The 132,480-nt window shown below is 35.1% G+C and overlaps 12 protein-coding genes and 1 pseudogene across 15 annotated transcripts; 9 read left to right on the forward strand and 4 right to left on the reverse strand.

The window, feature by feature from the left end:
• Positions 1-209: 209 nt before the first annotated feature.
• Positions 210-6,630, forward strand: LOC132178995 (transcription regulator). 2 transcript variants are annotated; one of them, XM_059591600.2, is made up of 11 exons: positions 210-534; positions 1,756-1,862; positions 2,006-2,076; positions 2,151-2,200; positions 4,283-4,356; positions 4,442-4,504; positions 4,844-4,931; positions 5,795-5,857; positions 5,927-6,006; positions 6,086-6,157; positions 6,245-6,630. In XM_059591600.2, exons 2-11 carry the CDS (start codon positions 1,831-1,833, stop codon positions 6,324-6,326), a joined length of 675 nt encoding a protein of 224 aa, XP_059447583.2. In that variant the 5' UTR covers positions 210-534; positions 1,756-1,830; the 3' UTR covers positions 6,327-6,630. The 2 variants fall into 2 exon arrangements, with proteins under 2 accessions (XP_059447583.2, XP_059447582.2); XM_059591599.2 differs by having other exon boundaries at positions 210-522.
• Positions 6,631-8,629: 1,999 nt separating this feature from the next.
• On the reverse strand, positions 8,630-8,913 carry LOC148586434 (uncharacterized). The gene has a single exon (XM_088515873.1). It carries the CDS (start codon positions 8,870-8,872, stop codon positions 8,636-8,638), a length of 237 nt encoding a protein of 78 aa, XP_088371999.1. The 5' UTR covers positions 8,873-8,913; the 3' UTR covers positions 8,630-8,635.
• A 2,880-nt stretch (positions 8,914-11,793) lies between these two features.
• LOC148586435 (uncharacterized) lies at positions 11,794-12,018 on the reverse strand. The gene has a single exon (XM_088515874.1). It carries the CDS (start codon positions 12,016-12,018, stop codon positions 11,794-11,796), a length of 225 nt encoding a protein of 74 aa, XP_088372000.1.
• Positions 12,019-15,307: 3,289 nt separating this feature from the next.
• On the reverse strand, positions 15,308-15,547 carry LOC132178208 (uncharacterized). The gene has a single exon (XM_088515872.1). The coding sequence runs from the start codon at positions 15,545-15,547 to the stop codon at positions 15,308-15,310; it is 240 nt and encodes a 79-aa protein (XP_088371998.1).
• A 5,795-nt stretch (positions 15,548-21,342) lies between these two features.
• Positions 21,343-22,223, reverse strand: LOC132178209 (uncharacterized). Its single transcript, XM_059590657.2, has one exon. It carries the CDS (start codon positions 22,044-22,046, stop codon positions 21,516-21,518), a length of 531 nt encoding a protein of 176 aa, XP_059446640.2. The 5' UTR covers positions 22,047-22,223; the 3' UTR covers positions 21,343-21,515.
• Positions 22,224-24,924: 2,701 nt separating this feature from the next.
• GLIP6 (GDSL-motif lipase/hydrolase 6) lies at positions 24,925-26,287 on the forward strand. The gene is made up of 4 exons (XM_059590658.2): positions 24,925-25,174; positions 25,256-25,401; positions 25,492-25,957; positions 26,046-26,287. The coding sequence occupies exons 1-4, from the start codon at positions 24,925-24,927 to the stop codon at positions 26,285-26,287; spliced, it is 1,104 nt and encodes a 367-aa protein (XP_059446641.2).
• An 11,675-nt stretch (positions 26,288-37,962) lies between these two features.
• Positions 37,963-48,384, forward strand: LOC132178120 (uncharacterized). 2 transcript variants are annotated; one of them, XM_059590574.2, is made up of 13 exons: positions 37,963-38,222; positions 40,534-40,643; positions 40,738-40,848; positions 40,945-41,002; positions 43,075-43,164; positions 43,534-43,628; positions 43,832-43,885; positions 44,610-44,747; positions 45,595-45,652; positions 45,756-45,870; positions 46,094-46,163; positions 47,702-47,773; positions 47,992-48,384. In XM_059590574.2, exons 1-13 carry the CDS (start codon positions 38,057-38,059, stop codon positions 48,106-48,108), a joined length of 1,254 nt encoding a protein of 417 aa, XP_059446557.2. In that variant the 5' UTR covers positions 37,963-38,056; the 3' UTR covers positions 48,109-48,384. The 2 variants fall into 2 exon arrangements, with proteins under 2 accessions (XP_059446557.2, XP_088371929.1); XM_088515803.1 differs by having other exon boundaries at positions 38,134-38,222; positions 40,493-40,643.
• Positions 48,385-50,978: 2,594 nt separating this feature from the next.
• LOC132178211 (loganic acid O-methyltransferase) lies at positions 50,979-54,647 on the forward strand. Of its 2 annotated transcripts, XM_059590659.2 has the most exons (4): positions 50,979-51,159; positions 51,298-51,564; positions 52,403-53,062; positions 54,152-54,647. In XM_059590659.2, the coding sequence occupies exons 2-4, from the start codon at positions 51,367-51,369 to the stop codon at positions 54,470-54,472; spliced, it is 1,179 nt and encodes a 392-aa protein (XP_059446642.2). In that variant the 5' UTR covers positions 50,979-51,159; positions 51,298-51,366; the 3' UTR covers positions 54,473-54,647. The 2 variants fall into 2 exon arrangements, with proteins under 2 accessions (XP_059446642.2, XP_088371995.1); XM_088515869.1 differs by lacking the exon at positions 51,298-51,564.
• Positions 54,648-56,632: 1,985 nt separating this feature from the next.
• LOC148586436 (loganic acid O-methyltransferase-like) lies at positions 56,633-59,948 on the forward strand. The gene is made up of 3 exons (XM_088515870.1): positions 56,633-56,780; positions 58,461-59,120; positions 59,200-59,948. Exons 1-3 carry the CDS (start codon positions 56,688-56,690, stop codon positions 59,539-59,541), a joined length of 1,095 nt encoding a protein of 364 aa, XP_088371996.1. The 5' UTR covers positions 56,633-56,687; the 3' UTR covers positions 59,542-59,948.
• Positions 59,949-84,332: 24,384 nt separating this feature from the next.
• Positions 84,333-86,342, forward strand: LOC132178212 (loganic acid O-methyltransferase-like). Its single transcript, XM_059590661.2, has 3 exons — positions 84,333-84,425; positions 85,075-85,734; positions 86,004-86,342. Exons 1-3 carry the CDS (start codon positions 84,333-84,335, stop codon positions 86,340-86,342), a joined length of 1,092 nt encoding a protein of 363 aa, XP_059446644.2.
• Positions 86,343-89,923: 3,581 nt separating this feature from the next.
• Positions 89,924-92,148, forward strand: LOC132179543 (loganic acid O-methyltransferase). Its single transcript, XM_059592281.1, has 3 exons — positions 89,924-90,069; positions 90,905-91,564; positions 91,666-92,148. The coding sequence occupies exons 1-3, from the start codon at positions 89,977-89,979 to the stop codon at positions 92,005-92,007; spliced, it is 1,095 nt and encodes a 364-aa protein (XP_059448264.1). The 5' UTR covers positions 89,924-89,976; the 3' UTR covers positions 92,008-92,148.
• Positions 92,149-96,804: 4,656 nt separating this feature from the next.
• LOC132178213 (loganic acid O-methyltransferase pseudogene) lies at positions 96,805-103,585 on the forward strand (annotated as a pseudogene).
• Positions 103,586-117,838: 14,253 nt separating this feature from the next.
• Positions 117,839-119,329, forward strand: LOC132179586 (uncharacterized). The gene is made up of 2 exons (XM_059592326.2): positions 117,839-118,290; positions 118,720-119,329. Exons 1-2 carry the CDS (start codon positions 118,063-118,065, stop codon positions 119,068-119,070), a joined length of 579 nt encoding a protein of 192 aa, XP_059448309.1. The 5' UTR covers positions 117,839-118,062; the 3' UTR covers positions 119,071-119,329.
• The last annotated feature ends 13,151 nt before the right edge of the window (positions 119,330-132,480 follow it).

The raw sequence follows: 132,480 nt of genomic DNA on the forward strand, positions 1-132,480 counted from the left end.
TTACTAAGAAGTATATAATGGTGTAACAGAGACACTGTAAGCTGTTTGATCTAATCTGACGAGTAATATTAAATGTTGAAAACGTATATATAATCAATGGATCATATTGAACAAGCACACCAAATCTAAATAGAGAGAGCCATATGAGATAAGCTTTTGGTAAAACGAAACAAACTGTATATTTAAAATTTAATTATTTTTCCAAATCCAACGGTTGCAAATTAGAGAACCCAAATTTGACCTAAATCTATCATCTCTGATCTCTCCATTTCTCTCGACTCTCCTCTCACAGTCTCCACCACCCTCCTCGCCTCCAATCTTTGTTGCCGCTCCGACCACTCCCCCAGTGCCCCCAACAGCAACCACCACCACCACCGCAGCAACCACACACCTCGACGCCTGGCTGAAGCTGAACGGCTCGTGCCCGGTTTCCAGGAACTTGCCGCTGCCAACCTCGCTGTCCACGCCGCTCTCGGAGGTCGTTTCACTCTCGCAGTACGCCGCGGATCGGAGGCGGAGGAGGTGATAAGATTTGTGGGTTTTTCCTTTCTTTTTGGGTTTTTTTTTTCTCCGTTTCTTCTTGGGTGGTGGGTGGTTTGGGGTTTTGCCGTTTGATGTGTTTGTTTGGTTGCCCAGAAAAATGTGTAAATATTTTTGGATAGATAGATATTGGGGTTTCTGTTTTTTACTGAATTATGGTTTGTGTTTGATGAAATTAGAGCAGAAAAAGTATCTTCGTCTTATTAAACTGATGGGTGTTGGTCTTTCACATAATATTGAATTCTAGGATTGAATCATTTTTGCCAAATGCATGTACATATACATCCCAAAATTAATCGAGCTTGAGCTCGAGCTCGACCAAAATAGACGAGCACGAGCTCGAGCTCGAGCCTGGCCTCAAAGTAAACGTGCCGAGCCCGGACAAGCCAAGCTCGCCCAAGCTCGGCTCGTTTACACTCCTACCGGGGTCTCACTATCCCAAAGTAGATGGGGTGATTGCAAGTTGTATGCATTTTAATGAAACTAAATTAAATATAACAATCTTTCTAAGATTCCCTTAGGTCAGTCGAGAAGGTGAGTTCAAATTTGGAAAAGAAAGGGTGGGATCATATTTGAAATGAAGTGTATTCAAATTTAGGGATAACATGGGAAATCAATTGGATAAATACTTTCTTTTTTGGAAATTCTTATATTTTTGGACAGCCCAAAAGGGAAAGCACCCTATCTACTTTATGACAGAGGGAGTATTTTTGGGTGTAATTATGTTCCTTTGGTACCAGATTTCTGATTTGTTTTTATCAGCTTGGTAATGTTGGTAACATGTAAGCGCACAAACTTTCTCCCATATAACTCATTTGAGTGTAAGCGCATATTTATTAAAGTGGTCTTCCAGATGAGACTCATTTGAGCTTTCTTTCATGGGTCGATCTATTTTATTGAGTAGTTAGAGGCCATTAATCAAATCATGCCACTTACAAACAGCTTGGAATTAGCTTGCGTAGCAAAATTACTTGGACATCTTCATTATAAAAATTTGATTTCTTTGGTGGTTATTAATTAGTTCATAAGCAGACTGGGAATGTATTTCAATTTTTTTTTTCTCCATTTTGGCTGTGATGTAGTAGATAAATGTGCATGATGCTGAGGTTGATATTTTGCAACCTAAGGGCTATCCCGAAGCTTTTTTACTGATCTATTTCATGGTTCTCTCTTTATCTGGCTTTCTCTCTATGTTAATAGTTTTTTATCATTCAGGATCCCTGGACATTTCCGTTGCAAGAGGTACCCTGCCACATCAAAGTCATTGCATCTGTTTGAAGTTTACTCAACATGAAGTTCTTGGAATACACTCCTTTGGATCGGTAATTGTTAAATAATGAAGTAACGAAACTAAATTTTGATTAATTCACTTCATTCAGTCAACTTTTTTTTTTTGGATTTTACGAGAATAGCTTATTCGTTTTAAAGTTGATATCTAGTATAAATTTTTATGTTGTTTTTGCAGGTTAAATGATTTCCTAAGTAATTTAAACCTTGGGGAGCGTACCATTAAGGGATGCCTTGAAGCTTACTCCTGTAAGAACATTACAAGTTCTAGAAGTGTTTGGTATTTGTTCAAGATCAACTTAGTTCTTTTTTGTTTCTTTTAGGCAAACACACGGGAACTGATAAGAAACTGTCTCTCAGCTTGGAGAATGAGGTAATTTTTTTTTTTTTGATAAATAAGTATTTCATTAAAAAGCGTAGAGGGGCGCAACCCTAGTACACAAAAAGTATACAAAGACACACACCCCTTTAAAGATAAAAAGAAGAACACAAATCCACAAATTGATGCATGGTAGAAACTTGAGGAATGTTCAAGGCTCCTGCCCAAAGGAAAAACAATTTGAGAAACCTATTGCTAAGCTCCGCCATTGTCAATTCCTTATTATCAAAACATCAAGCATTCCTCACCCTCCAGACAGTCCACATAAGACACAAAGGGGCCATTCTCTGCACCTCCAACACCATTTTATTACTCTTTGGCCTTTCCAGCAATTTAGGAGGTCAATAATCCTACCATTCATGATCCAATTCACATCAAAAAAGGAAACAAGAACACTCCAAAGAGCATGTGCCACATCAAAAAGGGTAAAAAGAACAATGGAGGAGGAGATGATTGATAGACTCACCACTCCTCTTACACATACTACACCAGTCCACCACGATCAAACTTCTCTTGCGAAGATTATCCACAGTGAGGATCCTTCTTAGAGTAGCCATCCGCACAAAAAAACTAACTCTAAGCAAAACTTTAACCTTCCATATACTCTTCCATGGGAAAGAGGAGCTCCCTACCTCGTGCCTCTCTGAAGAAGAAGAAGAAAGTACTCTGAAGAAGGAACTCACCTCAAAAAGCTTTTTCTTGGAAGGAGTCCACCATATGCGGTCCACACCCCCCAAATGGCGCCGGGTCTCATACAAATTGCCATAGAAAGCCAACGCCACCTCTACTTCCCAGTCCTGAGCCGCTTGTAAAAGGGGACATTCCAATGCACTACCTCATTCAAAATCTGCATATTATCACTCACCCAAGCCTCTTTGTTTCTTTCAATACGGAACAATTCAAGTAAAGCCTCCTTTAATGGTTGATCTCCACACCAAATATCATGCCAAAACCTGATTTGGGATTCATCTCCCACTTCATATCTGATGAACTTAGAAAAAGACTCCCACCCTCTCCAAATATGCTTCCAAACCCCAACACCAAAAGACCCCTCAACCTGTTTTGTGCACCAACCTCCATCCATACTCCCATCCATATTTTGCTTCAACTACCTTCCTCCAATAAGCTTCCCTGTCCGTAGCATAATGCCATAACCATTTCCCCAATAGAGCTTGATAAAACCTACACAGATTTCTAATCCCCAAGCCCCCATTTTGCAAAGGAGAGCAAACTAAAGACCATTTAACTAAGTGATACTTTGTCTCCTCATTGGTACAACGCCATAAAAAATTCCTTTGCATCTTCTCAACCCTGTTTGCCACACTCGATGGAATGGGGAAAAGAGATAACAAATAGGTTGGTATGCTAGAAAGAGTGCTCTTAATCAGCGTAAGCCTCCCCCCTTTTGATAAATTAGGCACATGAAATATAAATACATTTACGATTATGTATATTGTGTTTGATTATTTTAACCTTGCAAGACAGTTATGATGCACAATTTCTTAAAACATGTGCTACTTTTCTCTTTCCTTTTAGATTTTTTTCCCATCCTTTTTTATCCTGTTAGGTTTCCCTGTCCCATTGGATTGACGATCTTAGCTGAGTATTTCACCTAATATTAACTTATATAAAGAGGAAGGTCAAAAAAGAGAAAGTGTTTCTTCTCATCTTTCTTGGTTAAAGCAAGATGTCTTTGCTAAATGCACACTTGATTCTTCTTTCTTTTCTGTTTCATGTTAATGATTCCGTTTGTGCTCTGTATGATTCTTTTTGCGTGCGTGAGATGATGAAGCTCGAAAGTTTTGATGGTGAAACATACTGTTCACACTTTATTTACTTCTCTTATTATCTTTTTCTTTTCAAGAACTGAATTGTGGTACTTTGTTTATCTCTGTGTTTGCGTGTGTGCTCTTTTTGACGCTTTTTCCGTACTTGAGATGGCAAAGCTCTGAGGAGATAAATTTCGTAACTATTTTGTCCTAACGTCTTTTCCTATTTGACAGCAGATTTTGGTTCTTTGTTTTTCTTATCAGGATTCTGCTGGTATCTGTATTTAATTCTTACTTTTTACTTCAGATGCTTGATTATCTAGGGAGATCTTCAGACACTGACTCTTCCTCACCAGCTGATTTCCTGTTGAGCAGATCCAGGTGGAATGTTGCCTAGATTGGCTTTGGAAAGTATAGTTTTATCTCTTATGTTTGTTTGACTGGTTTTCCTTTATGCTCGTTCCAGCCGGAAGACATTGATCTACCTGGTTCTTACTCTCAATCACATGTATCCGGATTATGATTTCAGGTATCTCTATGTACATTTCTATTGCACATATGGCTGAAAGGAGGATTATGGGTAATGCCATTGTCAGCTTATTGGGCGACCTGGCAACCCACTAAATAATCCTCTTTCAATCACTGTGGAAGTGTTGTCAAAGGGTTTGACAGACAGTTCAGAAAACTGTTGCTCTAGGAGCTGAGAGTTCAAATCTCTCCATTTCCCAAGTCTAATGTGGTCAATCATATGGTTGGTTTATTTAACTCGTATTAGTTTTTATCAAGTGCATGCTATAGATACATTGCTTTGGGCTATTTTGTGGCTTTGTTATATTACGATGTTGCCTACGTCTTTGCGGTTTTCTAGTGCGGTGAAAGCTCATCAGTTCTTCACAGAGGAAAGCTGGGACATTTTTAAGCAGATTCTTGATACCTACATGTTTGAAGCATCAAAGGTATTGCTATATAATGTTTTGTATTTTTGTTTTTTGTAATTTTTGTTTGTGTTTTTCTATTTTTGTTATCCTTAACTTTTTTCCAGGCAGAGGTATACTATCTAATCTCATTCAAACTTTTAAAGTGACATGCATGTGCTCCTCGTCTTTTTCCATAGATTTACACTTTTTTGGGTAGGGGGAATAATTAACTTGATTTCCTTTTTGGAAAGGAGAAAAGAAAAATCACAAGTTCTTACATGATCATGAACGTTGGATCTGAATATGATTTTGTTTTGGTGTAGACTTCTGGCCTTCTACAGCTAATATTTTTCACTCTATTAATTATTTTGTTCGTCTATTAGAGACATTACTGAAGATCATATTATCGTACTTTGGAATATTGCCTTCTCTGTTATATGGACTGGTGACTTTTTTCTGAAGTATGGTGGTCTGATGGGTCAATGCCTGAATTAGAAAGAAGCATAGAACTTCTGATTTACTTTTGGACATTCTTGCCATTTCTGGACTAAATTGGTATAAGTGTCTTGATTCCTTATTGTATAAATTGGAGAGGCAAGCAGGGATGGAGGTAAGATTTTTTTTTTTGGGGGGGGTGTTCAGGCTGCACTGAATTTGTTTTAAGAGGGCAACCATTGATAAAATAAAATAAAATAAAACCTTTTTTGTACAGATTTTTTTCGTGGGGTCCCCCTACGCCCCCCCAATTCATTCATTGAGGGAAGTAGTTGCTTGTCTGTTTCTACTAGTGATGATGCAGAGTATAATGATATACTGTTTCTTATGACCTTATGATTGGCTTTATTATGAAGAATACCTCTCTCTAGTCTTAGGTGTTGTTTTGTTGGACTATTCAATTGCAGGAATGGATTGAGACTAATGGGGGCAGTTCCCTGCTGGAGACCTTGTACAAGGCTCTTGACGAGGTGAGCTTACTTTATAGAATTGAATGCCAGTTGTACCAAGAGGCAGTTTTATGATACCTTGTGATGCAGGTTGTAAAACTAGCAGAATGCGAAATTTACAGTTACAATCCGGACTCTGATGCAGATCCATTTCTAGAGAGAGGAGCCATGTAAGTTTTGATATCTCCATTGAATTAGTGGTAGTCAAATAGCTGCAATTATGACTTGGGAACTTCTTTGTGTCTTCAGATGGTCTTTCAATTTCTTCTTCTATAACAGAAAACAAAGGCGTGTTGTGAGTTTTCGTCTTTGCTGTTTGAGGTGGGTTAAAATGTTTTGTTAGTACTTATATGGTTTTCCCATCAGCTGTCATGGGCTTTTTGGCTTAGTTCTTGCTGTTTTTGGCAGTAATTTGGTGGCCGATGAATTTCTTATGGTTGAATTACCTTCCGAGGAAGATGGAGAGATTTTTGATGACATGGACATGTGAGTAGGATAAGCTATATATGTCAATACCGTTAACATATATATGTAGTCGTGTAACTATTAAGTGCTGCACTCTTGAGGCTTGGTTGGTTGGCAGGATTAGGTTTTCTACTTTCCTGTATACATTTACTGTAGCTGCTGCTGTCATTTAGATAGGAACGACGCTGTCTATGTAAATGTATGTCAAATATAATCCCAGGCTTGTAAGCTTAATAGAAACAAACAACTCTAGTTTCTGGGAGACATTCCTCTGTTGTCTCCCAGAAATGATGTTGATATTATTGAACTGTGCACTTATGTATGTGTCATCACCTGTGCATATGTGCCCTCATGTCGTTTGTTTGTTGTATGTATGTTTTGAGACTGGAAAGATGGAGTGCAGTAATTCAATTTTTAAGCTTCCACAAATATATATATTGGGCCAACCACGTAAGAAATGCCTCCTGAAGTAAACAGATATAGACATCGTTGTGATCGTCATCCGCACAAGCCACTACGACATCAAAGTGCTGTTGATATGGAGGCAGCACTGCCTTGGCCACTTCCCTAACCAGATCTGCTAACTTTGTATCGATGCGTTCTCTATGCCTTGGGAACATGCTGTTAAAAAGTACAACTCCCATAAGAGATGCTGTACGCATTCAAGCCCTTGTCTTTCAGCCACTGAAGACGCTCTCTCAAAGTTGGATTGTCCTTCAAAATCCATCTGTCTTACACTGTACAGCTCATGTCTTTCCAAACTTGGATCACATCATCTGCCTTGAGATCATTCTCCTTTGCAACTTCTTTCCAGTATGTCCTCAGCGCGTACATGGAGCTGCTCTTCCCCGAGTCCTTGCCTATCCCACTGCCTCAAAATCATTTTACTCACCTTATGCGAGGGCCCGTAGAATGGCACTTCCAATGAGATTTGTTGGTCAAGAAGATCTCTCTCCCTCTTTCAAGAATCCCCTATTGATCTTCCCAAAGGGTATGGACAACCGACTATGGTTTGGCTTTAGGTTAGTGGTGGTGAGGCGTTTTTGTATTACCATAAACAACGCTGATCCATCTACTCCTTCTATATGGTTCTTGACTTCTTCAGGCATGTCCGGTGGTGGGTTTAGAAAGGGGGGCAAATCCAATTTCTGCCTCTTCTCCAATTTCATACTGGCAGTAGGTTTTTTGTTATTATATTTAGAATTCTGTTGGTGTATCTTGAAATTGATCTCCCCCTCTCGGCTCCCATAGATTCTCTTCAAACCATTCTTTGGCCTTTGAGCTTGGAAAGCAGTAACCATGATCTTTTTGTTCATCAAATCCTTGTTTCCTTGGGCTGTCCATAGGCATGGTCATAGATTTCTTTAGAACTTTTTTCTTGATCTATCTTTCTTGTTTAGAAGATTGTGAATCCTTTGAGTTTTCTTTGTTCATACTGAATTGCAGCAACAACAATTAAATAATCCATGCGGCAACCACTTGAGATTTGCATACCCTTGAAATGTTTCATCGTCAAGTAACTCATATTCACTTCTTCCTTTTTTTCCATCTATTATGGGTGACCTAATAGCGGAAAGGGCAAGATGAAAGAGTGAAAAAAGGGGCCCTAACTAGGAGCGTTATCACTTTCTTTTCAAGGGGAACGTGTAAAATTAATGCTAACAAATGAGAGAACTAAGGGCGATGAAGTCCTTAGTGGAGAGAAAGGGCGATGAAGTCCCGATTTATAAGGAAGGAAGATTCCTAAATGGAGAGAACTAACTAGTCAGTTAAGCAAAATAAGATAATTCCAAACCCTAATGAGAAAAGGTTTTGGTAAAATATAATCCAAAAAATACAAGCTTTCTTATTTTATTTTTATTTCTCATATTCCTTTTCTATTGTGGAGAGGGAACTTTCCCGTTCGGCTATAGCGGTCAATTACCAAGCTTTAAATTGGCCCTAAATGATCAATAAGTTTAAATATTACTAGTTAATTAATCTAATATAATTGTTGAGCGATGGGTATAAAATTATCTTTTAACCCACTTAAAATCACTTCATTAGCTTCTTATATAAATAAGTAGAAACAACTAATTGGCTATTAATCACTTTTATTTGGGTTAAATTTGTTATGTCATTTATTTGGGTTCGATTCATTATTATCAATTCATTACAACTATACATGAAATGGGAATCGCAAATTAGAAGATGCTAAATATTTGCTGTGGAGTAGAATGTAAAACGAATAACAAAACAGAAGCAAGAAGAATTCAAGCTTTATTTTATTCCAACATATAACCCATAAGCTACATGTCGTTTAAGCAGGAAACCTCCACAATATGGCAGTCAAATCTATTTGGTTTCTTTTCCAGTGGAGTGCAGACCCGAAAAATAGCCCTGTGGGTGGCTCTCAAAAGTGCCCCTTGAGATATGGGCTCCTCCTCCACTGCCCGGAGCAACCATCATGCCACCGCTGCCACCACCCTTTGAGGAGGAGCCACCTCCGCCACCTCCTTTGCCAGCTCCTCCGCCACCACCGCCACCGCCTCCTTTGCCTCCTCCTCCGCCACCGCCTCCTTTGCCGCCCATTCTAAAAATATGTAGCTACTTAAGGTGTAGACTGTAGTAGATGATGATGATGTGGGTCTTAACTCTTAAGGGTAGTGTTGATTAAAGGAAGAAATGGGTGGTTATTTATAGGGAGATAAATATGGTCAAATAACTTAATTTTAATGCCCATTACCTGCAAAAGAGTAATGGGATTCTCGGAAAATTGGCAGTGCATGAATGCTTGCATGGGTTACTGGAGAGGTCGCGCCTAGATTAATACTCCATTTTTTTTTCTCAAAATTGCAGAAAAATTAAACCAAAGTTCGACTTTCAATCTTACGTTGATGCACCCTTAATCTTCTCGTTTCTAGTGTTTTTTCCTGTAACGCGCCGATCCAGAAGTTTTCCCGATCACATCGCCTAAGGGCAAGTTTGGATATGTGTTTATGGAGTTTAAATGTGCGTTTAACATTTAAAAAGTTCGTTTGAAGAAAAACGTATCCGTTTGATTAAAAAAAATAAAATTAAAAGTGCTTTTAAAGTTCAAAAAACTAAAAAATGGCAAAAAAAAAAAACATTTTTAACTTAAAGGTTATATTTTTTAAACACAATCTCAAGCACGTTTTAAAAATATTCTTTGATCTCCTCAAAAAAATGTTCGGTTTTCGGTTTTGGTGCTATATATATATAAACTAATTAAGGATCCATTTTGGTTTTCGGTTTCGAATAGTACGATTAAAAAATAGTAATTTTAAAATGTGAGATTTGAAAATACTTTCAATTTTTAGAAACGCAATTAAGCGTTGGGTGAAATTGCGGTTTAACTTTTAAAATCATAGTTTAGCTTTTAAAATTATGCATTTTTTCTTGCTTTTTATTTATCTAAGTTTTCAAACAACAACTTTTTTAAATAAATACATAAGTTTGTGTTATCGAGATAAGTGAATTTGATATATTAAAAACTAAAATTAATTACCTTGATACATAAAATACAAATTTTTGCATTTGTTTACACTTTTTTTTTTTTTTTTGAAATAGAAATCTTTACAACTTCATTAATAATAAAATCTAGAGCATAAAGCCCTTACATCATATAATATAAAAACTCTAAAAAATCATAGGCAAAAGCTATAAAGTTACAATATATACAATATAGATCTTACAATTAAGTACTATTTATCCGCTAATCTATGTACAACTGCGGTTAATGCACATCATTTATTTACACAATTAAATGAAATCGAGGGCCTAAATTTTAAAATGTGAGAATTTCATATTTTAGAAAATATGAGGGGATTTCATTAATTAAGGGAGACATTAAATATGATGGTCAAAGTATTCATGATTATGTATATTTGATATATTTTGAGAAAAGACAAAGGGTTAAACTCTATTGTGTAACTTATGGAGCTTCAATATAAGGGCTTCCACGTCACAATTGACCAAAAAATAAAAATTGTACCTATCATCAAAATTGTTGATTTAATCACCAAAATATGTAGAGGTCTTTGCCGGGATGATTCCTTAGAAAACCTCATTTAGTGTGTTTTTCCATTCAACACAACTTACCACCTTTTCATTCAACATAATGGACGAGGACGAAGAATTGGATGTTCTCTAGTTCATTTATATCCAATTAGTTATAGTGAATAGGTAACTTTGTCGGGACAAAAATATTTACCACTATAACTAACTGAATATTTTCTAGTTCAAATAAAATGAAGAGGATCCTAATTCACTAGAGACATTTTTAACATAAAATGGTAATTTAATGTATTTAAATATCATACTTGTTGGTTTGTGGGGCTAATTTGAAAATGATTATTATTTTCAAGGCTTAAATATATTTATCCCTAGATAAATTGTAACCACACAAACCTCATTTAAGGCGTTTTTCCATTTAACACAACCGACCACTTTTCTATTCAACATAATGGACGACGACGACGACATAATTGTACTCATCCCGGCAAAAACTAAATGGAGGCATTTCTACAAGTTGCTGAAAACTTGTAGTTGTAAGTTGCTCCTGATTTATTGTGGGTCCCATTCTGAACGGGGCAGATTAGGATCCTCACCGACCTGAAAAATATTATGTTAATTATATTAGAGATGTATTTTTTTTAAAAAAAAAAAATGAAAAGACATAAATATCACTAAATAGAACTAACAGAATACAATTAAATAGGAAATAATGCAGTTCCTAATAAAGTTATCCTATGCTCCTCATCTTCTTGTCTCTCAATAACTTAAAGCTAATCTTACATCCATGCTGCTTTGCATTATTAAATATCAGCTTAATTAGTCTACGCATTACCACAATTAAAACACCGTCTTTGTGGTCGTTCCCTTATGCCATTTTTATTATAATTATAAAAATATATTAATAAAAAAACACCAACCTTTTTTTTTTTTTTTCTTTCTCTAGAAAAACTTTTAGTTAAATAAAAATAATTTTTACACTTCATATTAAAAACACTTTTTGGCATAATCAGCTTTGCCTAGCTAATTAACCATATATGTGATAAAACGACCTCCTAACCAAATTCCTTATTGTAGAACTTAAAGGGTACTTGGGATTAATGTGTTTAGGAGTGTTTTCCTTATCTTATTTATGATTGTCTATGCTATATATGGTCGTCTTTGCTTAATAAAACAAAGATGAAAGTAGAAGTCACTAGTTCGAATCTCCATACTCTTCTTGTACGGACATATCAAAAAAAAAGAAAAAAAAAAAAGAAAGCAACATGATGTTATTTATTTGGGTTCGATTTATTATTATCAATTCATTACGACTAAACATGAAATGAAATGGAATTGCTGTGGAGTAGAATGTAAAACGAATGACAAAACTGAAGCAAGAAGAATTCAAGCTTTATTTTATTCCAACATATAACCCATAAAGCTACATGTCGTTTAAGCAGGAAACCTCTACAAGATAGCAATCAAATGATTCAAATCTATTTAGTTTCTTTTCCGGTGGAGTGCAGACCAGAAAAATAGCCTTGTGGGTTGCTCTCAAAAGTGTCCCTTGAGATATGGGCTCCTCCTCCACTGCCCGGAGCAACCATCATGCCACCGCTGCCACCACCCTTTGAGGAGCCACCTCCGCCACCTCCTTTGCCAGCTCCTCCACCACCGCCACCGCCTCCTTTGCCACCGCCATCGCCTCCTTTGCCGCCCATTCTAAAAATATGTAGCTACTTAAGGTGTAGACTGTAGTAGATGATGAAGATGTGGGTCTTAACTCTTAAGAGTAGTGTTGATTAAAGGAAGAAATGGGTGATTATTTATAGGGAGATAAATATGGTCAAATAACTTAATTTTAATGCTCATTACCTGCAAATGAGTAATGGGATTCTCGGAAAATAGGCAGTGCATGAATGCTTGCATGGGTTACTGGAGAGGTCACGCCTAGATTACTCCAATTTTTTTTTTCTTTTTTCTACTCAAAATTGCAGAAAAATTAAACCGAAGTTCGACTTTCAATCTTACGTTGATGCATCCTTAATCTTCTCGTTTCTAGTGTTTTTTCCTGTAACGCGCCGATCACGTTGCCTAAGGGCATGTTTGGATATGTGTTTAAAAGGTTTAAAAGTGTATTTAGCACTTAAAAAGTTCGTTTGAAGAAAAACGTATTCGTTTGGTAAAAACAAAAATTAAAAGCACTTTTAAATGTCCAAAAAACTAAAAAATGGTCAAAACGCATTTTTAAGCTTTTGCCAAAAAAAACTTTTTGACTTAAAAATTATATTTCTCAAACACGTTTTAAGAAAATTCTTTAATCTCGTCAAAAAAATTGTTCAGTTTTTGGTTTTGGTGCTATATATATATAAAGGCACTATATACGTTTGAAAAAAAATAAAAATAAAAAAACTGATTAAGGATCTGTTTTGGTTTTCGGTTTCGAATAGTGCGATTAAAAAGTAGTAATTTTAAAATGTGAGATTTAAAAATACTTTCAATTTTTAGAAACGCAGGTAAGCGTTTAGTGAAATTGCGATATAACTTTTAAAATTGTGCATTTTTTCTTACACTTTTTATTAATCTAAGTTTTCAAACAAGAACTTTTTAAAAATGCATTTTATAGTTTGTCTACAATTTAATTTAAAATTATATTTTTGACCTGTAAATTCCCACTCCCAAACGCGTCTTATCCTATTACTTGGCCGTGAATTTGATTGGTTCCCGAAACGCCAGTTATTAGGTGGCTTTGAGCAGCCATATTGGAAAAGTACCGAACGTAAAAATCTTTGACTTGCCAAAAGGGTAAAGAGAGAGTATTAATTAGGTGCGATCGAGAGTACTGTGAGCTTATTTATTGCTTTTTGTGCTATGCAACTATGCAAGTGATCTCGCTGGATTTTAATCCTCTCATATTTTCATATTTTAAAATTCATTTTATTGGTTTAAATAAATATAAAAATTTGTGTTATCGAAACAAGTGAATTTGATATATTAAAAACTAAAATTAATTACCTTGGTACGGTAACATACAAACTTTTGCATTTGTTTACACTTTTTTTTTTTTTTTTGAAACAGGCATCTTTGCAACTTCATTAATAATAAGATCTAGAGTATAAAACTCTTACATCATAGAACATAAAAACTCTGAAAAATCATAGGCCAAAGCTATGAGATTACAATATCATAAATATAGTACAGATCTTACAGTTAAGTACTATCTATCCGCTAATCTATGTATAACTGGGGTTAATGCACAGCATTTGTTTACACCATTAAATGAAATGGAGGGCCTAAATTTTAAAATATGAGAATTTCTATTTTAGAAAATATGAGGGGATTTCATTAATTAAGGGAAAAAGACTTTGAATATGATGGTCAAAAGTATTCATGATTATGTATATTTGATATATTTTGAGAAAAGACAAAGGGTTAAACTCTATTGTGTAACTTATGGACCTTCAAACTTCAATATAAGGGCTTCCACGTCACAGTTGACCAAAAAAAAAAAATTGTACCTATCATCAAAATTGTTGATTTAATCACCAAAATATGTAGAGGTCTTTGCCGGGATGATTCCTTAGAAAACCTCATTTAATGTGTTTTTTCCATTCAACACAACTTACCACTTTTCCATTCAACATAATGGACGAGGAGAAGGAATAGGATGTTCTTTAGTTCATTTATATCCAATTAGTTATAGTAAAAGGGTAACTTTGTCGGGACAAAAATATCTACTACTATAATTAACTGAATATTTTTCAGTTCAAATAAAATGAAGAGAATCCTAATTCACGAGAGACATTTTTAACATAAAATGGTAATTTAACGTATTTAAATATCATACTTGTTGGTTTGTGGGGCTAATTTGAAAATGATTATTATTTTCAAGGCTTAAATATATTTATCCCTAGATAAATTGTAACCACACAAACCTCATTTAAGGCGTTTTTCCATTCAACACAACCGACCACTTTTCTATTCAACGTAATGGACGACGACGACGACATAATTGTACTCATCCCGGCAAAAACTAAATGGAGGCATTTCTACAAGTTGCTGAAGACTTGTAGTTGTAAGTTGCTCATGGCTTATTGTGGGTCCCATTCTGAACAGGGCAGATTAGGATCTTTACCGACCTGAAAAATATTCTGTTAATTATATTAGAAATGTATTTTTATTTTTTTAAAAGTGAAAAGACATAAATACCACTAAATATAATTAACTGAATACAATTAAATGGGAAATAATTCAGTTCCTAATAAAGTTATCCTATGCTCCTCATCTTCTTGTCTCTCAATAACTTAAAGCTAATCTTACATCCATGCTGCTTTGCATTATTAAATATCAACTTAATTAGTCTACGCATTACCACAATTAAAACACCGTCTTTGTGGTCGTTCCCTTATGCCATTCTTATTATAATTATAAAAATAGTCAAAAGCACAAAACACTTATAAAACTACAAAAATAATTTTTACAATTCATATTAAAACACTTTTTGGCATAATCAGCTTTGCCTAACTAACCATATATGTGATAAACGACCTCCTAACCAAATTCCTTATTGTATAACTTAAAGGGTACTTGGGATTAATGTGTTTAGGGGTCTTTTCCTTATCTTATTTATGGTTGTCTATGTTAGATATAGCCATCTTTGCTTAATGAAGTAAAGACAAAAGCGGAGGTCACTAGCTTGAATCTTCATACCCCTGTTGTGTGAACATATCAAAAAAAGAAAAAAAAAAAAGAAAAAGAAGAAGAAGCAGCGTGATAAATGCTCTATGTTATTTATTTGGGTTCGATTTATTATTATCAATTCATTACGACTAAACATGAAATGAAATGGAATCGCAAATTAGAAGATAATAAATATTTGCTGTGGAGTAGAATGTAAAACGAATGACAAAACTGAAGCAAGAAGAATTCAAGCTTTATTTTATTCCAACATATAACCCATAAAGCTACATGTCGTTTAAGCAGGAAACCTCCACAAGATAGCAATCAAATCTATTTAGTTTCTTTTCCAGTGGAGTTCAGACCAGAAAAATAGCCTTGTGGGTTGCTCTCAAAAGTGTCCCTTGAGATATGGGCTCCTCCTCCACTGCCCGGAGCAACCATCATGCCACCGCTGCCACCACCCTTTGAGGAGCCACCTCCGCCACTTCCTTTGCCAGCTGCTCCACCACCACCTCCTCCACCACCGCCACCGCCTCCTTTGCCACCGCCATCGCCTCCTTTGCCGCTCATTCTAAAAATATGTAGCTACTTAAGGTGTAGACTGTAGTAGATGATGAAGATGTGGGTCTTAACTCTTAAGAGTAGTGTTGATCAAAGGAAGAAATGGGTGGTTATTTATAGGGAGATAAATATGGTCAAATAACTTAATTTTAATGCCCATTACCTGCAAAAGAGTATGGGATTCTCGGAAAATTGGCAGTGCATGAATGCTTGCATGGGTTACTGGAGAGGTCGCGCCTAGATTAATACTCCATTTTTTTTTTTTTTCTCAAAATTGCAGAAAAATTAAACCAAAGTTCGACTTTTAATCTTTCGTTGATGCTCCTTTAATCTTCTTGTTTCTAATTTTTTTTTTTTTTTTTTTTTTTAAGACAAAGGGGTATTCTTTGAACTCCTCTAAAAAAATGTTCGGTTTTCGGTTTTGGTGCTATATAAGTAAATGTTATACGTCTTCTTATAGTCTTCTTGGAGTCATTTCAAATGTGATGTACCTTTTAAAATCACCAATAAATCAATATCACATCTCAAATTCAACAGTAATTTTAAAAGCCGCATCACATTTAAGATTTGCTGACTTGTCAGACCACCTGACACATTAGAAAACTTATGTCAATAAAAAATATTTCTTTTTTGGTAGTGCTAGGATGATTCTAAGAGGATTTATAACAATATTACTCTAAATGCACTATAAAATTTTGAAAAGAAAAAAAAAAAAAAACAGATTTAGGATCCGTTTCAGTTTTCGGTTTCAGATCATGGGATTAATTAAAAAATACTAATTTTAAAACGTGCAACTTGAAAATAATTTTAATTTTTAAAAACGAAATTATGCGTTTGGTGAAATTGCGATTTAAAGTTTAGCTTTTAAAATTAGTTCTTTTTTCCTGCACTTTATTTTTCCAAACAGCAATTTTTTTTTAAATGCATTTTCAAACTATACATGGCCTACAATTTAATTTAAAATTATATTTTTGACATGTAAATTCCCACTCCCAAACGCGTCTTATCCTATTACTTCGCCGCGATTCCCGAATTTGATTGGTTCCCGAAACGTCAGTTAAGGTGGCTTTGAGTAGGATAAGTACCGAATGTAAAAATCTTTGACTTGCCAAAGGGTGAGACCGTGAGAGAGAGTATTAATTAGGTGCGATCGAGAGTACTGTAGGTTTATTTATTGCTTTTTGTGCTATGCAGTAATGCAACTATGCAAGTCATCTCATTGAATTTAAATTCCTTCCTATTTTTTAAAATATAGTATTTTCATATTTTAAATTTTAAGTCATTAATTTTATTTAACGGTTTAAATAAATATAAAAGTTTATGCTATTGAGATAAGTGAATTTGACATATTAAAAACTAAAATTAATTATTTGGATAACATACAAATTTTTACATTTGTTTACACCGTTAAATGAAATGAAGGGCCCAAATTTTAGAAAATGAGAATTTTTTATTTTAAAAAATATGAAGGGATTTCATTAATTAAGGAAAAGGACTTTGAATATGATGGTCAAAGTATTCATGATCATGTATATATTGAGTAACTTATGGACCTTCAATATAAGGGCTTCCACGTCGCAATTGACCAAAAAAAAATAAAAATTGTACCTATCATCAAAATTGTTGATTTAATCACCAAAATATGTAGAGGTCTTTGCCGGGATGATTCCTTAGAAAACCTCATTTAAGGCGTTTTTCCATTCAACACAACCGACCACCTTTCCATTCAACATGATGGACGACGCATGGAATATGATGTTTTCTAGTTCATTTATATTCAATTAGTTATAGTGGAGGGGTAACTTTGTCGAGACAAAAATATTTTTCACTATAACTAACTGAATAAAATCCGTTCAAATGAAATTGAGATGATCTTAATTCACAAGAAACATTTTTAACATAAAATGGTAATTTAATGTATTTAAATATCATACTTGTTGGTTTGTGGGGCTAATTTGAAAATGATTATTAGTTCCAAGGCTTAAATATATATACCTAGATAAATTTTAACCACACAAACCCCTCTGGTAAGGATTTCACAAAGAATTTTTTTTTTTTAACATTATGGACTAGAGGCTATAAATAGAACATTTGTCCTATTAATAAAAAAAATAATAAAAGATTATATATATATATTTTAAAATAATTAAAAAAATACAATTATAAAAAATTAAGGGGTGATTGGCCAACCCAGTTAGGGGCTGGGGTGGCTTTGGTCTAGGGTGGCTTTATAGCCCTTCGTGGTGGTCCGGCCACCCCCAAGGGCCAAATCTAAAAAGAAAAAAAAGTTTTCATTTGGCCCCTGGGGGTGGTTTGCGGTGGCCGAAGCCACCCGAGGCCCAAACGATTTTTTTTTGTTTTTTTAGTTTGGCCATAGGGGGTGGCCGGACCACCCCCAAGGGCCATGGGGTGGTCCGGCCACCCCCTATGGCCAAGATGGGGTAGCCAACCACCTCTTATTTTTTTTTAATATGAAATAATATTTTATTATTATTTTTTCTAGTGGGATATATGTCTCATTTGTGGCTTTATGATTTCTAAGATGAAATCCTAACCATGAATTGAATATTTTTCAGTCCAAAATAGACTGGAAAGGATCCTGTTTCTTGTAGTTGTAAGTTGTTCCCGATTTATTGTGGGTGCCAATATAAACATGGCAGATTAGAATCCTCTCTTATCCGGATAATTATATTATAAGTGTATTTTTGTTCTTTTAAAAAGATAAAAATATTCATTAAATATAATTAACTAAATATATTTAAACCAGATATGATCCTGTTCCTAATAAAGTTATCCTACCCTTCACATCTTCTTGTCTCTCATTAACTAAAGCTAATTTTACATCCATGATGCTTTGCATTATTAAATGGAAAAAATGCAAAATTAGTTCATGTGGTTTACTTGATTTACATGCAATTAACTCTCTATAGTATCAAAATGAACTCAAAGGTTTTTGAAGTATGCCAAAAAATAATAATTTAGTCCTCACAACAAAATTTTGTTCATTGACTTAACAAATTATGATGGCGTGAATCGTGAGAGCCAATAAAATTGTGATACTTGTCCTATATATTTAAGTTAATGTTACATTAACAGAATTTGTTAAATTAGTAGATGAAATTTGATTGTAGTGACTAAATTATTTTTTTGGCATACCTCACGGACCTTTAAGTTCATTTTGATATCGCATTGAGCTAATTGTAAATCAGCTAAACTACAAAGACTAATTTTATATTTTTTTCCCTTATTAAATATCAGCTTAGTCTATGCATTACCGCAATTAAAACACTGTCTTTGATGTCGTTCCCTTCCGCCCTTTTTATTGTAAAAAGAAAAACATCATCCTCATTTTTTCTTGGTCTAGAAAAACGTTTTGTTTATTAAAATTTTTGTTTTCTGTCTCTTTATATATATATATATATATATATATATATTAACAAAACAATTAAAGTACAATGTGTGGTATAAAAAAGTGAAAAATTTTTGTTTTGTAGTAATTTTTTATTTGAATAATAATAATAAAATGACTAATATGATGTAAAAAGTAAAAATATTGAAAAAATAAAAATAAAATTAATGAATAGTTTGGGGCCCCAAAGGCCTTTGCCAAACACACCCTTTGCCTAGCTAACCATGCCAACTCCATATATATATATGTGATAAACGACCTCCTAGCCAAATTCCTTATTGTAGAAGTTAAAGGGTACTTGGAATTAATGTGTTTAAGGGGTGTTTTCCTCATCTTATTTATGGTTGTCTATGCTAGATATATATGGGAAAATGATCCTCTCCATTTAATGCATTTAGGATGATAAACTTGTCCAAAAAATTTACCTCCCAAAGAAAAAAGACAATATTATTTTCCTAAATGCACTAAATGCATATTGTAAATTAACACACGTGGTTTCTCTCTATCTCTCTCTTGTTAAATACTCATTTTATCCCAAAAGCTTAAGCTGATAAAAATTAATGAATTTAATTATTTATTTTATATTTTAATACTTTTCTTTACGTGTGGACTCAAACTCTCATTTAATAAGTGAGGCACAACACATACCACTAACCGCTTTTGAAGGCGGTTAGGAAAAATTGTTAACCGCCTAGGTGGTTACACTTACAGTTAGCAGTTTTAGGTTTTTTCAAAACCCTTAACCGATGTCAAACGACATCATTTTGTTTTTTTTTTTTTAAAAAAAAAAAAATCTTTTAAAAAGCGGTTAGTGGTTATTAGAGTTACTAACCGCCTGTTAGTAGATTTTGGATTTTACTAATCGCCTAAAATATAAAATCCGGCTGGGTTTGTTTTCGTTTCTCCCTGATTGTGCTTCTTTGCTTTCGTTCTTTGATTTTGCTTCTTTGCTACCCGATTTTTGTTTTTAGGCTTGTTTCTGTCTTTGGTGTTTTCTGTTCTGTTGTTTTTGTGTTCTCTCTCGGTGGGTATTGTTTTTGGGGGTTTTCACTCAAACTCTCCCCCTCCCTGTTTGTTTGTGTGTGCCGCCGATCTCCTCCGCGCCCGGTTCGCCGCTCACCGCTTGCTGTCGAGTCTTTTCACGCGCCCCTCCTGCGCCAAGCTTTTTGTGCCACCTTCCGCGGCGGTTTCTGGCCAGCTTGCGATCGGCCTCCTCCGGCTACCGTGACCCGCTTTTTGTGTTTTTCGCATTTATTTCCTTGTATTTTTGTTTTTCTGTAATTTCTTTTCCTGTATTTATTTTACTGTTCCATTTATTTCTCTGTATGGTTTTTTCTTTTTGCTTGTAATAAGGTTCTCTCCTCCTGCTTTGTTGCTGCCCGTTATTATGAGTATTGGTTTGGAGGTTTTGTTCTCAAGGCCGAGAAATAAGTATCGGTTTTTGGGGTTTTGCTTTTAAGGCCGAGGAATAAGCGCTACCTATGCATTAGATGGTATCTGTTTGATGCAGATCTAATTTTTAAACCTGATGATTAGTTATAAGTTAGCGGATGCTGTGTTATGGTTGATTTGGTCTGTTGTTGATGACTATATCTTTAGCTTCGACTATGATTTAGTTCAGAGCTTTTTGCTTTGTTTGTAAGAGCGTTAGGCTCGCGACTTTTATCAATGAATGAGTATGGTATATTTCCAAAAAAAAAATCAAAAAGAGTTTTTGGACAAAATCTTCATTTTTAAGCTTTTGTCAAAAGTGTTTTTTGGCAATTTTTAGACTTTTTGAATATTTAAAAGTGCTTTTAATTTCTTTTATCAAATGAGTACTTTTCTTCAAACGAGCTTTTTGAGCATTAAAAGTACTTTTAGGTTCCTAAAACGCAATCTCAAACAAGCCCTTAGTCTAAATTAATAAACTGCTATTAATAAGGTTAAGAATTTAATGTGCATTTTAAATGTTTATAGATACTTAACACTATTTTACATGAGTTAGAGGATATTTGGTTCCTTATTTTATTTAACCACATTCTACCCAACTCATTTATGTAGAGAAGAATTAATAAACAATCCACTTAACATAAAAATAAATTGTAACTTTTTCCAGAAACCAAGTCCCAACTTCGCCCGCAAATCACGGTACAGAAGACCAGCTTAATTGGAGAATTTGATGATATATTCAAGTCTTGGAAAGAAAAATATTTCACCAAAAAAAAAAAAAGTCTTGTAAAAGGAAAAGAAAAAAAACTTAATGGGTTGGGCCGTAGAAAGTGACATTACTTGTTTTTTTTTTTTTTTCCTTAGGAATTGACTATTCCAAGAGGAATATTCAAAATCTAACAGCTATTAATTAGCCTTATTTAATTTTATCAACTTTTTACAGGGGTTGGTGATTACACACCAAAATCGTAAATAAAATTCTTCCCAAATCCAAAGGAAATCAGCAACCAATAATTAATTCCTCTCCATGCAAAAAGTTTGAGAGCAAATTCAATTAATAGAACTGTCAGATAAATTAATTAACCTACAATTACAAACAAACACATCTATATATGTATATATATATAGATATTGTACTTATCTTGAACGAATGGGCTCTTCTGTAATTGTCTCCAACCCCGGCTTCCTTGACCGGCACACAGATAACCTAAACTTGAACTCCGGCGACGCGAACACCTCATCAACTCCCTCCAAACTCAATCTCGACCCACTTTCCTCCGCCGCCGCACCCACCTCTTCCCTGCCGCCTTCGGAATCCGGCAGGATCCTGACCTTGCCGCCGGATATCCGCTTGGCCGCCGAGTTGGCCGCCATGAAAAGAGCCGCCATATCGGCCGCCGTGACTATAGAGTTGACCCTCTTCATGGGAAACATGATGTAGACGTTTCCAAACTCTAGCTCCTCGTCGGCGGCGAGGGCGGAGAATCTCCTCCCAATGTGAAGGGACTGAGAGTTGACTAGGAAATAATTGGGGCACTCGAGCATGAGCTCCGCCGCGTTGACGGTCTCATGGCAGTGCCGGATTTCGCCGCCCGGGAAGATCACCCTCGCCGCCTTCTTGTTCTTGATCAAAGGGGTGGCGAGAGTGCACGAAATATAGTTCCCCATGATAAAAAGGTTTGCTTAGGAAAATGGTTATGGGTTTGGTTGGTGGGGTGGAGAGAGGGTGATTTATATATATATATATATATATATATATATATATATATATAGCGGAATCAAATGAGTGTGACGCAGAGGCAGTCAATGGCTGCCTGGAAGTTCGATGGAAAAAATGGTGGGCGTGAGAGAGTTGGAAAAGAGGTGTGAATACGGGGGGCTTTGAATTGTAGGGAAAAGGTTGAGAAGGTGCATGCGTGGATGCGTATATTGACACGTGATTTCTCGCTGTCCAATGCGCGTGGGGCCTACCGCCTTCGGGAACACGTAGGCAGTTGGGACTTGAAATTTTCTAGCGATGTGTTTTTTTTTTTTTTTTGGTTTCGTTTTCAGGGTATTTTCTTAGCTGTTTTTCTGGTAACTTGGCGGTGGCTTCGATCGTCATCAACGCCGACGCGGATAGAGGGACAACGAGGGCACAAATCTTGTCGTGGGGGTTGTCTTGTAGTTTTGTAACTTGTGTTGCCCACTTTCCACGTCCCCACCACCACTGTCCTCAGACTAAAAAACCAAACAAAATATAATTAAAAAGTACAATAATTCTATTTAATATTCTGTATAGCTATTATATAGTACGACGATGCTACAGTAAAAATTAGTATTTTTTATTAGGATAATTTAGCAAATAATTGATGAATATTCACTAACCAAATATTCTCTAATCAGATTCAATTCTCTCTCTTTCTAAAAAAAATTCAAAGACTGGTGGGGTTACATCAACCTCCTTACCTAATAAAGTATTCAAATTGCTATTTACATGCTAATGTTTGTTATATATATATATATAGTGTGTGTGTGATTCAGTTATACGATGGGATGATCAATGAGAATCACAACAAACCGAAACTATTCAATATTCAAATTGCTATTTACATGCTAATGTTTGTTAGATGTGTGATTCAAGTATATGATGGGATGATCAATGAGAATCGCAACAAACCGATCGAAAATCTTGAGGGGAGAGTACAACTACCACTCCTTGAATTTGGGAAGGCACATGCATGTGTAATACATAGGTGGTAATTCGTGTTTGTATATTGAATTTGGGTCGTTTCAATGCATGAATATAAGACTATATATATTAACCTTAACTTAGTCCATTTAATTAATCGGGTCAAGCATTTCAACTTTAACTCTCTAATTTTGTATTGGGCTCATATAAGGTTCACGGGATTTGCCAACATTTTCTAGTCATTATGTCACGTATTGGGTTCGGGTCGTGTTGAGACATTGGTATAAAGTTATATGAATCAACTCTAACCTGACGCATTTAATTAAGCAAGTCAAACTTTTCAACTCTAACTTTTTAATTTTGTGTCAGGTTTACAAGTCGTGTCAAAAATTGTCATGCCCTAATGTGTATCACAATTAAATTGTTGTGTACGGTTATAGTGGAAAGGTTGGAGCATTTTTTATAGTGGAAATTTAATTAAAATTAATGATGAAAAGAAATAAAAGTGGGAAAAATTCACTTTACCCCCTGAAATTTCAGAAGTTTTTCAATTTGAACCATAATGTTTTAAAATGGGCAATGTACCCCCTAATATTTCAAAAAATTTCAATTAAGATCCTCTATTACTAATTTTCATCTAATTGGACCGAAATCATCCCGCGTGCGTCTCACGTGAGATTTTGATGCCCTATATTCCAATTTACCCTCACTAAAACCTATGAAATTACGTAATTATTTTAAATTTCATAGGTTTTAATAAGAGTAATTAGTTAATTTCATAGGTTTTAATGAAGACAAAATTGGAATAGAGGGTATCAAAATCCCACGCGAGACGCATGTGGGATGATTTTCATCCAATTAGACGAAAATTAGTAACAGAATGTCTCAATTGAAAATTTTTGAAACATTAGAAGGATACATTGCCAATTTTTAAACATTGAGTTCGAATTGAAAAATTCCTGAAAAGTCGGGGGTAAAAGTCAAACCATACAATTTTAAATCTTGCTTTTTCTATTCATATGATAATATCAAAAAATGATAATTTTTGAAGCCACGTAAGGAAGAAGAAGATTTGGCATAATATCTTATTGATTTTTAATTATTACGCTAAAACTATCATTTAGTAGTATTATAAATAAAGTAATTCTAGAAGTTCCTCTTGTGTTTCTCTTAGGGCCTGTTTGAGATTGCGTTTAAGGGGCCTAAAAGTGCTTTCAATACTCAAAAAGTCCGTTTGAATAAAAAAGTACTCATTTGGTAAAAAAAATTAAAAGCGTTTTTAAGGGTCCAAAAAACTTAAAAATGGCGAAAATGCATTTTTGACAAAAACTTAAAAATGAAGCTTTTGCTCAAAAATGCTTTTTGACTTAAAAACTCTATTTCTCAAACATAATCTTAAATAGACTCTTAAATACTTCCAAGAATCATGTAGCTATTAAAATCACAATTTGATCAAAATCTAATAATTAATGATCAATCACAAGCTCAATAGTGATTTTAATAGTCACATCATTTTTGAAGGGATCCGGATCCCCTCCAATTAGAAAGAAATTGGAGATTCTTCAATTGTTAATCGTGACCCTTCATTTTAAATCCAATGGTCTATAAAATCATTTACACCTCGATAAAACAAAAGTTAGCATTTAATGCATTGGTTATACAAAAACAGCTAGCATTTTATAAACCATTGAATTTAAAGTGAAGGGTTATGATTAACAATTGGAGAATTTTCAATTTTTCTTCAATTGGAGAGGATCTCAATTCTTTTTTGAAGGGACTCTAGATGGACATAAGAGAGACTTGTAGCATTACTTCTATAAATACCCATCATTTATCAATCAATATGATCATAATTATATTAATTTCATATTTGAAATGGATAAGAAAGCGATGAGCTTTCTCATACTAGTCCTAATTATTGTCCTTTCTACAGTAGTTAGTTCCGATGAGAAAACGAAATATTCTCCGGCAATCTTCAGTTTTGGGGACTCCATCCTGGACGCCGGGAACAACCGCTTCTTGAAGAACTCCACAATCCGAGCAGATTTCCCGCCGTACGGATCAAGTTTCTTCCCCAACGCCACTGGGAGGTTCACTAATGGAAGAACAGTGCCAGACTTCATTTGTACGTAATCTTGTTAATTAATCGCTTGAATCCTTTGCTTTGTTCAGTTAATTAATTAATTAATATGCACGTGCACGGCAGCCCGGTTCCTTGGCATTGATTTCCAGAAACCATACATGGACTCAAACGCTGGCGTTTTGAGTGGAAGCCTCAAGTCTTATCCAAGCAATGGAGTCAATTTTGCTAGCGGAGGCAGTGGTATTTTGCCGGGCACAAAAAATGCTCAAGTAAGTAATTAAAGATTTAATTTAATCTTAAATTAATTAATTCCTGCATTTTCATATTTAATATATATTTATTTGATATTTCTAATGCAGGGAGTGATCCCACTGGAAGAGCAGTTACAACAATTCCAAACAATGGTGCTACAAAATCAGATCGATTTAAGTTTGATCCAAAAGTCGCTCTTCTTCTTCGAGTCGGGGTCCAATGACATATTCGACTTCTTCGCATCTCCTGAAGAGACTCGAGTGGACCCAGAAGAGCACGTGCAACTCATGCTTTCTCAAGTGACAAAATTTGTTAAAAGAATATATAGCCTGGGTGCTCGCCGGATTGTTTTACTCTCTCTGCCTCCGGTGGGTTGTGCTCCGGGTAGGGCCATGTTGCAAGATTCTCCGATCAAAAGGTGCGACGACGATATGAACGAAATGGTGAAGAGATACAACCATGGCTTGCATAAATTGGCTAAACACGTTGAATTCAACTATCCCGGTTCGCTCGGGACTTACGGTGCAATTTATGACATTCTCAAATTCCAAATCGTTTTAGGATTCTTCAGTGGTAATTAATTAATTATTTATTTATTTTAATTATCTCAATTTTTTTTATTTGATTTTATATATATTTGGTGAATTATTGAATTTTGTAGAATTTGCTGACGTGAAAACGGCATGTTGTGGGGGCGGGGCCCTTGGAGGAGAGAGGCAGTGTGGGGTAAGGGGTTATACGATTTGTGAAAACCCGGATGATTTCTTGTTCTGGGATTCATTCCATCCGACGCAGCGTGCGTATGAGCTCATCGCAAATGATTTATGGAACGGTTGGATTGCTAACATTAGTCCTTATAATTTGATCACTCTTGCTGATCTCGAACTTATTCCTGCTGCTTGATCAACATATATAGTTACATATTATTTAATTTAGGAATTCAATTCCCAAAATGTCCTTTTGGAATCTTTGTTTTTTTATGAGTAGTTTATTATTATTATTATTAGTGAACTAGCTAGATCTTTAGCTTTTTGCCCCCCGATATTTTGGGAGATTTGTTTAATAAATATAAATGTCTTTTGCTGATGAGTTTTCTTCTTTTTTGTTTTTTGTTTTCTAAATTTAATGGGCTTATATCAGTTATATGTGATAATAAATAAAGAATACTGATAAATTAAAAAAAATAAAAAAAAACTGGTAAATTAAAACACTAAGGATCAAATAAATGTCAATTAAACATATGCACCGTCTAATTGATGCAAGAGTTAATTTCCATTCTACATATCCCAATTCCAGAAAAAGATCCTCTACATTTCATTCTTTTTTTGTTTAGGGAAACATTTCATACTCATTCATTGATAAAAGTTGAGCAAGAGCTCTTACAAATAGAGCAAAAAACTCTGAAGCAAATCATAACCGAAGCTAAAGATACAGGTGTCAACCAGCATACCAATTAACCATAACAAACAACATCCACTAACCTATGACTATTCATCAGGTTTAATATCAGATTTGCACCAAAACAGACACAATCCAATGCATAGGTAGCGCTTATTCCTCTGCCATGAGAGCAAAGAACCTCCATGCTGAAATTCATCCTCCTCGACTCGAATGCCAGGATATTGTTCACATTCACAACCCAAGGGTCTGGACCAAAGCAGTAACATGCACATCAAAGAGAGAGGACAGAGCCTTATTACAAGCAAACAATAGGAAAGAAAAACATATAGGGAAATAAAAGGATAAACGGAAATACAAGCAAAGATATGAATAAACGGAAAAACAACAAAATGAAGCCAACAATACAGGGAGAAAACAAGAAAAGCACACAATGCAGATAACGGTAGCGGGAAGAAAGCTCACTGCGTGTTGGCCGAAAACCGACGCGGAAGGTGGTGTTGGAAGCTCATAGCGGGGGCACCCGAGAAAAGACCTAGTAGCAGACGATGGGCGGCAAAGCGGGCGCAGAGGAGATCGGCGGCACACACAAACAAACTGGGAGAGAGGGGGGGGGGGGGGGAGAGAGAGAGAGAGAGAGAGAGAGAATGAATCCCTAAAGGCAGCACCCACAAATTGTGTCAAACAAGGAAAAGCAACAAATAACAACACACCGAGATAAACGGCAAATAATAAACAGCAAATAAACAAGCAGATAAATTAAACCAGAAACGAAATCAACCCACAGCTAGAAAGACCATAAATCACACCACAACTGGAGAGACGGATCCAGTGCAAAAGGTGGGATGGGCACGGGCGGATCCGATTAGCAAGTTGGTGGGGCATGCGTTGAGATGATAAACTATTAATTTTTTTCCAGCGCAAAAAAATTGATCTGATATCTTTGTTGGCCATAATGGTAGTGCTCATTTTTATTTGTTTATTTTTATTTGTTAAAGAAGTACTTTAATTTGCAAGTTTCCATGGGAATTGGAAAATTCACGTGAGTTGTCTTTTCGAGATGACTTGGCAATAGTTGATGTGAGATGATAAACTATTAATTTTTATGGCAAATCATAGCCGAAGCTAAAGATACAAGCGTCAACAACATACCAATCAACCATAATAAACAACATCCGCAAACTCATGACTATTCATCAGATTTAATATCAGATCTGCACCAAAATATACACAATCCAATGTATAGGTAATGCTTATTCCTCGGCCATGAGAGCAAAAAACCTCCATGCTGAAACTTATCATCTTTGACCCGAATGCTAGGATATCGTTCACATACACAACCCAAGGGTCTGGACCAAAGTAGTAACGGGCACATCAAAGAGAGAGAGGACAGAGCCTTATTATAAGCAAAAAACAGAAACGTACAGGAAAGTAAAAGGATAAATGGAAATACAAGCAAATACAGGGATAAACGGAAAAACAACAAAAGGAAGCCAACAATACAGGGAAAAAACAGGAAAGCACACAATGGGGATAACGGCAGTCGGAAGAAAGCTGATTGCGTGCAGGCCGAAAACCGACGCAGAAGGTGGCGTTGGAAGCTCATTGCAGGGGGACGCGAGAAAATACCTGGCAGCAGACGATGGGCGGCAATGCGGGCGCGGAGGAGATCGGCAACGCACACAAACAAACTTGGGGGGGGGGGGGGGGGGGAGAGTTTGAGTGAATCTCCAAAAGCAGCACCCATAGAGTGTGTCAAACAAGCAAAAGCAACAAATAACAACATACCAAGATAAACGGCAAATAAACAGGCAAAAAAAGGAATGCAAATAAATCAAACCAGAAACAAAATCAACCCACAGCCAGAGAGAACAAAAATCACACAACAGCCAGAGAGACGAATCCAATGTAAAAGGTGGGATGGGCACAGGCGGATCCGGTTAGCAAGGTGGTGGGGCACGCATCGAGATGATAAACTATTAATTTTTTTTTTTAAGTGCAAAAAATTGATCTGATATCTTTGTTGGCCATAATGGTAGTGCTCATTATTTTTTGTTTATTTATTTTTTGTTAAATAAGTACTTTAATTTGCAAGTTTCCATGGGAATTGGAAAATTGATATGAGTTGTCTTTTCGAGATGACTTGGCAATAGTTGATGTGAGATGATAAACTATTAATTTTGATAGTAAATCATAGCCGAAGCTAAAGATACAGGCGCCATCAACATACCAATCAACCATAACAAACAACATTCTCTAACTCATGACTATTCATCAGGTTTAATATGAGATCTACACCAAATAGACATAATCCAATGCATAGTAAGCACTTATTCCTCGGCCATGAAAGCAAAGAACCTCCATGCCAAAACTCATCCTCCTCGACCCAAATGCTAGGATATCGTTCACATCCACAACCCAAGGGTCTGGATCAAAGCAGTAACAGACACATCAAAGAGAGAGGACATAGCCTTATTACAAGCAACAAACAGAAACGTATAGGAAAATAAAAGGATAAACGGAAATACAAGCAAATACAGAGATAAACGGAAAAACAACAAAAGGAAGCCAACAATACAGGGAAAAAACAGGAAAACACACAATGCGGATAACGGCAGTTGGAAGAAAGCCAATCGTGTGCTGGTCGGAAGCCAACGCGGAAGGTGGCGTTGGAAGCTCATTGTGGGGGGACGCGAGAAAAGACTTGGCAGCAGACGATGGGCGGCAAAGCGAGCACGGAGGAGATCGGCGGCGCACAGAAATAAACTGGGGGGAGGGGGGGAGTTTAAGTGAATCCCCAAAAGCAACACCAATAGAGTGTGTCAAACAAGCAAAAACAACAAATAACAATACGCCAAGATAAACGGCAAATAAACAGGCAGAAAAAGGAATGCAAATAAATCAAACCATAAATGAAATCAACCCACGGCCGGAGAGAATAGAAATCACACCATAGCCGGAGAGATGGATCCAGTGCAAAAGGTGGGATGGGCATGGGTGGATACGATTAGCAAGGTGGTGGGGCACGCGTCGAGATGATAAACTATTAATTTTTTTTCCAGTGCAAAAAATTGATCTAATATCTTTGTTGGCCATAATGGTAGTGTTCATTTTTATTTTTTTTTATTAAAGGAGTACTTTAATTTGCAAGTTTCCATGGGAATTGAAAAATTGATGTGAGTCGTCTTTTCGAGATGACTTGGCAATAGTTGATGTGAGATGATAAACTATTAATTTTGATGGCAAATCATAGCCGAAGCTAAAGATACATGCGTCAACAACATACCAATCAACCATAACAAACAACATCTGCTAACTCATGACTATTCATTAGGTTTAATATCAGATCTACTCCAAAATAGACACAATCTAATGCATAGGTAGCGCTTATTCCTCGGTTATGAGAGCAAATAACCTCCATGCTAAAACTCATCCTTCTCGATCCAAACACCAAGATATCATTCATATCCACAACCCAAGGGTCTGGACCAAAGTAGTAACGGGAAGATCAAAGAGAGATGATAGAACCTTATTACAAGAAAAAAACAGGAAAGAAAAATGTACAGAAAAATGAAAAAGATAAACAGAAATACAAGCAAATACAGAGATAAACGGAAAAACAACAGACGGAAGATGACAATACAGGGAAAAAACAGGAAAAGCACACAATGTGGAAAACAACAAGAAGAGACCCGACAGTGGGCGGTAGACAGCAAAGCAGGCGTGGATGAGATTGGCAGCGCACACAAATAAATTTGGGGGGGGGGGGGGGGGAGTTTGAGTGAATCCCCAAAAGCAGCACCCACAGAGTGTCAAACAAGCAAAAATAACAACTAACAACACACCATGATAAACAACAAAGGCAAATAAACAGGCAGAAAAATGAATGCAAATAAATCAAACCAGAAACGAAATCAACCCACTACCGGAGAGAACCGAAATCACACCACAACCATAGAGACGGATCCAGTGCAAAAGGTGGGATGGGCATGGGTGGATCCGGTTAGCAAGGTGGTGAGGCACGAGTCGAGGTGGACCAAGCGGAGGGCGGTAGATCGGGCAAAGACAAACCGATCCAAAGCCAAGCCCGACCCAGCAGATCATCTCCATTTCAAGTCCTTTTAGTGCATTTAGAAGGGTAATATTGTCTATTTATTTTTCGGGCAAAATGTTTTTGATAAGTTTGCCCTCCTAATTGCACTGAATGAATATTCTTTATTTCATGTGAAATGGAGATGATCTGTTTCCCCCAATTCCCATGGAAACTTGCAAATTAAAGTACTTCTTTAACAAAAAATAAAAAATAAAAATACAAAGATATCAGATCAATTTTTTGAAATTGGAACACACCTGCCAATGGATTAAACATTGTGATTTTGACATAGCTATTTTTTAAAATCAAAAAGACATTTGGTAAAATATGTTGAAAAATATTTTTTATCAAATATTTGTTATACGAAATCGTGATTTTAGTTTAAATTCATACTTTTTTCAAATAAGCACTGCATAGGCTTATAGAAATTGTTTTTTTTTTTTTTTTTTTTTTTTAATTTTTTTTTTATTATTTATTATTTTTTTAATTTTAGATTAAGTGCTTTTTAAATTGCAATATCTTTTATAAACGTAGATTATTCTTGTGAAATCGCAATCCAACGCACCATAATCATAATTGGGCCATTTAGAATCATTTTGTAAACCATTATTCTCATTTTTTAAGATGCAAAATTATTAGGGAAAATATTATGCTTTACTTGATTTCGGATATTACATCCCAATTTTCAATTTGCAAAATTTAAGATTGAGTTTACCATCATTTTAAATTTGAGATTTTTCTATATTCTTATGTCAAACTTCAAATAAACAATAAAATCGAATGAAAATGTAACTATGTCATTCAATCTCCATGTCAATCAAATGCTTGGAAAAGTTGCCATTTAATAAAAAAAACTAAAAAAAGTCAATAAAACATATTATTTAGAATAAACACCATGAATAAAAATGCTTGGAAAAAGCTTTTTTTTTTTTTTCCTAATAAAAAAATGCAAGGGAAAATGGGATATAGGCTTGTTCAATTTAGAATTGAGATTTGAGCAAAAACAATACCAAACACAAACTAAAGAAAGAGGACGGGTTGAACCAAATCGAAAAAGAAAGATTGATTTGGCACAAATTTGTGTTTCTCTATGCAAGGAGGGATACAAAATATGGACATGGGTTTTAAGTTACGTATTTTAAACTTGAGTAAAACTAAAGAATTAAATCAGATAAAGACTTAAGGGCTAAATATAATTGTGTGTGTAATTATTGTGAAAAATACGAATGAAAGAAAGTTCATGGGATCTCATTTTCAGCTATGACTCACCAGTACTCCATTTTTGTCATGCAATAGTTATGAAATTTAATTCAACAACTTTGATATGTCTTCCCAAGATCGATCATGCTTTTACTCAAGTCACAATATTCTAGCACATTTCCTATTAATAATTGAAAGTTGAAACTATTGCACACAACAAAGTTTCAATATACAATGATCAGATTAATTAAGTTTGTGGAATGCTAATTATTCACGCGCGTGTCAATTCTTCGAAAGCTAGCTAAGATCAAATTAATTTTTTCAAAGTTGGGTTGAAAAATGCTCAAAGCATAATTACATGCTAATATGTGTTTGTGTTTATTCGCTAACATATATGAGAGATGTTGGAGTAAATTAAAGTGTTTTGAAGATGGGAAGCTAAACAGGTAAGAGGAGTAAATTAAAGTGATTTGCCAAATTGACCATTTTGATCATACATTTCATCTATATTACCTCATTAGCCTAATTGTTCATTCCGCTAACTGCAATGCAAAACAAGCTCAACTCGAAAATAAAGAATACTTTGTAAAGTAAATACGTAAATTTTGTAAATCAGAATGCATCATACATCTCAATAATTGAAGTGATTTGATATATCTATATATGCATACCGATTTGATACATATATAGGATTTACTTTGGTTAGAGTTTGTTTAGACTTGATTTCTTATCAACTAATTTATTGCTCGATCTCTAATTATTTTTGTAGTGGAAATTTCACTGAAATTAATGAGAAAAAGAAATAGCAATTAACCCTTATGATAAATCTTGGCAAGCTTTCCTAGTCAAAGATAATAAAAAAATAGGTGGTTTGTTTGGATATCCTATAATTAACATATCTATAATTTAACAAACATATGCTAAAGAGCTTTAGATGGCAGCTAACAAGAAGATTTGGCATATCTTAAAAAATTGTGTTTTTGTTTAATTCTACATTTCTTCCTAAGCTTTGTTGAAAACCCCTATTATGAGAAATGCTAGAGAACCCACATTTATTGATTCGCTTGCAGAGAAATCGTAGCAGCAAGAAAGGAGAAAAAACAAAAAAAAAAAAATCAAACCCATCTCCCTCTCTCCATTTTTCACCTTATGGGTTTCTCTCCATGTATGGGTTTCCCACCTGCAAGCTTTGTGTTTTTGCTCATCAGAGCTCATTGCAACGCAAACTTGGGAGTGTGTCCATCTTGAGCTTGCAGCTGTGAGAAAGAGTCGAGAAAAAACCGGGAATCAAATATCAAAGAAATCAAAGAAACTGAGGGACGATTTCAAAAGTAGCGAGCACCTCTGTTGCCCACATGACCAATCGTTTTTTGAAGGGTGCTTGTTGTAGCATATATCCCACGCAAAGCACCGTCTGTCATATGCAATGAATACCACTATTAGTTTGGTTTGGTGATTTTATGTTTTTATTTCTTTACGGATACTCTTTATGTTTTGTTCATAAATATTTGTCTATTTGTTAGAAGTCTGTCATCCAAAAAACAATTGTTGAAAGTCAAATTTGTTGGCTATTGAATACATGGATTTTGTACAATGTGATATGTTCCCAGTGATTGTATTTTACATATGGGCAGCAAGACAAAGGACAAGATAATCCACAGCCAAGGAAGGTTAACTAAATTAAGGCTGTAACTTGAATTTCTGAATAGCTCTCTACTTAATTGAGCATAATTGTATAAAGAAAATAAAAATATCTATGCATCCCTAAAATTAATATATTCTTTTTTCTATTCTCCTCATTCACAGAGGTGATCCCACAGCCATTTACATATATAGTTACATCTGGGCAGCATGACAAAGAAGAAGTGGTCTAATGTGTCCAATATACAACAGAAATGTGTTCCATCCACGAGTTTAATAATTAGGATAACAGATTATATAGCGGACTACTTGTTAACATCCAACAAAATTTTTAATACAGATTAATTAGAAAGCCATAGAACATTAAGTAACACAAGCCATTGATGGGCCCTCTCACACTCTAGGTATTTGAAAACCAAAATTTTGGTTTCAAACTTTTCATTTTTGAGATTTACAACAAAATCTTGCATCTTCTAAGAGGAATTTAGGTCACTGCAAAAAGTTCTTTTTGATGTTCTACTGAGGGCCGGTTTGGGATTGTGTTTGATAGGCCTAAAAATGCTTTTAACACTCAAAAAGTCTGTTTGAAAAAAAAAGTAATCGTTTGGTAAAAAAATTAAAAGCGCTTTTAAGAGTAAAAAAAACCTACAAATTGCCAAAACGTATTTTTCGTAAAAGCTTAAAAATATAGTTTTTGCTCAAAAGCTTTTTTTGACTTAAAAGCTTTATGTCTCCAACGTAATCCCAAACATGCTATGAATCTACTCATATGTAATTTCCAGAAATTACTTCAGTGATGTTCCAAATTCTTGGTTAAATTCATTAAATTGGTTTGGAATTCAGAACATTGATACTTATAGTTCAATGGGTATCTCAGAATTTTAAGCAAAAATCCAAGAATAACTATATGTTAGACCATTACCAAAAAATCAAACCAAAACAACCCATCAACTTATATTCGGCCAACAGCAGAGCAAAAAGAACCCCCATTTTTCATCAGCAGTTCGTGACACAGAAAATAAAGGGGAATTTCAGTTTTCTACCAAGATTTCAATAATCTACCAAAAATTGGCTTAATCATCAAGTGGGTTTATTAAAGAAAGCAACAGATTTCGCGGGTAGTATCAAAGGTTCGGATTAAAACAACTCCAACTTCACCCAAACAATTCTGAAGCTAAAATATGAGAGAAATTTAAAGAGAAAGGCATGTTAAGGATATAAATCCTTTAGAATAAATGTTGATTCTGTATTCTCTAAATCTAGGGATTTAGATAATATTTGTATTCTCTCAAAAAGTAAAAAGACAAAAATACCATTTACATATAACTAACTGGATATTCTCCAGTTTGGATCCGGCTTATAATAGCATATATGCTGTAGTTTAATCAATGGTCAAGATTGAATTTCTCAAAATCTCTCCTCATTTTCTCTCTCTTATTAAAAGCTTCTAAAAGTAGGTCAATTTTAAGATTCAATCTTGACCGTTGATTAAACTACTACATACATGCTGTTATTAAAATAACAGCATGTAAGCCGAATCCCTCTAGTACAAATAAATTGGAGAGGATCTTGTTCTAAATGATATTTCTTCGTCTTGGCTGACTGAAGACAAACAAAGCAAAATCATTAATTGTCAAGATATAAATGTGAAAGTAGTTGTAAGTGTTTTATATGTTGAGTTGTTTGTTAATGTTTACCAAACACCCATTCCAAGAAAAATGTCTACAATGGCAAACTTTGAGGGGCTATGTGGTAAAGTTTTTACTTTTCATGGGACAACTTTATATGAACCAAAATATTAAGGTACATTCTATTTGAATACCCTATACTATTCTTCTATTCATATATACCCAATTGGGAAAACCCACCTATGCCAAAACTACCTTTTAGTGTGTGGGTATTATTATTAATTTTTTGGAGGGGGATAATTTACTTTATTTAGAACCAAAACAAAAGTCATGCCCAATTGGATCTTAAAATGTTTTTCTAGGCACTATTTCATGTCTTCGTTAAGGCATGTTCAATTTGTTATTTATTTTTTAATTTGCTGTTTTTTAAAGTGATATTTATTGGATTTTAATCTCTCTCCTGCAGAACATTTAAGAACATTAAGGATTTATGTGGGAAGAAGAGGAAGTGAACTTTAAGCTTAAGAGTTACATGACAAAGGCTTTCCATGAGATCAAGGCACCACTGCAGCCTGCGAATGGGAGAACAGGATCATCTTCAATTTATTTGAATTGGATAATATCCAATTAGTTATATTTGATAAATTTTTGTCTTTTTCATTTTTTTGAGGGAATAAAAATACACCTCTAATATAACTAAATGAATATTATCTAATTCAAATGAACTCGAGATGATTCTAATTTGCGAATAAGTGCCTTCAGTTTTGGTGTATTCATAGAGGTAACTTATAATAGTTAAAGTTCTCTGATTTTTCTCTCAATGATATCAGTTATTCTAGTAAGTGAAGGGAGAGACAATTGATTGACTAAAGGTTTTGAGAGATGATTAGTTGGTCTTCAAGTTAGCCTTTCGTCTGATTGTGTTTGCTTGCGTAAATGTCTTAATTTTCTTACCGGCACAGCTGATACAGGTTAAGATCATGTAATATGTAATGTGAACTGTACTTGCTACACTTGGATTGATATTTTACTCAAATACTTGGAAATACTTGTATGATCTAGGAGTTTAATGGTAAGTTTGGTAAGTAATTATATATAATCAAATCCATTTTAATTTAAAAAAAAAATATTTTTTTAATTTTTAATACCTTTAGTGCCGACCTAGTTATCTCCGATAATGAGTGATTGGTCTACTATTAGCGGTGACACCCAGGCCATTGCTACTGCTATACATCAGCGGCCGCTAATGCTCCATATCAGCGGCGCCAAGGACGGAGGAAGGGGGGGATTGGCAGGGGCAGGCCCCCCCTCCCCCCCAAAATGACAATTTTTTTTTTTTTTTTTTTTTAAGGTAAAAACAATTTTTTATGGTTAGATTTTTTTTTTTTTTTTTTTTTGGCTAATGGGCCCCTGCCCATTAAATTTTTTCAGCTATGGCCCCTGCCCATTCTCAAGGCCGGCTTCGTCCTTGGCGGTGACACCTAGTTTCAGTTCAAATTCTTTTGCGTTGACCAAAAATATTATTAGTGACAACATTTGTCGTCGCTATTGTGTGATCATTAACGGCAATCCACACAAGTCGTCACTATTGATCATTAGCATCGACCACATTAATGGTAATATGTAGTCGATATTTATCAGTAGCGGCGACAAGTTGTCGTCGCTAATGACCAAATTTGCTCGGATTGTGAAGTTCTTCAAGAATCGGTTGTTCTCGGCATTCAGAATCGAGTCCCCAAAACTGAAGATTGCCGGAGAATAGTTCGTTTTCTCATCCGAACTAACTACTGTAGAAAGGACAATAATTAGGACTACCATAAGGAAGCTCATCACTTTCTAATCCATTTCAAATATGAAATATGAAGTACTCGAGCTCCCAGTGATGATCATATATATTGATTGATAAATGATGGGTATTTATAGTACTACTAAATGACGGTTCTAGCTATTAATTAAAGGATCCAGAATTTTTTCACCTCTTGTATTAATACTAATCTGAGTCGAAAATATTTTTCTATCAGAAAACATTTTACCTAACCTTAATACAAATGAATGAATCAAGACTATCAAGAGTAACAAATACTCAATTGGTTAGAGAAAACACTTTTTACCGAAAGGCCCCCAATTCCATCTCCCTACGTAAATAAAAAAATAAAAATTTTGAAGGGTAAAATTTAATTTTGCAGAGTCCATCTTATAAAAATACATATATTTTTTTTTAAAATTTTAAATTATTTTTAAAATTTTAGGACACGACAACCAACAAAGGAAGGGTCTATCCGCCCGTGGGGTGGGCTTCGGGTATTCCGGATGAGCAATGTTAGACGTCTTTAGTAATTTTAAAAGTTACATAAACAAGAAGAATATAGAGAAGACGTCTAGTATATATATTTTTGATATGTTTACATAAGAAGAAAGATAAGGGATTCGAACTAACAACCTAGACTTCATAAAATATGATTTTCAGCCGATTGAGCTACCCGAAGGGATGTATATCATTTTAGCGATTTACTCAACGACCTTTTTAGGACCCACAAGGAGTCATGGACCCATCCGCTTTGGACGATAAACGTCACCGTTCATAACACAATAGGTCCATAACACCGCAATTCCTCGGGCAGAAACAAACGCAGCGTTTGGTGCGTAGTCTCTCACATTTATCGCTCTGTTCATTCTCGCAACAGTCTCGGCTCACTGCTCATTCTCACTGAGATGAGCAACCAAGCAGAAGAAGATCCAATGGCCAAAGCCACAATTGCAGTCGAGGATCTTTACAACATTCGGGACACGTATTTTCCTGCAAACCTAGATGAGAAAATCTCCAAACTGCAAAAAGAGTCCGATCTCGCTCTCAAGCTCCTCGATTCTGTTCCTTCAGGTCATATCTCTTTAATGTAAAGAACATCGATTTCGATTCCTTGCTCTTTGTTTGTGTCACAACAACTTTCTCGTATTAATCCTGCTTGGCTGCCGAGAAAGTTGAGGAAGACGGGAGAAACTGGGATTATAGGATTGTTCTTATCCTGCCTTTTAGCATTGAAAGTTGAAAGAAGGAATAATTTAAACAAAACATAGACGACTAGTTATACAAAAGACTTATGAGGTTGCAAGAATTCTTGTCTTTCATTTTCGTACATCCATAGACAAACTAGCACATTATATGGGGTTTTACGCTATTGATTTTGGTATGGAATCTAGGCTAGATTATTTTCACAATTGCGTTATGATAAGTTCAAAATCGGAATCGGATTAATGGGTATTGATAAGTAGTGAAAATTTAGATAAACTCATTTTCTAGAGAGTTGAAAAAAAGAAAAAGAAAAAGAAAGTGAAATGGTACTAGAATGATTAAATATTTAGATAAATTCCGGGAGCCAATGCTGGCTGTTTTATTGCGATGTCTTCCACTCAAGTTGAAGTTGATTAAAAATGGGCAATAGATTTCTAAAAGTTTCTGTGCTTTGTTTGCAATTGTACGGTGTTGATTATTGTATTGCATTCTTGTAAACTTATTGTAGAATGTAGATATTCACATGAGTATATTCTACTGTTAATTTGGTACTTGTTTACTTTGAGAAGTTCGAGTTTGGCATTGACTAAGCGAACCTCCAACCTTGTTGTGAAATGGAGTTCTTAAATATGCACAAACGTGTACGATCTATTCCAAGCCTCCTATGCACGCATCTCTTTTACTTCCCCTTGTAAAGAGGAATTTCTGTTGGCCAAAGAACCTGTTCAGTTGACTATTTGCGTCAAGTAAAATTCATAAATGTTAATTACATGTTCCTTGCTCCATTATACTTGTACTAGACCATTTGTAGGTGAGAATGGGACGCAAAAACACATAAAAGAGTAGAACTAGGTTGACCATATATATAACTAGTTTTTCCTCTCTCTACAGTGGGATAAGGAACATTTGAACTTTCAATGCATTTGTGCTGTCTTTATTATTTACTCTTAATACTATAGATGCTTGCTAAACAAAGGTTTCCACTATTGAAAGATCAATATGAAGAAAGGAAACTGTACAAATACTAACTACTGCAGTCTGCAGAACCAAATAGCAGGTCTCCTATGTTCCCATGAATGAGCTACTGACCCACTTTACCAATTAGTGAGAAGGTTTACATGCCTTATTAAAATAGGTTCACAAACCCTTAATAGACAAGGCCAGCTCACAATCTTATTATTATTTGAGATACAAAAAGACTCTGAATTATGAAACACATTATGTGGCTATGATTGGACTGTACGATTTTGACATTATTGGACTGTAGGCTTGTTTACATGATGCTAAATATTTAAATTTTTAATTATTTGAAAATACTTATTGATGGAGGTATATAATTCTCTTTCTCTGTATCTTGATGTTATTAGGACAATGCTTGTTACCATGCTTTTGTAGACAAATGAGTTCTGCCTCAAACAGTATTTCCTCCCCCTATAAGAATGGGATGGAGGGTGAGGTTGTAGGTTCAAGACCTGGTGGGTTTGTGTAACTTACTAATAATAAGAGCAAAAGATACGTATGGTTTTGTCACCAATTTATATCATTATCAAGAAATTGATGGAAGCATTTGCTTCAAAACTTATGGTTCCTAATGTAATCTACCATTGTCCAATGTGTTTTTATATTTGCCCTAGGGAAATCATGTTGATGCTCTGAGGTTTCATTTATTCCCATTTGGTAGAGTGATAGGGAAATTTTGGCGTTTAAGAGACAAAACCATAGGTACAGAGTGTGTCAGTAGTTCTATTAGGATATGGCATTCTGATTTTGTGCATATTTAAGGTAATTTTTTTGCTTTAGTTTGGAAGATTTTTTGATTTGGTTTTGCTGGAGTGGTGTATAGATTTTCGGATGTAGAGATAAATGAAACAAATGATTGCATTGAGAATATTAGGTAACCTGAACCCTAGCCATTTGTCTGTGGAAGTGAAACAAATGAAATGATTGCTTTGAGAGCATAAGTTAACCGGAAGTGTGGGCATTTGTATGTGGTTAACTTCTTAATGATCACATGCGGTATGTCTGTACATGGGATGGCACAATACATTGCTTATGCCAATGATAAGCCGACAATAGATTAGTGCTTAAATGATTGTCAATGCCCATTATTATTTATTATTTGGGGTTTTTTCATTCAGTTGTGTTGAAAAATTATTGTGTCCTTGGGGTCCTTGGGCAGAACAAAGGAAATCACCCATGCAGCGTGCAACATATGAATATCTGAGAGGAAAGATACTAGATGTATGTCCAGACTACAGGAAAGAAGCAGAGGATCATCTCTCAAAAGCTGTAAGTGAGAAGCAACTGTTCGTTTCAATGGTTTAACATATTTTAGTGCCCAGGCTGAGGTTCCCTTTTCAAATTTGGCTGTTCCATGCTCCAGGTTAAGTTGAATCCATCTCTTACAGATGCTTGGTTATGTTTAGGCAACTGCATTTGGAAGAAGGGAGATCTATCTTCAGCAAAGAACTGCTTCACTCTTGCATTAAGCAAGGTTATCACAGATATTAATTACTTGTTCTTATCACCAGACCTGCCCTTGTGCTTTTATATCAGTTACTGATAGATGGTTATAACTTGTCTCATGCAGGGCCCTAACAAAAAATTACTTTGTCAGTTGTCCATGCTTGAAAGAAAAATGGCTCAAGGCAAGGCTCTTGCATAAACGTTTGTCCTGTAGTCCACTTTTGCTTGGTTTTTTTTCAGTGCTTGCGAATATAATATGTAAAGGCAGTTGTTTACCTTGAATTTTTGGGCTTTTGGTGCTTTATGTCAGTCATTTGCATGTAAATTTATGAAATCTTAGTCCATCTGTGAACAAAGCGGTTCGGAATGATACTTGCATAAACATAAGAAATATTTGCTTAGAAGCTTTAAGCAATTTACTTATTTACTTATTTGTGGATGGCTATTTTTGATCAACAGAAACTAATATTCCCAAGATTGTCAAAATGAGCTCCTCTACCATCCAAGTGAAGTTGCAAAGCCACGATACTTGCATGCACATAAGAAATATTTGCTTAGAAACTTTATGCAATTTACTTATTTATTTATTTGTGGATGGCTATTTCCAATGAACCGGAAACTAATTTTTCCAAGATTGTCAAAATCATCTTCTCTACCATCCAAGTGAAGTTTCAAAATCACAAGTGAGAAACTATCATTCCGAACCACTTTGTTCACAGATGGACCAAGAATTCATACCAAATTAACATTTAAATGACATAAAGCACCCAAAACCACCTTGTTGAGAAACCCAAACTGAATCACATTTGACTTTTCTGTTGTAGTTTTAAAATTTTATCTGATCTTTTTACGAGTAAGTTGAGCTGTGAATCATTTACTCTTATTTTCTTTTCCTTTTTATTTATTTTTTTAAAAAATTATTTTATTAATGGCGTAAAAAATAGCTTCTCATAAAGTTGTTTAATATTGTTAAATCTCCACTTATCCCAAAAGCTTAAGTTGATAGGAAGATATAAATTTAATCATTTAATCAATACTTTAACACTCATTCTCACGTGTGGGCTCAAACTCTCTTTTAATAGGGTAAGCCCAACACGTAGAATATTTAATTTAAATAGGGGGTGATTTGACGGAATCAAGGTTTGATCCCGAGACCTTTGACTCTGATACCATGTTAAATTACCATTTGTCCCAAAAGTTTAAGCTGATAGGAAGATGTAAATTTAATCATTTAATCAATACTATAACAAATTTGTAATTCACACAATCTGTGTTTTCTTTTATGCCTGCTATGGTTTTGTTTCCAATTATAGTACTTTATCGAGTAAGTCTAGAAAACCACTTGGAAAAGTATGTAGTTCTTGACTTTTGTATTGATCAGATGTTAAAACTTGTTCTGCTTCATTTCTCAAGTGCTTTACGGAATGCCTCTCTACTCCCAACAACATTACTTCAGTGATTTTGCTAGTGCCATGATTTAGTTTTATCCCATTGCCTGCTATCTTCCTGCTGCAGTGAATACTAATTGATCTGTTCCTAACAAATAAGATCTGTCAAACTGGTCTGAAAAGAAATATTGATGGAATATACTGGGTAGAAACTATTTTTTAATGTATAAGTCAGATGAGAAGCCTTGTTAAGAGACAAGAGGGCTGTGTCTTCTTTTGCCAGAGAGAAGACATCACCTCAATATTTTATAGGAATACATCCCTTGAATTTGGATGGGTAATCTTTTTCTTCATTATCTTGCCAGCAGTAAACATGCTTACAAGTCTCAATTATTCTCAAATTAATTGCACTATGGGGTGTTTACTTAAAACAAAAAAATGCACTATGTGTTGTTCAAAATTAAACCTTAAGTTGGAGTTTCAATTACAGTATATCATTGCATGATGTTGATGTTCTGATCTTAAGTTGCTAATAACATCCATGGTCCATGGTTCCCTCTTCCTGAGTAGGTGAATTGTTCACTAGAGTTGATGTATGTATTCTTTGTGCTAGTTCATATTGGAATGCAAAGGTGGCAAATTAGCTGCTTTATGCTTATATCCTTTTTTTTTTTTTTTTTTTTTTTGTGGGGTTGGGGGTGGGTGTGTTAGGAAAATGGGCTTGGTTAGTAGAGCATAAACGCACACTCCTCCCACCAAAAAGGGAAAGAAGTAATGTACACTATGTTTGGTAGTAAGACAAGGATTTTATTTTGGCCTTTGATATATAGACATCATTATGCTTGCCAAAATTTCCTGTTTTGTAGGAACTGAGAATGAGGCAAAACTTGTGGAGGAAAGCATTCAACATGGCAGGGAAGCTATTACTTTGGATGTCAAGGATGGGAATTCCTGGTGTAAGGCTTTTTCAAAAATTTGATGGCACAATATAAAGCTCTTCAAATGTGATATACATGTGGCATATTGCAATATGCTCTCCAACATATACTGGCTAAAAAATATGATTTACAATTGATTCTTGGTAGTCTTTTTCTGGCTTACTTCATTTGAGCATAGTTGACAACCTGACTGGTTTCTCTTCATGCTGCACATGGATATATATTACTATTCCATGTGATTCAATAATAAGTATGATGTCTCATTTACAATGAGGCTGCTATTTTTACTTCTAGTTTTCATATTTTCTTGAAAATCTTACTGAATTCTTGTTCATTCCATTTGCTTCTGTTTCTATATCCTCTAATATGATTTCATTGTATTTACAGACAACCTAGGAAATGCGTGTCTTACAAGTTTTTTTGTGACTGGAGCTTGGGATCATAGCAAACTTCTGCAGTCATTGAAAGCATACCAAAATGCTGTAAGTCTGCTGAGTAGGAACAGTTTCTAGGCATTTTCTAGACCATCGATGGTTTTGTCATGCTTATGGGTTGCTAAGCATGTTGAATTTTCTCTCATACTCTGTTTATAGAAGGGTTTTTATTTTTTTATTTTTTTTTTCATTTCTTGTTTTGTAAATTTGCCTGTTCAGTGTGGAAGAACTAATTCTTGATAATATATCAGGAGAAAGATGAAAGAATGAAGTCCAATCCGGACCTTTATTTTAATTGTGCCACTGTAAGTTGCAGCTTCTCTCTTTCTCTCTCTCTCCCAAAAAGGAAAAGAAAAGAGAAATAGATAAGTTATGACCAAAATAAATGTTGAACCTCCTTTTTTGATGTATAGGCTGTTGGAAGATCACCAGTTCATGATGATCTTGATTCAGTTTGAGAGACGGCCGTCTCTGAGGATGGGATAAAGAACTAGGATCTCCAGTTTTGTGAGGACAATCACAGCCTACTTTTTTTACATTGGAACTCAGAAGGAATGCAGGGATTTGGTGGTTGTATTTGAGAGATTGTTTTGAGGGATGGGTGGGTTAATGCAGCTTTTTGGGTGGGCAACAGAGTTGTGATAAGAACTATAGAGAAAAGAATAATAGTGATAATAAGATGCTGCAGGGTATTTAACAGATTGGAGCAAAAAGAGTTATTTTAGATGTAGGGTGGATCTCTGATCAAGCTGATGTAGGACAGCAAATTGGAGATGAAATATTGATGGAGATCCTTAGTTTTCTGATGGAGGATCCTTATAAGCTTTGTGCTCATCAAGCACCCAAGTGGCTTGCCTTAGTGTGAACCATTTTGTAACCTAATTGTCCTCCATGCCCCTGTCTCATCCTGCATCAACTAACAGCAACAAAAACATGAAGAATATAAGCATCTTGTAGCTAGCTAGTCACTGATCAATCACTCATGTTCCGTACAACTGTACAATTATCTGATGGATTTTCTGTTTTCAGGTAAACAAATATCTAGAGAACTATGAGAGGGCCCTTAGTGGATTTGAAGCTGCTGCTTTAAAGGATCCTGGTCTCAATGCCACAGATGAGGTTCAAAAGCTGGTTAACCTTCTTGACAAGTTGGAGAATATGTTGAAGGTAATGTAACTATTTGTAAATGCAGTGATTGGCAAATAAGCATTTATATAAATCCAGTATTTTGGGTGGTTTGGGGCATTTGTTTTGTTATTAAATTTTGCTTCACTCCCAGGGTTCCTGCAAAAGGTTTTTTTTTATTTTTTATTTTTATTTTATTTATGGGCAATCACCCAAAGAAATATCATTAAAAAAAGCGCAAAGCGCCCCTAAGTATACAAAGGATACCAAAACAGAAAAACCAAAAAACAAAGAAGACACCCACAAAACCCAAAAGACAGAATAAACACCATGAGCCTCACAATAGAAACCCAAAACCCGCAAAAAACACTGGGCTACATTACAACACAGCAAGAGCCCTCTTGCCTTTTCCCCGGCTAGAACCAACTCCCTTAGCATCAAAGTTGATTGAGCACTCCAAATTTTTATGCTCCCTACTCCCCTTTGGTTTGGAAGCGGAGACTGGAATCTCTTGATGCTGCCCCTTATCGACTAAAGTCAAGAAATCTAGAAAACCCTTCTCATCACCCCCATAAGAGATCCCCATAGTGTGATAACACGACCTTGCATCCACTGCCTGGCGGGGGGAGGGGGTTGGTTGTTCTGGACGAGAGAATTGTTCAGACCATTTGCTTATGGGGCTATGGGAAGAAATTTAGAAGCATATGCATGATGTTGTCAGTTTTCTTGCCATAGATTAGTATTAAAAGGAGCAGTAAACTACTCAGAAGATGGTTAAGTCTATACTTTCATTTCTAACAACATATTGTCATTCTGAAGTCCTTGTTAAGATCTTTCAAATATCCTTTATAAAGTTGCAGACAGTTCTTAACAAGATTTTTCTTTTCAGGGGCATGCTAGAGCTAAACGACTAGCATCTTTAGTATCATTACTGGATGCTGTTAATTGTAATAATCTGACTCCTCCATGTATTAAGTTTTGGTTCATTGTGGATCTGCGTGAGCCTGATTTATTTATTTTTGTTACTTTGTCTGCATCTTCTTCTGAAAGTGAATTCCTCATACAAAAGAGCCACTATAGATCTTCTGTCAGTGGGTCTAAACAAAGCAGTAGCAGTAGTTGGAAAAGTGCTATTCTTCATTAAGCATGAGAGTGTCGCTCCCCTGTAAGTCTTCTCCTGTTGACGCTATCTCAGTTCGTTTATGTGGATGTTTAAATTTATTTCATGTGAATGTAAGCTATGCTTGTGTTATAATCTCTTTCGCTTTTATTGATGTGTAGATTATAATAAAAAAAAGTTCTTTGCTTTTCATAAAACTGTAAAATTTTGAGTTGTCATGTGTTTGATAAGTCAAACTCTCTCCACAAATTTATTTTTATTTTTGCAGATACTATCTGGTATGTGATTCAAATCAAATATGCTTCGTTCTATCGGTGTATGGTATACACAATGACGCGGTAATCTCTTAACTTCAAATGTATATATCGTCATTTCTGCCTTTTTTCTCTTTGGGGTTTTGTTTTTTTTTTTGTTTTTGTGGAGGGTGGGGGGATAGAGGCTTGAAGCACACTGTTATCTGGCTGGTTTCTCCTGCGTAACCATGTGGAAAGCTTCTTTTTGTCTTCTACAGATTTCTTCTTCTTTTGTCTTTCGTTATGTTTAGTTATTTATTTAATTATCTGAAGTTCATTTCCTGTATTAGAAGAATTTGAGTCTGAGGAAACCATGATTTTTGGTATGGGAAATGACTTGCACTGGCATTAATGCCCAGTAAACTTTAGTACTAGGACTACCGCTGCCACTGCTACAACTAATCCTAAAAATAGTAAGAGTCATAAGACTGATAGCGATAATTATAGAAATAAATAACAACATTGGGAATATATGTACTAACTCAATAGGGTAACTGGCGGAAGCGATAGGAAAAAGTAAAGAAGTTTGACGACTTCAATTCTAGAAACTTAACAAGCTAACAAATAGCTTAGAAAAGCAAAGGAAACCGAAACTTTCACTATTATTCAATATTTCATTTTTTTTTAAAAAAAAACTGTTTCTTCAATACGATGAATGTGTTTTTATAATATCAGCAAAATTGCCTAAAGATGGAAACTAAAACCTAGAAAGAAAGTAAATCATCTAATAAGAGGACACATTACAGAAGACTGCCACTCCTTTCCAAATATATAGTTGCTTAATTCACCATTCAATCAACTTTTGTGTTCCATCGCTATTCTGGTGAAATTCACCTGTGTAAAAGTTAAGAATAATGTGGAATTGTTCTCTACGCCATCCCAGAGTTGTCTTTTAATAGCAACAAAAAGGTAAAAGAATGGTATTTTCATTATTGTTATGATAATTTTCTTTTCGTATAATAAATTGTTCACGGTTTTAAGGCTGTTCTGCTGAAGGAAGATATCTGTACTTTTTAAATTCCATGAGTGTAAATGCTCATGTGTCTTTTTATTGGCGCACTTGGGTGCTTGTGTGGTTCAATAAATGGTTTTTTGTTAATCAACTTATAATACTTGGAAACGTTTGTCCATTAGGATTAGTCCTTACTTGCTCTTATCAATTATGATTTTTGTATTTTTTTGGTTTTCCTAATAATTCCAGGATAGAATTTAAAAAGTGACTTTTAGGATTAGAATTTGCACCTGTACAAAGGCATGCAGTGAACCTTATTTCATTATGGAGTTCGTTGGTTTTTAATAAAATTTCAGAGAGAGCTCTCTTTGTGTTTTTACAACTCTTGGTAGTCTTAGGAATCAACAAGTATTGATATCCTCAACCATGTTTCGATATTCAAGCACGAATCAACATAATTAATCAACATTTTGTTTTTAAAGCACAATCCTTTCATCCTATACATCTCCCTGCATCAGTTGGTATCAGAGCCATGCTCTCCCTACATCATAAACCTTGCATATATTTTGCAAACAGATGTTTCCTGCTTTCCATTTTAAGCTAATATTGGAACTGAACCTTGTCCTCACAGATCAAAGAAGGCGATCAGCTAACCCTATTGGAACCTTGTTATCGTTTCATTGATTTTTCTTGGAAGGAAAAGGTACTTTCTTTTACAATATTTTAGATATTTTTGCATTTTGATTAACGGATATGAAAACTAACTTGCTTCAATTCAACCCGTTTCGTGAAATGTTGTATTATCTAACTTTGTAAATAACTACAAAATTTGCTTATTCCTTCTATTGATGTACCCAAGTTAAATAATGAAACCACTCTGATTTCTATCTTTCTATTTTGTTTCCATTTATATTGAAACAGCACTACCAGTTCAAATCAATCCGTGTCGATTTCTTGGAACAAGCTCTTGTGAATGGGAAAGCCCTGCCTCCTCGCCACGCAATCCGTACATCAATCTATGCACAACATAAACCATGAATAGTTAGATCAAGTGACTTTGCTGAGTTTTTGTTTGCCCTATTGATTTGTGCTGTATCATTTTTGTAAATAGTATAGGGAAAAACAGGAAAAAGTAAAATCTGAGATGCGTTTTTGCCCCCAAGTCACATACGAGAATGGAGTACACAAAGAAGTACATTATGTTGGAGTTGCAAATAGATGCATATTAATTACTTGTATCACTGTGTGGGTACCCTGGGATGCCACTGTATGATTTTGAATTTGCCAAATATTCATTTCAAAAACCTTCTACGATTTCATAAAGCTTCATCATGTAATTTTCTGGTGTTCTACTCTGCTAATAGATTATATTAAGGCTCTGTTTGTTTTGACATAAAATATGTTTTTGTTGGAAAACATTTTAGCAAAATCATTTTTCAAGAAGTCGCTAGACGCTGTTGCTGATTATCCATATGAGCCAAACATGGAAAAATGTTTTTAGTTGAAATTATTTTATTTTCAGCATAAAACATTTTATGTCAAAGCTGTTGGGTAATAACAGGGGACCTAGATTCTCTTCATTTCAAATGAAATGAAGAAGATCTATTTAATTAAAACAAGAGGGCATTTTTGTCCAAAATGTTTTTTTGGACAAAAATGCCCTCTTATTTTAACTAAATGGTTTTGGACAAAAATGCTTTCTTGTTTTAACTAAATGGATTCCGGATCCCCTCCATTTCATTTGAAATGGAGAGGATCCTTCTACGGTGGGGTGTGTTTAATAAATGGTTTTGTTGTGAGCTTTTTGTTTGAATAGTAATAAGAAGTTATTGATGTGATATAAAAGTAAAATAAGATTTGAAATTTTTGTAAGAGAAAAGTGAAGAAAAATGTTTGGTAATAGTTTTGAAACAATGTTGACTTTTTTAGAATGAGTGAAAATAGTGAGTAATTTTTTTTATTGTGAAGAGTCTAACGCACGCCTTAATACGTGTCCAATCACATTAACATTTTCTTGAAACTGCTAAACCACTTGCAACTTGTTCTTAAAAGGAAGTTGGCTTGTCATTTTCACTTTTTCCGACTCAATGAAAGCTTAGCTTTTCCTCTTTTTTTCTTCATTTGTTCAATCTCACCCAACTTGAAGAAAAGCCAAAATATCTCTAAGAAAAGTCGCGGCCAGATTTTGGATTAAAAAAAAAAAAAAAAAAAAACTTAAAAAAGAAAGCCCGTTTGATAAAGAATTTTGTTGTCAATGTTTTGTTTGAATAGTAATAAGAGAAATAAGATTTGAATTTTTTTATAAGAAAAAGTGAAAAAAAAAGAAAAAAAAAGATGTTTGGTAATAGAGAACAAAGGACGTTCCACTTCTTTTTCGAGAAATAAAAATAAAATAAAAAGAGGAGTGTTGCCAAACGTTTTTTTTTTTTTTTTTTAAATTTTATTTTTGTGACATGTACAACAGTACAAGGGAAGAGGGAGAGAGGGATTTGAACTAGTAATTTTTCGTTTCATAAGCCGTGGTCCATAACGGATTGAATTATTTATTGGAGAAAAATTAAAAAAAAAAAAGTTTTGACAGCTCTTCCTTCGCTTCCATCATCTTGGAAAAATAAAAAGTTTGGGCATAGGAAATATAAAATCACATCAATAGTCAAAATTGTGTGGGATGATGACTCAATAGTCTATGCATTTAAATAAGATGAAGTACCATGCCCAAACTAAAACCACCACCACCACCACCATCATCATCATCATCATCATCATTAAGTATGAGCATGCATTTAAAACCGTGGATACTTAAATGCATGCCCATACTTAAATAAATAAATAAATGCTCATGAATTGGGCCATGGAAATCCAAATCTCGTCAGCACATTTAAAATAGAATGACTCATTGCTATACTGAGATAAGTGGTTAACGTACCAAATGACAAATTTTAGGTATTTTAAGACTTTTCTTTTTTAAAAATTGGTTTTAAATTATTGTGTGACGTTTTCATCATGCATTTATGTATTAAAACAATAAATTACATGAGAACAAGATCTATCAATCAGGAATCAATTATTATTATTATTAAATTTTTATAAAAGTCATAAAAAAAAAATTAGCATGCATTTCTTGTTCCAACTTGTTCCTTTTGTCCTAAACAATTTTTGCTATTTACTGATTTTTTTTTTTTTTAGATGAGTAACAACAAATACAAATAAACAACAGTACAAGTCACAAAAACAGAAAATGACTGAAGTCATAATGCAAAAATCAAAAAGAAAATCCAATCTTAACAGTGATCCAGCTACAGCTCTAGAGTTTTGAAGGCATAGAAAATAATTAGAAATGCTGCCAGCAAAACTGGTTGTAGCGGCCTATAGTAGACGTTGTGGGTATCAAAAAAAAAAAAAAAAAACCCATTTTAACTGATCAACTCCGGTATGATTAAGAGGTAGTTGTGAGGTCTAGAACCAAATAAAAAATTTATGGTGGACCAAAAGGTTTATACAAAAAAGAAACAAAGATGTTGTGATGTTGTTGTAGGAGAACAAAAGTGCATGGGTTAATAAGCTTTTCTAAAGCACAATAGTAATTCTAAACTAACACTTTTGAGACCGTCACTTTGAACTAATCGGATCGGGCTGTATTATTTTCGGTGACAATTAACAAACCGTTTATTTATTCATGAAAAGAACTAATTGATGTAAACCAACTAGAAATAAAACTGAAACGGATCCTCTCCATTTCAGTCCAATTAGTTATAAAAGGAGAGACAAAAGTGTCATTTTAATTTTTATGACGTCTCCAAATAAAACACAGAAAAAGATATAAGGGCTACATTGCGGGAGGAAATATATTGTATTGTAAAAAATAATAGTCAACCATACCCTTTATAGAGGAGCAATAGAGTGGATTAGGGGTAGAACTCTTACAATTAATTTAGCAAGGAAATAATTTGTTGGATTAGATAGCTAGGACTGAAAAATCTATGGAGATCCACTCCTTATTAATTAGTCTCAAACGTGACTAGCTTGCACGTCTAAGAGGAAGGATTAAAGTCATGGCTTTCAGAAGTCGACGAAGTTGGATAACGAAAGGTACTCCTGAATTTTCAACTCCTGCGATTAATTACTATTATTATTATTATTATTATTATTATTATTATTATTATTTATGAATAATTTAGACACTTATGAGTTTACGTACCTTGATCTTGCATGTTGCCTATAAATCAGTGGCCACCTTGGCTTAAGACTACACAGAAACCTTTCTACCCTTTCACATTCCCACGTCCTTTTTCAATCATGCATCTCTTCACCACTCTTGCCGCCGGTTCTTCCTCCACCTTCCGCCCGTTCCTGCCGGCGAGCGTGCTCCCCACGCGGCGCCACTGTGGCGTGCGGGCAGCCCTGGAGGATAAAAAGAATAATGAATTTCCTGAATCATATCCGATGAATGGAGGAGTAGGAGCTTACAGCTATGCCCAAAATTCCAAATATCAGGTCTTATTTTTATTTATTTATCTACTTTTTTTTTTTTTATTAAAAAAAAAAATGCAATGTTGTTTTTCCAATTCTGTCAGTCTGCCACTTGCATTAATTCCTTATATACCGGATTAACAGAATGAAAATGGAGAGAAACCGGTTAGACAATCCTGTTTTACCTAACCGGTTCCTTTCCATTTTAAAGAAAATGGAGAAGATCTTTTGGCTGATTAACACCTGAATTTCCCAAGAAGATTCGATCTATGGTATTCATTAAATTTCTATAGGCTCTTTTATTGCAGCTCTACAAATAGAAAAAGAAAGAAAGAAAAAAAAAAAAAAAAATCTTCTAGAGGTGATATAAGTGTAGAGCTGCAATAAAAGAGCCGTTAGAAATTGCAACTACTCTCTATTTTAGTTATTTCTTTTTCTCTACACACCCCCACCGTCCTTCCCAAGGAGGCCACACAAGGCTTTTTTTTTTTTTTTTTTCAAGACATTATTATAATTTCATGGGAAGTAATGAGTATGACATGTCTGTTCCACTTTATTACGCGACTGCAAATGACTTAACAAATAACAACGTGTTGACGTGATAAGAACTCCATCAATAATTTGGATAAAAAAAAATTGACTAAAAGAATAATGTTTAGAGTGTGAAAACTTAGGGAGTGGTTTTTATTTTTTTGAAATCTGGGAAGTGGTTTTTTAAACAATAAGATAAAATTCAAGTAATAATTATTATTATTGACCCATGATAATTACAATTACCCTTCAACATACCTGTTCTCTTTTTCTACTGTTTAAAATGAAAATTAAATCAAACTGTAAAATAATGGCTTTGCTGATTTTATAGAGAGGATCTGTTGAAGCAGCCAAAGAAATGATAAAGGAGGCAATTGTAAAGAAATTTGACATCAACACCCCTTCTACACCTTCAAACACAATTTTTGTTGCAGACTTGGGTTGTTCTACAGGACCCAACACCTTTATGGCAGTGGAAAACATTGTAGACGCCATAAAACACAAATACCAGCTTTCAAAAGATCATGATGAGATCCCAGAATTCCAAGTTTTCTTTAATGACCATTCCTCTAATGACTTCAACACTCTCTTCAAGTCATTCCCACCAGAGAGAAAGTACTTCGCCGCTGGGGTGCCTGGCTCTTTCTATGGCCGCCTATTTCCCAAAGCCACTGCTCACGTTTTTCACTCCTCTAGCTCTATAAACTGGCTCTCCAAGGTGCCTAAAGAGATTACTGAAAAACATTCTACTGCATGGAATAAAGGAAGGATACATTACACAAATGCTCCAAAGGAAGTTGTCGAGGCCTATGCAACTCAACATGCCATGGACATGGAGTCCTTCCTGTGTGCAAGAGCTGAAGAGCTTGTAGTTGGAGGGTTGATGGTGCTTCTCATTGCTGCTGTCCCCGAAGTCATTTACTCTTCTGACACCACCATTGGCTCACAGATAGACCTTCTGGGATGTTGCCTGATGGACATGGTAAAAATGGTAAGAGAACTTACATTGCATTAAGTAGATAGAGACCTAAGTAAGAGTTTGGTGGCTTACTTTGATACCAACGTGGCCGTGGAAATCAACCTTAAAATAATTTTTTGTAAATAAAAGAAAAAAAAAAAAAAAGAGGAGGAAAACTCCACTTAAGTTCCCTGAGCTTTCATTGCTTTTGCAATCATCCCGCCCCTAAAGTTCAAAAAATCTTAATTTAGTGTATTCAACTTTAAAAAGTTAAAAATATCATGTCCATTGTTAGGATTATTTTTTTTAAAAAAAAAATCTTAATGGGGGCCTTGAAAAGTCCCCAAAAACCTATGGTTCTTTTTTTTTTTTTGGTAAAAAAAAAAATTAATTAAGATAGTTTTGTAATTTTATCAATTTTACAATGGTATAAAGGCCATTTCACCCATTTGCCATGTGATTTAACCCAAAACCCTAATGAAAATGGTGACATTGCAAACTTTTTAAAGTTTGATACATTAAATTTGGAGTTTTTGAACTTTAAATAGGTGATTGTAAAAAGGGATGAAAGTTTAAAGGGTTAAGTGAAGTTCCAAAAAAAAAAAAAAAAAAAAAAAATTAAAGGTTGTGCTAAGTTCGTAACATGATAAATTAAGTTATAAAAAGGGAACCTGACCTTAGATTTTAAGGGAACTTAGACATTTCGAACACAAGGTTTGAGATTAATTCTTTTAATACATTTATTCATAGCATAACCCCATTTAAATAGATGATTCGTTAAATTATATAAAAGAGGTATGACTGAATCATCAGAGACCCTTATTAAAATAATATCATAACCCTAATATGGCTAGGGTTACTCAACTTATGCTAACATAATATAAACCTAATACATAAAACTAATACCGCTAGCTTAATATGAAAAGACCCATAACAGGTTGATTTTCATTGTTACGTTTTTCCAGTTGTATGAGAGTCTATTAAATAACATTACTCCAACTAAAAAACCCCTATTTTTTTATTTTTTATTTTCGATCCAACATCCTGCCGTGTATGTCTTGAAAATGACAAACAATGAAAGAAGAAAGATTATGGCTAATTTATAGATGATGTTGATTGCAGAGATTAGTTAGTGAAGCAAAAGTGGACTCTATTAATGTGCCCCTTTATTTCCCATCTCTTAAAGAGTCAAGGGCAATCTATGAAAGAAACAGACTTTTCAGCATTGAGAGCATTGAAGGGCTAGATATCCCAATAAGCGTCCAAGCGCTTACTTTGACCCTCAGAGCTGCACTCGAAGGAGTATTTGAAGAGCATTTTGGAAATGACATGGTGGATGAGGCGTTTTATCGCTATTCTAAGCATTTGAGAAATGACATCGTGGATAAGAACAAAAATACATTGGTACTTTGTGTCGTTTTGAAACGCAAGCCAAATTATTAGACTTGGCTTGCAAACTAAACCATTTAGAGTGTTATTACTATCATCTCCTTAATTACTTGTCGGTGGTCTGTGAGCTTGGTGTTGCTATACTTTGATTAAATAAGTTTGTACTGGTTGAGTATAAACTATATTATTGCTTAATAAAAGGCATTACGAGTTTATTGTCTATCCTGCTCGATCTTTTGCATGAAATAGGACCAACCCTATTACTTTGCTTATATATATATATATATAAACCAAGTCATATATATTCTAAAGAGATGTACTACACATCTCAAATTTTCTTTTCAAAAGTTGGTTTCCAAATGATGTGTCACCATCTCATTAAATTTATTATTTTGGGAAATGTATCACCAACTCATGAAACGGTGACACATCATTTGTGAATCAACTTTTGGAACAAAAAATTGAGATGTTTAGCATTTCTCTATTCTAAAACCTTACATATTGAAAAATAGAGAAAATTAAGGTGGTTTGGCTGTCAACAAGCTAAAGCCTTTTTTACTACATCTTTCATTGATCAGTTTACAATACAACAGACTCTATTTATAAAGTGATTTAAATCTAATATAATTCTAATCAAATTTTTTAGAATAATCTAATCTTCATTAATCTCAAATGATTTTTATCCTTGTCAATTCCAAATGGTATCAGAATATATTTTAAACTGATAGGCAACAACAATTTTTTGATCAATTTGTTGAGTTGTTTCAAGTGATGCATGCATGTCCACCTAGGGATCGTGGAAATAGGCTAGGAGAAGAGTTTGGAGAAACTTCTAATGCCTCACACTAGTAAGAGGCAATAGTAGCACCAGTGGGTAAGTGCTATTATGGTAATGCACAGGTAGAGTAGTTACAGTTGGTCACCCTTTCTACCTTTTTTGCTCTAAAAAAAAAAAAATTACGATTATTTTTGATGTGGTATAAAGATGCTATTTTATTATATAAGTGATTCAATATTATGTTGTTTGCTCTCTAATGAGGGTCTTAGATCCCTTGGAGCTTATTTACTTGATAAATAGGTTTGAAAAGGTGCACTGAGTTAATTAATTTCGGGAGCATTGTAAGTGCGCAGCGCAATGGCACGAACCACTATAAGAAAAATAGATTTTTAACAAATGCAATGGTCATTGGCTGCTTGTGACAAAACAAACTTAGGATTCCCGAAGAAACAGAAAAGAGCGTAATAAAAGATGGAGATGACTGAAAACTCTCAATTCTCGGTGCTTTCTTCACGCTATGCAACACTCATTTTACAAAAGCTTGAAGTCTGTTGCAAAGAGGTACAAAATCAAATAAGAACCGAATTGTGTTGTAGCTAAAATAAGGACTCCAAGTCGGCATGGTATTCAAAACCAAGTTAGACTAAAGCATCACAAAACTTATCCAAGAAAGAAAATGAGATATAGGTGGGCCCTACCAAATTAACTCAACGACAAGAAATCAAGAAATGAAGTCATTACACGAAAATAAAATCATAATAAAATAAAATCTTCAACAAATAAAATTGACAACCAATAGAAATCGTGACAATCTTTTATTGGTTGAGAACGAATAAAATTCTATCAAACAACACTACTCTAATATTATTTTTATATTATTTTTATTTTTATTTTTATTAAAACTATAAGTAAATATCGTTGTATGTGAAATATCCAGAATTTTCTTCCCCGGGCAACAGTAAAACACACTACTAGAGGGATACGGTCAATAGCCACCGTCTAAGTGCCTCACGAGTCACTACACTAGAAAACTAGAAATTAAGAGATAGAGATAACTCTCTTAATGCCATTTTTGCACGCAAGCGTTTAATATCAAAACACTGCCTCCTTTGATTTGGTAATTTCACTATCTACTCCAGAAGATACTTGGTTAGGCTGGCTGCCCACTGGGCGCCGCCTGCCACTATTTTGTGCATAGTTCAGAGATCATTACAGGTACTTGAGTGAAAAATAAAGCGAAAACGAAAGGTGCTCAACTTGCAATGCTTGCCAAAAACCATCAGGCAAGAAAGTGGTTGAGAAAAGATTGAATGACAGCTACTTGAGTGTAAGTCTGCCACTTGCATGTAAAAGCACTTAGCTAGAAAAACGTAGATTCTTTGATCTTGCATGGTGCGGTGGTGCCTATATATATAAATCCCTATCTGCAGGCATCTTGGCTCAAAACTGTAAGAGACATCACTAAGCTTTGTGGGAGAGTAGTACAGATCGATGGAGGATAAAAGGAATGATGAATTTCCTGAATCATATCCAATGAATGGAGGAGATGGAGCATACAGTTATGCTCAAAATTCCAAATATCAGGTACCTTTTTCTTTTTCTTTTTTAAATTTATTTGAACTGTTGTTTTTCCAATACTTGCACATAAAAGCACTTAGAAAAACATATAGCAATAGTCAGAAATTTTGTTGATCTAGTAATTTAAGTAGTAAATTGTTGTTACCGTGCACAATAATTGATGAATAATATAGGATCGAAAAGAGAGAAAGATTAAGAGAGAGTCGAAACACAGATAACATAGATTTAACATGGTTCAACAATTTTACCTACGTCCACAGAGAGACGGCTGTATTTTTACTCTTAATGATTCATGGTTACATCATAAATATATATAGGAAAAACCCTAAACCCTACTTGTACGGTCGTATTAAGAAAATCCCCAAAATACCGTACAAGTAAGGTTTAGTGTTTTTCCTTAATACAGCTTGGTAAAAGTTTAGTTAAATTTATTCAAAATATCTTTTTTTTTTTTTTTTAGTTATTAACTTTTTTAAAATACTTACATCTTGCTCATCATTAACTATCAACTTTTAATATTTTATTTAAAATTTATTATTTTTATTATTTTTTATTCTTTACGTGTAGTTATACAAGGGAGTTGAGAAAAATTTAAATGAATTTTAATTAGAGGAGAGAGGATAAAATAATTTTTTTTATTAATAAAATTATATATTGTTGAGCTATAATTGAGAATTGTAGCTCCTCAGCAAACTAGGCAAACTAGTAGCTAGTTTACTGAGCTGGATGAAGAGTAATTTTAACACTATGGCTCAACAAAAAGTTTTGACTATTTTATTGAGCCGGATGTAAACGCACGTTGGGGTGTACACAACTTTCCTAAAGTTAAATAATATATATAGGTTTTTTCTTTTTTCTTTTTTCTTTTTTTAAATTATTCCCTGAATTTTAAATAACAAAATTCTTTTCCTTCTTCATAGTTTGTTGGAGATTCTTTTCCATAAGCGACAAACTTTGTTAGTCTCAAACAAAAGCTAAATTGACATATAATAATTAAAATTACATTTCTTTCTACAACATACCTGTTTTCTTTTCTATTCATTATTGAAGTTCCAAATTCAATATTTCCTTTTTTTTTTTTTTAAAAAAAAGTACACAAATGCTCTTGAAACTACTATTTTAATTGTTAATATTCTCCTAGCTAAATTATAAATTGCGTTAATGTCGCCCTCAAACTACTAAAATTTGTCATCCCTAGACATGGTTTTAGGAACAACCTTTTTTTTTTTTTTTTTAAGGTATTTTTGTTTTATTGAAAAAATTTTAGAATTTTTTTTTCCTTAGCCGGGAGAGAGGGACTTGACAACTTTTTTTCACCATAAAATTATGAGATATGATAGGGGCTCAACTGAGCCCCATCTAAAACTCAACTTTTGTGAACATATGTTTTGATTTTTGTTACTTTTTTTCAAATTTCAATTTTGAACCTGACACAACTCTTACGTGACTTTGTGCCACGTAAGTAAAAGTTGGGTCTTAGATAAAACTCAGTTGAGCCCCTATCATATCTCTAAAATTATTCATTGAACTCACAATGTCTATTTAAGTATTGTAGCAAAAATGAATAATTGCTAGATTTGAATCTGAACACGGCCAATCACGCATCTTCCATTGTTGTCATCATGCATAATAATTGTTATAAATGAAGGCATTCAAACTGAAAATAATGGCTTTGTTGGTTTGTAGAGAGGATATGTTGAAGCGGGCAAAGAAATGATAAAAGAGGCAATTGTCAAGAAATTTGACATCAATGTCCTTTCTGGACCTTTAAACTCAATTTTTGTTGCAGACTTGGGTTGTTCAACAGGACCCAACACCTTTCTTGCAGTGCAGAACATTGTAGAGGCCTTAGAACACAAATACCAGCTTTCGAAAGATCATGATGAGATCCCAGAATTCCAAGTTTTCTTTAACGACCATTCCTCCAATGACTTCAACACTCTCTTCAAGTCATTACCACCAAAGAGAAAGTACTTAGCCGCTGGGGTGCCTGGCTCTTTCTATGGCCGCCTATTTCCCAAAGCCAGTATTCACATTTTTCACTCCTCTCATTCCCTAAACTGGCTATCCAAGGTGCCCAAAGAGATTATGAACAGAACTTCTCCTGCATGGAATAAAGGAAGGATACATTACAAAAATGCTCCAAAGGAAGTTGTGGAGGCCTATAGCACTCAATATGCCATGGACATGGAGTCCTTCCTGTTTGCCAGAGGAGAGGAGCTTGTAGTTGGAGGGTTGATGGTACTTCTCATAGCTTCTGTACCAGATGTCATTCTCTCTTCTGACTTCACCATTTGTACACATCTAGAACTTTTGGAATCTTGCCTGATGGACATGGAAAAAATGGTAAGAAATCATGTCATAAATTAATTAGTAGATAGAGACTAAAGTTTCAATGAGAGGCTAATGGGTATCTTGATTGCAGGGCTTAGTTTCTGAAGCAAATTTGGACTCTATCAATCTACCCCTTTATTTCCCATCTCCAAAAGAGTTAATGGTAGCCATTGAAAGAAATAGGCGTTTCACCATTGAGAGCATCCAAGAGTTGGGTATCCAAGACAAGCAAGTAAATGTCCAATTACTTACTTTGACCCTCAGAGCTGGACTTGGAGGAGTACTTGAAAAGCATTTTGGAAATATCATCATGGATGAGGTCTTTGATCGCTATTCTAAGAAACTTGCTAACACTCCTACTTTGTTAAACCTTAATGAAAACCAAAAAACATCATTACTGTCTGTGCTTCTGAAATGCAAAGCAAATGATTAGACTTGGATTTTTTGCTGGCCAGAAATGTGGAACAAACTTATGGACTGCAATCTACGGTTAACAACATATGTATCATCAAAGGGTAAAACATTTGTTTCTTGAGTTAGAAAGGTGTTTTTGCTGCCCACCCATATTTATAATGTGTTGCAAACTAAAATTTATTTCATTTATTAGCTAATTAATTTCAGGAATGGATATATATATATATATATATATATATATATATATATATATATATATATATATGTTACTACTAAGGGTATTTTAGTCTTTGTCCATCTACTAAGGGTTTTTTAGTCTTTGTCTTGCTTTTAGGGTTATTGTATTATACTTGTTTACTTTGTCTTGTTTGTGTACTAAACATGATATGAATAAGAAAACAAAGCATGATCTTCTCTCTTCTTCAATTCTCTTTGTCTCGTCACCAAGGGGTAACTCAATCGGTTGTGAATCACGCCTCATGAAGCGGAGGTCACAAGTTCTAATCCCCCTCCCCCTTTCCTTGTGTGGACATGTCAAAAAAAAAAAAAAAAAAAATCTCTGTCTCTTATTATTTGAAGATGGCGAGTGAAAAAGACGGTTCTCTTGAAGCCATTAGTGTTAAATTGAATGGGAGTAATTATTCTTATTGAGCATATGTTATGAATAAAATCAAACAAAGCAAGCATTAATTTGATATAAACAAAAATCATAATGAATCAAAATAAACTTGTCAACATGAAATTTTCTCTGCTAAGGTTTGTAGGAGGGAGTTTAGAGAGGGAGAAGAGGAGAAGGAGGAGGTTGCTGTTAATATCTTATTATTCACCTTATCTTTCACAATGCAAACATCCTAATATATAGGATAAACCCTAATGACACAAAGACCAAACTACCATATAACATATTAACCCTAATACACTTTTCTAACACTCCCCCTCAAGCTGGAACATATATATCATATAAGTTCAGCTCGGAACAAATAAGCTCTAACTTCTTCCGACACAAGAGTTTTGTAAACATATATGCTAGTTGATCTCCAGACTTCACAAATGGTGTAGATATATCTCTGCCGAGTATCTTATCTCGAACAAAATGACAATCGACCTCAATATGCTTGGTTCTTTCATGAAAAATAGAGTTGGACACAATATGTATAGCAACTTGATCATCACAAAATAACGGGATAGGATTAGGAGCGGCGAATCCAATCTCTTGGAGAAAATTTTGTAACCACGTCAATTCACTAGTAGTATTAGACATTGCCCTATATTCTCTGCCTCGGCACTGAACAGTGCCACCACCGTCTATTTCTTACTTTTCCAAGTCACCAAATTACCACCCAAGAATGTACAATATCTTGTAGTGGATCGCCTATCTAAGGGAGAACCTGCCCAATATGCATCAATAAACCCTTCTACCTGGAGGTGTCCATTTGGTCTATATAGGATCCCAAAGCCAGGAGCTCTTTTCAAATATCGAACAATACGAGTAACAGCTTCCCAATGTGAAACCCTAGGAGCCTCCAAGAACTGACTAACAACACTCATTGCATATGAGATGTCTGGCCTAGTAATAGTAAGGTAAGTCAACTTTCCAACCAAACGATGATACCTACCAGGATCTTCAAATAATTCCCCTTCATCTTTTACTAATTTCTGATTAGGATCCATTGGAATGTCAACAGGACAAGCACCCAGAAAACCTGTCTCTTCTAACAAATCAAGTACATATTTTCTTTGAGATAAATTGATACCTGTTCGGGATCTTGCAACTTCAATCCTCAAGAAATGTTTTAGTTTTCCCAAATCTTTTGTATGAAATTTTTGCTGTAAAAACAGTTTCAATTGAGCAATGCTTCCCGAATCATCACCTGTAATCGCAATGTCATCTACATATACCACAAGAAGAATGTAGCCTGCACTAGTATGTAAGTGAAATACTGAATGATCTGTCTGACAGCGCTGAAGACCAAACTCCATAACTGCCTCAGAGAACTTCCCAAACCATGCCTGTGGAGATTGCTTGAGGCCCTACAATGCCTTTTTTTAACTTACAGACACAACTCTGATACTCCCCTTAAGCAACAAACCCAGGTGGTTGCTCCATATAAACTTCCTCATGTAAAAAAGACATTTTTGACATCCAATTGAAATTAGGGCCAATTAAGATTAGTAGCCAAAGAAATAAGAATACAAACTGAAGAGATTTTGGCAATTGGAGAAAACGTCTCATCATAATCAACACCATATGTCTGGGTATAGCCTTAGTAACTAAACAAGCTTTCAACCATTCAACTGAACCATCAGGATTAAAATTAATCGTGTATACCCATTTGCAACCAACAATCTTCTTAGTAGGCGGTAATGGAACAAATTCCCATGTACCATTTTGATGCAAGGCCTTCATTTCAAATTCCATAGCTTGCCTCCAACCAAAGTCAGATAAGGCATCGTGCACTATTTTTGGGGTGGAAACAGTAGAAAGATGGGAAATAAAGCAAGAATGGGAAGGAGATAAAGAACTAGTGGATACAAACTGATTGTTAGGATGTTTAGTAGTGCACGAACGTGTACCTTTCCGTAGGGCAATGGGCAAGGAATCTGATGCAGCTGATAGCGGATCCGAAGACGAGACGAATGATGGTGGAGGTGCAGGAGCTGATGGGAGTGGATGATGTGTATAAACCTGGAGAGGAGCAGAAGAGTGTGGAGGCAACACGACAGACTCAGAGAGATATGGAATAGGCAGCGGAACAGAAGAGACATTAGGCTCAAGGGTAGTTGCTTCGAAAGACACGTCAATAGAAAAATAGGAAAGAGACTCAACAAATGTGACATCGGTGCTAGTAAAGTAGCGGCGAAGAATAGGATTATAACAACGATATCCCTTTTGAGTTGTGGAATAACCAAGGAAGACACATTTAGTAGAGCGACGATCGAGTTTATCATAGCTAGGACCCAAGTTGTGAACATAGCAAATGCACCCAAAAACCTTGAGTGGTAAGGCAAACGGTGGTGAAGAAGAGTATAAGAGCGAATGTGGAGAAGCACCATCTAAGACCGAGGAGGGCATCCGATTAGTGAGATAATTAGCAGTGAGAACAACATCACTCCAAAAATGTTTGGGGACATGCATTTGAAGTAAGAGACAGCGCACAACATCCAATAAGGACGATTATTGCGTTCAACAACATCATTTTGTTGTGGAGTGTGAGCACATGATGTTTGATGGATAATGCCTTTATCAAATAAATAAGAGGCAAAAGAACTAGAAGTGTATTCTTTGGCATTATCAGAATGCAAAATACAAATTTTCTGAGAAAATTGAAACTTAATCATATTATGAAAAAATTGGAAGGCAGAAAATAATTTCGAGTGATTTTTTATTAAAAATAACCAAGTCATACGGGAAAAATCATCCACAAATGTCACAAAATAATGAAATTTATTGGACGCAATATTCATAAGACCCTATGTATCAGAATGAACTAACTCAAAAGGACAAGAAACCCGACTAACAACTCTTGACGGAAAAGGAACACGATGATGCTTACTAAGCTGGCAAGCTTTGCAAGACACAGACAACTCATGACGAAGACTCGGGGCTTGATGTTTCAACGTAGGAAGGGAAGGATGATCAAGATGACAATGCCACTGTAGAGCGGAGGTTGATGACTGCAAAGCACGAGGGGGAACCTAAGGTGTGAGATCCAGATAATATAAACACCAACTTCATGCCCCATATCAATCATTCCCCGCGTCTTGAGATCCTTAAAAATGCACAAAGAATGGTAAAAACTAACAGAACAATTAAGGGCTTTGGTAATTTTACTAATGGATAATAAATTAAAAGGAAAGAATCCATGAGTTGCAAGTGGAGGATAAAAGACAGTGAGATGCAGTACATGACTGAGCAAGAGTAGTAGTGGAAGTGGCCTGCTTATAGGCTAAGAATTGAGCATACTCATCTTTTGGAATGGAGATGAGATCAGAATCTGGAACAAGACTTGAACTAGTAGGGGCCATAATCTCAATCAACAAAGAGACCAAAATAAGCTCCACCACAGAAGTAGCAAATAAATAACTTTAACAACCGAGAAAAAAAAAAAAAAAACACTGCAACAATCCTGGAAAAAGGGTAAAAACCATCTCAAACCAACACCAATCAGTAAAATAATGAGAAAGAGGGAAGAACCAGTGGAAAGACAGTTGAAAAACCCAAAAGGAGCTTCGTCGGAGCTTCACCGGAGACAACCAAACTCTCCAAAAATAGACACACGATGCCGTCAATACCAAACCCATAAGCCACAGAAGCAATCGGCGACCACTTGATCAACTTTTTAGTAGGAACCTTTGCCGGAGACATGCCGGAAACAAACCAAACTCGATGAAGACCGGCAGACCACGTCAGAAATATCAAAACCAACAACCACAGACCCAATCGACGACCGCAAGGCAGCGATTCAACATCAACTCAGCTGCTGCGCAAACAAACCAGGTTCCCTGGCAACCACATACGTCACCAAACACCACAGACCAGGCCGGCCAACCAACCACCACGCCGGCCACCGTCTACCCTTAATCACGATTTGTAGGCATGAAGCCCATTTTCCAAACTGCCGTGATTAGTAGAACAAATAATAGTGAAAAGAAAAAAAAAATTGATGAAGGAGTGGGTATATGGATAATGTTATGGCTTTGATACCATGTTAAGATTTGTAGGAAGGAGTTTAGAGAGGGAGAAGAGGAGAAGGAGGAGGCTGCTGTTAATCTCTTATTATTCAGCTTATCTTTCACAATACAAACATCCTAATATATAGGACAAACCTTAATGATACAAAGATCAAACTACCCATAAAACATATTAACCCTAATACACTTTTCTAACAGTCTCAAATTGTACCCATCGATCGACAACATTCAATCAATAATCTATGCGTTTTAGAAATTATTCACGTAAAAATTAGTACTAATAAATTTTTCCACAAAGGCGCACCGTAATATTTTAAAACAATGTGTCACTTATGAATATTTAAATACTCTTATTGCACATTAATAAGATTAGGTCTTCGAAGTTTCAAAGCTTTTGTAAGCAGAAAACCAATAATATAAGTCTTCTATAATGGATGCCTTTTGGGTTGGCTAACCCCTTGGACTAGTTTTACTTTTGAAGAGATCTTCAAATGGATTCCACTTTTGTTACAAAAGTCTTTGTGTTGATTTGTTTTATGCATGTTTTGATTTTGATATTGATATCTATGGTGTTTGGCTTTAATGTAATAACTTTGTTAATCATTATTTTGTTTTGGTAAACTTGATTAATAACCACTTGGGGTCTAAATTGTATTTTTCGGTGGTAAAAAAATCACTAAAACCAAAAACTAAATACACCTAAATCTAAATCTATCTTTATCTTTTCTTTTGTTGAGAAAGGAAATATCAGCAATGGTCATAAATTAATTGAGAAAATAAAATCTCAAATCTGCAACGTTAACATTCGATCTACGTAAGCCATTTCCTTGTATAGAAGATCACAACATCAATTCTTAACGACTATGTAAACCAAGTTTTCTGTATGAATACATACTCATGTAAATCGATTATTATCTTGGGTTTTTTCATAGTGTCATAGAGTATTCTTAGAGATTGAAAAATCTGTTTCTTCAATTGAAAATAGAGTCTTGTTGTTTTAGAGTCTTGTCGGCAATATTCTTGCCAGATTTTGTTGGGTACTAGTCCAACACACTTCCGCTTGTCAGAAAACGTGTTCGCCATTCTCTATCCATCACAGTGATCCTCGTTGATTAGGGGCCACCATCTACATCGGCATGATACTCGTTTGGTTAGAGCCCACTCCAATCAGCGCCCAAATTCTGATTCAGTGGCGTTATGCAGCCAGTTTCATCACTCACATTGCACGTCCAAGCCACAGCAAGCCCACCACTTCGTGTTGCCAGATTTGCCCCACCCATCCCTCAATTTCTTCACTTGGTTCAACTTTTTCGGTGGATCTGTTAATCGCTATGAGACAAAAGAAGAAAAGAAAAATTGCTCCTAGGTGGGTCAATTTTTTTTTTTTCACTGTGGTCAAACACTCTGCACAAAAAGCAATTGCTTTTGGGTAAGGCACGGCCAGTAAGTGCTTTCATTCCTAACCTACTATCCTTTTTTTTTTTTTTATTTGTTGTTATGCATTTTGTTTTGACTTAGACCTGACCCCTCCAAACTTTCAAATTTTTGCAATTCGACCAATCTGTCAGTACAAGCCGTTTTAATTGACGAAACCATGATCACGTGATTCGTACGTGATCACTGTTGGCATTTTGTTCCCCAAAATGCCTCCATCCCAACCTCCGATCACACACACTCTCTCTCTCTCTCTCTCTCTCTCTCTCTCTCTATCTGTGTCTCTTTGTTGGATTCAATTGCTGTGAATCAGTTTGAGAATTGAACATGGAGGCGATCAAAGAATTGGCTCAGCTTTCCGAGTCGATACGCCGAGCCTCTGCTCTCCTTGCCGATGAAGACGTCAACGACACCTCCTCAACCAGACGCCCTTCCATCATCTGCAAGTTTTGATGAAATCCTCTCTCAAATGCAACCTATCTTCGTTTAAAAGCCACCGAATCCAACAAGGCCAAGTTGAAAATGGCCACTTGATTTCTTTATCGAGACAAGGGAGGTTCAAAGAAATTGATGAATTTCTTAAACGCATGCCCTCAACCCACATGATAAATATCATAACTGAAAAGTGTTGGATTTGGTCTATTTTGTTAATCTTTATGGGAGCCAGAAACTTTTAAAGCTGATTTTTTTGGAATTACTTGATCAAACCCATATAATCTTTAATCTTAAAGTTGTTGACATGGGTCTTCTTTTTTATGAAATTTTGTTCGACCTATATGAATTTCTAGCTAAAAGTTGTTGAATTGGATTAGATCGAGAAAAGTTTAAAGTTCAAAGTTTTTGAATTGGGTCTAGTTTGTGAAGCTTAAGTAGACCCATAAAGCGGAAAGGTTTTGGTTGGTGATGGCTGATTCAGACAACGACTCAGGAGGGCAAAACAACAGCAACAACGCAAACAACGGCTTCTTTGCTCGAGAGCAAGACAGGTTCCTCCCCATCGCTAAAGTGAGCAGAATCATGAAGAAGGCATTGCCAACAAATGCCAAGATCTTTAAGGATGCAAAGGAAACGGTGCAGGAATGTGTGGGCGGGGGGGCATTTTTGGGAAGAAAGCTATAAGTGATCACGTGCAGTCACGTGATAATTGTTCCGTCAGTCAAAACGCTTTGATTGATGGATTGTTCGAATTGCAAAAATTTGGAAGTTTGGGCGATGCATTGTAAAAATTAAAACATTAGAGGCATAATTTAAAATCGCCCCAAACTTTAAGGGTAAAGTATAATTTTCCCTAAAGAAAAGTATACATGTAGAAAATGAAATAATATATATGTTGGTTTCGTTCTTCTTTTGGCTTATAACACATAGGGGTGTACACAACTTTCCTAAAATTAACTAATATATATAAGTTTTTTTTTTTTTTTTGAAAAAAATAAAAATAAAAATTATTCCCTGAATTTTAATTAACAAAATTATTTTCTTTCTCATTTGTAATTTGTTGGAGATTCTTTTCCATAAGCGACAAACTTTGTTAGTCTCCAACAAAAGCTGAATTGACATATAATAATTAAAATTACATTTCTTTCTTCAATATACCTGTTTTCTTTTCTATTCATTATTGTAGTTCAGATTTGTTGATGCACAGTTTTTCGAGTGGTGACGTGGCACGCCTTCCGGGAGGTGTTGGGAGTTTCAAGGATACGTCAGGGTACACACAAAAAGAATAATAGGATTAGAGTCCTTGGTAGTGTTCCAACAGGGAAGCTCCGATGCCTAAGTTAGAGTTTGAGGGAAGAGTGTATAAGCAATCAAAATTTTAGAGCCAGGATTGCCCTTACCTTTGGTTTAAGTTGAGACTTGTATTTATAGGCATGGAGTAGAGTTTATTCCCCGTACATCTCGGGTTTCCTATCATCAATATCTGTTTTGCAATTAATTGAGAAGGGTAGGGTTTGTTCGCCACTTTGTGATCTTAGTAACCTAAGATTCCGGGATAAGTGATAAGGCTTCTGTTTGAGTTAGATAACCTTTTGAATTTAAATGGTTAATTATCCCGTTTGTATAGGGATAATGGATATACTGACAGCTGTCTACGTTGTAGGGAGCCTTTTCAAATGTGGGATAAGATCATCTGTTTTAAGTTGAATATGTAGATATCATCTATTGTCGAATGACTAGTTTACCCTCGGCTTTTGGCTATTTTGCTCTCGAGGAGTTGAGTCCCGGAATCGGTGTCCGATACCTACCGAGGAGTTCAGTTTTGGACTCGGTGTCCGAGACATCCTCGGTGTCCGACACCTCCTCGGGCTAAGCTGTTTCAAGCCTTGTCGGGTATGTTGACTTGCTGAGATCGGGTTTAGGATCTGTTGGGCCTTAAGAGCTGATCAATGACCCAATAGTTACCCCCTAATTTCCTGATCTGAAAGACTATGGAAATTTTATGTTCATAAATGGATCGGCCTTCCGAGGCCCGACTCTTTTTAAGTGAAAATCTGAGGCCTCCGAGGCGGGAAGTTTGAATTTCAAATTTTGGCGGGAAATTTCCCTCCAATTTTTTGCCGAGTCGGTTGGTATGACTGAGGACGCGTCGGTTTTCCACGTGTCTGCATTTGTGTGGACGTACTTTTAGTTGTCGGTTGTTAGCTGTCACGCGTGATTTGCATAGGTGCGTTTTTCTTGGCGCTTGTTTTCGAGGCACCTCTTAGGGCTACACATTCTCATCATCATTGCTTCTCCAACCGACACTGACCGTCCATTTGGCCTATTCAAGATTTATAAAAGATTTCTCTTTCTTTCTTTGCCACTTTATCTTGCGCCCAACTTTCTTGAAAAATTTCTTACTCTCTTTCCTCTCGGCAAATCTCAAGACGAAGGATCAGAATTAGACTGTGGTTTGGGTAAGACCTACCCAGCCTTATGGAGGCCAGATTTGACCAAAGAAAACGAGCGCAAAATCATTCTGGATTGCTACATCCCTAAATCAGTGAAGCTCCATTTTGATGATGAAAGGAAGGGCGCAATAGTAGATGCCGGAAGACACGAGGTCTGTCTTTATAAGGATATGTTCCGAACGGGTCTCAAATTACCTTTTCAAGGGTTGTCCGTGAGCTCTTGGGCCGTCTGAATGTGGCTCTGCATCATCTGGTTCCTAATGCCTGGAGGGTGTTTTTTGCTTGCATTGCCGTATGGCCCATGGCTCTTAAAGAAGAGCACCGTCTCATAGTCTCGGAGTTCTTATGGATGTACTGAATCCAAAAGAATCCTAATGGCGATGGTTTGTACAACTTCTAGACAAGAAAAGGGAAGTTCATCTAGATGGACAAGACCTTTACATGCAACCATGGATAGAAGAAGAAATATTTCTTCGTGTAGGGGCAGTGGGAATTCGCTCCTAGAGAGACGGCAGAGGGGCCGAGAGTACCTCGGGAAACGACCGTCCTTCTCTTGGGCCTTCATAAGGAGATCTGCCTTTCTAAGGATGAAATGGCCCGTGTAAACAAGGTATTGGCCTGGGCCTAGACACATGAATAGGCTATGACCTACAAGAAGTTGGTCACGACGACTAGGTTGAATAGCTGTTTGTATGCCCCAAGGATGGCACTGGGGGGGTCAAGGAAGAGACCAGCTCTGACAGTTGTAGATTTGAGCCCTCCGGCGACAAACACCGGAGGCACCACCCCCCGAACGCCTAATGTGGACAAGGGCAAGGGAAAGGTGGACGAGCCTCTGGCAAAGAAGGCTCTAAAGCTGCTTGATGAACTCGAGGCACCTGAAGCCCCTCAACTAGAAAGGAGGAGACTAGTGAAGGGCAAGAAACCTGCTGCTCAAGCTGACAAGGGTAAATCCCCCTTTGTCGATCTCTTGGTCGCACGGAAGAGACTTAATCCAGAGCCTGATGTGGCTCCAATAACTGCCTATGAGGCTCTTCTTGCTGATAACCCATTGCCGCCACTCCCTTGGCGGCAACTCCAATGAATCCTTTTGGTGCCGCTCCCACTACCGCCATCCTGGTAGAGTTGGCATCCCCCGTGCACTCAGGTCCCAATATTCAGCAACTTTTAAAGAAGGTGGATCAATTTTTGGACTCGGATAGCTCGGTTGGAATGAAGCTTGACGAGAGCATGGTGCACACCGAAGCAGTGGAAGAAGGGGGAAGACCTCAAGTCTTATCACCATTTGCTGAGGAGAGGCCTCGGGCCCCGACAATGGCAGCCAAGGCTTCGTCTCGAGCTCCCACACCTGTTGCTGAGGCTGAAGCTGCTACGTCCGAGGCCGAGGCCTCTTCAAGTTATTCCTTGGCGAAGCCTCAGAATGCTAATTGAACCGTGGGCAAGCCTTTGTCCAAGTTCGTGGGCAAGCCTTTGAACATATATGATCATTTTCGTTTGCTTGCAATGAGATTATTAGTATACTTGTTCTCTACTTGCGAATCATAGGTTTAACATTCAAGGTTTTAATGAAATTACTCATGCATCATTCTTCAGCAATCTTGATAGTAACTTATGAATTACCTGTGACTACTTGGTAGAGTGTTTTCGGCTATGTGCATGGTCTTAGAAAAAATGTTTAACCTTTTTCGAACACACTTTTTCTTCTTTTTTTTTTTTTTTAAAGATTTACATCCTTGAGAGGTTATTTTTTCTGAGGTTGTCTAACCTTTTCGAACACACCTTTTTTTTGAAGGATTTATGTTCTTCACAGGTTAGCCATTTAACCTTTTTTTAACACACCTTCTTTGAAGGATTTACGTTCTTGACGGGTTATTTTTGGAAGAATGCCATAGTTATGTTCCACTAAGTTCAGTCTCGGGAAAGCTCTTAGATTTTTCTTTCCATATGGCTCAGCTATGCCGAGTTGAAGGAAGCATTTTTTGCTGTTTGCTTCAGACTTTTGGGGAAGCCTCTACAGCTGTATATCCCGAGATTGATTTTATTTATTTTGTTTTTCATAGACTTTGAAGGCTATTGAAATTTTAGGATATTCCTTTATTTAATAAATTGTAATGAAAATTACAAAGAAAACAAGAATCACCTTACTATAATAACTTAGACAAAGTACTTTTTGAGATGTTCGGCATTCCATGGCTTGAGGAGTGCTTTTCTTTCCAAATTTTCGAGGTAGTAAGCTTCCACTCTCCTGCACTCAATCACTCTATAAGGTCCTTCCCAGTTTGGAGCTAGCTTTCCTTCACCTGGGTCTTTGGTGACAACGGTGAGCTTTCATAAGACCAGATCTCAAACCTTGAAGCTTCTATATGCTTGACTATTTTGTTGAAGTACCGAGCCACTTTCTCTTGATAAGCTGACATGGTTACTTAGGCTTGGTCCCGTTTCTCTCATGCAGCAAGTCCAGGTGTAGCTGGAGGCCTTCATCATTAGTCTCGGGTTGAAAGGTCTCCACTCGGTAGCTACTCGAGCCCACCTCGGCTGGGATGACTACCTTGGTACCGATAGCTAAAGCATACAGGGTCTCCTAGGTTGGAGTTTTTCTCGTTGCTCGGTATGCCCACAAGACTTATGGGAGATCATCTACCCAATCTCCCTTCAGATCCTCAAGTTTTTTCTTCAGAATCTTTAAGATTGTCTTGTTGGTGGCTTTTACTTGTCCGTTCACTTGGGGATGACCCGAAGAGGAGTAGTAGTTTCTTATGTGGAGCTTGGCACACTATTCTCAAAATAAATCACAGTCGAATTGCCTCCCATTATCCGTTACAAATGCATGTGGAATGCCATATCGGCAGACGACGTTCCTCCATAGGAACCGCTCTATGCTTTTGGTTGTGATGTTCACTAGGGATTTACTTCTGCCCATTTGGTGAAATAATCCATAGCTACGACTGCAAATCGAACTCCCCTTTCCACGAGGTAATGGTCTTATTATATTGACCCCCCATTGTGAGAAGGGTCATGGCGACAAGATTGAAATTAAGTCCTCTAGGGGCTGTTTGGTAATGTTGGCAAAGCGTTGGCACTTGTCACAATTTCTTATTATCTGTACCGAGTCCCGACTCATGTTTAGCCGGTAAAAACCAGCTCGGATTGCTTTGTGTGCTAACACCCTTGCTCCTGAATGACTGCCGTAAACGCCTTCATGGATCTCGTGAAGGACATAATCACCTTCTTCCTTAAAGATACACTTGAGGAGTGGTGGCATGAAGCCTCGCTTGTATAGGGTCCCATTGATAAGGGTAAACCTCGTAGCTCTATTTCTCATTTGAATCGCTATTTTCTTGTCTGACGGGAGAACTCCCTTTTCCAGGTACTCCACTATGCTCCTCTGCCATTCGGGTATAGTTTCGATGATTGACACCGAGACCGCCTCGGTTATGGCAGGTCGTGTTAAAGTCTAGATGGGTTCTTCGGGTTCTTCCATGTCATTGGTGGTTGTCGATGCTATCCGAGCTAGTTGGTCTGCTCTTTCATTTTGTTTTCTCGGGATCTTCATAATGCAGAATTTTTTGAAAGAATTATGCATATCCTGTACTTTCGATAAGTACAACTTCATTTTATCTCCTTTGGCTTCGAACTCTCCTCGGATATGCCCGACAATTACCTGTGAATCGCTTCGTAACTCGATGAACTCGGCCCCCATTTCAAGAGCTAAGCCGAGTCCTGCTAGGTCTGCTTCGTACTTGGCCTCGTTGTTAGTAGTCTTGAACTCCAATCTCAAGGAGCTACATAACTCTTTTGCATCTGGAGTGATCAATACTACACCGGCTTTGCAATTTTTTTTTTTTTTGTAGAGGACCCATCCACATAGACCACCCATGTCTCATCTCCTGACCATTCCTTAGTGTTAGGTAAATTTGTGAATTCTGCTAAGAAATCAGCCAGTACCTGCCCTTTGATAGCATTCCGTGGGAGGAACTCAATGTCTAATTCTCCGATTTTGATTGCCCAGTTAGCCAACCTGCCAAACAAATCTAACTTTCTGAGTTCTTTCTTTAATGGATACTCGATCAAGACTCTTATAGTGTGAGCTTTGAAATATGGACGGAGCTTTCTGGATGCAATAGTTAGTGCAAATGCCAACTTCTCCATCTGAGGGTACCGCTCCTAGGCTCCTCTCAATGCTCTACTAACAAAGTACACTGGCTTCTGTTTGCCCTCTTATTCTCAGACAAGAGCTGCACTAACTGCTGTTGGAGAGACAGCTAAGTATAGATATAGTGCTTATTCGGGAATAGTTATGCTGAATAGGGGTGGACTTACCAGGTACTTCTTCAATTGCTCGAAGGCCTCTTCACATTCCTTAGACCACTCAAATGCTTTTCTTAAGATTTTGAAGAATGTAAGGCACTTATCGGTTGACCGAGAAATGAATCGGTTCAACGCTGCGATCCTACCCGTCAATTGTTGAAGTTGCTTTGTATTTTTGGAGGATTGCATATCTAAGACTGCCTGGATCTTCTTAGGGTTATCTTCTATTCCTCGGTTTGACACAATGTGACCAAGAAATTTTCCCGATGAGACTCTAAATTCGCACTTTGCGGGATTTAACTTCATTCCGTATTGCATCAATGTTTTAAACATCTCATGCAGATCATATACATGGTCTTGTGGTAGCACAATCTTGACTAGCATGTCGTCAACGTAGACCTCCATGTTGCGTCCAATTTGGTCTCGAAACATTTTGTTGACCAACCTCTGATATATTGCTTCTGCATTTTTTAGACCAAAGGGTATGACTTTGTAGCAGTACAAGCCTCGGTCTGTTATAAACGTGGTCTTCTCTCGATCTTCTAGATGCATGTAGATCTGGTTGTAACCAGAAAAAGCATCCACAAAGCTAAACAGGCTGTATCCCGCCATCGAGTCTACCATCACATCGATGTGTGGTAGAGGAAAGTTGTCTTTTGGACATGCTTTATTGAGGTCTGTGAAGTCGATGCACATTCTCTACTTCCCATTGGATTTTTTGACCAATACGACATTAGCCAACCAGTCAGGGTAGTATACTTCTTCGATAAACCGAGCTCTCAGTAGTTTTTCTACCTCCTCGGCTATGGCCATATTCCGCTCTAGAGCAAACTTCCTTAGCTTTTGCTTCACGAATTTCATACTCAGATCTACATTGAGTTGATGGAGAATGTCATCGGGACTGATTCCCGGCATGTCTTCATGGGTCCATGCAAATACCTCGAGGTTTTCTCGGAGAAAAGTTACGAGAGCATCTCGGATTTTCGAGGTGAGCTGTGTGCCGAGCTTCACAACTTTGTCTTCCCCAGTATCGCATTTTCTAATGGCTCGGCTAGTTCTCTGATGTGGTATTTTTGTGACCAAAAATATCAATTATAAAAATAACCACTCGCAATAGGACGAATCTTTGTAGGATACGGCTATAGAGAGGGTGTCGAACCTCAAGGACTGCAAGGGTTTAATTATCAAAATTAAAAGATCAAAGTTAACTTAATTAAAAGGGGTTTTGATTTGATTTGCTTAAAAACTAAAGTGCATGAAAATAAAAGAGATTAAAAATAAGAGAGAGAGTGTAGGGTATTGACTTCACCTCTATCCGCACAACAATGGCTAATCATAATTAATCCCAGAAATTCATTTTATGCATGTTATAAATAAACAAGAAACTACCTTATTAAAGAATAAGCATAATCTATCTTCGGTTGGCACGGATCGTCCACCTAACCACTAAGACGCGGTACGACCCGTCTTCCCTAGGTATAAATTATCAAATTCTATAACAGGATACATACAATCAATGAATAAGTGTAACCCATCTTCGGTTGGCACGGACTGTCTACCTATATTACACTAAACTAGGGTGTAGTACAATCCGTCTTCCCAAAGCATGGCCTATCAAATCCTATTGATCATATGTCAATTAAACCCATTGTATAACCATCATCCTCATAATCACCGAAAACAAGAATGATTTGAGATCAATAAAAGTAAAATACTTTCTAAGACAAGAGAAGAATTTCACAAATATTGATTTTGGAATTTAAGAGCAATTGCATTTAATAATTAAGAACATAAATCAATTGTAGCAATCCTCATAATTATACAATCAACATGCATAAATTGAAAATCTAGAAATTAAATACAATCAAACCATTGTGCTTGGATAGGGTTACATCAACACCCCACGAAAGGGTTTAGCCGCTCATGATCTCCTAAGCTCCAAAGACAATTTACTGAATTTTGCTCTAAGAGGCGGTGTGTCTTTTCTCAATTCTTAGAGGCCTATTTATAGGGCTTAGGAGAGTCCTAAAAGCCCTAGGAATCCTATAAATTTCGGAGATTTAAGTCCAAGTCCAATTATGATAAAGAAAACCTAAGTCCAAATCGGAATAGGATTCGCCCAGAATTGCGTTCCTATCTTGCGGGGAAATTTTGGCAATGCGGCACTCCGAATTAGTAAAATGCTATTTCACAATGATTTGTATAAATTTGAGTTAGCTTTCCAGTGCCGCTTGAATCACCTCAATCGGATATTTGAACTGAAAGTTATGGACAAAATACCGAGACATATGCAGAATCCCAAATTGAATCCAATCCGATTTTGACTCCAATTTGAGAAATTCCGAATTAATCCTTTCATTTATTTGATTAAACTTAACCATGATTGGTTAAGCTTAATCATATCTTCTAGGTCTTCTCAAAGTGTGCTTTTATGCCCAAAATGAATGGAATTAATTGCATCTTTATTTATAACCTGAAAACACAAAAACAAAACAAAATCAAACAAATAACAACGCTAAGGAATTAACATATGCAAATTAAGGGGCTTGAATGTGCAACATTCGGTGCTTATCATTCTCCTTTTAGTGGGTCTTTGTTTCTACTACCCACTGTGCCGATTGTTAAAAGAATGGGATCTGAGGTCTTCTTGAGGGAAGTGTTGTAACACTTCCTTGCTGCTGCTTGATCTCCTTTCACTTCTCCAACTCATTCTTCCGTAGGGAACTTCATCATCAGGTGGTAGGTATATGTTACAGCTTTCAACTTATTGAGGGATGGTCGACCAATGATTGCATTGTAAGCAGACGGTTCGATCAACCACCAAGAAATCCATCATGGTTGTAAATTGCTTGGGAGCTGTTCCTCCAATGATTGGAAGAGAGATGAGTCCTATAGGTTGGACTTGCTCTTCTGCAAATCCTACCAAGGCTGAGTCAAATGGTTGGATCCTATCATAGTCAACACCCATTTACTTGAAAACTGGCCAATACATCATCATTATCCACTAGGATTAGATGGATCTCATGGTTGGCCACCGTCAGCGTTACTACCAACACATCATCATGGGGAATCATGAGCCCCCTGGTATCTTTTTCAGAGAAGGACATGGCCATCGAATCTTTCTTCACGATATTTGGAGGTTTCTGCACAGAAAAAACTTCGTCAGCTTCGGTCTGCGCTTTTCTCGCATAAGCCTTTCTAGATGAACTGGATCTTCCTCCACCAGCTATTCTCCCAGAGATAGTGTGGATCTCCTTCACTACATCTTGATTCCGAGGCGGATGAGCATTCCGATAGTGTCTCAGTTCTGCTTGCTGATTAGGTATCGGTTCGACGTACCAATCATCCTTCGGCCTCACTTCTCTGTTTCTGAGGGCTTCTCGGTTTTCTTCGAGTAATGGGGGTTCTTAGAGGTTTCTTCCTCGGTTTCGCTCATCTGCCAGGAATCTCACCAACTTCCCATTTCTCATGTGATTTTCAATTTGCTGTCGTAGGGTTATGCATTCCTCAGTTAAGTGACTATGGTCATAGTGATACTCATAGAACTTTTGAGGGTAGCGTCTTTTCGGGTCACCTTTCAACTTGCTCGGCCATTTGAAGGTAGGATCTCTCCTGATCTCCATGAATACCTCAGTCATGCTAGTATTCAGTGTGGTAAACCTCGGGCTCTGCAGTTTCTGAGGATCCATCTCGGATACGATGGGGCTGTCTTCTTCCCTGACTTCTTCACATTTTTCTCTTCTTTTTTTCCAAAGCTTATTGGTACTACCTTACCAGTACCACCCTTAGCTTGGATTTCTTCTCTCTGATACTTCATGAGAGCCCCGACAGTTTCTTCTTGACTAATGTACTCCTCAGCCTTATTCAAAAATTGGTGGAAAGTCACTAATTGAGATTTTTTCTCTAGCTCAGCCATCAGCGGCCCCTCAGCTCTCACTCCATGCATCAAAGCATCGAGTATCGTCTGCTTATTCGGGCTTTCAACCATTAGCTTCTCCTTGTTGAACCTGAGCATGAACTCCTTCAATGACTCATCCTTTCCTTGAACAAGGGAGAGTAGATAAGCCGGATTCTTCTTCCTCTTCCGAGTAGCCAGAAATTGACTTATGAAGAGGTGACCTAGGGTTTGAAAGTCATCTACTGAATTGGCTGGGAGCCTTCCGAGCCAATCCTTGGCTACTCCAGCAAATGTTAGGGGGAAGGCTCTGCATGAAATCTCATTTGGGGTGCCATGGAGGATGAAATGCGCGTGGAGACTTTCCATATGATCCACAAGATCTCCCGTGCCATCATAGTTATTGACTCGGGGCATCTTGAATTTGTCAAGCAAGGGAAAATTCATGACCCGATTGGTGAATGGTAGATTCGTGTTCTCCATCAGCTCCCCTGCAGTTGACTTCTCTTCGCCATTTGCTATCTGGCGAGCCATCTCTTTATATTTCTTCTTGAGATCTTCCAGGTCAGCATTAACGTTGCTTTTGTTATGCCCTTTGTTATGATGGTCTTCTTGGCAGGATTGTTCCCGTCGAGGCTTAGTATGATGAGACCTCTCAGGGTTCGTATGTTGGCGATACTCTTCAATATGGACAGTTGTGTGATAGCTGGCTTGAACTGAACTCATATCATCTTCGTGATCTTGGTTCTGGTTCTTGATCTACTTCCCTCTACGGATCTCGTCACGTTTCTCCTTCTCATGCCTATCCTCACGTTTTTTTAGCTCGCCTCTCCTCCCGCTTTTGAACCCTCCGGCTATTACAGCCTTCAGCAATCGTAAGCCTTGTGACGAGATCTTCATTTTGCTTTTTTAAGGCATTCATGGACTCAGTCATCTGTTTCATGAAATCAGCTATATTAGGAGCAACTCCGGTTGCCGCGCGAGGTATGCCGGCTTGATGCTCCAGTTGAGAATGGGAACGTGTAGTCACCATATCGGATTAATGGATGGTGAGAATTGATCAAACGGTTTCCACAGACGGCGCCAAACTATCGATGCACAATTTTCTGAGTGGTGATGTGGCACGCCTTTTGGGAGGTATTGGGTGTTTCGAGGATACGTCAGGCTACACACAAAAAAAATAATAGGATTAGTGTCTCCAGTGGTGTTCCGGCGGGAAAGCTCCGATGCCTAAATTAGAGTTTGAGGGAAGAGTGTATAAGCAATCAAAATTTTAGAGCCAGGATTGCTGTTACCTTTGGTTTAAGTTGAGGTATTTATAGGCATGGTGTAGAGTTTATTCTCGGTACGTCTCGGGTTCCCTATCCCTCAATATCTGTTTCGCAGTTATTTGAGAAGGGTAGGGTTTGTTCGCCACTTTATGATCTTAGTAACCTAAGATCCCAGGATAAGTAATAAGACTTCTGTTTGAGTTAGATAACCTTTTGAATTTGAATGGTTAATTATCCCGTTTGTATAGAGATAATTGATATACTGACAGCTGTCTACGTTGTAGGGAGCCTTTTCAAATGTGGGATAAGATCATTTGTTTTAAGTTGAATATGTAGATATCTTCTGTTGTGGAATGACTAGTCTACCCTCGGCTCCTGACTATTTTGCTCCCAAGGAGTTGAGTCCCGGAATCGGTGTCCAATACCTACCGAGGAGTTGAGTCTCGGACTCGGTGTCCGACACCTCCTCTGGCTAAGCTGTCCGAGGCCTTGTCAGGTATGTTGACTTGTTGAGATCGGATTTGGGATCTGTTGGGCCTTAAGAGCTGATCCATGATCCAACAAGATTCAATATTATTATTATTTTTTTTAAAAGCACACCAACCTCTTTAAACTACTATTTAATTGTCAATGTTTTCTTAAACTATAGATTGCGGATATAGACGTGATTCGTTGGAATTTGCTGTAGATTTGAAACTGATTGGGACGATGATTTTTCATAGATATTGTCTTATAATAGCCGAGAGACTATTGTGTATGTCAAAGATAATGTTTGAGTTGTAAAGATTCCTAATTGTATATTTGGCATTGTATGAAGCATTTTGCCCCATTTGATTGTTATATCAATGAAGAAATAATTGATTTATTGATTTTTTTATTTTTTTTAAATTGCGTTAATGTCCCCCAAACTACTAACATTTGTCAATGTCCCTAATAATAAAAATGCCCTTAATAAAAATAAAAAATTATAATTTATTATTATTAAAAAAAAAAAAAGCAATCAACATTAAAACACACGCATTTTGGGGTGGCTAAACCACCCCCAACATCTGAAAGTGGCGGCCGAAAAATTTCAAGTGTTTTGGGGTGGCCGAACCACCCATAGAAGTTTGATCAGTCATCCCTATAAGCAGGGATGGAACCAAAAAATTTTATGGGAGGGGGCTAGCCATTTTTTTTTTTCCTTTTTATTATATTTTTTTTATTAATAAAAAGAAAATTGTTGTTTTTTATGAACTAAAGACTACCATAAGAACCAAAAAGTGGGCATTTAAAGTAAGGACAAAAAAAAAAAAAAAAAAAACCTTAAAGGGTATGGCCCAAAAAAATTAAGAATAGGGCCAACCATTTTTTTTTTTTGGGGGGGGGGGGGGGGGGGAAATGACTAAAATTTAAACTTTTACTTTTTTTTTTCTTTTTTTTTTTTAAAATTTTTTTTCCCTTATTTTTGGGGTACTATGGTCTACCCCGGTCCCCCCTCCCTCCATCACTGCCTACAACTCAACAACCCACTGATCTATTTACATGAGCATATATTTATTCAATAAACTTGGTTTACATAGCCGTTAAGAATTGATGTTGTGATCTTCTATACAAAGAAATGGTTTACGTAGATGGAATGTTAACGTTGCAGATTTGGGATTTTATTTTCTCCATTAATTTATGACCGTTGCTGATATTTCCTTCCTTAACACTCCCCCTCAAGTTGGAGTGAGGGGGAGTGTTAAAATGCAATAGTTTAGGGGGCTACTTTATCACTTTTGGAACATTAGGGGGCTAAATCGAAAACGGCTGGTAGTTTGGGGGGCTTTTTTATATTTTTCCCTATTTTCTTCTTCCTTCTATAACTAGTGATGTTGGGTTTTTTCATCTTTTTCTTTTCTTCCTCTAGTGTTGCTTCTCTTCGAGCTAGCTCACCCAACCAAAAGAAAAGCCAAAATATCTCCTCGAGCATCTTGGAAAAGAAAAAAAAAAAAAAAAATTCCGCGTTGAGAAACCAAATCACATCAATACATTACTCCATCACTCCAATTCGGCCTACGGATTTGTAGGCACCATTAAAGGTCCGGATTTGTAGTCTCCAACCATGATTGCAGGATTCCATGATTGCATCACTCGTCTATCTATCTATCTATCTATTTATATATATATATATATATATATATATATATAGATCAAAGTCAACGGTTTGAGAAGTCAACGAAGTTGATAACGAAAGCTACTCCCGAATTTTAATTATTATTAGGGTAAAGTCTATTTAATCCCCTCAAATTACCACATCAATAAAAATCTACCCCTCAAACTATCAATTGCGACAATTTATCCTCAAAACTGCCAAAACAATGACAATGTACCCCAAATTTTAACAAAATGACGAAATTACCCTTACTAAAACAAAAATACTAATTTTTTTTTTTTCAAAATTTTAAGGGTATTTTTCTCTTATTGAAAATTCTATAAGGGTAATTTTGTCATTTTGCTAGCATTGAAGGAGGGTACATTGTCATTTTTTGGTAGTTTGGAGAGTAAATTGTCATAATTGATAGTTTGAGAGGTAGATTGTTATTGGAGTGGTAGTTTGAGCGGGTTAAATGGACTTTATCCTTATTGTTATTATTTACGAATAATCTAGACACTCATGAGTTTACTTGCCTTGATTTTGCATGGTGCCTATAAATCAATGGCCTCCTTAATTGGCTCAAGACTTCACATAAATCTTTATCCTCTTTCACCTTTCCCTCATCCTCACTACAAAAAACATGCAGTTTATTGACATGGCAAACAGTAACTTATATTTGTCACGTCAATAAATTTTGACGTGTCAAAGTAGACACGTCAAAAAAAACATTTTTGACGTGTTAGATTTTCACATGTCAAAAATTTTTGACGTGTCATTTTTACACGTCAAAAATTTTTGACATGTCATTTTAGCATGTCAAAATTTTTTGAAAATTTACAATTAATTATAATTAGGTATTAACTCATAGCAAAAATATGTATTAAAAAAAAAAATAATGTAGTCATTTAATTTTAATGGGCATGAAAAATAATGTAGTGATTTAATTTATCATATTAGTATAAATTAATGGTATACATATATATCACATGCATGCCATGATGCCAATTAATATCACACACACACACACACACACACATATATATATATATATATATACCAATTACACTAAACATAATCATACTATTAATGTATGCCAGGAAATTATCATTAATTTATATGATATTAATTATCATATGCATGCATAATCATACTATTGTATACCAATTAATTAATATAATCAACCATTTCATTAATATTAATTTGAATATGATATTAATTATCATGCATAAATCAGTCTAATAATATTAATATCTAGAATATTAAATTATTTATTCTCTAATTAGTTTTAAGTATATTGTATGGATAATGCCTGTGTTATATAAGATGAAAAAATGATCATATAATAGAATAAATAAATTATATATATTAAAATTTAAAACTTTAAAAATTTAAGTTGGTATTTTTGACGTGTCACATGTCATTATTAGACACGACAAAAATTTTAATTAACTATAATTAAAATTGATTAGGTTGTAAAAAATTAAGATTTGAATTGGTATGAAAAATTAATTTTATCATATTAGTATAAATTAATTGGTATATACGTATATATCACATGCATGCCAATTAGCTAGTATCATAATCATATACTATTGTACAATTAATATTATTACATGCATATGAATCAAACATTTCATTCATATATGATATGAAATTATCATGCATAAATCATTCTAGCTTAGTAATATTAATTAATTAATTAATTAATGTCATAAACAAATAAATTTTATTATCTGTATATCTAGAATATTAATTTGTTTATTCTCTAATTAGTTTTAAGTATATTGTATGGATAATGTGTTATATAAGAGAAAAAAAAATGATATAATAAATGATATAAATTAAGTAAATAAATGATATAAATTAAAATTTTAAAGTATTAAAAAATGAAAAAATGCTCTTGACGTGTCACATGTGGACACGTCAAGAAGTTTTGACATGCCACATGTGGCACGTCAAGAGTTCTCGATGTGCCATGTGGCATGTCAAGAGTCTCCTCGGGAAGGCGCGTCCAGCTGCCTTACCTTTCTTTTCCTTTTTCTTTTTTTTTTCTCTTTTTTTTTTCCTCTCTTTCTTTCTCTCCCCCGTGCAACTCAAGCTGCAGACCCAAATCATCCGCCATTTTTTTTTCTCGATCAGCCCTCTGCAACATTTCTTTCACCCGCGTCCTCTCTCAGCCCGGCCGTTCTCCAGGCCTCTTTTTCACGTTGTTTCTCTCTCTCTCTCTCAGTGGTTCTCTCTCTCACCGACGCCCATCACCGCTGTTGCTCCCTCCGGCGACCACGCGTTCTCCAATTGACTCTCGAAAATCAGGTATATATATACCTGATTTAATATATATATATATATATATATATATATATATATATGTATATATATATATATATATATATATAAACTAATTTATTTATTTATTTATATAAATAAAAAAATTATATAAATATGCAGTTTACAGTGTATATTATTATATATTGTTGATGTAGTTATATTAGCAAATTCTTTCTACATGTTAGCTAATTAATTTATTTGCTTAAGATATATGTTATGTATTACTTGTTTGACATATATGTTTTGTATATGGTGAAAATATTGTTTAATGTATTTGCATGCATGCATGCAAAATTACGTACCCTCATAGTTTGAAATTACTTTTTTTGTACAGGATTTTGCATTTAGATTTAGACCCATATTTTGTGTAGGTTTTGCTTTTGCACATTATTGTAACAAAAAAAATAATAAAAATTAAAAAAAAATTAAAAAAAAAAAACACAAATAAGAAATGCATATCTATTTTGGTCGTTAATTTATGTTTAGATTTTGTAAATTTAGAATAAGTATGTAAATGCTAAGATCAAAAAAAGAAAGTAAAAAATAACTAACATAGGTGGCTGGATTTATTTTATCTACACTTCCCATACAAATGCATAAATGTTATAATAAACGGAAAAAAGAAAACCAACATTTAACCTAGCTAGCTATATCTAATTTATCTAGAGTCTCCATATATAAAAAAAATTAATTTAGGTCTTACAAATTTATATTATGTAAATGTCATAAAAAACGAAAACAAAAAAATTGCAGCAAATAAGATAGCCACATATATTTTATCTAGGGTCCCCATATGGGGGTGGCTCCTTGGCCATTCGAGCCACCCCCAATTTTTTTTCTTTTTTTTTTTTTTTTTAAAAAAATATATTTTTTGTAATTAAAAAAAATTAAGTGAGTGCCACGTGTCAACATTTGATTGGTCCACGTGGAATTCCGTTAAGTTAACTAACGGTCAATTGACAAAAGGACTAATTTGGTATATTATCAAAACCACATGAATCTCCTGTGATAAAAATAAAACTATAAGGGGAAAAAAAATAAAGTTATGAAATTCTGGGAGTATTTAGTATTTAACCCTTTTGTAAATAGAAAGTTAAAAAATAGTGAGTTCGGTTAGTTGATTATAATTGGGCTAAGCGGAATGGGCTGCTAGAAAATTGGTTAACCCATTTGCTTTATAAAATCTGCAGAAAATTTACCCATTAAAAATTTCCAACAATCAAAATCACTCCTCCACCTTCCCTTGCCAAAAAATCAAAACCCCAACACTGTTGATCAATTACACAGAACCACCGCGCTCCAAAAATCAAACCCACCCAATGATATTTCTCTAATCCACTCAATGTTTAGTTTATGCTGTTAGGAAAAAAATCAAATACAAAGTACATGTAATTCCAGAAAAAAACAAATTTCAAAAAAAAAATTTTAACCATATCTTATGCAACTATTTTACTAGTAACAGTAAAGTGAATTTCTACATGCAAAAGCTAAATATTATTTTTATTTATTTCCTCATTAAAAAAAAAAAAAAAAAATCCTTATTAGTACCACCCCTACAAGAATTGAATCCTAACTTTGCCAATGCACGTCAGAAAACTCCAGTGAGAAAAAAAATTGTTTTTTTTGTAATGTGGCTTGCTAATTGTAATTTTCGGTGGTAAAGAAAAAATCACTAAAACCAAAAACTAAATACACCTAAATCTAACTCATCTTTTCCTTTTCTTTTCTCCCTCTGCTTCTCTTCGAGCTCACCCAACAAAAAGAAAAGCCAAAATATCTCCTCGAGCATCTTGGAAAAAACACGAAAGAAAAAAAGATTTGGCGTAGAGATCTAGAAAACCAAATCCCATCAATACATTACTCCATTACTTAGAGATGGAGGATAAAAGGATGGATGAATTTCCTGAATCATATCCAATGAGTGGAGGAGATGGAGCTTACAGCTATGCTCAAAATTCCAAATCTCAGGTATCTTCTTCTTCTTTTCTTTACTTTTAAGTCTTTCTTATCCTCATAATTAATCGATTTATATAAAAAAAGATCATATCTATATTGTTTTTTGGGATTGATTATTGAGTAATAAATTAAGTATTTTTTTTTTTCAGAACTCGGGTGTCCTCTAAATTGTATTTTGAAGTAGAAAATCTAAATCATTACATGGAATAATTGTAGAAAATCTAGAAGGATGAGTATCCATCTATACCAAGCTATGCCATAACCCATCACAGTTCACAATCATTGAAAATTATGTCATTTCCATCATAGGGTCATTTTTTGTTTTTTTGTTAGCCTGGGAGAGAGGGACTTGACAACATTATTTTTTTTTTTTCCTAAGTAAAATTATTCATTGAACATGCAATGTCTAGCAGAAGTGTCCTCAAGGGTAGCTCGTTTCATGAATCAGGGGTCATTAGTTCAAATCCCAGAGTGGGAGTGGACATGTCACAAAAAAAAAAAAAAAAAAAAAAAAAAACTATTGCAGCAAAAATGAATAATTGCTAGATTTGAAATGTGAACATGGACAAGCATGCATCTTCCGCTTTTATCATCATGCATAATAATTGCTATAAATGAATTAAGGCATTCAATTGAAAATAATGACTTTCCTGGTTTGTAGAGAGGATATGTTGAAGTATCCAAAGAAATGATAAAGGAGGCAATTCTCAAGAAATTTGACATCAACACCCTTTCTACGCCTTTAAACTCAATTTTTGTTGCGGACTTGGGTTGTTCTACAGGACCCAACAGCTTTATTGTTGTGCAAAACATTGTAGACGCCATAGAACACAAATATCAACTTTCAAAATATCATGATGAGATCCCAGAATTTCAAGTTTTCTTTAACGACCATGCCTCCAATGACTTCAACACTCTCTTCAAGTCATTCCCACCAAAGAGAAAGTACTTAGCCTCTGCGGTGCCTGGCTCTTTCTATGGCCGCCTATTTCCCAAAGGCAGTATTCACATTTTTCACTCTTCTCATTCCCTAAACTGGCTGTCAAAGGTGCCCAAAGAGATTATGGACAATACTTCTCCTGCATGGAATAAAGGAAGGATACATTACACAAATGCTCCAAAGGAAGTTGTGGAGGCCTATGCGACTCAATTTGCCATGGACATGGAGTCCTTCCTGTGTGCAAGAGCAGAAGAGCTTGTAGTTGGAGGGTTGATGGTACTTCTCATAGTTGCTGTCCCAGATGTCATTCTCTCTTCTGAGTTCACCATTTGTACACAACTAGACCATCTGGGATCTTGCCTAATGGACATGGAAAAAATGGTAAGAAATCCCATATTTCATTAAGTAAGATAGAGACTAAAGTAAGCAAATGCTTTAAATTTCCATTTAATTTGTAAGCATCATACATGGACAAAATAAATTTTTTTTTTTTCTTTTTTTTTTTTAAAAAAAAACATAGAAAACACTATCCAATGTAGAGTCTATGAAGAATTGAAGTGTCTTCCAAATGACCAACACTAAAAGCAAAAAGTTCTGTTTAATTTATAGATGATGTTTCAATGAGAGCCTAATGGGTATCCTGATTGTAGGGATTAGTTTCTGAAGCAAATCTGGACTCTATCAATCTGCCCATCTATTTCCCATCTCCTAAGGAGTTAATGGCAGTCATTGAAAGAAATAGGTGTTTCAGCATTGAGGGCATCCAAGATTTAGGTCAAGACAACCAAGTACGCATCGAATCGCTTACTTTGACCCTCAGAGCTGCACTCCGAGGATTCTTTGAGAAACATTTTGGAAATGACATCGTGGATGAGGTCTTTGATCGTTATCTTGAGAAACTTGCCAACACTCCTATTTTCTTAAACCTTAATGAAAACCAAAAAACATTTGTATTGTCTGTCATTCTAAAATGCAAGCCAAACTATTAGACTTGGTGATGCAGAGGAAAAAATAAATAAGTTGATCGTTTAATTTTATTAGCTAATTAAGTTATTTGCATTTAAATTAGTATTTAAGAGTTATTGTTATGGGCTTGGCCCAAAGTCTGTTAAATTAGGGTTTTTGTTATTTAATAATAGGCTTAGCTCAAAAGTCAGTAAATTTAGGGTTAGGGTTTATTTTACAGTGTCTATTGAAATGCTCTTTGTACTCTTATGGAGATTAGATTATGATTAATGAAAAAGATGCTTTCTTGGAAGCATGATTGCTCTCTTCTTCTTGGTGGTGAAACTCTACTGAAACCCCATTGTTGACCAGTGAGACTCTGATCAACATGGTTTATCTTATTTTCTGTTATTTTTATCTATTTTCTATTGTTCTTCTTCTACCCTACATCACTTGGATTTTCAGCTGGCCAGAAATTTGGAAGAAACTTATGGACTACAACTAATAACATATAATCAAGTTCTAACATTTGTTTCTTCGGTTAGAAAAGGGTGTTTTCGCTACCCATTTTCACAATGTTTGTTGCAAACTAACACTTTATTTCGTTTGTTAGCTTAATTTCATAAATGGATATATACTCTATAGAGAGTGTTATTACTATCATTCTAAAGCAGTTTATTAGTAGTTGGCTAAAGATATATATGTCCAAATTGAGACTACGATGTGCTTTGTTAAAGTTTTCATTAAATAATTAAATTTACGTCTTGTTATCCGCTTAAGTTTTTGTAACCAGTGATGATTTAACATGGTATCAAAACAAAAGGCCGGTCCTGAATTCAAACTATAATTCCATCAATTCACTCAGAGTGATGAGTGACTGAGCCACCACCCATGGAGTGGTTCGACCACCCAAATTTTAGGTAGATAGAGGTGGCCGGCTAGTGAGCATCTCGAGAGTTGCTCGCAACCAACCCCATCTGATGCAGCGTGACTTAGTGTGTTATAGTGAAAAACAACAATAAGGAACATGATAAATATTTCTAGACCTTGAGACTATCAAAGATCTAAGAAATCTTCTCAAAACACTAGAGCCGATCTAGGGTTTGAAGGAAAATAAGGAAGAAACTCAACTATGAGACTTCTTATTGAACAAAACTCATATATAACCCAAATCTGGGTTTCTGGAGGCTATAAGCATGTATTTATAGGCCCCCAAACTCTAACCCTAATTAAAATATGAAATAAACTCGAAATTGAACTTCTATGGAGCTCGTCCGAACAGCACTTAAGTCCGTCCAGATGGCCACGGACAAAAACCATGAAACGGCGCCCGTAACCTAACCTAAACATAAAGATAATACGATGCTCGTCCGGACGTCCATTCCTTATAAACATGCTCAACGTCTTCTTGTCCACAGGCAGAGACAGAGGGAGGAGGCGACCGGGGTAGGCCATTTCCCCCCCAAAATAAGGAAAAAAAAAATTATAAGTAAAAAAAAAAGAAAAAAAAAATTGACCATTTTTTTAGATTTTTTTGCGATATCTAATAAAAACTTTTGGCCCTGTTCTTAATTTTTTTTTGGCTCATACCCATTAAGTCTTTTTTTTTATTTTTGGTCCTTACTTTCAAATGCTCATTCTTTTTTGGCCCTTACGGTAGTTCTTATTTCATAAAAAACAACCAAAATATTTTTTTTTAATAAAAAAAATTCTAAAAAACTGAAAAAAAAAAAAAAAAATTGGCTAGCTCGCTCCTATAAAATTTCTTGGCTCTGTCTCTGTCCATAGGCAATGTGAGATTATTTCTCAACAAGTTGCCCGTCTAAGGGGAAGGATTACATCACTAATTAAGTATATAGTTAATATATGAAAGTCAAGGCAGCTTTGTGAAGTAAAGGAATTAAGTTGGATGATTCTTTGAAGCTTTGGTGAAGTAGGCGAAAACGAAAGGTTCCCTGCCAAAACCATCACGCAAGAAAGGTCTTGAGAAAGGATTGACTGACTGGTACTAGAGGGTCCTAATTATTCATCAAAAATCAAAAATAAAAAATTACTTGAGTGTCTAATGAAGTTTTGACCAAAAAAAAATGGTACAGGATCGATTGTGTATGGACTAGGATCTACAGAGATCTATTTCTATTGGACTGGAAAATATAGGGAGACTTGCACGTCACTTGCAACGTGACTTGCTTGTTTGAGATTGTGTTTAAACAATTGAACTTTTAAGTCAAAAAGTGTTTTTAACAAAAGCTTTATTTTTAAGCTTTTACTAAAAGTGCGTTTTTGTCATTTTTAGGCTTTTTGGACCCTTAAAAAGGCTTTCACTTTTTTTTCTCAAATGGGTTTTTTTTTTTTTTTTTTTTTAAACGGTCTTTTTGAGTATTAAACGCACTTTTAAGCCCTTCAAACCCACATTCAAACATGCCCCTAATCTCTAACATGAGTTGTGAAGAAATTCATGTGCCTAACTCATCTCATAAAACTGGTTCAATAAGAGAGGATTGCCCATTATATTCTTTATAAACATGCCCAAGGTCTTGTCTATAGGCAATGTGGAATTATTTCTCAATACCCTCCCTCGTGTACAGGCTTGTATTTTTTTTGGTCCTTGTCACGTGGTAAGTAGTGTTGGCCCCATTCGTCTTGTGGTAGGCTCTGGTACCTTGAAAAAATTCGTGTCCCTAACTCATCTCATAAAATTGGTTCAATATATAAGAAAGAGTCGTTCATTCATTATAAACATGCTCAAGGTCTTCTTGTCCACTGGCAGAGAGAGGGAGGGGAGACCAAGGTAGACCATGGTCCCCCCCAAAATAAGGAAAAAAAAATTATAAGTAAAAAAAATAGTAATAATAAAATAAAATAAATGTAAAGTAAAGTTTTAAGTTTAGTCATTTCGGCCCTCTCCAAAAAAAAAAAAAATAAAAAAATAAAAAAAATGAAAATTGGCCCTATGTTTAGATTTTTTGGCCATATCTAATAAAAACTGTTGGCCCTGTTCTTAATTTTTTTGGGTCATACCCATTAAGTTTTTTTTTATTTTTGATCCTTACTTTCAAATGTCTATTTTGTGGCCCTTACTTTCAAATGCTCACTTTTTTTGGCCCTTACGTACAGTAGTCCTTATTTCATAAAAAGCAACCAAAATATTTGTTTTTAATAAAAAAAATTCTAAAAAACTGAAAAAAAAAATTGGCTAGCCCGCTCCTATAAAATTTCTTGGCTCCGTCTCTGTCCATAGGCACTGTGAGATTATTTCTCAACAAGTTGCCCGTCTAAGGGGAAGGATTAAATCACTAATTAAGTATATAGTTAATATATGAAAGTCAAGGCAGCTTTGTGAAGTAAAGGAATTAAGTTGGATGATTCTTTGAAGCTTTAGTGAAGTAGGCGAAAACGAAAGGTTCCCTGCCAAAACCATCACGCAAGAAATTAAAGGTCTTGAGAAAGGATTGACTGACTGGTAGTTGAGGGTCCTAATTATTCATCAAAAATCAAAAATAAAAAATTACTTGAGTGTCTGATGAAGTTTTGTCTCGTGTACGTACGTTGATCTTGCATGGTGCCTATAAATCCGTGGCACCTCGGCTCAAGACTGTAAGAGACACCACATAAACCTTAATTTGTTTGTTTTTAGTGTCTTCTTTTTCTGCTTTGTTTTGGTACTAGAGAATAGAGATGGAGGACAAAAGGAATAATGAATTTCCTGAATCATATCCAATGACCGGAGGAGTTGGAGCTTACAGCTATGTTCAAAATTCCAAATATCAGGTTTTATTTTCATTTATTTATTTACTTTTTCTTTTGAAAATAAAAAATATATACAATGTTGTGTTCCCAATACTGTCAGTCTGCCACTTCACTTGCATGTAAAAGCACCTAGAAATACGTACAGATTAACACCTGAATTTCCTAAGATCATTCATAAAATTTCTAACTGCTCTTTTATTGTAGCTCTACATTTATCACCTCTAGTGGATATATATATATATATATATATATATATATATATATATATATATATATATATATATATGGTAGACAACGAATCACCTGTCTTTTTTTTCTTTTTTTTTTATTCTTTTAATTTTCTTTATATTTATAAATTTTTTCATAGAATAAGAATTATTGGCTAATGCATATTTTTTTAAAAATTAACCATTAGATCCATCTTTGGCAATTTGGGAAGTGCATTTTAAACAATTACACAAAATGCAAGGACCAATTTTTTATTTTCTCACAAAAAAAAAAAAAAAAAACCTCTTAAAGGGAAAGGTTGGAATTACTGAAAGCTAGCATATCTAGCTAATTGACTCTTGTTTATGCAGCCTTTTACACATAATAATGAAAACTACCCTTCATTAATATACATGTTCTTTTTTTATTCATTAAGATTAAACTTTGGAATGACATTAACAATCAAGTGATATTCCCAATAGGTAGTTCAATCGGCTGGGACCACACTTAATGAAGCGGAGGTCACTAGTTCGAATACCCCTCCCCCCTTTTGTGCGGACATGTCAAAAAAATAATCGAGTGATAATTTGAGAAGGGCATATGTAAAGACATTCAAACTGAAAATAATGATTACTTCGTTGGTTTGTAGAGAGGATATGTTGAAGCAGCCAAAGAAGTGATAAAGGAGGCAATTGTCAAGAAATTTGACATCAATTGCCTTTCTGCACCTTTAAACTCAATTTTTGTTGCAGACTTGGGCTGTTCTACAGGACCCAACACCTTTCTTGCAGTGCAAAACATTGTAGATGCTATAGAACACAAATACCAGCTTTCAGAAGATCGTGATGAGATCCCAGAATTCCAAGTTTTCTTTAACGACCATGCCTCCAATGACTTCAACACTCTCTTCAAGTCCTTCCCACCAAAGAGAAAATACTTAGCCGCGGGGGTGCCTGGCTCTTTCTATGGCCGCCTATTTCCCAAAGCCAGTATTCACATTTTTCATTCCTCTAATTCCCTAAACTGGCTCTCCAGGGTGCCCAAAGAGATTACCGACAAAACTTCTCGTGCATGGAATAAAGGAAGGATACATTACACAAATGCTCCAAAGGATGTTGTGGAGGCCTATTCCACTCAATATGCCATGGACATGGAGTCCTTCCTGATTGCGAGAGGAGAAGAGCTTGTAGTTGGAGGGTTGATGGCACTTCTCATAGCTTCTGTCCCAGATGTCATTCTCTCTTCTGACTTTACCATTTGCACAGAGCTAGAACTTCTGGAATCTTGCCTGATGGACATGGAAAAAGTGGTGAGAAATCATATATTACATTGAGAAGATAAAGACTTCCAAATTTTGGTTAATTTATAGATGAAGTTTCAATGAGAACCTAATGGGTATCCTGATTGCAGGGATTAATTTCTGAAGCAAATCTAGACTCTATCAATCTACCCCTTTATTTCCCATCTCCTAAGGAGCTAATGGCAGCCTTTGAAAGAAATAGGCGTTTCAGCATTGAGGGCATCCAAGAGTTAGGTATCCAAGACAAGCAACTAAACCTCCAATCGCTTACTTTGACCCTCAGAGCCGGACTCGGAGGAGTACTTGAAAAACATTTTGGAAATAACATCATAGATGAGGTCTTTGATCGCTTTTCTAAGAAACTTGCCACCACTCCTACTTTATTAAACCTTAATGAAAACCAAAAAACATCATTACTGTTTGTCCTTCTGAAATGCAAGCCAAATGATTAGACTTGGATTTTCTGCTGGCTAGAAATGTGGAACAAACTTATGGACCGCATCCAATAACATATCATCAAGTAATAACATATGTTTCTTCAGTTATAAAAGGGTGTTTTCGCTATCCATTTTCACAATGTTTGTTGCAAACTAAAACTTTATTTCATTTGTTAGCTTAATTTCTGTCTTTCAGAAATGGACACATACTCCATCGAGAGTGTTATTACTATCATTCTGAAACATTTTATCAGTGGTTGCCTAAAGATATATGTGTTGAGATTGAAAGTACAAATATGTTTTGTTAAAGTATTCATTAAATGATTAAATTTATCTTTTCATATTAGCTTATACTTTTGGGATAAATAGTAATTAATATGATATCAAAGTAAAAAATTCTGAGTTCAAACCCTAAATCCATCAATTCACTTGAACTAGCTAGTGGGCCAACACCCACAAAGTGGTTCGGCCATCCAAATTTTAGGTAGAGGTGGCTAGTGAGCATCCCCAGAGTCGCTCGCATCCGCCCCCATGCCCTTAGTTACCACACTAGATCTTGATTTGCTTTTTCTACTGGCTTTTCTTTTGATTTGCCAAATGTTTGCGTGAGTTGGAGATAAATTTCTCATCCAACAATCATTGAAACTTATGTCACTTCAATATTTAAGAGGTTCGGCTTGCTTCTCCCCCGTATGTGTATAGCAGTATTTGGATGTGATTGTTGATCTTGTAGAAATGGCTTAAAGAAAAGTACTAGTTGAAAATGAACTGTTTTGCTTTAGAAAACACAATCGACACGAAAATTTGAGCAACAAGGAATAAAGGAGAAGCAAGCAAGGGAACAATATTTTTTCCAACTCTTTTCCTTTGGTTGATTTGACACTTCTTTACTCAACTCAACTCAAAATTTTTAAATTTAACCCAAAAGTTTTCAACCCAACTAAAAAAATATTAATAAATTTTTTTTAAAATAATATATAGGTGGTGACTGAACTACCCAATTTTTTTTCTTTTTTTTTTTGTTATATTTTTTATAATTTAATTTTATATTCTTTAACCTATCTAAAAATAATCTCAATTCTTTTTTTCCTCGATATTCACAATTTCAAGTTGAGTTAAGAAAAATACAAAAAATAAAAAATAAAAAATAAAAACATCACACATCCAAACAAGCTCTTATAGCCGCATCCACAAAAATGCAAATATTACTTTTAGATATTCGCATCCGCATTAAAATTCTACTAATAGCATCCGCACCATTATTGTATTTACTATCCACTATCCGCCTATTTTAATCTCATAATATAATACCCCAAAAAATAAAAATACATTTTTAAAAATAAAAATCATTTTTAAATGCACTTGATTTTTTAGACAAATATGTTTTACGTGAAATTAAGATTTCTTAAGAGAAAAACAAAAAAAATGTTACAGGATCGATTGTGTACGGACTAGGATCTACAGAGATCTATTTTTATTGGACTGGAAAATATAGGGAGACTCGCACGTCACATGCAACATCACTTGCCTGTTTGAGATTGTGTTTAAACAATTGAACTTTTAAGTCAAAAAGTGTTTTTAACAAAAGCTTTATTTTTAAGCTTTTGCTAAAAGTGCATTTTAATCATTTTTAGGCTTTTTAGATCCTTAAAAAGGCTTTCACTTTTTTTTTCTCAAACGGGTACTTTTTTTACTTTTTTTTTTTTTTTTTTTTTTTTTAAACGGTCTTTTTGAGTATTAAACGCACTTTTAAGCCCTTCAAACGCACATTCAAACATGCCCCTAATCTCTAACATGAGTTGTGAAGAAATTCATGTACCTAACTCATCTCATAAAACTGGTTCAATAAGAGAGGGTTGCCCATTATATTCTTTATATACATGCCCAAGGTCTTGTTCATAGGCAATGTGGGATTATTTCTCAATACCCTCCCTCATGTACAGGCCTGTATTTTTCTTGGTACTTGTCACGTGGTAATTAAGTAGTGTTGGCCCCATTCGTCTTGTGGTATGCTCTGGTACCATGAAAAAATTCGTGAGCCTAACTCTTCTCATAAAATCGGTTCAATAAGAGAAAGTCGTCCATTCCTTATAAACATGCTCAATGTCTACTTGTCCACAGGCAGAGACAGAGGGAGGGGGGGAACCGGGGTAGGCCATGGTCCCCCCCCCCCCCCCCCCTCCCAACAAAATAAGGAAAAAAAAAAAAATTGACCCTATTTTTTGATTTTTTGGCCGTATTTAATAAAAACTTTTGACCCTGTTATTAATTTTTTTTGGGTCATACTCATTAAGTTTTTTTTTTTTTTTTGGTCCTTACTTTCAAATGTCTATTTTGTGGCTCTTACTTTCAAATGCTCACTTTTTTTGGCCCTTACGATAGTCCTTATTTCATAAAAACCAACCAAAATATTTTTTTTTAATAAAAAAAATTCTAAAAAACTGAAAAAAAAATAAAAATAAATAAAATTAGCTAGCTTGCTCCTATAAAATTTCCTGACTCCGTCCTTATCCATAGGCAATGTGAGATTATTTCTCAACAAGTTGCTCGTCTAAGAGGATGGATTACATCACTAATTAAGTATATAGTTAATATATGAAAGTCAAGGCAGCTTTGTGAAGTAAAGGAATTAAGTTGGATGATTCTTTGAAGCTTTAGTGAAGTAGGCGAAAATAAAGGTTCCCTGCCAAAACCGTCACGCAAGAAAGGTCTTGAGAAAGGATTGACTGACTGGTAATAGAGGGTCCTAATTATTCATCAAAAATCAAAAATAAAAAATTACTTGCGTGTCTGATGAAGTTTTGACAAAAAAAAATGGTACAGGATCGATTGTGTATGGACTAGGATCTACAGAGATCTATTTCTATTGGACTGGAAAATATAGGGAGACTTGCACGTCACTTGCAACGTGACTTGCCTGTTTGAGATTGTGTTTAAACAATTGAACTTTTAAGTCAAAAAATATTTTTAACAAAAGCTTTATTTTTAAGTTTTTGCTAAAAATGCGTTTTGGTCATTTTTAGGCTTTTTAGACCCTTAAAAAAGCTTTCACTTTTTTTTCTCAAAAGGGTATTTTTTTTTTTTTAAACGGTCTTTTTGAGTATTAAACGCACTTTTAAGCCCCTCAAACCCACATTCAAACATGCCCCTAATCTCCAACATGAGTTGTAAAGAAATTCATGTGCCTAACTTATCTCATAAAACTAGTTCAATAAGAGAGGATTGCTCATTATATTCTTTATAAACATGCCCAAGGTCTTGTCCATAGGCAATGTGAGATTATTTCTCAATACCCTCCCTCATGTACAGGCTTGTATTTTTCTTGGTCCTTGTCACGTGGTAACTAGTGTTGGCCCCATTCGTCTTGTGGTAAGCTCTAGTACCTTGAAAAAATTCGTGTGCCTAACTCAGCTCATAAAATCGGTTCAATAAGAGAGAGTCGTCCATTCATTATAAACATGCTCAAGGTCTTCTTGTCCACTGGCAGAGACAGAGGGAGGGGAGACCAGGGTAGGCCATGGTCCCCCCCGAAATAAGGAAAAAAAAATTATAAGTAAAAAAAATAATAATAATAAAATAAAATAAAATAAATGTAAAGTAAAGTTTTAAGTTTAGTCATTTCGGTCCTCTCCAAAAAATAAAAAATAAAAAAAAATAAAAATGAAAATTGACCCTATGTTTAGATCTTTTGGCCATATCTAATAAAAACTGTTGGCCCTGTTCTTAATTTTTTTGGGTCATACCCATTAAGTTTTTTTATTTTTATTTTTATCCTTACTTTCAAATGTTTATTTTGTGGCCCTTACTTTCAAATGCTCACTTTTTTTTGCCCTTACGGTAGTCCTTATTTCATAAAAAGCAACCAAAATATTTGTTTTTAATAAAAAAAATTCTAAAAAACTGAAAAAAAAAAAAAAAAAAAAAAATTGGTTAGCCCGCTCCTATAAAAATTCTTGGCTCTGTCTCTGTCCATAGGCAATGTGAGATTATTTCTCAACAAGTTGCCGGTCTAAGGGGAAGGATTACATCACTAATTAAGTATATAGTTAATATATGAAAGTCAAGGCAGCTTTGTGAAGTAAAGGAATTAAGTTGGATGATTCTTTGAAGCTTTAGTGAAGTAGGCGAAAACGAAAGGTTCCCTGCCAAAACCATCACGCAAGAAAGGTCTTGAGAAAGGATTGACTGACTGGTGCTTGAGGGTCCTAATTATTCATCAAAAATCAAAAATCAAAAATTACTTGAGTGTCTGATGAAGTTTTGTCTCTTGTACGTACGTGGATCTTGCATGGTGCCTATAAATCCGTGGCACCTCGGCTCAAGACTGTAAGAGACATCACATAAACCTTAATTTGTTTGTTTTTAGTGTCTTCTTTTTCTGCTTTGTTTTGGTACTAGAGAATAGAGACGGAGGACCAAAAGGAATCACTACGAATCAACTTTTTTGGTCATGGACCATTAGTAATGTGTATATGGTGTTAACACGGTACTAAACTTTAGTAACGTATCTATGGTAACGTGTTTGACGGGTTATGAAATTGGACGTAACTATTTCAACTTTTATAACGTATCAGAATCTGACACTTTACCAAATGGTAACGTGTCAGATTCTGACATGTTACAAAGAGGTTGTAACGTATCAGAATTTGACATATTAAACCCTAAACGTGTTGTAATTTAAGACATTATAATTTAGTGGCGTGGCAAGACATTATAATTTAGTAACGTGGCAACAACTAATGAACAGTTGCCACGCCACTAAACCCTTTATTTTTTGTAGTGAATAATAATGAATTTCCTAAATCATATCCGATGACCGGAGGAGTTGGAGCTTACAGCTATGCTCAAAATTCCAAGTATCAGGTTTTATTTTCATTTTCATTTATTTATCTACTTTCTTTTAATATATATATATAAAAAGTTGTTTTCCCAATACTGTCGGTCTGCAACTACATGTGCATGTAAGAGCACTCTTTGTAGGCTCATCAAAATTATTTTGTGGTTATTTTAGTGAGGCAATTTAACTAAAATGGCTTAAATGTCTATTTTTCAGTCTCACTATTTTAATTAAAAAAAAAAGTAGTGAGGTGAATAGTACACACAAAATTAAAAAATTACTATTCACTCACCTATTGATTAAACAACTCATTTCTCTTTTCTTTTTGGCTTTTCGTTTCTCTCTCTTCTTTTAATAGTTAAAAATAAATAAACAAATTTTTGAAAATGAAATTTAAATGGAATAGTGAAAGTGGATAGATAAAATAGTGAGGCTGATAGGGTGTTCTAAAAAAGTGAGTTGTTAAAATAACTAAAAGAGTACTTTTGATTATTTTGGTAAGTAAAATTTGGTGAGACTGCTATGAATGCTATAAAAGCACCTAGAAATACGTACAGATTAACACCTGAGTTTTCTAAGATGATTCTATGGTATTCATATAATTTTTACCATCCTCCCCAAAACTTTTTTTTTTTTGTTATTTTGGTGAGTCAATTTAATAAAAGTGGCTTAAATCTTCACTTTTCAGATTCATTATTTTAACCAAAATAAAATAGTAAGTAAACAGTACTCACTATCTTTAAACATTCTTAGCAGCCTCACTAAATTTTACTCACCAAAATAAATAAAAGTAAATTTTTTTTTCTTTTTAACAACTCACTTTTTTAGAGCACCCCAACAGCCTCACTATTATTTTAACCAAAATAAAATGGTAAGTAAACAGTACTCACTATCTTTAAACATTCTTAGCAGCCTCACTAAATTTTACTCACCAAAATAACCAAAAGTATACTTTTTTTTTTTCTTTTTAACAACTCACTTTTTTAGAGCACCCCAACAGTCTCACTATTTTAACAATTCATTTTTACTATTCTATTTAAATATTATTTTTCAAAGATTTGTTTATTTTTTCTGTAAATTTTATAGCTTTGAATGTTTGTATTTTCCTAATGGTCTATTTTAAGAATATTTGTCTTATTTAATATTTTTAAAAATTTGTAATTTTCCGTTAATATTCTTTCTCAAACGGTAATATTCTTGGTTGATTTTCTTATGGAGAAAACCACCTCGATTGTGAAGGAGGAAATGGGGTTGTGGGGGCGATATTGGTTGAGAGAAATGACGCTAAATGCTGAATGGGTGAGAGAAAAGAAAAAGAGAAGGGAGAGAGGCCCGAAGAGAAAAAGAAAAGAAAAAGAAAAAAAAAAAAAGAGAAACGAAAAGCAAAAAGGAAGAAAGAGAAATGAGTTGTTTAATTAATAGGTGAATGAATAGTACTTTTTATATTTGATAAGTACTGTTTACTTTACTATTTTTTAATTTTATTAAAGTAGTGAGTCTGAAACGTGGAGATTTAAGTTATTTTTGTTAAATTACCTCATCAAAATAACCAAAAAATAATTTTGGTGAGGCTGTAATGAGTGCTCTAATAAGTTGGACACAGTCATACTCATCTTTCTGTTTTACAAATTACAATTTGGTCACAAAAAATTATAATATAAAAAAAAAAAATAAAAAAAAAATCCTCCTCCACCACTGTGAAAGTCGGTCTCCATCTTTGAGTCCCCTAAAAATTTAAAAAATTCTGCAAAATATATATATTAAAGTTGACCTCTATAACCTCCATAACACTACACAAAAATCATAATTTAGGAACGTTTTTTTTGATAAGGTCATTTTAATGGTAAAACAACCCCTTTAAAAAAGAGGGAACGTTGCTACAGTAAACATCCCCACTCAATGAGAACGAGAACTGTTCTTTTTCTTCCACCAAATTCCTATTTTAGATTTTGTCTCCCACACTAAAATTCTTAATTCCGCCCGGACCAGCGTTGCCTCTCCCCCCACCCCCCCTCCCCAGGCCTCACGATGCTTTTTCTTTTCTCTATCTTTTATGTTTTTTCGTAATTTTTTTTTAATTTTTTATTTTTCAGGACATGATTATCATTTCATATGGATGAGTATAACATGTCTATTCCACTTTATGACTTGAATGCAAATGACTTGGCAATTTGTTGATATGACAGAAACTCCATCAATAATTTGGATGAAAAAAATTGACCGGAAGAATACTTTTCTTAAAGTGTTTAAAACTTAGGGCATTCGGGGCTTCGGGGAACACAAAAACGAAGTCTTTGGGAGTGATTTTTTGAAATCTAGGAAGTGCTTTTTAAACAATTAGACAAAATACCAGGACCAAATTTTTTATTTTCTCGAAAAAAAACCACCTTAAAGGGAAAGTTGAAAATTAGTGAAAGCTAGCATATCTGATTGACACTTGTTTATGCAGCCTTTGACACATAATAATTAAAACTATCCTTCTTCAATATACATGTTCTCTTTTTATTTATTAAAATTAAACTTTGGAATGAAATTGATAATCGGGTGATAATTTGAGAACGGTATATGTGAAGACATTCAAACTGAAAATAATGATCACTTCGCTGGTTTGTAGAGAGGTTATGTTGAAGCAGCCAAGAAATGATAAAGGAGGCAATTATCAAGAAATTTGACATCAATGCTCTTTCTGCACCTTTAAACTCAATTTTTGTTGCGGACTTGGGCTGTTCTACAGGACCCAACACCTTTCTTTCAATGTAAAACATTGTAGACGCCATAGAACACAAGTACCAGCTTTCGGAAGATTACGATGAGATCCCAGAATTCAAAGTTTTCTTTAACGACCATGCCTCCAATGACTTTAACATTCTCTTCAAGTCATTCCCACCAAAGATATATACTTAGTCGCTGGGGTGCCTGGCTCTTTCTATGGCTGCCTATTTTCCAAAGCCAATATTCACATTTTTCACTCATCTCATTCCCTAAATTGGCTCTCCAAGGTGCGCAAAGAGATTATGGACAAAACTTCTCCTGCATGGAATAAAGGAAGAATACATTACACAAATGCTCCAAAGGAAGTTGTGGAGGCCTATGCAACTCAAATGCCCTGGACATCGAGTCCTTCCTGTGTGCAAGAGCAGAAGAGCTTGTAGTTGGACCATTTATACGCAACTAGACCTTTTGGGATCTTGCCTAATGGACATGGAAAATATGGTAAGAAATTACATATTTCATTAAGTAAGATAGCGACTAAAGTAAGCAAATGCTTTAAATTTGCATTTTTTTTTTTTTTTCCTAATCAAATAAGGGAAAGTGGGTTACATGGGATCAAACAATATCAAAAGGATGGGCACCCCAACAACAAAGCCCAAACAGAAAATGCAGCAAAGATACAAGGAATGGTCCAAAATGACCAAACAGTAGGCAATGGTTCCATCCATGGTGCTAGAGAAACCATAAACAAGCCGGGCCTTTTCCTGGGCTGCACAAGGCAGTACTAAAATACAAAAAAACTTAGTGAAGAGTCTTATGTGGTAAAGACAACAATCACTGTTAAATGATTGTTACAGGGATGGCACCACAGAGAACTAAGATGGAGCCGTTGAAGGACGACCACCAGCATCAAAAAACTCTCCCACAAGATCAAACTACTTCAGTACTAAGAGATTGTAACCCACATAAAATATGAAATACAGCAAAAGCAAAACCAAACAGAAAGTACATAAAATATAGGATGTTAAGAATATTATGTTAGGGTTATTTACTTCCTTAGGTATTCTAGGTCTATTAGACTCAATACAATGTAGTCATTATATGCTTCCGCTTTCTTTCTTATCTCTCTCTCCTTCTTCCGCTCCAATATATTCACCAACATATTTAACATGGTATCAGAGCCACTTTTCTGTGACCTTCAATAATTGTCTTTTCTGGCGTTTTCCTTTTGACAAGTTTTAGTTTCATAGCCCTACGTCAAGCGCCGCCAAATTTTCTGTTGCCCATAACCTCAAAAGTTGTTCCAAGACTATAGACCAAGAGCCTGTCAATCCATTCGCAGCCAACGGTGCCCAAATGAGCCGCCATAGCCCCTAAAGAATTTGCCTGTTCTGTTACGCACCGCCACACTGCGCCGATAACATCAGTAATAGCGCCAATCGACAGATCAGGGCCAAACAAGCCTAGAGCCGTTGAGTACAGCCTCATCGGAACTGCCACACGTCTCCACTACCTTATTGGAGCTACACGCTCCTCACCAGTCAACAAATCCGCCAACGGCTGTCCTAGATCAGTCCGAAAATCATCCATCGGAGTCCTCACACATCCACACGCGCCGCTTGAAGTCTCCGGAGTTTTGCCACTGCCGCTTCGCCCCAAGCTGCCATAGTGGTTCGTGCAGTTTGATTAGGCTGCATTTGACAAATCTCATTCAAACGACTCCAGAACTGGCAAGAAATCCTTTGTCTAACGTGTGACGCGCCTCCACAAGCTCTGCGCGTGAATCTCACGCACCAAGGCCCCGCCATCAATTGTTGCGCATGCACCACATGCGCTAGGTGTTCCATGCTACCACGTCAGCCTTAGCGCCACGTTAGCATATCGGCCACGTCAACTTCACTACCACGTCAGCATATCGATCACATCAGCTTCACTGCCAAGTCAACACCTTGCAAGACTTGACTTTTAACTTTGACTTTCTTCAATGTTGACTGTTGACCGAACTCAAAGTTGATCATGTGTTTCCCACTCAATTTTTTGTCCTAATTTCAAATTTGTGGTCTGTTTTTGCTTTTTGCATTTCTATATGGCAGAAAACAAGATTCTTATCCAAATTTAGGCATTTGTTTTATGCGAATCAAGTCAGTTCATGCATTGTGTAATTCAGTTCCACAGCCTTTTTCTGCGCAGTTCAATCCGGTTCATTCTTCTTGAGGTAGGCACTCTTGGGTCAAACCAATTTTTCATTTGGTGTACGGGTTTGTTGGCCAAAATTAGCTCTTTCAACCGGCCCACTTATGCCTTGTTAAATGCCGCCATCACTGGTCAATGGTCACTGCCGCCTCTCCTAGGCCATCGATCGATTACTAGTCAGAATTTTTGGGTTAGACCTTTCAATGGTCCAAGGGTTTCAGGCATGATTAGCCACTTCAACTAGCCCTCTTCTCTCAACTCAGCTCAGCCGACCAGGCGAGACGGCCCTACTTAGATCAGCCGACCACGCGAGACATCCAAGTCCATTACTAGTATATGGTTTCCCAATGCAAATGCATGACTTAATTCAATCGCACTAGTAACTTTTATAGCGTCACTTCGGCAACTCTTTCGGCACGAGCAACTTTTCGGCGAATTCAACTCTTTCTTTTCCTTTCTTTTACCCAAACTCAAGCTTACACAGCTTGAGTTTTAGGGGGGGGGGATGTTAAGAATATTATGTTAGGGTTATTTACTTCCTTAGGTATTCTAGGTCTATCAAACTCAATACAATGTAGTCATTATATGCTTCCGCTCTCTTTCTCTTCTCTCTCTCCTACTTCCGCTCCAATATATTCACCAATATATTTAACATAGGAAAACAAGGGAAAGACTACAACAGGAAAAAAAAAAAAAAAAACCACACAAAGCTGCAGGACCAGTGGATGAGATCGGGTGGCGTGTAGGTTTTACGTGCTGGAGCATGTACACCACTCGTTGGAGCGTGGTTGGCAGATCAAGGATCGGCTGGCGGCGACGAGGAAGCTAGGGAGCCACTGAGGACGATGGATAGGCGCGTTTAGTGATGGGATCAACAGGGAAGAGTAGATCGGGTTTTGAAGAAACCCGATCTATATCCTAAACAACAACTAGGAGCGGCGGCGAGGGTGGAGGATGACCGGTTGGGCGGTGTTGCAGCACTTCAAAGATTATGGAGGGTGGAAGGCGTGGCTGAATGGCGAAGGTACTGAGGAATGGCGACGGGTGGTGTAGCAGCACAAGAACACAGACAAAAGAACAAAAAACCCAAATGGAACCAGCAAGAAAACAAGGAAAAACGGAGGGGGGAGGGGAGAAAGGAAGAGGCAAAGCCTTTCCTTCATCCCCGTAAAGGCCGCACGAGGCGGAGGAGAAAGCCCCACTGAGGAGGCGGCTAGGAAAAAACCTAGGGTTTTTTCCAGAGCTTCTCTCTCTAAAACAAGAGAGAGAAGCGAGTTTCGCTTTAAATTTCCATTTAATTTGTAAGTATCATACATGAAAAAAAATTTAAAAAATAATAAATAAATAAAAATTAAAAAATTAAAAAAAAAAAAAAAAAAACAGAAAACACTATCCAATGTAGAGTCTATGAAGAATTGAGGTGTCTTCCAAATGACCAACACTAAAAGAAAAAATTTTGTTTAATTTATAGATGATGTTTCAATGAGAGCCTAATTTGTATCCTGATTGCAGAGAATAGTTTTTGAAGCAAAACTGGACTCTATTAATCTGCCCATTTATTTCCCATTTCCTAAGGAGTTAATGGCAGTCATTGAAAGAAATGGGCATTTTAGCATTGAGGGCATCCAAGAGTTAGGTTCGGACAAGCAAGTAAGCGTCAAATCGCTTACTTTGACCCTCAGAGCTGCACTCGTAGGAGTCTTTGAAAAGCAGTTTGGAAATGACATCGTGGATGAGGTCTTTGATCGATATCCTAAGAAACTTGCCAACACTCCTATTTTCTTGAACCTTATTGAAAACCAAATAACATTTGTATTGTCAGTCGTTCTAAAATGCAAGCCAAACAATTAGATTTGGTGATGCAAAGTAAAAAATAAATAAGTTGGTCTTTTAATTTTACTTGGATTTTAATTAAGTTATTTGCATTTAAATTAGTATTTAAGATTTATTGTTATGGGCTTGGCCCAAAGTCAGTTAAATTATGGTTTTTGTTATTGAATAATGGGCTTAGCCCAAAAGTCAGTCAATTTAGGGTTAAGGTTTATTTTACAGTGTCTATTTAAATGCTCTTTGTACTTTTATGGATATTAGATTATGATTAATGAAAAAAATATTTTCTTAGAGGCATGATTGCTCTCTTCTCCTCGGTGGTGAGACTCAACCGAAACTTCATTGTTGACCAATGACACTCTTGTCAACATGGTTTATCTTATTTTCTGTTATTTTTATCTATTGTCTATTGTTCTCCTTCCATCCTGCATCACTTGAATTTTCTGCTTGCCATAAATGTGGAACAAACTTACGGACTACAGCTAATACCATATCATCAAGTTCTAACATTTGTTTCTTCAATTAGAAAATGGTGTTTTCGCTACCCATTTTCACAATGTTTGTTGCAAACTAAAACTTTATTTCATTTATTAGATTAATTTCATAAACAGATATGTTGAATAGCTCTAATACCATGTTGAAATAATGAAGATGATGCGGAAATATGAGGAGAAGCAATATAGAAAAGGAACACAAAGAACTATACAGGTGGTTCGGTGTTAAACACCTACGTCCACCACTTGGAAGATCCCTTAGGGTTACATTGTGCTCATTAACTTTTTTTGTCTACAATACAATGGTCCTTATTTATAGGGCAATATCTAAATACAAGTATAGTAATCAAATCCCCTTAATTTGATTACAATCCGAATATTTGATTACGATCAACCCATAAATAGAGAATATTTGATATCAACATAATTATGGAATATACGAAAAATATTATATATTTTCCATATATTCTAACAGGATATATACTCCATTGAGAGTGTTATTACTATCATTCAAAAGCAATTTATCAGTGGTTGGCTAAAGATATAATTGTCCAGAATGAGACTACGATGTGCTTTGTTAAAGTATTCAATAAATCTACCACTTCTTTTCAGCTTAAGCTTTTGTAGCAAGTGATAGTTTAACATAATATCAAAGCATAAGGTCCTGAGTTCGAATACTAATTTCATTAATTCAACCCTGTTTCAACAAATATTCCATGTGTTCGGCATCACCTAATAAAAGAGGAAGTTAGAGTTCATACGTGATTGGGATGTTAAAGTATGTTGGTGATTGTGCCCTAAATCCTAATGATTTTATATCTATGTTGACATTCAAATTTTTGTAATGAATATGTTTTGCATTCACTTATTAAATTATTTGATCATATGGCATATAAAATATATTTTACATGCTTAGTACCAAAATTCATTGTATTTGTTATGCATGTGAAATGTTGTAATGCCCTCAAAACTGGCCTTGACCATTTTGGTAAGGCTTCTAACAACTTTTACAGTTCAGTTAGCTGGTAACTAACTAAAGGAATCGCTCGTCTAACATACTCAGAGTAAATGTAAGCGAAAGGTGAAAATGTCAGATATAAGATAGTTAAAAATCACAAGGTATGAATATATTATCATCAATTGTAAACTTGGAACTTCTACCCAAAATAGTCATTTCAACCAAACTTGGTATTGCAAAATAGACTTCTATCTTCTCCCTTTTATAAGTACCCTTAAAACAGATAACTTGATAATCCTCACAGTTGAGTATGTAATGAGCATTTGTTATATGTAAAAGTAACCGTATATTTTCACAAGCAAATTAGGTGTTGCCTCTATTATTACGCCCCAAGAGTATAGTTTCAGTTTTTTAGAAGTATAGAGGTAATCCCGATGACAATCGCCTTTAAGTTTTAATGTACAAAACTAATGTTGTAATAGGTCATAACTGTCATACATGGCGTATTTAATATATTACCGATTCTTAGTAAGGTTGACGTTTTTCCAATGGACCTATAAGACAATATTGGTGCCCTGAATATTGCACACTATCATCCATAACATTAGCAGTCCGACCTCATGTTGCCCACGCTACTAATGATGTACGTCCTATAGTGACTCGTCTATCAAACATGGTTGCACCAGTCACGAACAACCATTAGATCCAAGACCCAGATAACACACACATTTGATCATATAATCAAGTTTATATAGTAAGCCCATGTCCATTATACCAGACGTACCGGTGTACCATATCGTACGATGCATCTTATTAATCAGTTATTAAGGCATTTACACAGTTGTATGAAAGTAATTATGCTCATAACATATGCACGCTCAGTCAGCTAACATATCACACGGTTTTTTTATGGAAAGCAGTCATAAGAATTTACTTATCTCGTACGCTCACTCAAATCCTCGGACATCTCAAGTTCTTGCTATCACGAAACATAGTATATTGTTACTTGCAGAATCTATTGCAAATACGCAGGCTCTAACCGAGAAGCAAACTAGCTAAAAGATCACAAAACCCTAATTTCATATATTCTAGACATTTTTAGAAGGTTTAGGCTTATGATTGAACGTTTGGACACAAGGTCGAACGTTCGGCCAGAGTGCATAGAACGTTTGGTCAAAATGCCACGATACATGCAAGGCTCCTAGGTTCAAATTAACCATCACGTAACAAATCTTATCATAGGCTCCTAGTAGGTACAATAAGACATAATAAGCAACAATCATATAAAAATGTAGGAAAACATAGGGTGTTTAAAACATTTGAAAACCTATACTCTTTAAGAGGGATACTTTCATAACTCATCACTGCATCTATAACAAACAGGAAAATCACATAATAATATGAAAGCAAAACTTGGCTTAGAGGAGTTTACCTTTGAAGATGGCAACTCCCTTCTAATCTCCTCTTTTCCTCCCAATAAAACACTTCTATTTCTAGGTTTAGGGTTGAGGGGTGTGTGGAAGTTATGGACGGAGGTTGAAGGGCGGAAGTGGGGGTATTTATTGGTAGTGGGGTTGTTGCATGCTGGACAAGGTGGAGAATACTATGAGGCTATGTGATTTTAGGATAATAGAGCTAGGTGTTTCTACTACAGGCTCTTTTTGGAAAGTGTGAGATTTCTGAGTCCTATCTCTCTTAGAATATGGGTACGAGGCGAACTATGGAGTAAATAATTAGTTAATTAATTTTTCTGGGGCGTTACAATTATGGAGTAAAATATTGTATCCAACCGAACCGAAAGAGGAGAATGGTGCAACCAGTGAAGGAAGTAGTAAGTGAATTAGCGCAACTAAATTGAAAGCGCTAGAGTGTATTAGATATAAGGGACTTTTTGGACATTTTCGGAACGAACAATCTTCATTTGAGCAATGGGAAGAAGTGGGCAATAATATCACTTAGGGCTGGCAAAATGGGTTTGCGTGTTGGGATCAGGTTGACCCGCTTGACCCGTCAACCCATTTAGATCAACTCAAATATGACCCTTTAGTTAAACAGGTTAGACTGGCCAACTCGAACACAACACATTAATAAACGAGTGACATGACACAACTCGTCTGAACCCGTTTAGTTAATGAGTCGTGTCAGGTTGACATGACTTGACCTAACCCATTTAGCTAAGTCCTTTTCTAAGGACAAAATTCAAAAGAGTTCTAAGCGAAAATTAAGGATAACCCAAAATAGAATAGAGAAGAAAAGGAAAAAAGCAAAAAGGAAAAAGAAGTCGACTTGAATCTTTAGTATAAAAATTATGTTTCTTCTTCAAATATCTTTCCTAACTTACCAGATTCTAGAAGGAAAACTGGAGAGGAGATTCAAGAAATTAGAGAGAAAAAGAGAAAGAAAAGAAGGCCGATTGAAACTTTAAAAATTTCACATTAAGAATGGAACAATCAAATTGATGAAACATGCCTGAGATCTTGTGATTTACAGCCTCATAAAAGGAGGTATTAGTCGCATAAGATAACCCAACTCTAATTGGTGACTCCAAATACAACATGTTTGCTTCTTCAAAAATCAGTGAGCATATATATGCTTAAGAATTATAACAACGATCACGTTTTCACCCCATATTGCAAACAACAAACTTAGAAGAAAGAGAGAGAGAGAGAGAGTGTGGCGCTAGGGTTAGTTTGAATAGAAAGAAAAGAAACCGGTCTTTTGTTTTTACTTCTTATGTTTTACTTTTTTTGTATAAACATATATTAAATTACCAGTTATCCCAAAAGCTTAAACTTATAGGAAGAAGTAAATTAATCATTTAATCATTACTTTAACACTTTCCATCACGTATGGGCTTAAACTCTCTTTTAAAAGGTGATGCCCAACACGTATAATATTTAATTTAAATGAAGGGTGATTTGACGGAGTTAAGGCTTGATCCCATGACTCTTGGTTCTGATACAATGTTAAATTATCAGTTATCTCAAAAGCTTAAGCTTATAAGAAGAGGTAAATTTAATCATTTAATCATTACTTTAACAATATATTTATAAACGGGTCTAAACGAGTCATAAACAAATGATCTGTTTATGACCCAGAACTGTTTAACCTAAACTCTAACCCTAAAACTACGTGTCATGTCCGTATCAGGTTCGTGGGTTAAATTGCCAGCCCTAACATCATTACTAACGCGTGTGTCAGCTGAGTGTGCTCAGATGGAGAAGGACGTGGTGGAACTACTCAAGGCTGGAGCTCTTCAGGGGAGACAAGCGTCGCCAGCAAGCAACTTTTCTTGTTTGTATCAAGCTAGACTATACTGTCGTGGTCAAGGATGAGGAATACCCATCTAAGAATTATGTCGAGGAGGATCTCAACATGGACGAGTGACTTCTAGTTGGTCGACGTTTAGATAATCCATAGATTGAATAACTCGGTCACACACGTGCACTGTGTAAACAAGTTAGGGTTGCACTTTTGGCGTAGTTGAGCACTCTTTTGTTTTGAAAGTAATCAGTAAAATCGGAGGAAAAAAAAAAGAGAGTTTAATTTCTTTTCAATTTTGCAGTCTTGTTTTAAGTATTGTTTGATAAAAAGTTGCCTCTCTTTCCAAAGGATTTGCAATGACATAACATTTGGAGTGATTTAACAAATTGAAATCTTTTAAAAAATAAAGAAAAGAAAAGAAAAAAAACATTGACTAACGTTCGAGAATTGTGGAAACCATTGACACGAGGTAGAACGTTTGATATTACCCAGAATGCGATAAGACTAGATTTCAAACGCCCAAAACCCTATTTCTTTCATATTCTCTCCAAAGATTTTTCACTCAAACACCATTTTGTCCAACTCTCCCTCAAAATCGTCCCAAACTTTGGAAGATTCAAGTTTATTTTCAAGAATTTAACGAGGTAAGCTTGATTTTTACCTGAATATTCTAAGATTTTGAAGATTATTTTCTCAGGGTTTTGAGTTGGAAATTTTGATTATCATTGATTTATTGTCAAATACACGGCACACAAGTGTTATAGGATGATTTAGGAACATGATTAGATTGACGGATAGGCTTGATTCCACACCATTTACCCATCACTACAAAAATTCCACCATTTAGTGACTCTTTAATAATGACGTTTTTGGCCTAAAAATGTCATTATTAAACTAGTGACATTCAAATAGTGATTTTTTCAAAATTGCATTGATTGAAATTCAGATTAATGTCGTTTGAATAGTGAAAATGTATGGAAAACGTGACATTTTAGTGAAAATGGCACCTTTTAGAAGGTGACGTGTGAACAGTGCATGTCACCTTCTAAAAGGTGCCATTTTCACTATTCACACGTCTCTACCCTTTAAAAATTATAAAAAAAAATAATAACTTTTACCAAAAAAATATTTATAGTATATATATATAAAACAAAAAAAAAATCAAATTAATTTTCTTTTTAAAAATAAAAATAAAACAAATTCAAATAAAATTTTTAATTTTTTTTTAAAAAAAAATTAGAGGGGTGGCTAAGGGCACCCCCAACCTTGGCGGTGGCTCGCGGGCCACCCGTTCCCCAGGGGTGGCTGCCGATTTGGCAACAAATCGGCAGCTACCTGTGTTTTTTATTTATTAAATTTTTTTTTTAAGAAAAAAAAGGTTTAAGTAGAAATTTTTTGAAGTTTTTGGGTGTGAGTAGTTATTTTAAACACAAACTTTGGGCGCCAATATTTTCAAATTTTGAGACATTTTACTATTCACATGTCACTATTCAGCGTGAATACTTCACACGTCACTATTCAGCGTGAATAACGACGCATAAATAGTAACACTATTCAAACATCACTATTTTATGAATAATGACGTTTGAACAGTTAAAAATCGCATTTTAGTAACATTTTCTAAAAACATCACTATTCAAATGTCATTAATTGTAGAAATTTTTGTAGTGCATAATTGGAGGAAGTATCCCCATTCTAAAATTTTCAGCTGATTCTTAATGATCATTGGTGATTGTTACGTTGAAATTGGTCCTCTTGATGCATTTTTCTTTCACATAAGAATAAATAAAGCCACACGAGAAACTTGTGACTAGAGATTACAAAAAAAAAAAAAAAACTTGTGACTAGTGAATATATAGCTAGGTAGATAACTAGATATACGCACAAAAATTTTCAAATCAATTAAATTTATAGTCGGCCGACAAATGACAAAGGTACTGAGAGCAGGTCGTGGCACCCAAAATTGGATGCATTTAATTACAAACGTCTGTGCATTATAGGCTTGGCATGGGGTTAGGTGCAGAATGAATTACATAATATATGACTATGGAGATCTATCATATTTTAAAATTTGAGTCATTCATTACATCTAACAGTTTAAATAAGTGTAAAATTTGTATATTATTGAGGCAAATAATTTTAGTTTTCAACCTTTCAAACCCACTTGCCTCAATAACACACAAATACGATTTTCTCCAGTTCATTTGAACTGAAAAATAACCAGTTAATTATGTTGGAAGGGTATTTTTGTTTTCTAAAAAAGTGAAAAGATAACAATACCTTCTCAAATTCATTTGAAATTTGAGAGTATCTTATTCCACAAACTCTACATTTATTTCGACCATTAAATATAATAAATAATTAATTCAAATTTTAAAATCTGAAAATCTAAATGGATTGCAGCAGAAGAAAGGCCTCAAAATACGAGGTCATTAATCTTTTGCTTGTATTGAATACTAGTTTGGAAGAGGAAGATCGACGGGTGGGTGTCGGTACAGAAGAGTGAGAAATATTTAAAATACAATAAATGGAGGTTCATGCCCCAACAACAACCAAAGAGCTGCGAGAGTTGCTACAATTTATTGTTGTTGTTGTTGGCACTGGTAATGACCTTAAAACTCCCACATTTATTCCCTCTTAAAAATTAGTGCTTTTGCCTTCTCACTACTTCTCTCATACATAAATACATTTCACATATGGCTAGCTGGACTTAATTCTCTACCACAGTAGTTGGTGTCTCAGCATATAAAATTAACCCCCCCCCCCCCCCCCCCCAAAAAAAATATCATCATATAAATCAAACAAGTTTAATTATTGTAGTAATTCGGTGGCCTCAAGGCAATCTCCATGTGGTTAGGTATTTATTGATGTTTTGATGAAATTAGGTCGAGAATAGTTCAACTAGACTTGAAGGAGCGCATGTCGTTCTCACCGTTTAGACTCTTCCTATCATTGGTTCTCAATAAACAGATGCTACTATGTTTACGCCCAAATAAAATGAGAAGTGCTAAAGAGCCAAAAAGTATGAGTCAAAATTTTTTCCAAACTGATGTGGCAAGAATTTAAAAAAAAAAAAAAAAAAAAAAATTCTAAACAGCCAGTCTGGAGTTTTTAGAATTCTTGTCACATCAGTTTGGAAAGAATTTTGGCTCCTACTCTTTGGCTCTTTAGCACTTCTCAATAAAATAGCCTATCTAATCATCCACTACCTGTTTTTAATTAAGAAATACAAGAGTTCAACTCACAAAGGTTCTGATAATAAAGAAAAATGCTAAAGCATTTACTCTCATCCTTTTACCATTGTTCTCCATACCCATTAAAACCCACTTAAGGGAAGGTGGATCTAATGGTTAATTTTTCTTCAAAAGAAAAATAATAAATAAGAGAAGAATAAGAGTAGGTAGATGTTTAGGAACAGGATCCATTTAGTTATACTTAAGAGATATTTTTGTCCTTTCACTTTTTGATGGGATAAAAATATATTTTCACTATATCTAATTAAATATAAATGAACTTGAAAGGAACTATTTTTTTATTTTTTTATTTTTTTGGAAGTGTGAGAGAATCCTAATTCAAAGTTGCTTAACGTTTCTCAAAAATGAAGTTACTGTTTCCTACCATAATTACTTCCACACTACTCACCGTAATTAATGTCAATCTACTTGGGAGTACATGTGGTGTCATACTGCATGCAAGTAAAAGTTACGTACGTTTCCCCATTTTTCCTCATTTACTGCAAATTAGGGTTAGATTGGAGGTCATGAATGCATCCACCCAGATCCTCTCCAATCCATAAAGGATTTGAGAATATCTAGTTTATGACAGTGATTGTTTTTTAAAAATTTTAGAGCTATAAATAAGACATATGTCGAGTAATTCTAGGTGGTCTACTTGTGTCCTACTAAGAATGATGTGTCTATTAAAATTACCATTAGGCTTTTAATTGATCATTATACTCACACATGTCCCACTATAAAAATAAAAAATAAAAAATAAAACAATATTTCAGATTAAAAATAAATAAATAATAAAATAAAAAAAAAATAAGGGGTGGCTGGCCACCCCATATTGGCCATAGGGGGTGGCCGGACCACCCCATTTTAGCTGAGGGTGGCTTGACCCACCCCCAGCCCCAACTGGGGTGGTCCGGCCACCCCTTATTTTTTTATAATTTTTTATAATTTTTTGAAAATATATAATATTTTTTAATTTTTTTATTAATGGGACAGATGTTCTTTTTATGTCCGGCCTCTAAAGAGATCTTGACCATTAACTGAATTTTCTCCAAGACTAGAGAGGATCCTATTCAAAGAATAGCAAATGCAAAACTATATGTAGGTTGAACCAAATCATGCATTAATTGGTATTGCACAAGATTGATCAGAAATTCCAAGGACTTGCTAGGGAATTAATATGATTTTTTTTTTTTCAATTTTAAATGAAATTAATAGCATTCATTTTTATAATTAGGAGGGCTTTGGCCAGATATCAACAAGAAGATCATGATACATTTGACTTTTATTTGCAAGTAAAACAAAAACAAAAACAAAAAATGAAAATTAATTACAAAGACAAAATTGATAATATATTATATAGAAAAGCCGGTTTCTTTATTTTCAAAGTACTGTAATATTTACTATGACAATAAATATGATAGTATCTGGTGACAATTGACAAAAGTCATGGAAGAAAAATCAACGGTTGCATTATAGCCAATTTATTTACGCAGTTCTTATATATTCATATTCTTTTTGTTTACGACTGCTTTAATCTTTCTCTTGGGACTTTATAGCATTTGTAAGTTTTTCGGGAATTAAGGTTTCGTTTTTTTTTTTTTTGGGTAAAATGATTTCTGGAAAAGATTTTATGTATTTTTTTTAATGTTTTGTGCAACGGAAATAATAGTCAAACGGAAAACATTTTTAGTTTAGAGAAAAAAGCTTCTTTAATTTCCGTTTTTCCAAGTTTGAGCTTCCCTTCTCAAATTGCCAAAGTTCACTAGACCTACACTAGAATTTGCTAGACCCCCGCTAAGCCTCCGTTGGAGGTTGCTTAAAGTCATTGGCTGTTTTCCTCCGCCACTGACTCATTTTCCGTACAAGCCAAATTTCAAAAAATATAGTTAAAATGTTTTTTAGCGTCGAAACAAATGGAACCTACTAGCAGCTACATGAATGCTGCTTGAATGTTCAAATTGAATGGAAAAGAAAAAGCTGATAACAATAACACACGGCCTATAAACCTTATTGGCTTCCACTGTTTGATCCATTCTACAAGGATTCATCATTGTTTTAGAAGTTGAGCGCAGTATCTTCATTATATTTGTTAATGTCCCATCGATCTCTAATTTGTCACAGGTGGGGTGTCTTTGTTTAGATCATCGAAGCAAAATTTTACTCAGACCTTTATTTAAGTATTGCAGAAAAAGAAATCAAAAAGAGAGTCTAGGCTCATTGATCTCACTTTGAAATTATTCATTTCTTTCTATTAATCTTTCCTGGAGCAACTTACATCTTCAATAATGATATGTTAATTAATGACCGTTATTATAGTCATACTCAGATAAAATAGCCACTCCTCCTGCCCTTTTTACTTAGAAAAAAAAAAATACCTACCCTCATCATGACCACATTAATTAGTCTCTTAAAATTGAGGCACTCTATGCAATGCATTTACTGTATGTAGCTCTGTTTGCCAATGAACTCAAAAAAAAGTTTCATACTATTCTTCTCAAAATCAACCCCCAACAATGCTAACATTCTTAATTTTTTACTTCACATCAATCACTTTTATTACTATTCAAATAAAAAAACCACTACAAAACAAATTTTTTTTCATTTTTTCATATAAAACATTCTTACTTTTTTTCTTATATCAATCAAATCAGCTACAGTTCCAAACCACTTCCTTTTTCAAGTCCAATAGCAAACATAGCCACAAATACTTTCAATTACCAGCTCGAGACAAGATACTAGAGTAGTACTCCTGACAGATCTTAGTACTTACAAGCTCATTTACTGGTTTAGAGGATTAAATCTGTAGCACCCCAGATTTTTAAAGTCTTATTTTAGAGATATTAAATTGATGCTATGATTATATTAATATTCATATTAGGTAATGGCATTTACTTTGAGGTTGAGATATTTATTGATGATATTAGGTAATAATATTTATTCTTGAGGAACTTATTAGATCTTATGAATATTATTGGAATGAATATTGATTTGAGGTTATTATATCATGATGATGATTTTATATTGATTATTTTATTGGGAGATTTAAGAGATATGATAATTGATGATTGATTGGTATAATTTGGAGTATGATTGTAATAATTGGTGATATAATAAGATAGTATATGGTAGGTATAAGGATGGTAGAATAAGAAGGTAGAATAGTATATGGTTGGTGAAATAGTATAGGGTTGGTGGAATAGTGTAGGGTTGGTGGAATAGTGTAGGGTTGGTGAAATAGTATAGGGTTGGTGGAATAGTGTAGGGTTGGTGTAATAGTATAGGGTTGGTGAAATAGTATAGGGTTGGTGAAATAGTATTTGATTTTCTCCTATAAATAGAGCTCTTCTCCTTCACAATTTTCACAACTCATCTCCTCTCCCATCTCTTGCATATATTCTTCCTTCTTCCGCTTTTTACTCGGTCTTTCTTCTTTCTAAGAGTGTTTACTCAGAACAGAGAGAGAAAGGGCGAGACCAAGCGCTACAAGAAAGAAAGAACACAAGAGAAACCGAGAGTGAGATGGGAAATTTAAGACAGAGAGCTGAAGAGAAAGAAAGAGAGAGAGAGAGAGAGAGAGAGAGAGAGAGAGAGAAAGTCAGTGAAGGGATTGTTATGGGTATTGACCAACTGCAGCAGAACGGGTTTCAAGTAATTACCTTTGATGATCCATTCATGTAATCCACTGTAAGTATTCTTACTTACTGAGTATGATATTGATATCCAATAATACGGATTTTTGTGGTTTTATAACTTGTCTAGCATTTTGCTATATATGATTCAACAATGATTTATATTATCGGAAATCAATTTACTCACTACTTCACAGTTTTTGTAGTGTTTGCAGGAATGGAAAATCAAGGTAATTATGCAGTTGTGATTAGAGATTCATATTAAGATGTACAGAGATTCCAAGTTGGTTAAGTTTTGTCTAGAGTTTAGACTGACGGATAGATCTGTAGAAATGCCTTGTACGACATAGCTTTGGGTATTTTTGTATAAAGAAAAGTATTTTTTGTATTGATAATTACAGTTTTTCCGCTATATGAGATGAGGTTGTTACAAAAAATGGTATCAGAGCCACCTAGTAACGCCAGGTCATGTGGTATTGAAGCACTGCATGATGAGAAGAAGCCCACATTGAGTGGGTAGTTTATAGAGATAGTCATGGGTGCTAAGTCTCACATTGCCTAGTTACTAGGTGAAACTGGGCTAGAAATATTGGGATGTTACAAATGGTATCAAAGCATTACCCAGCCTGAGATGGTGGGAGTGTGCACAAGCCTATGAGGGTCGCTAGTGGACACACGTTGGTGATGCCAAAAGTGGGTTATATTATAATGGTGTCAGTTAAGACACAATGAAATGTATAAGGGCCAAAAGTTAAGGGCCGAGAATGAAGAAATTCCCTGAGGATTGCCAACGGTGACACTGGTGCCCAAGAAGAGTGCTTGTAGAATCTCACATCGCCTGGGTATGGAATATGTTATGATATTTATTTATGAACAGATTGAATTTAAAAAAATTTTTATAGTAACTTGAGTAAGTTATGGTTCAAGTATGATTTGTTTTTAATTTGGGTTGCTCAATTTGAAGATAGGTGGTAATTTATGGGCTTTAATTTCGAGGACGAAATTCTAATAAGGAGGGAAGATTGTAGCACCCCAGATTTTTAAAGTCTTATTTTAGAGATATTAAATTGATGCTATGATTATATTAATATTCATATTAGGTAATGGCATTTACTTTGAGGTTGAGATATTTATTGATGATATTAGGTAATAATATTTATTCTTGAGGAACTTATTAGATCTTATGAATATTATTGGAATGAATATTGATTTGAGGTTATTATATCATGATGATGATTTTATATTGATTATTTTATTGGGAGATTTAAGAGATATGATAATTGATGATTGATTGGTATAATTTGGAGTATGATTGTAATAATTGGTGATATAATAAGATAGTATATGGTAGGTATAAGGATGGTAGAATAAGAAGGTAGAATAGTATATGGTTGGTGAAATAGTATAGGGTTGGTGGAATAGTGTAGGGTTGGTGGAATAGTGTAGGGTTGGTGAAATAGTATAGGGTTGGTGGAATAGTGTAGGGTTGGTGGAATAGTATAGGGTTGGTGAAATAGTATAGGGTTGGTGAAATAGTATTTGATTTTCTCCTATAAATAGAGCTCTTCTCCTTCACAATTTTCACAACTCATCTCCTCTCCCATCTCTTGCATATATTCTTCCTTCTTCCGCTTTTTACTCGGTCTTTCTTCTTTCTAAGAGTGTTTACTCAGAACAGAGAGAGAAAGGGCGAGACCAAGCGCTACAAGAAAGAAAGAACACAAGAGAAACCGAGAGTGAGATGGGAAATTTAAGACAGAGAGCTGAAGAGAAAGAAAGAGAGAGAGAGAGAGAGAGAGAGAGAGAGAAAGTCAGTGAAGGGATTGTTATGGGTATGGACCAACTGCAGCAGAACGGGTTTCAAGTAATTACCTTTGATGATCCATTCATGTAATCCACTGTAAGTATTCTTACTTACTGAGTATGATATTGATATCCAATAATACGGATTTTTGTGGTTTTATAACTTGTCTAGCATTTTGCTATATATGATTCAACAATGATTTATATTATCGGAAATCAATTGACTCACTACTTCACAGTTTTTGTAGTGTTTGCAGGAATGGAAAATCAAGGTAATTATGCAGTTGTGATTAGAGATTCATATTAAGATGTACAGAGATTCCAAGTTGGTTAAGTTTTGTCTAGAGTTTAGACTGACGGATAGATCTGTAGAAATGCCTTGTACGACATAGCTTTGGGTATTTTTGTATAAAGAAAAGTATTTTTTGTATTGATAATTACAGTTTTTCCGCTATATGAGATCAGATCGTTACAAAATCTGTCAGGAGTACTACTCTTGTGATCACCAACTCGAGCTGGTAATTGAACGTATTTGTATATGCATTGCATAGAGTAATTTAAGAGACTAATTAATGTGGTCATGAGGTTAGGTGATTTTGTTTTTTCTAAGTAAAAAAAGCAGGAGGAGTGACTATTGTAAGAATGTTAGCACTAATTAGTTTGGTAATATGTTACTCGTGAACAAGAAACTGTGTCAAAACTGTTAATTTGAAAGGAAAAAAAAAAAAAAAAAAAAAAAAACAATGAATGAATGTTGGGGATTTAAGTTGGGAGGCCAGGGAGTTGGATTATGAGGTAGATTGGTTTAATTGCTGTGAAGGAGAGTAGGATTTTAGAGTCATTAAAGAGAGACCTACTTGCCACCTTAAATGCTTGGTCTGCCCTCCTTTTAATAGGTTTGATGAAGGCAATTTAAGAACCCTCTTTAGTAGACAGGCCCTCTTTGCATAAGTAGTACTCTTGCAATCCCAAGGAGGGGGAATTTGGCCTAAACTACACTACTTCTTGTTAACTTGTCAAGTTTCCCCAATTGAGCTCTCTTGCTTTATCTTTTTCTTCTACTGCTGAAAAATAGTACTTCTTCTTCAACCAGATACTGAGAATTTGGAGGATAATGGAGCTTCCGGATCTCTCTTTGGCTCCAGGACTGTTTGCTGTTGAAAGGAGCCCCAACACTTCTTCTTCTTCAGAATCTGACAGCAACCCTACCCGGAAGAGGAAGTTTTTTGATGATCATCAACTGCTCAAGACTGAATCTGATCATCAAGCAATTCACACAAGTGTTGATCTTCAGCTGAAAGACCCCCTTCCATTGGACTGGGAGCAATGCCTTGATCTTCAAGTAACTCTCTCTCTCTCTCTCTCTCTCTCTCTCTATATGTATATATAATATTGTCCTAATTTTTTTTATTGTTGTTATAAATATATTATAATGGTATCGATTAGAATATAAATTAAATGATTAAATATCAACTTAAACTGTTACGATGAATCATATATATAGTAGAAGTTCTAAATTTGAACTCTGTGTATGTCATTTACCTTCAATTTCAATTAAATATTTCACGTATTAAGAAAACGTTTGAATCCATACGTAGTACTAAAAGTTTGAATATAAATTAAATGATTAAATTCATCTTTCCGTATCTGTTTAAACTTTTTAAAACTGTTGTAATTAATGAGTTTTTCCTGATAGAAGTATCCTCAGAAATCAAGTACTAGCTGCATATTTTGTTATTCACTTCATGTTTAATTTGGGTGTTGCATGCAGTCAGGAAGAATGTATTATCTGAACAAAAAGACATCGAGGAAGAGCTGGAAGATGCCCAAGGATCAAAAGCTAGACCTTGAACTCAACATCTCAACACAATCTGATCAGGAATATTGCAGCAATACGATCAGCTCTCACACGCTTGAAGACTCCAAGAAGATCAAGTATATCTCAAATAGTAACATGATGGCTTTGGCTTGCATGAATTGCCATCTCCTCGTCATACTTTCCACATCCTCTCCATCATGCCCCAACTGCAAGTACGTCTATTCACTGCCGTCCCAACAGAGCCGCCCCGCGCCCAAGCTCCCTGCAGTCAAGTCCTTTAATACTTTAAGCCTATTAAACTGAGTAATTCTAAAAATCACTCTTATGTCTCTCTTGTGTCGCTATAAGAATAAGGTGGTTTTTAAAATTATCATTTGATCAAAGTTCAATAATAATCAATTACGAGGCCAATATAGATTTTAGAAGCCACATCATTCTTAAAGTAACATAATATGGACACAAGAGTAACTTCTAGCATTACTCTATTAAACTGATTTTCAAGCTGGTTTTTAACGTTGTATTCCAAGTAGTAAATGTAAAAGTATGGGAAGCCTTTCTTTTATTTTACTTTTTTTGTTTCATACTTCTTTCTGTTAATCTTGGCTGCTGATTTAGTTTAGATGCTGAAAAAAAAAAAATTTTGCAGCAATGGCCCGTTTGACAATCATCTCTACCCTTATTTTCTTTGCTTTTTTTTTAAAAAAAAAAAATTATTACCAAATAATTTCACTTTTTCTTTTAAAAAAAAAAGTAAAATTCAATTTTACATTACATCACATTAATCAATTATTATATCAATTATTATTATTATTTTAAAAAATTAACAACAAAACTTTTTAACAAAGATTGTTTTGTATTTTTAATAAACAGTAGAAAAAACTGAGGAAAAAAAAAAAGGGTACTGTAATATGATTTGCAGCACATAAATCAAGTTCTCTCGTCTCCTCTTCCAAATGGTAAATGGGTTTTCACCTCCCCAAGACGAAATTATAATTGAGAAGGCTGACATTAAGGGATTGATTGTTAAACAACACCCCACATTAGCCCCCCTCAAATACTATTCATTTTATTTCTAAAAAATTAACATTAAAATATTTTTACTTTTATATCATCTCATTCACTTTTTATATCATAATATTATTTACTTTTTATTAATATTCAAATAAAAAAATTATTACAAAACAAATTTTTTTTATTTTTTAATACCATTTTTTATTTTTCTATACTAATCATTATTTTTTTTAAAAAAAATTATTGTAAACAGTGTCGTGAAAAATTTATGTTGTTTGCTAAACATACATAGAATATGTTGCTCGGTTTCCAAGGCAAGATTGAAGGTGGCATAGGCATTTACGCATCTTTTGTGATCTAACTGAAGGAGATAGCTCTGAGTACCTGAAGTGGCAGCAAGGTATTGATAGAAATACCTGCATCCGGATCCGAGTGGTTTCGGGATCCATGCTTGCTGCTATTTGAACAAATGCTATGAGGATCCCTTTTTGCATTTGTTTTATTGCAACTAGAAATTATTGATCACGTGGTATAAAATTTTGAATTTTTTGTAGGATTAAATATATTTTTCACCTTGTAATTTAATAATTTTATTTTTTGTCTTTTCGGTTTTATTTTGTATCATAGATGATACTTTGATAATGGCTAAAAACGGATATGGCATTTCCACCTAACTTCAGTCCAAAATTTGACAATGATCCACATCAACATTCCTAAAAAGCGATACGTGTCTATATACCTAATTAAAAATAACTAAAATGATTAAAAAAAAAGGGGAAGGGGGGGGGGGGGGGGGGACACGTGTCTATATACCCAACTTACAAAATGAGGGTAGCTAAAACCACCCCCAAGGTTGTTAGCGTTCCCATTTGGCTTGGGGTGGTTTCGGCCACCCTAGACTGGCCGATCTAGGGTGGCTGAACCACCCCCAAGGACCATTTCCTTTGTTATTGTAGTTGATTTTTGTTTTTTTTTTATTCAAAAGTAAAAAGTTTTATTTTGTAGTGACTTTTTTATTTGAATAGTAATAAGAAGTGAATTATGTAATATTAAAAGTAAAAGAAGTGAGAATGTTTTTATGTTGATTTTTTTGAAAAAAAAAAAAAAAAAAAAAAAAAAAGTGGCATGAACAGTAAAAATGGGGCAAAGGAGTTGCCAAACATAGCCTTTTTTTTTTTTTTTTTTTTTTTCTACTTGAATAAGGAAAGGGGTTACAGAAAATGATCTTTACCACTCTTGATCAAAAAAGAAGAGAGAGTGGGGAAGCAAAAAACCGAAAAGGGGTGAGCTTCTCAACAACAAACCTAAAACGAAATAAAATAGTACATAAAATATACAAAGGTTAGGAAATTGGTCAAATAAGTGATCCGATCCTTTTAAGGGGCCTCACAAAGCAGTTACAAAAGCAAAAGGGACACAGATTAAGGCAAACATATCTGAACCCTCACATAGAAACAACAACAGCCACCTGAAGGTAGCTAAACCAGTAAATACACTATCTAAGTCCGAATCTCTGACCGAAGAAAAGAGAAGCACCAACTCAAAGATCGGATCAGAAGTCTTAACCACTGGATTTGACCAAAATACAAGGAGACATAAAAAAGTAAAGAACAACAACAAAACAACCGTCAGCCCAATCAATATATTTTTTATTAGATAAAATTAAATTTATACACCCCTCTTTGTTTATCACCATCAAAATGTACCATTAGGATTTCAATGACCCTCGTCCCCATCCAAAAAAACAAAAAAACATTAAGATAAAAAATGAGGAACTTCACTTTCTTCCAAACTTTCACACTATTTTCATTATTTCTCTTAAACTTACAAAATTTTCAATGTGGGGTTCTAATCTATAAACCCCTTTAAGTTACCCCCTCCATTAGAATTATTTGTTCAATTCTAACGAATAAAAAAATGGTCAAAATACTTCCTTTGTAAATAATTTTCTTAAAAAAATATTAAAAAGAATGAAGAACACAACAATGCAGCCTTGGATCTTAGGTGACCCATGTGTTGGATATGATGTCTAAAACTCTAATTGGTTGGATGGTGTTTTGATAAATATTATTTATTCACTAATTATTATAGAACAATGGACATATGATGTATGATGATATTTATCTATATTTTCAGTAAAAATAAAAATAAAGAAAAAATCAATAATAATATTGGAGGAGCGGCACTTGATCAGAATTTTATCCGTTCTCAGACAATGTAAGTACAAAAGGAAAGATTGGCACGATTCCCGCTGATTGTCAATTTTTATATTATGATTTCTTTTATTTTATTAAGACTTTATTTCATTTTCTTAATAGAGTTAAATTTACTTTAATTATTTTCCTTTCCTTATTAGGATTAGGTCACTACAAAAAAACGATTTTTTATTGACATAGGTTTACTGACGTGTCAGGTTGTCTGACACGTCAGTAAACCCTCATGACGGGGCAATCCTGATATGTTTCGGTCGTGAAGAATGTGGGTGTCAGGAATTGGCAATTTCTGACGTGCCAAATATGGCACGTCAGAAATTCCTGACGTGTTAGATCCAACACGTCAGAAAATACTGACGTGTTGGATTTAACACGTCAAAAAATATTCCTAACGTGTCAAAAAATGACACGTCAGAAATTCCTGATGTGTCATTTTTCACACGTTAGAAAATTTTTTGACGTGCCAAAAATGGCACATCAAGAATTTTCTGACGTGTCAAAAAATGACACGTCAGGAATTCCTAACGCGCCATTTTTTGACACGTCAGGAATTCCTGACGCGCCATTTTTTGGCACGTCAGGAATTCCTGACGTGTGATTTTTAACACGTCAGGAATTACTGACGTGTCATCTTTTGACACGTCAGCAAATTTAAAATTATTAAAAAAAAAAAAAATTTCTTTTTTTAATTTTTTTCTGGATTTTTTTTAATTAAAAATATTTTTTTAATTCTGGAACAGTTCGTCTTCTCCGATCCCCCAGCTCTCCCTGATCTCTTCCTTCCTCCATTTTCACTCTCTCTCTCTCTCTCTCTCTTCTTTCTTCCATTTTCACTGTCTCTCTCTCTTCTTTCCTCCATTTTCACTCTCTTTTCTCTCTTCTTTCCTTCATTTTCAAAAACCCAAACCCAAAAAATCAATAAAAAATCAAAACCCCAAATAAAAAAATAAACCTTTCGATCTTCTTTTCTTCAAATCAAAAATCAAAAATCTCTCAAATCAAATCAAAATAAACCAAATCAGAGCTTCTTCAAATCAAAAACCTCTCTTCTTCGATCCTCTTCTCTTCTCCGTTTTTTTTTTTTTTTCTTCTACTGCTTCGATCTCTTCTCCTTCTTTTTTTTTGTTTTTCTTTTCTTTTCTGTTGCTTCTCTGGATCTTCTGATCTTCTCCCATTTTTTTCTTTTTCTTCTTCTTCCTGGATCTTATTTTTCTCCTTTTCTTCTTCCCTCTAGAGGAGTGGTGGCCGGATGTACAGAGAGAAGAGGCTAGGGAGATTGAGAGAGGAGAGAGAGAGCTGTGTTTGGCAATAAAAGAAAAAGGATTAAAGAATATGAATATATAATATAATTATAAAGGGAAAAGAAGAGGGAAAGAAGATAGGGAAAAAGAGGGAAAAAGTTGAAAATCTCGCTTGTTTTTTGATATCAGGTTTCTGACGTGCTAAAATTAGCACGTCAGAAATTTCTGACGTGTTAATTCTAGCACGTCAGAAATTTCTGACGTGTTATTTTTAGCACGTCAGGAATCTAACATAAAAAAAAAAAAATAAATAAAAAAATAAAATGGTGAATATATATAATATAAATAAACCTAATATAAAAAATATATATTTATTTATTTATTTCTGAAACATATAATATATATATTTTGAAAAGAATTCCTGACGTGCTATATTTGGCACGTCAAGAATTCCTGACGTGCCAAATATAGCACGTCAGGAATTCTTTTATTTTATTCTTTTTTTTTTTGTCTTCATTATTTTTCTTCTCTCCCTTTCTTAATTAATTCATTCTTCTTCACTCCTTTTTTTTTTTTTTTCTCTCTCTGCACGTAGGCTTCAATTCTTCTACTATTTATTTTTCCTTTTCTTTTTCCTCCCCCAAGTTCCAACACACCGTAGAGTGCACGTACAGTACCCTGCAATTTTTTTTTCCTTCTCTCTCTGCACGCTAGCTTCTAGCTATCTTCTTTATTTTAATTTTTTTTTTAATTCCTGACGTGCTGAAACTAGCACATCAGAAATTTCTAACGTGCTAGTTTCAGCACGTCAGGAAGCTGTTAAAAAAAATTTGAGATATATATAATATAAACATATTTTTTTATAGATTGCTGACGTGCTAAAAATGGCACGTCAGAAATTTCTGACGTGCCATTTTTAGCACGTCAGAAACCTGATATATTAAAAAAAAAATTTTGAATTTAAATTTCCTGACGTGTCAAATATTGACACGTCAGGAAATACTGACGTGTTGAATGTAACATGTCAATAAATATTGACGTGTCAAATTCAACACGTCAAAAAAAAATTTGTTGACGTGTCAGTTTTGGCACGTCAACATTTACTGACGTGGCAAAAAAATGGTACTGTTTGCCACGTCAAAAAATGGCATTTTTTTTGTAGTGGGTTTACTTTCTCTACAAGTATTTCTCTTCTATAAATAGGTTAGCTTATTATATAAAACTGAATCAATTGAATTATTATCAAATCAGAGAATTCTCTCTCAAATACTCTGCAGAGTTTTATTTTTCTTTTAGCTTGCGAGCTTGTTTTTATCTTTTGGGTAGAAGACGAAGGCGTTTCTCCTTGTAGAATCAAAGACGCTGCTCTTTGGTTAGTTACCTTAGTCTGCTGCTACATCAGTTGGTATTAGAGCAGGCTTTATCCTGATCATGGCCAATCAGAGCAATGGTGACAAACTTCTCCAACAACGCCACTTGTAGGGGAGGGGTTCTTCCGAGAGCCGAATTCATGGGGTATCTGAACCATCGTTATCCGGATTCGATGGCCAACTTATATCACAACAACTTCTATAACGACGCTGTTCGTGAGAGAGATGTTGTTTTGAGATTTGATTACCAACGATACATCAAGCGATCAGAGACTCCTTCAAGAGCCGAATTTCAGGAGTTTCGGCAGACGGTGCAACAGGAGATACGCCAGATACGGGAGACGTTGGAACGCATGCATATGGGTTCCCATTGGAATCATAGGGACAATGAAGTCAAAGATGACTATGAGATTCGAGTGAAATCCGTTCAGTTTTCATATGTTGACAGGTTCTTTGACGATGACGTAATTCACATTCGACCTATTCGTAACCATATTCATAAATCTCCAAATAGGCACTCCGCCTATAAAGAGAATATTAATTATGGTGAAAGGGATGTGGGAGCTTTTAATTTGGTTAAAAAAGTACAACTCCCATCAGAGAAACAATTTGTGCAGCAACAACTTTTTGTTCCAACAACTACACCAATGAAAGAACAACCACCACCTCCTCTGTCACATGTGCAACTCATCACGATCATCACGAAAATTGGTGATTCCTTTGAAGAAAATTGTGAAGTTGAAGATGACATTCAAGAAGAAATCGTTGAAGAAATATTTGTAGAAGTAGACGAAAAGGAAAAATCGTGTCTTGATGCTATTTATGTAGATTTCTCCAAGTACTTTTCTTCAGATGAGCCGCATGTGCCATATCCCAAAGAAAACTCGATGACGAGCTTTTTTCAAGTGGGGTGTCTGATGTAGGACGATATTTACCTATATTTTCGGTAAAAATAAAAATAAGGAAAATATCAATAATAATATTGGAGGAACGCCGCTTGATCAAAATTTTATCCGTTCTCTGACAATGGAAGTACAAAAAGAAAGATTTTTACGATTCTCGCTAATTGTTAATTTTTATATTAAGATTTATTTTATTTTATTAGGAATTTATTTCCTTTCCTTAATAGGGTTAGATTTGCTTTAATTATTTTCATTTCCTTATTAGGATTAGGTTTACTATTACTAGCTACTAGGATTAGGTTTTTTTTTTTTTTTTTGAAATTACTAGGATTAGGTTTACTTTCTCTAAAAGTATTTCTTTTCTATAAAGAGGCTGGATTATTAAGTAAAACTAAATCAATTAAATTATTATCAAATCAGAGAATTCTCTCTCAAATACTCTGCGGAGTTTTATTTTTCTTTTAGCATGTGGGCTTGGTTTTATCTTTTGGGTTGAAGGCGAAGACGCTTCTCTTTGCAGAATCAAAGACACTACTCTTTGGTTAGTAAAGATGCCTCTCTTTGGTTAGTTACCTTAGTCTTCCGCTACATCAACATACACTTATATTCTTACATTTCATATATGTGTGATTGTATATTATCTGATTATATGCATGTGAGATCCCTAAGATACATTGTATTTGAGCTATGGTGTGGGTAAAGGCGTTAGCACACAGAAGATCATACTCAAATATCCTTACAACTTATACAATTATTCGTAGTCGTAAATAGCAATGTGAGCTCCATTTAAACTATAACATATCGAACCTTAACAACCTATCTTGATTATGAAAATACCCACTCCTTCGGGTTGATGTGTTGGGGTATTGGTAGACGAATGATGTACGTACATGACATCTTATAGCATTTAATCTCAATCCTAAGAAGTTCGTGAACTCAAATATAAAATGTAGATTACTTTGATGTATCAAAGAGTGAGACTTACATCAGTCAAAATAACCTCCATACATTGAGTAATCGCATGTAACATTGTGCAAACACTGGCTTCAAAAAGGAATTCAAATTATTTGTCAAATAACAAAGCTGGAATATTCCCCTTATTTTATATTTAATGGGAAATATTATTCTGAAGTTCAAGCCTGAATGTTTCAGTGGGTATATTGAACTTATATATGTACAAAGTGAGATGAATTCTTACAAGGTATATAAGGATGATCATGAAATTAAATTAGTGACTTAAGAAAGAGAGGCAGTGAACAAAATGGCAGTACATAGACTTTGGTTTAACTACGGAATGATTCCATTGAGGGGTAATATGCAATAAATAAGTACATCATGAGGATTAATTGATTAAATCAAAAATACGAGTGCAATCACAATTATTTAGTAGAATTAATTGTGATTAAATAGAGTCATGTGACATAGAGACATGGTCACATGTCTATTGGAGCTAATAATATTTTTCCTTTAGATCACTCTTTGAGCTGATATAAATTGATTAATATTTATATTGAGCCTCAGTTATACATTTATTTACTAGGGATTTTTATTTAATGAAACATGAGCCAAATAGATTTATTAATCTAAGTGGCTAAATTTGAGAAATTGGACTTAGGGAATTAAATAGAGCTTGGTGCTCATAATTTAATTATTGCATGCTTAAGAATTAAAAAGAGCCTTAGGCTCATGGTTTTAATTCTTATAAGCTTGGGCATAAGGTTTGAGCTCAATAGATTTAATTTTAAGAGCTAAATAGATTTAATTAAAGCCAATGTCATTATCACTTTAATTCTTTATCTCTTTATCCTTAAGTAATTGATATTATTTATTATTATCGTACTTGTGAAACTCTTTTCACAATGTATAAGTATTTTGGTAATCCCCACCAAAATACCCTGGCAAAGGACCAAGAAAATTCAATCAATAAAATCTATCTTCAGTGAAAATTTCTTATCATTTGAATAAAGGACTTGGATTCTTTATTGAGAAAAGTATTCTCACAATGCTACATGTGATCATACAACGCACTAAGAATTTTGACCCCAGTAAATGTCTTACTGCTAAATGCATCAACGTGACCTCCACTTAACTCCTCTCAGTATTCTTTAAAAAAAAAAAAAAAAAAAAAAAAGAACTCCTCTCAATATTTAGAATCCATATCATAAGAAGTTTTGAGAGTTGCAGTCATTCGCATTAACTCAATGCGATCGGATCTCTTGACACACAACTTCCCAGGATTAGACTATAACATCTATCTTCGTTAATGACACACTTCCAAGTAACGAAAATTAAATGAACAATCATTTGATCAAAGAAGAAGAGATACTAAAAGCCACATTAAAGGAAAACCAAGTTTAATGGCTGATATATATATATATATATATATATATATATATATATATATATATATTTTCCCACCAAGAGAAGAATTGTACGTGACTTTTAGCAAAAAGAAGTGATGTTCTCAAATGTTCATTGATAGGCTTAATTTATAGAAAATAAGATGAATAAGTTTTCTATAAAGACCATTAAGACGAATGAATGACCAACGGTAGAAACGTAAGTTTCAAACTTTTCCTTTAAAGGACATGAATTAATAACAAACGGTAAAAAAATCATAAGTTGATTTTTTTTTTTTCATAAAACTCATGGATTTAATGACAAACGGTTTCATAAAACTCATAAAGATGAGTTGATGTCAAACAATCAAAAAGAAACAAATCAATGAGAAAAATTAACCAAATGTCAAACAGTCAAAAGAAAAAAAAAAAAGAAAAAAAGAAATTAATAACCAATGTTTGTAACATCACAACAATCCCCCACATGTTACAAACACTAGAATAGAGGAGATTGAAAGCATACATCAATGTGGTACCCGAAAGTTTTAACCGCACTTAGGATAAATAAGCAGGAACTTAATGAATTGTGGTAGAGTTAGACTCTTTTAACCAAATCCACAAGTTGAACAAACTTATTACCCACATAACTTTCTCCAAGAACAAATAAATTAATAAATTAATAAAAAAAAATTGGGTTGTTCTGCGGGTTAGCGCCTTATACAGATCATGCACTCCTGGGTTTCATAAGTGCTAGAGACCTACATAAGTCTTATAGGAAGCGGCACCACCTCTACACTCACATAGGTAGTATCCATCAAAAGTGTGTGCAGGGAACACCCCACCCCAATAGGTAGGGACTATGGAATCATTATGAGTTTTAAGCTCATCCTTAATCACCCTGCATCTTTGTACTGTCTTACACCATAGGGATGAACTCATCAATAATCTTCTCAACAAGATAGTGAAATAACATAGAATGAGTACCACACCATGATCACTTGTGACTTTGTTTCCCATTAAACCTCATTCATGAGATCTCTAATCACAGAGGTTGGGTATCCATCACAGTGTCATCATTTGGTACCAATCCTATCCCCCTCGATGTTTCACTCACCAACCTTCTTGCTAGTGGCTTGGTCAAAGGATCTGCCAAATTCCTTTATGACCTCACAAAGTCCATGGACATTACATCGGTCTTAATAAGCCTCACATTATTGTGCCTTAATCGGATATGTCGACTTTTCTCATTATAGATCTTGCTCTTGGCTCGAGCTATGGCAGCCTGACAATCACAATGAATACAAATAGGGGGAATTGGGTTAGCATACAAAGGCAAATCAATCAATAGGCTCCTTAACCATTATGCTTCAGTTCCAACCTTCTCCAAGGCAACTAACTTTGCCTCCATTATGGATCTTGCTATGCAAGTTTGTTTTGAGGACTTCCAAGATATAGCTCCTCTTGCTAATGTGAACACATAGCCATTGGTAGGCTTTAACTCATCTGAATTAGAAACCCAGTTAGCATCACAATATCATTCTAATATAGCAGGAAAACCACAATATGACAAACCAAGATTAATTGTTCCCTTTAAATATCTCAACAATCTAGAAATAGCGTCCCAATGCTCAACATTAGGATTATGAGTATATCTACTCAATCTACTAACATCATATGCAATATTAGGGCGTGTATAGTTTGTCAAGAACATTAAACTACCAATGATTTGTGCATATTTATCTTGTAAAACACTATCATTGTGATTCTTAACCAAGTATATTTTAGAATCATATGGTGTAGACATAGGTGAATAATCAAAGTGTTCAAATCTTTTAAGCATCTTTTCAACATAATGTGACTGAGATAAAGTAATACAATTATTATATTTAAGAACTTTAATACCCAATATGACATTGGCTTCACTTATATCTTTCATATCAAAATTAGATTAAAGAAATCTTTTAGCCTCATGCACAACATCAATGTTAGTTCCAAAAATAAGCAAGTCATCAACATATAAACAAATAATAACACCTTCATTCTTATTAAACTTTCTATAAATGCATTTATCTCCACCATTAATAAAATATGCATTAGACAACATCACTTTGTCAAATTTTTCATGCCATTGTTTAGGAGCTTGTTTTAATCTGTACAAAGATTTCACCAATTTACAAACTTTGTGCTCTTGACCGGGGATTACAAGTCCCTCGGGTTGTTCCATATAAATTTCTTTTTCTAAATCACCATTTAGAAAAGCAATCTTAACATCCATTTGATGTACAACAAGTTTATAAATAGAAGAAATAGCAAACAATATTCTAATAGATGCAATTCTAGTAACTAGAGAATAAGTGTCAAAATAATCAATATTTTGTTTTTGCTTATAGCCTTTAGCCACCAAGTGTGCCTTGTATTTATCTATTGCACCATCCGGTTTGAGTTTCTTCTTGAACACCAATTTACAACCAATTGGTTTGGTCTTAGGAGGTAACTCAACAAGTTCCCATGTATGGTTAGACATAATTGAATCTAATTCATTATTAATAGCTTCTAACCAAAAAGGTGCATCAATAAATTTGATTGCTTCATTATAACATGTTGGATCATCATCAACAATATAAGCAATAAAATCATTACCGGAATTTCTTTCTGTTCTAGCTCATTTGCTTCTTCTCAATTCTTGCACATCATTAACAATTTCATTAGAAGTAATAGATGGTTCATGCAATAATTTTTCCTTATTTTTCAAAGGAAACACATGCTCAAAGAAATTAGCATTTTCAAATTCAATAATAGTATTGTAATCTAAAATATCACTCTTAATAACAAGAAATCTATAGCATGAACTATTGCAAGCATAACCAATAAAAACACAATCACAAGTTCTAGAACTAAGTTTCCTCTTTTTAGGCTCGGGTAGCATAGCTTTTGCCAAACACCCCCACACTTTGAGATATTCCAAACTTGGCTTACGACATTCCCAAAGCTCATAAGGAGTTTTACCGGTTTTCTTATGAGGTATTTTAGTTTGAATGTGACAAGCCGAAAGAATGGTTTCCCCCCACATGTTAGTGGGCAGCTCGGAACTAACAAGCATAGCATTCATCATTTCTTTCAAAATTCTATTCTTTCTTTCGGCTATTCCATTATATTCCAGTGAATAAGGAGGTGTAACTTCATGTATTATGCCATTTTGTTTCACAAAATTCTTTAAAAGGATTAGACTCATGTTCACCACCTCTATTGGTTCTTAGTCTTTTAATCCTTTTATTCTTTTGATTCTCAACTTCAATTTTCTATTTTATGAACATTTCCATGGCTTCATCTTTGGATCTTAATAAATAAAGTTTAGTAAATCTAGAGTAATCATCAACAAAAATCACATAATATTTTTTAGCACCGCTAGTCATTGTGTGCTTTAAATCACCCAAATCACTATGTATTAAGCCAAGAAGTTCAGTTTCTCTTGTAATAGATTTACAAGGTTTTTTTAGTGATTTTAGTCTCATCACATACTTTACATTTATCCATATTGGTTTTACTTTGTGAATTAATAATTCTAGTTTCTTTCATTTTCTTGATGTACCCAAGATTTACATGTCCAAGTCTACCATGCCAAGTATTAATAGAATCAAACAAGTAAGCACAAGAAGATGAATTTTCATTAATAGTAGTAGCAACATTTAATACAAAAAGACCTTGATCTTCATATCCTTTACCAACAAACACATCATGCTTAGTTAAGGTAACAATACCGCCATCAAGTAAAACCTTAAGTCCTACCTTACCAAGCAAGTGTACCGAAACAAGATTGTGTCGGAAATTAGGAACATGTAGAACATCGGAGAGTGAAAGAGTTTTACCCGAAGTTAGCTTTAAGAGAGATTTCCCTTTACCTACCACAGGCACAGGTCTATTAATATCTGCAACAATTACCTAGTCAGTGTTTTCCTTTATTGGTGTGTAAGAGGATAAGTGTTCTTTATTTTCACAAATGTGCCTAGTAGACGTGGAATCAATCACCCATCATTTTACTTCCGTACTCATGTGAGCTTCGGATACAACCACTGCAATGATCTCTTCCACTTCCGTCACATTTGCCTTCTTTTTTGATATTGATCCTTTGTAGTTGTTGCTAGTCCTTTGCTTACATACTGTTGCATAATGACCTGCTTTGCCACAAATAAAACAATAAAACCTTTTCTTTTGTATTAGAGAATGTGATGTGTTGAATCTTTTCTTATTATTCGAAGGTTTTTCTTTGGGCTTATGGTCATATTTCTTGTAGTATTGTGGAGGCCTACTAGATCTCTCTTCTACTAAATTAGATTTGGAAATAATTTCCTTAGCTTTGTTAACCTTCTCCAAAGAACTATTCCTTTCTTCTATTTTAATATGCACTATGGTTTATTGAAGACTCATGAAAGTCTTCTTTTGTTTGAAATGGAGTTTATACTCCTTCCAAAAGTCGAGTAATTTTTCAACAAGACATTGGGTCATAAAACTTTCGGGTAGGCTATCACCCTCGTTGGCTAATTCAGCCATTATGTTATGAAACTCATGAATTTGAGAAGTAATACTTTTCTCGTCAGTCATTTGAAAGTGTAAGAAATTGCTTGCAGCAAATTTCTTAG

Source organism: Corylus avellana, chromosome 4 (genome assembly GCF_965113065.1).
Source record: "Corylus avellana chromosome 4, dhCorAvel1.hap1.2, whole genome shotgun sequence".
NCBI classification, from domain to species: Eukaryota; Viridiplantae; Streptophyta; class Magnoliopsida; order Fagales; family Betulaceae; genus Corylus; species Corylus avellana.

What these genes read in the sequence shown, in the direction of transcription:
- LOC132178120 (XM_059590574.2), top strand. Translation starts at nt 38,057, where the DNA reads ATGAGCAACCAAGCAGAAGAAGATCCAATGGCCAAAGCCACAATTGCA. An exon ending in AGGATCATCTCTCAAAAGCT is followed by an intron (nt 40,644 to 40,737) that starts GTAAGTGAGAAG and finishes TCCATGCTCCAG; the next exon opens with GTTAAGTTGAATCCATCTCT. An exon ending in TGAAAGAAAAATGGCTCAAG is followed by an intron (nt 41,003 to 43,074) that starts GCAAGGCTCTTG and finishes CCTGTTTTGTAG; the next exon opens with GAACTGAGAATGAGGCAAAA.
- LOC132178211 (XM_059590659.2), top strand. Translation starts at nt 51,367, where the DNA reads ATGCATCTCTTCACCACTCTTGCCGCCGGTTCTTCCTCCACCTTCCGC. An exon ending in CCCAAAATTCCAAATATCAG is followed by an intron (nt 51,565 to 52,402) that starts GTCTTATTTTTA and finishes CTGATTTTATAG; the next exon opens with AGAGGATCTGTTGAAGCAGC. An exon ending in TGATGGACATGGTAAAAATG is followed by an intron (nt 53,063 to 54,151) that starts GTAAGAGAACTT and finishes TGTTGATTGCAG; the next exon opens with AGATTAGTTAGTGAAGCAAA.
- LOC132178209 (XM_059590657.2), bottom strand. Translation starts at nt 22,046, where the DNA reads ATGGGGAACTATATTTCGTGCACTCTCGCCACCCCTTTGATCAAGAAC.
- LOC132178212 (XM_059590661.2), top strand. Translation starts at nt 84,333, where the DNA reads ATGGAGGATAAAAGGATGGATGAATTTCCTGAATCATATCCAATGAGT. An exon ending in CTCAAAATTCCAAATCTCAG is followed by an intron (nt 84,426 to 85,074) that starts GTATCTTCTTCT and finishes CCTGGTTTGTAG; the next exon opens with AGAGGATATGTTGAAGTATC. An exon ending in TAATGGACATGGAAAAAATG is followed by an intron (nt 85,735 to 86,003) that starts GTAAGAAATCCC and finishes TCCTGATTGTAG; the next exon opens with GGATTAGTTTCTGAAGCAAA.
- GLIP6 (XM_059590658.2), top strand. Translation starts at nt 24,925, where the DNA reads ATGGATAAGAAAGCGATGAGCTTTCTCATACTAGTCCTAATTATTGTC. An exon ending in AACAGTGCCAGACTTCATTT is followed by an intron (nt 25,175 to 25,255) that starts GTACGTAATCTT and finishes CGTGCACGGCAG; the next exon opens with CCCGGTTCCTTGGCATTGAT. An exon ending in CGTTTTAGGATTCTTCAGTG is followed by an intron (nt 25,958 to 26,045) that starts GTAATTAATTAA and finishes TGAATTTTGTAG; the next exon opens with AATTTGCTGACGTGAAAACG.
- LOC148586435 (XM_088515874.1), bottom strand. Translation starts at nt 12,018, where the DNA reads ATGGGCGGCAAAGGAGGCGATGGCGGTGGCAAAGGAGGCGGTGGCGGT.
- LOC148586436 (XM_088515870.1), top strand. Translation starts at nt 56,688, where the DNA reads ATGGAGGATAAAAGGAATGATGAATTTCCTGAATCATATCCAATGAAT. An exon ending in CTCAAAATTCCAAATATCAG is followed by an intron (nt 56,781 to 58,460) that starts GTACCTTTTTCT and finishes GTTGGTTTGTAG; the next exon opens with AGAGGATATGTTGAAGCGGG. An exon ending in TGATGGACATGGAAAAAATG is followed by an intron (nt 59,121 to 59,199) that starts GTAAGAAATCAT and finishes TCTTGATTGCAG; the next exon opens with GGCTTAGTTTCTGAAGCAAA.
- LOC132179586 (XM_059592326.2), top strand. Translation starts at nt 118,063, where the DNA reads ATGGAGCTTCCGGATCTCTCTTTGGCTCCAGGACTGTTTGCTGTTGAA. An exon ending in AGCAATGCCTTGATCTTCAA is followed by an intron (nt 118,291 to 118,719) that starts GTAACTCTCTCT and finishes TGTTGCATGCAG; the next exon opens with TCAGGAAGAATGTATTATCT.
- LOC148586434 (XM_088515873.1), bottom strand. Translation starts at nt 8,872, where the DNA reads ATGGGCGGCAAAGGAGGCGGTGGCGGAGGAGGAGGCAAAGGAGGCGGT.
- LOC132178208 (XM_088515872.1), bottom strand. Translation starts at nt 15,547, where the DNA reads ATGAGCGGCAAAGGAGGCGATGGCGGTGGCAAAGGAGGCGGTGGCGGT.
- LOC132178995 (XM_059591600.2), top strand. Translation starts at nt 1,831, where the DNA reads ATGAAGTTCTTGGAATACACTCCTTTGGATCG. An exon ending in GAATACACTCCTTTGGATCG is followed by an intron (nt 1,863 to 2,005) that starts GTAATTGTTAAA and finishes TTGTTTTTGCAG; the next exon opens with GTTAAATGATTTCCTAAGTA. An exon ending in TTTCGTCTTTGCTGTTTGAG is followed by an intron (nt 6,158 to 6,244) that starts GTGGGTTAAAAT and finishes TGTTTTTGGCAG; the next exon opens with TAATTTGGTGGCCGATGAAT.
- LOC132179543 (XM_059592281.1), top strand. Translation starts at nt 89,977, where the DNA reads ATGGAGGACAAAAGGAATAATGAATTTCCTGAATCATATCCAATGACC. An exon ending in TTCAAAATTCCAAATATCAG is followed by an intron (nt 90,070 to 90,904) that starts GTTTTATTTTCA and finishes GTTGGTTTGTAG; the next exon opens with AGAGGATATGTTGAAGCAGC. An exon ending in TGATGGACATGGAAAAAGTG is followed by an intron (nt 91,565 to 91,665) that starts GTGAGAAATCAT and finishes TCCTGATTGCAG; the next exon opens with GGATTAATTTCTGAAGCAAA.